Source organism: Botryllus schlosseri, chromosome 15, assembly GCF_051294905.1.
Source record: "Botryllus schlosseri isolate E-star chromosome 15, Bs_hap1, whole genome shotgun sequence".
In the NCBI taxonomy this organism is placed as follows: domain Eukaryota; kingdom Metazoa; phylum Chordata; class Ascidiacea; order Stolidobranchia; family Styelidae; genus Botryllus; species Botryllus schlosseri.
The window spans coordinates 4,002,781-4,146,959 of NC_137250.1; the positions used below are offsets into that span (position 1 = coordinate 4,002,781).

The 144,179-nt window shown below is 39.8% G+C and overlaps 1 protein-coding gene and 5 long non-coding RNA genes across 9 annotated transcripts; 5 read left to right on the plus strand and 1 right to left on the minus strand.

The window, feature by feature from the left end:
• Positions 1 to 14,699: 14,699 nt before the first annotated feature.
• Positions 14,700 to 36,458, plus strand: LOC145456991 (uncharacterized). Of its 2 annotated transcripts, none has more exons than XM_080335142.1 (6): positions 14,700 to 14,831; positions 15,322 to 15,452; positions 35,030 to 35,103; positions 35,428 to 35,493; positions 35,563 to 35,643; positions 36,223 to 36,458. In XM_080335142.1, exons 1-6 carry the CDS (start codon positions 14,724 to 14,726, stop codon positions 36,357 to 36,359), a joined length of 597 nt encoding a protein of 198 aa, XP_080191268.1. In that variant the 5' UTR covers positions 14,700 to 14,723; the 3' UTR covers positions 36,360 to 36,458. The 2 variants fall into 2 exon arrangements, with proteins under 2 accessions (XP_080191268.1, XP_080191267.1); XM_080335141.1 differs by lacking the exons at positions 14,700 to 14,831; positions 15,322 to 15,452 and adding exons at positions 33,002 to 33,165; positions 34,001 to 34,131.
• LOC145457319 (uncharacterized) lies at positions 23,076 to 26,996 on the plus strand. Of its 3 annotated transcripts, none has more exons than XR_013920839.1 (3): positions 23,076 to 23,187; positions 25,192 to 26,280; positions 26,813 to 26,996. It is a non-coding gene; the product is annotated as an uncharacterized LOC145457319 (long non-coding RNA). The 3 variants fall into 3 exon arrangements; XR_013920837.1 differs by lacking the exon at positions 23,076 to 23,187 and having other exon boundaries at positions 23,215 to 25,771; positions 25,833 to 26,280; XR_013920838.1 differs by lacking the exon at positions 23,076 to 23,187 and having other exon boundaries at positions 23,217 to 25,970; positions 26,166 to 26,280.
• Positions 27,021 to 30,959, plus strand: LOC145457320 (uncharacterized). The gene is made up of 2 exons (XR_013920840.1): positions 27,021 to 27,660; positions 29,813 to 30,959. It is a non-coding gene; the product is annotated as an uncharacterized LOC145457320 (long non-coding RNA).
• A 2,369-nt stretch (positions 36,459 to 38,827) lies between the features above and the next one.
• LOC145457374 (uncharacterized) lies at positions 38,828 to 39,431 on the plus strand. Its single transcript, XR_013920859.1, has 2 exons — positions 38,828 to 38,985; positions 39,050 to 39,431. It is a non-coding gene; the product is annotated as an uncharacterized LOC145457374 (long non-coding RNA).
• LOC145457375 (uncharacterized) lies at positions 39,426 to 65,444 on the minus strand. Its single transcript, XR_013920860.1, has 2 exons — positions 65,218 to 65,444; positions 39,426 to 39,740 (listed from the first exon to the last, which is right to left on the minus strand). It is a non-coding gene; the product is annotated as an uncharacterized LOC145457375 (long non-coding RNA).
• Positions 60,093 to 64,768, plus strand: LOC145456977 (uncharacterized). The gene is made up of 4 exons (XR_013920747.1): positions 60,093 to 60,164; positions 63,977 to 64,050; positions 64,384 to 64,449; positions 64,513 to 64,768. It is a non-coding gene; the product is annotated as an uncharacterized LOC145456977 (long non-coding RNA).
• Positions 65,445 to 144,179: the final 78,735 nt, after the last annotated feature.

A 144,179-nucleotide genomic window follows, 5' to 3' on the forward strand; every position in this document is an offset into this window, starting at 1 on the left:
TTCCATTGATCCAAAACCACCTCGCCAGTATCATCCTTCAATGTAAAACTGTATAATTTCAACTCCTTTCCGGTGCCAGAATTGACCATCTTCTCCTCTCGAGAAACACACGTAGCGGTGATCGATACGTATTCATCTTTATTCCCGTATACCGATTCACAGGTCAATAATGGGTATTCTTCAGTCGTATGTCTCGATTTTCCATGCGGGGTTACTGACGAAGCCCGTCCCAGTAATACAGCAGGTTTTCCAGTAAATTTGTCAATTTGGACCCAACCGGATTTGACCATAAGTTTTTTTCGTTTGTTGAATGCTTTCTCAATGACCCCGAACAATTCACGATTGAAACACGTGAAAGATATCTCTTCATTATTACCGTCGATGAATATACCTTTGAGCCGCCAGTGTCGGTAACTTGAATAGCGACAAATTGTCACTTATTTCTACTCTAACCCTAATCCTTTGTGAAGTGTACGCTTATTGAAAAAGGTGCGAAATAATTCTAAAATCCTACGATCGCGCACAAGATAACACCTATAAGACATAACCATATCTCGTGACTTGTGGCTACATACATCCCAATCGCTACAGTGTAATATGTTGGTAGTTTGGTGCAGAACTGGATTTCACGAGTCTGATATAATAAGAATATTACCTATTAAGTAATAAGCACCGAATAACAGAACCGTCGCAGACGGTGACTTGAATATCCAAGATTTGATACTTTCCGCGATCGCTATATGTTTCACGTTGACTTTGGTTACGTGATGCGAATCATGAGAATATTCAATCAATGTGTCAATTTGTCAACTTGAAATGAAACTCACTACACAAGCCAAGTTGATTCGTATTTGAATGTGTTGATCCGGTACAACTCTAAACCTTTGAGAAATCCATTTACCGCGATCAGTTGATTCGAACGTAACCTGAATATTGCTGACTCCAACTTCAGTCGCATCGAATTATTCACACATTCCGCACCGTCGTTTTCACACTTATGGAATCAATACCAACTCGCTCAATGAGAATCAAGAATCACAAGTATGCACATACAATAATTTTATTCAATACCGAGAAATCAAACACTTAACAAAAACACACAACTAATCATTTGCCAACTCTGGCATTACCAAAAAATTCAGGTATTGTTGATTGAAAATCCTTGAGTCATTATTATCAAAAATGTTATAGTACCGCATCGGAATCCATTCGCAGGATGTACTAAAGGTAAATTCAGATAATCCAAAATGAAATATCTCGACTTTGGCGTAGTGTGAATTGAAATAGATTGACAAACATAACTACCAACTTTCACCAGTCACATTTCGAAATTATACGTACATTGATTTGAAACAAGTTAACATTACAACTCTATTCGCGATCCCGCTTTCCGTTTGTCAAAGAGATATTTTAACATCTTACCATACTCAAAAGAATTATTCACAACATTAACAATTGTTAAAAATCTAGTTTTCACTTATTTGATTATATCACTGCAACTCATAAATTTGAATTAATTCATCCTGGCTGTATTCGTATGATCGGTCCTTTTTTATTCGATTGTAAAGGTCGTTACTATTCTGAAGACAAAGTATTTATTATAATCGGTGCATATACGATTTGACTTGACCATATTATATTTTGAGTATACGAGATTTGAATGTCTGAACAATAACTGAGAAATAATTTATCACAATTAAATCCGTATATTACAGCGTAAAAGATATTGGAATGTCAGCAACTCTGTAAGGTCATAGTTAGTACCACATTACCTAATTTACCCGACCAACTCGTCATGATCATTCCCGAAATCAACACAAACATGACCACTGACTTGAGTTAACCACAAAACAGTATCAAGTTTTAAATCCACTTGTAGCTTACGGTTTATTTGAATGCGGGTTATGTTTTGTTGTAATTGAGTGTACGGAAATAGTATTACGTCTCGACATCTCACCATCTTACCATATTCAAAGAGTCAACCACGAAAACATTGTCAAGTAAATCCGTTTGTAACTTACCCGACCAACTCAAACAGTATCAGTATGAAAAACAACCAAACATACACGAATCCATACAATCACTAAAACCTAAAATCCATAACAAGCTTGGTTGTATTCATATCCCTACACATCTTTTTTTATTCAACTTGAAAAGTCGTTACTATTCTGTAAGATAGAGGAATTACTACGCGGTATATTCTGCAAGACAAACTAATTACTACTCGGTATATTTTGTAAGACAAAAGTAATTACTCTTCGGTACAGGGGACTTGAGCTTAACATAATATGTTTGAGTATACGAGATTTGAAAGGTTGAGCAGCGTAGTTAAGAATTCATTTCTTATACGATCAAACGCCGGTGTTACATTGAAAGTTATCATGCTGTAAACATAAGGATTGACACATTGATTTGACATATGTAATAGTTGATCATGACTTGATTATTAAATTATTCGCGTTAATTAGACCCGGTGTTGTGGTAAAGGTTATGACAGCAACAAACTTTTCCCTACCGTGGTTATTAACATATTGATTTGTAAAACTATACTTGTCTGAAATGTTCTTGATTTGAAAGATATTCCGTGTTGGTACAAATCACTCTGTGTATTACGGATATCAGAAAATATTTTTACAAATGTAGTTGTTTCCAGTAACCAAGACTAAAGATGCAACAATTTCGTTATTCAAACATTGAACACCCGATGCAAAATGCTTTATTGGTCAAATTCGCAACGGGTAATTGAAACGACTAAGTGTAGAGTCAGTATATCACAATATTATCGCTACTATTGAATCCAGCAATTGATACGATTTATTGTCGGGATTTGTGACAGCGCATTGAAACATACACAACTTACAAAGTGTGAAAATATCACTTTGGGTATCGAGTACCGTTTGAAGCGTGCGATCAATACATAATTCCGTTCGCACTCTCTTAGACGTTGTGAAGTCTACAGATTTACACTTCAAGACTTTGATCAACACAGAAGCAATTTGGAATATCTTTACTGGCCGCATCCTATTCTACTAGACTTGAGTAATACACAAAACTCATAGCATTAACAAAATCGCAATAGGCGCTACACTGAAATCTACAAAATGTGTTTGTATTGTTGCTCAAAGTAGTGATCATAAATTATCATTTGAATAAGTAATTGTAATCATAAAACCAAACTTGCGAAAGTCATTACCATAACAAAAGAATATTGTAGGTTGCTTGCTAAATGTATGCCGGAAATTTTTGTAGAACGCTCACGACCAAAGAAATCGGAAATTGTCATTCATCAAAGTAAATGTCGTCACGATACTCTGCCGCTAAAAGACGTTACTCGTATGTGATTGAATCGCCGGTAATTAACTCGCTAAATCAAACCCTAAGAAATTTCACTCACTCATCGGATATTAAACAGCGTCGCTTAATCGGTGTAGTTCGTTTTTTTCTAAATGCAAATCATACCTAGCCAACAGAAAACAATTTTCACTCACCCGGTAATGAAACCAAGTGGTGGGTCTGCATTCGATATTTTGTTTGTGTCAATTACTTTGCAATGAACACATTTGAGTGGTTGAGCTTTACATCATCAAGCTGTCATTTTTAAATCAAGATTTCGGTCAACTTGTAAATGTATCATTTAACTAACCGACATTTAGTGATTCGTGAACATACCAAACGATACACATCCACCTCCGATCTTAATTTCCATCATCGTGATAATCGAAGTACATTTCTTTCGAATTCGTAACAACCGGCTTTTCTGTGACATGATAAATTTTTGACAAGTTATGCTTAGAAGATTGGTTGCATATCTCGAAAAATAATATACCGCTCATATTGATACTGTTACTCGGTATTTTTCCCGTTGTCGGTTTTCAAACGAGTAAAATTTATTACTTGAGTTTCTCCGCTTACTATATGTAAATGTAAACTCAGTCGTCTTTTAACATCACAAATACATTGATAAAAAGTAGGCAATCAAACGCTACAAGTTTAACTTTTGTAGGTTGTGTATATTATTACCCCACGCAACTCATTTCTTACCAAAGGTATATGAAATATATTCATGGCACACGAAAATACTCGATATTCCCATACTACGAACCTGTACAACGATTGGCGGTGCTTTCAACTGTTTCGATACCTCAAGAACTTTATTGTCTGAATGGATGTTCATGTATCTTAATAATCAAATAGTTCAACACAGAACTAGTATTAACAGAAACATCAGAGTTGTCTACACAAAAGTTTGTATGTGTACAGTATGCGAATACCATGTGTAAGTCCAGCACAATTGTGGTATACATCCGAGTTTAGTCTCGAGAACCAGTTATTCAAAAAACGTGAAAGTGTTTCTACGCCAAGTCGTTATGTTGACGAAAGCGTATATTGTAATATCATGATCGATTTGCATTCATTGGTCACAAAATGTCACTACTCTAAATAATTATTTTTTCGTCCAAACACAAACGCATACTTGTTACCATTCTTTTTCATCAGCACGAGTTCAAGAAACCTACTTACTGCGACATGAATTGTTATTTTTATGTTGTGTAAATGGGTAATTATTCATTTTAGTAACACTATATCAACATCATCGAGTTGCGCGAATAGATTTACATGTGGTCTTGTGGTTTTAATCGAAGTACACAGCCCGGTCTAATGTAGAGTCATCTCTGTTGTACAGCAACTCGGCAATCGAAATGCATGCATTAAAATTTAAACAGCGATCTTCTTTCGTCACGCGAAAAATATGTTCACTATCGCGATACTCTGCACAGGACGTGTAAATCCTTTTCACACTCGTAATAGTCTACCAACGGCTACCGGCGACAACGTTTAACAACACCAACGACACTAAACATACGATACCTACCCAAGTAAAATTTCCATTTTCACCTGGAGGTCAGCCGTTACCTGAGTAAAAATACCATTATTCTTTGGAGATTTATCGTTTAATCAGAGTAACAATACATTTTCACTTGAGGGTCAATCGTTTCCAAGAGTAACGAACCCCTTTTCCTTTGGAAATATATTTTTTCCCATGGTAACAAACCTTTTTCACTTGGAAATATATTTTTCCCCGGGTAACAAACCTTTTTCGCTTGGCGTTCCGTCGTTTACCTGAGTAAAAATATCATTTTCCTTTGGAGTTCCGGCGTTTACCCATTGTAACAAACCATATTCACTTGGAAATATATTTTTTCCCTGAGCAACAAACCATTTCCACTTGGAAATATATTTTTTCCCCGAGCAACAAACCATTTTCACTTGGCGATCCGTCGTTTGCCTGAGTAAAAATATCATTTTCCTTTGGAGATCGAGCGTTGACCCATTGTAACAATACATTTTCACTTGGAAATCTGTCGTTTACCTGAGTACCAATACCGTTTTCACTTGGAAATCCATCTTTTCCCAGGGTAACAATACCATTTTCGTTTTGAAAACTGACCACCACACCGGCCAATTTGATATTTTTGTATATTGTTACAACGAACAGTGACAAAATACACACCAACAACGACTCCGATACATTTGTGTAATCGCATACTCACTCGTTCTGATGCATCCTACCAAAATCGGCGGTTAGCCACACACACACACACACACAATAACAATGCGCTATTTCGATATGACTGCGATGTCCGGGTTCGTGCTTTAGATTCTCCAGAATCAATCCGTCTAAAGTTGTAATCACCCGACTTTGTTAACTGGTTGATACACGATTAACAATCTTCGGAAAATGTAGGAACGCATGCTACCCATCGTGCTAACGATTCCAGGTTACTTGTGATTAATTTCCTTGCTCACCCTATACAGATTATACGTACAGGGATATGTAGCGGTAATCGGTTTGGTCAATACATATCGCCCCATTCAGTATGGAATTACAAACCCAATACAGGTCAATTCATAACCGGATCCGGATATTCAATGCAAAGCGATAAAGCAGAACCAATGACCAAATGTAATTAAACATGTAGATTCACAACCCTTGATTTTTTTTCGTGAAAAATGACAATACATATGGAATATATTTTACGATTGTTCAACCCTACCAAGTATTCACGTAAATGTGGTTTATGACATTACATACAATGTGTCGGTGTACAAATGTTGGGTGTTTATGCACACATCAGTATGACCCATAGACAACATCATCATACCCTCCAGGACTTCGTTATTGCATCGCGAGGTCAATAAAATCAATTTTGTATATTCAATCGGTGGCATAGACGACGGAAGGCTTGGAGATCCAATGTAAAATTCAGACAAACAAACGGGTATATTTGTCCATCTTGGTTATTCACTCAACTACCATTGATGCTCTCGACACAGCGAACGGTACAGTATGCAACGCATATCATTAGAGTGATATATCCACAGGTAAATATGGGGCCTGGCCACAATAATTGTACGATGCCGACAAATCGATGCACGCAAGGTGTGGTTGATAATAATTGTTTCATGTGTCAAAGAGACATCACTCTCTCGTAAAGGTCAGCAGAGCCCGCAGAAACACACCTTGGATTACATTACCAAATCGATTTCAAACTTAAACCGAATCACTGGTGTTGAGAGTAGTGATATCCGATTTTTCGAATATTCATATCGACTTAGTGAACGATCGGTAACGACACTTATCATAAACATTATGAATATTAGTAATTCCAGTCGTATCTATCTTGTGTTGTTACAAGTTGCTAAAACCATCGAGTGAATCAGTGAACGGATAGTAATCTGGGTTAAATCTCGATACAATTATTGTGGCCAGGCCCCATATTTACCTGTGGATATATCACTCTAATGATATGCGTTGCATACTGTACCGTTCGCTGTGTCGAGAGCATCAATGGTAGTTGAGTGAATAACCAAGATGGACAAATATACCCGTTTGTTTGTCTGAATTTTACATTGGATCTCCAAGCCTTCCGTCGTCTATGCCACCGATTGAATATACAAAATTGATTTTATTGACCTCGCGATGCAATAACGAAGTCCTGGAGGGTATGATGATGTTGTCTATGGGTCATACTGATGTGTGCATAAACACCCAACATTTGTACACCGACACATTGTATGTAATGTCATAAACCACATTTACGTGAATACTTGGTAGGGTTGAACAATCGTAAAATATATTCCATATGTATTGTCATTTTTCACGAAAAAAAATCAAGGGTTGTGAATCTACATGTTTAATTACATTTGGTCATTGGTTCTGCTTTATCGCTTTGCATTGAATATCCGGATCCGGTTATGAATTGACCTGTATTGGGTTTGTAATTCCATACTGAATGGGGCGATATGTATTGACCAAACCGATTACCGCTACATATCCCTGTACGTATAATCTGTATAGGGTGAGCAAGGAAATTAATCACAAGTAACCTGGAATCGTTAGCACGATGGGTAGCATGCGTTCCTACATTTTCCGAAGATTGTTAATCGTGTATCAACCAGTTAACAAAGTCGGGTGATTACAACTTTAGACGGATTGATTCTGGAGAATCTAAAGCACGAACCCGGACATCGCAGTCATATCGAAATAGCGCATTGTTATTGTGTGTGTGTGTGTGTGTGGCTAACCGCCGATTTTGGTAGGATGCATCAGAACGAGTGAGTATGCGATTACACAAATGTATCGGAGTCGTTGTTGGTGTGTATTTTGTCACTGTTCGTTGTAACAATATACAAAAATATCAAATTGGCCGGTGTGGTGGTCAGTTTTCAAAACGAAAATGGTATTGTTACCCTGGGAAAAGATGGATTTCCAAGTGAAAACGGTATTGGTACTCAGGTAAACGACAGATTTCCAAGTGAAAATGTATTGTTACAATGGGTCAACGCTCGATCTCCAAAGGAAAATGATATTTTTACTCAGGCAAACGACGGATCGCCAAGTGAAAATGGTTTGTTGCTCGGGGAAAAAATATATTTCCAAGTGGAAATGGTTTGTTGCTCAGGGAAAAAATATATTTCCAAGTGAATATGGTTTGTTACAATGGGTAAACGCCGGAACTCCAAAGGAAAATGATATTTTTACTCAGGTAAACGACGGAACGCCAAGCGAAAAAGGTTTGTTACCCGGGGAAAAATATATTTCCAAGTGAAAAAGGTTTGTTACCATGGGAAAAAATATATTTCCAAAGGAAAAGGGGTTCGTTACTCTTGGAAACGATTGACCCTCAAGTGAAAATGTATTGTTACTCTGATTAAACGATAAATCTCCAAAGAATAATGGTATTTTTACTCAGGTAACGGCTGACCTCCAGGTGAAAATGGAAATTTTACTTGGGTAGGTATCGTATGTTTAGTGTCGTTGGTGTTGTTAAACGTTGTCGCCGGTAGCCGTTGGTAGACTATTACGAGTGTGAAAAGGATTTACACGTCCTGTGCAGAGTATCGCGATAGTGAACATATTTTTCGCGTGACGAAAGAAGATCGCTGTTTAAATTTTAATGCATGCATTTCGATTGCCGAGTTGCTGTACAACAGAGATGACTCTACATTAGACCGGGCTGTGTACTTCGATTAAAACCACAAGACCACATGTAAATCTATTCGCGCAACTCGATGATGTTGATATAGTGTTACTAAAATGAATAATTACCCATTTACACAACATAAAAATAACAATTCATGTCGCAGTAAGTAGGTTTCTTGAACTCGTGCTGATGAAAAAGAATGGTAACAAGTATGCGTTTGTGTTTGGACGAAAAAATAATTATTTAGAGTAGTGACATTTTGTGACCAATGAATGCAAATCGATCATGATATTACAATATACGCTTTCGTCAACATAACGACTTGGCGTAGAAACACTTTCACGTTTTTTGAATAACTGGTTCTCGAGACTAAACTCGGATGTATACCACAATTGTGCTGGACTTACACATGGTATTCGCATACTGTACACATACAAACTTTTGTGTAGACAACTCTGATGTTTCTGTTAATACTAGTTCTGTGTTGAACTATTTGATTATTAAGATACATGAACATCCATTCAGACAATAAAGTTCTTGAGGTATCGAAACAGTTGAAAGCACCGCCAATCGTTGTACAGGTTCGTAGTATGGGAATATCGAGTATTTTCGTGTGCCATGAATATATTTCATATACCTTTGGTAAGAAATGAGTTGCGTGGGGTAATAATATACACAACCTACAAAAGTTAAACTTGTAGCGTTTGATTGCCTACTTTTTATCAATGTATTTGTGATGTTAAAAGACGACTGAGTTTACATTTACATATAGTAAGCGGAGAAACTCAAGTAATAAATTTTACTCGTTTGAAAACCGACAACGGGAAAAATACCGAGTAACAGTATCAATATGAGCGGTATATTATTTTTCGAGATATGCAACCAATCTTCTAAGCATAACTTGTCAAAAATTTATCATGTCACAGAAAAGCCGGTTGTTACGAATTCGAAAGAAATGTACTTCGATTATCACGATGATGGAAATTAAGATCGGAGGTGGATGTGTATCGTTTGGTATGTTCACGAATCACTAAATGTCGGTTAGTTAAATGATACATTTACAAGTTGACCGAAATCTTGATTTAAAAATGACAGCTTGATGATGTAAAGCTCAACCACTCAAATGTGTTCATTGCAAAGTAATTGACACAAACAAAATATCGAATGCAGACCCACCACTTGGTTTCATTACCGGGTGAGTGAAAATTGTTTTCTGTTGGCTAGGTATGATTTGCATTTAGAAAAAAACGAACTACACCGATTAAGCGACGCTGTTTAATATCCGATGAGTGAGTGAAATTTCTTAGGGTTTGATTTAGCGAGTTAATTACCGGCGATTCAATCACATACGAGTAACGTCTTTTAGCGGCAGAGTATCGTGACGACATTTACTTTGATGAATGACAATTTCCGATTTCTTTGGTCGTGAGCGTTCTACAAAAATTTCCGGCATACATTTAGCAAGCAACCTACAATATTCTTTTGTTATGGTAATGACTTTCGCAAGTTTGGTTTTATGATTACAATTACTTATTCAAATGATAATTTATGATCACTACTTTGAGCAACAATACAAACACATTTTGTAGATTTCAGTGTAGCGCCTATTGCGATTTTGTTAATGCTATGAGTTTTGTGTATTACTCAAGTCTAGTAGAATAGGATGCGGCCAGTAAAGATATTCCAAATTGCTTCTGTGTTGATCAAAGTCTTGAAGTGTAAATCTGTAGACTTCACAACGTCTAAGAGAGTGCGAACGGAATTATGTATTGATCGCACGCTTCAAACGGTACTCGATACCCAAAGTGATATTTTCACACTTTGTAAGTTGTGTATGTTTCAATGCGCTGTCACAAATCCCGACAATAAATCGTATCAATTGCTGGATTCAATAGTAGCGATAATATTGTGATATACTGACTCTACACTTAGTCGTTTCAATTACCCGTTGCGAATTTGACCAATAAAGCATTTTGCATCGGGTGTTCAATGTTTGAATAACGAAATTGTTGCATCTTTAGTCTTGGTTACTGGAAACAACTACATTTGTAAAAATATTTTCTGATATCCGTAATACACAGAGTGATTTGTACCAACACGGAATATCTTTCAAATCAAGAACATTTCAGACAAGTATAGTTTTACAAATCAATATGTTAATAACCACGGTAGGGAAAAGTTTGTTGCTGTCATAACCTTTACCACAACACCGGGTCTAATTAACGCGAATAATTTAATAATCAAGTCATGATCAACTATTACATATGTCAAATCAATGTGTCAATCCTTATGTTTACAGCATGATAACTTTCAATGTAACACCGGCGTTTGATCGTATAAGAAATGAATTCTTAACTACGCTGCTCAACCTTTCAAATCTCGTATACTCAAACATATTATGTTAAGCTCAAGTCCCCTGTACCGAAGAGTAATTACTTTTGTCTTACAAAATATACCGAGTAGTAATTAGTTTGTCTTGCAGAATATACCGCGTAGTAATTCCTCTATCTTACAGAATAGTAACGACTTTTCAAGTTGAATAAAAAAAGATGTGTAGGGATATGAATACAACCAAGCTTGTTATGGATTTTAGGTTTTAGTGATTGTATGGATTCGTGTATGTTTGGTTGTTTTTCATACTGATACTGTTTGAGTTGGTCGGGTAAGTTACAAACGGATTTACTTGACAATGTTTTCGTGGTTGACTCTTTGAATATGGTAAGATGGTGAGATGTCGAGACGTAATACTATTTCCGTACACTCAATTACAACAAAACATAACCCGCATTCAAATAAACCGTAAGCTACAAGTGGATTTAAAACTTGATACTGTTTTGTGGTTAACTCAAGTCAGTGGTCATGTTTGTGTTGATTTCGGGAATGATCATGACGAGTTGGTCGGGTAAATTAGGTAATGTGGTACTAACTATGACCTTACAGAGTTGCTGACATTCCAATATCTTTTACGCTGTAATATACGGATTTAATTGTGATAAATTATTTCTCAGTTATTGTTCAGACATTCAAATCTCGTATACTCAAAATATAATATGGTCAAGTCAAATCGTATATGCACCGATTATAATAAATACTTTGTCTTCAGAATAGTAACGACCTTTACAATCGAATAAAAAAGACCGATCATACGAATACAGCCAGGATGAATTAATTCAAATTTATGAGTTGCAGTGATATAATCAAATAAGTGAAAACTAGATTTTTAACAATTGTTAATGTTGTGAATAATTCTTTTGAGTATGGTAAGATGTTAAAATATCTCTTTGACAAACGGAAAGCGGGATCGCGAATAGAGTTGTAATGTTAACTTGTTTCAAATCAATGTACGTATAATTTCGAAATGTGACTGGGTGAAAGTTGGTAGTTATGTTTGTCAATCTATTTCAATTCACACTACGCCAAAGTCGAGATATTTCATTTTGGATTATCTGAATTTACCTTTAGTACATCCTGCGAATGGATTCCGATGCGGTACTATAACATTTTTGATAATAATGACTCAAGGATTTTCAATCAACAATACCTGAATTTTTTGGTAATGCCAGAGTTGGCAAATGATTAGTTGTGTGTTTTTGTTAAGTGTTTGATTTCTCGGTATTGAATAAAATTATTGTATGTGCATACTTGTGATTCTTGATTCTCATTGAGCGAGTTGGTATTGATTCCATAAGTGTGAAAACGACGGTGCGGAATGTGTGAATAATTCGATGCGACTGAAGTTGGAGTCAGCAATATTCAGGTTACGTTCGAATCAACTGATCGCGGTAAATGGATTTCTCAAAGGTTTAGAGTTGTACCGGATCAACACATTCAAATACGAATCAACTTGGCTTGTGTAGTGAGTTTCATTTCAAGTTGACAAATTGACACATTGATTGAATATTCTCATGATTCGCATCACGTAACCAAAGTCAACGTGAAACATATAGCGATCGCGGAAAGTATCAAATCTTGGATATTCAAGTCACCGTCTGCGACGGTTCTGTTATTCGGTGCTTATTACTTAATAGGTAATATTCTTATTATATCAGACTCGTGAAATCCAGTTCTGCACCAAACTACCAACATATTACACTGTAGCGATTGGGATGTATGTAGCCACAAGTCACGAGATATGGTTATGTCTTATAGGTGTTATCTTGTGCGCGATCGTAGGATTTTAGAATTATTTCGCACCTTTTTCAATAAGCGTACACTTCACAAAGGATTAGGGTTAGAGTAGAAATAAGTGACAATTTGTCGCTATTCAAGTTACCGACACTGGCGGCTCAAAGGTATATTCATCGACGGTAATAATGAAGAGATATCTTTCACGTGTTTCAATCGTGAATTGTTCGGGGTCATTGAGAAAGCATTCAACAAACGAAAAAAACTTATGGTCAAATCCGGTTGGGTCCAAATTGACAAATTTACTGGAAAACCTGCTGTATTACTGGGACGGGCTTCGTCAGTAACCCCGCATGGAAAATCGAGACATACGACTGAAGAATACCCATTATTGACCTGTGAATCGGTATACGGGAATAAAGATGAATACGTATCGATCACCGCTACGTGTGTTTCTCGAGAGGAGAAGATGGTCAATTCTGGCACCGGAAAGGAGTTGAAATTATACAGTTTTACATTGAAGGATGATACTGGCGAGGTGGTTTTGGATCAATGGAACAAAGCCTCGCTCGTATCCGGGAAGAAATATCAACTCACTCGTGTTAAAAACTGTGTCGACAGATTGAGAATCGATCAGTTAACTAGACTTGTTGAATTGAAAGAATAGTTTGCGTATTTGTACCCTGTAATACAATATTTCCATTCACAAGAAATGTTTGACCTATGTGATTCGACAACTGGGTTAGCGCGGTGTTGTTTTACTGATCGAGGTGCGAAAATTGCGCTATCGCGGCGAAGTCACGACTGCGAACAGCAGACTATTCTGTAGGTGCGAAACAGCGGTATACAAGGTGTGAATAATCCGATCTGAAGTCTTATTCAGCTAGCGATCAATAGTGAGGAAAGACTTAGAACACGATCGGTCATTTGTCACGACTAAACTACATCATATATAATAATTTACGATATACACATTAACAAAGGTTCATTCACATGACTATTCATCTGGTACATATTCAACACCGTGCCACCGCAGCCTATACCCGAAAAGGTAACCATGCCACCACGAGTTTTCACGACACCGTGCCACCGCGGCCTATACCCGAAAAGGTAACCGTGCCACCGCGGCCTATACCCGAAAAGGTAACCGTGCCACCACGAGTTTTCACGACACCGTGCCACCGCGGCCTATACCCGAAAAGGTAACCGTGCCACCGCAGCCATAAGACACAATGGCACCGTGCGACCGCAGCCATAAGAGATAAGGGTCACCGTGCCACCGCAGCCATAAGACACAATGGCACCGTGCGACCGCAGCCATAAGAGATAAGGGTCACCGTGCCACCACGAGTTTTCGCGGCACCGTGCCGCCGCACCCATAAGAGCCCATAGCCGCTCGCGACCGATCTATACTACTACTTACGTTTTCAGGTTCAGCGATTTCATCAGTATTTGCACAAAATTCTTCATCCTCGGCAATAATGCGTTTCATTTTAATGGCAAGTTTTGCGATTTCAACGTTTTTTCAAGCGCTCAAATCTTCTATTGTGACGTCACAGTGTTTTGCATTGCTATGTGGCTCCTATGGGATAATAACCGAATTTGTCTGGCCAATATGGCAGCGTTGACGAAAAATATTCCAGACCGCTGTCGTAACTTCAACAAAGAATATCTTCATGCAGAATACCAGCAGTATTTACACTCAACGTTGCTGTTTGATTGGTGAACTTTGCGTGGTCGCTTCGAATCCATTACTTTTTTTTGGCATCGCAACTCTTACGGCGTTTTGAAGTGATGACAATTCGAATAAAATAATTCTGATTTTGAGTAACAGGCTAGGATATGTACGGTACTCAGACTACAGTCGAGATTCGGCAATTCAATCGGTTCTGTGATAAGATAGGGCTATGCAGCGGAAAAACACAGCGTGGTGACATTATGAGAACATTGAGGTAGCACGGCAAATGCACTTGATTCTCTGGCGAAAGAAGCACGTTTTGTTTCATAATGATAATCATGTGAAAAATCCACAGTCCTATATAATTGTAGTACTCTAAGTCATGAGACTATATGTTTCTGTAACGACGTCGTTAAATTTACCGAAGCTATACGATGGCGATATTAATTGCATTTAGCGTTCTCATTGCATCGTCGGGAAGCTTCGCATGCGATAGCAATGATCCGCTACCAAAACTAACACAGCCTTTGGACTGGAGCAAGGTGAGAACGAACACATTTTAACGAAATTTAGTGGACTATACAAATCACTGGCATCTCGTTCTTCGGGAATTTAAGTTACAGGATATACAATTATTGCTTTGACTGCTTTATTTTAACGAAATTTAGTGGACTATACAAATCACTGGCAACTCGTTCTTCGGGAATTTAAGTTACAGGATATACAATTATTGCTTTGACTGCTTTATTTTTTATGATTATTAATGCTTATTGTTGATGCAGTCAGTATACCTAGGGCAAGAAATCTCCCCACACTCTCCAAGCTTTGAGCGTGGTATATGCGATGCTATTTTCCACTGTGGCGTCAATAGATTCGCACTCCTTTTTATATCACTTAGATCAGCGACAATTCTTGAGCTGTAATCACGCGTCACGATTCCAACAGGTACTTGGATATCAGGCTCCCTGTGCCCCATTGGGATTATACGCATTCCAGATATTCCTCATTACGTTGTGGCAATTTAATATCTAGTACAACGGAACATGGTATATGACAATCGCTACCTTGGATCGGTTCGATCTCGATTTATCGTGTGTGGTATTGGACAATTTGCCTTCCATTCAGAGCGAACAAGGAGATGACTCAATGATCATTTACAAGAAGTGAGTATATACCTGAGTTAGCCTATACCTGCAATATGTATTATAGTAAATCTAGCACATAGTAGACGAGTAAAAATCTTCAACTATCGCCTTATTCAGGCGAGTATATTGAATAGCCTACCTGCTCGAGATCCTCTCTATTTGATTATAGTGGGACTTTGGCGAAACAAGCATGGTACGCAAACTCGAGATACGACACCACATAAATTGTTATGTATCGTACATTTCGAAGCATATAAGAAAATATAATGTATAAGTATATATATGTATACAAACGAATCAGGAATATATTGGTAGACTTTACCGACCTTCAATGTCCCGTTCACCTATGAAATCAATTGTTTTTTAGTTCATCATACAACTTTGGTAATGATTTCGCGAGACCTTGTTAATAAAGTTATCTAAAGATTTACTGATATAAAGCTTTCATGAAATCAACCAAATGATATCGCCATTGAAATATTTACTAATTGTGATTGTGTCGGTAACGATATTTGTCGCAGATGTTGTTTGTACTTCCGTGCTGTCGGTGAATTGGAAAATTTGAAAATCATATGGCCCTCATATTTTATGAGCTGGATCAAACCCAGCAGCCCGACATTATCTAAAATACGGGTTATATTTCATTTGATGCATACATGTCGGTTTGTTGGTAATGTTCAGTGCTCATGTTGCGAAATAACTGCTTCTTGAAGATTGATTGCCTGCATGAATTCGTTATTCACTACGTCTCAGGGCTGAAATACGCTCCCGCATATGTATGTCGTATGCAAATGTTGGCCTCTTTTGGGTTTCAGTGGCATACGGAAGAAGAAACATTGGCGTTTGGCTCAAAACACGAATGGATATTACCGGCACGTCTATGAAACCCGTAAAAATATTTATTCATGGGTGATTATTGGCATTCCTATAGTTTTCTATGCCATAAAGTATTTTATTACCAAGCGATATATCTAGAAATTTCTCCCGTTCATTTTCATTTGCCTCTATATCGAACATCAATATTCGGGGCCATTTTAGCATAGACTAATTATCAAACCATCATTTCATCATGGTATCGGTACGAGACCAATGGCATCACACAATAATCCATGTATATTTCACTGAATTATTTTAACATATCTGAGAATGCGCTCACCTGTAGAACTCCATGGAAATAACTTCAACGAATGAATTCATTAATCCAGCGACGTATCTTCCTAATTTTAGAGGAGGAGATCGCAGCCATTGACTTTGACGAAAATGGGAATTTCGACTTGGAATCTGCAAAGATAGGCAAATACATTTTCATTAATTAGTATGAACTTTTTATTGGTAGGAATATATCATTTTCCACTGCAGAGGAAGGGTTCAAGCATGATCTTTTGACATAAGTTGAAAACTACAAACACTATCTGGCACAAATTGAATGCTCACCCGAAGGTAAGAAGTTTCGAAACGTCAGAGACGATATGTGCGAATCTACATTTTGATATCCGTACTGTGGCTTCAAGTAGGCCAATATCAATAAGAAGTTCGCAAGCAGCTTGCTGCATTCAATAGACGACCCACAAGCAAAGACGCGCTGGCACCGAAGTACTGTCTATTGATGTATCTACCATAACTATACTGTTTTTAGTTGTCTTCCGTATCATGTTGCTTCAATCAATTCAAATGAATTGCAAGCAAAATGAATTATCACATTGATGTGAACCCTTGCATTACGCAATTTTACTATGTCATCTGTTATAGGATGGGTAATACTGATATTCACCGACGTAAAAACGATATCGGCTGAGCTGTTATTGCAGATAAAGAACGATCTGTTGCAACAAGGAGTGGCTTCGCCACTACGCCTCAGTAGCTGCGCAGATATAGAAGATATATGAGTATTTATTTTCGACGTACGTGCATGAATTGAATGTAATCTAAAATTGAAAAATTCAATATCAGAAATAATATAAAAGCGATACTACGATAACACTAATCAATAAATCAATGTACGATACATTTGCATTGTCATATTTTGCAAAATATTCAGTTGCACAAGAGGTTCCGAGTCGGTGAGCCATAGGAGCAGTCTGCGTAGACCAAAAACGATTTGGAAAATTATCACGTGGATGAAGTTTATATGCACATCGTAAAATAGGCTACATATTCTACGTGCAGCAATTTGAACGACTATTATCACATATGAAACAATCTGACTGGTGATGGAATGAAATGGTAAAATATAATTTAACTGCGCATCAGCTAACAGGAAACTGAGAAGTGTCGAGGAAAAGGATGGATCAGCAGGTTCAGCTCAGCTCAGTTAATTAAGAATTTTCATGATGTGATCAAATGATAGCCCAATTACTGATTTTTGGGGATGGTTTTTGCAACTTATTTTGAAACTTCTGGGAGCTTCCTAAATACTCAGAATGTATGAAGTATTATTTTTTATGTCGTCTGTGAGACTTTTATATTGCAACCATTTTTCATACACTTTTTTACTGTCACTTTGATCAAGTATTGCGCAAAATGTTAAGAAGTCACTTAAAACAATGCTATGAAAGTATTTCTATGATTGTTCTAAAGAGACTTTGGGGGTACAAAAATTTAATATACATTTAGGTAATATATTTATGCAATGAATATATTACCTAAATGCATATTATCTATCTATTCTCTTCGATTTGCATAACAAATACCCATGAGATGGATTGGCGGCTACTTATTTAGCGTTATCTATGACGCATCAGTTGGCCTCTAAGTTCAACAACCCCACCCAAGAATGACAGTGCTCGAACTAAATTAGGAATGGAAATAACGCAAACAGGCTATTTCTATATTTGTCCATGGCGAGGTTTTGTTGAGATAGATTAGTTAGGTAAAATGTGTTTTTACAAAGTTGCATTCGTTCATTTGAAAGTACGAAGCGATAATCTTGATATCTGTTGAGATGATAATCTAATTCAGGGATGTCCAAAGCGCGACCCGCGTTTAAATTTTAGGACCTTTCCCATTCCACGGACCCCCAGGCGCAGACTTGGGCAACCAGAAAACTTTCAGCTGTTCCAATTAGAATTAGGATTAGAGCTACACAGTTTTTCCAAATTAAATAAGAATTGAAATTAGAACTACTCAATTCGGTTAAAAAACTTGGAGATTGACTGGAATTCTGAATGAGAATGAAATACAGGGAAATTCAAGTTACTTAGTTATTTTCATATCAAGTCAGAGTTCATTCTCATAAGCACGAGAATTGGCAACGTCAGTACACCAAGCTTCGCACTTCGCGTCTCGCACTATACAGTTTACCTGCTTGGCTGGAAACTCATTCCGACGGAGCTGATGTTGCAATCTTGCCTACGAGCTCTAGAGCAGCAGCCCCGAGATAGGGAAAATAATTTTCTCTTTTCAGTAACTCAAAACATCACGGTCCTCTCACGCTCTGCTGTGAAATATATTTCTATGTCGTACTGTAATCAGAGGTGGTCAGTAACGAAGTACTTCTGCTTTTTCGAAGTACTTAAGTAGTTATCCTCTGCTTCTGGTAATTACTCAAGTACATATTGTTTCGCTACTTCTACTTCGTAATATTTTGTGAGCTACCTAGTTACTTTTCGCTATTTTCCGTTTGTCAAGTAGAAGTGGTTTAATCCCCCAATAACAAAGATAGCCTAAGGAATTTCAGGGCTGTTTTCACTCAGTACCAACATTTAATTTTCATAAAAGTTATGTAATACCCAGAATTTTTGTTGCGCTTCGCGCACAATAGACTTGGAGTGACAAATACGTTTTAACGAAAGTATCGTTGAATACAATCTAGATGCCGGGTTGCGTGGTTCCGTTCACACCGCATTATCGCCTATGTCAAATATTTCATCACAGTAAGTATGGTCCCCCATAACGTTTGAAACTAACGTTTCGCAATCTAGCAAGTATCTATTATACCTAGCAGCCCATGACGTGTCCTAATCTGGAAAAGTGGACTTTGACTTTTTTTTAAACGTTAGACCTGTTTTAGCAGACCACCGTTGAAACTTTCTGGACAAAAGATTTGAAATATATTTTCCGCTTTTTAGAACTTTGTATTTTTCTTTCAATTACTAATATTATTCGTTGAGTTCTAATTATAGTTTCACTTCATTTGTCTGGAAAATATACATGTTGAAGTATGAAAGCAAATGTAGTAATGCCTTATATTTTCCCAAAATAAAGCTATACACTATATAGTATTTACACGACCTACCATATTTTTAATTGACGTATACTAATCGCGCAAAGTGTCTGCACAGTATTCGACACAACTTCTTGAACTATAGGAGCCTTAAAATATGTGGGAGGGCGACATGCCATGATATTTTCTAAACCGGGGTGTTCGAGTAAGTAAATGATTAGTATTGCACTTCCATATCAATACTATCATCTACATCCCATTATGTGGACGACTGCTTATTCTGTCAAAATTGACACTTCCTGGGATGCATCAATATGAATTTAGCTCTCTACACCTTTCGCACAGTTCCATTTGCATCTTTTGACAGTCCATGCGAACGAAGTCAGTCTATTCTACTTCTACTTCAAGTAGTTTTAGGTCGCTTATGAAAGAAGTACTTCTACTCGTACTTGAGTACATTTTTCATCTCTACTTCTACTTCTACTTGAGTAGCTTTCTTGACTACTTTAACCACCTCAGACTGTAATACAGTACTTGCCAGCCTTTTGGAGTTCGTAATCCTCTTTTCATCCCAATTCCATTGTGTGACACACCATGAGATATGTGACAACTTATGAAAACGTAATTCAACTCACAGTACATCATTGTTGTTGTTGTTGTTTTGGGGTATTTCTCGACTGCGATGGTCATTTACACCAGACCAATGTTCTTTAATTTCATTTCGTAGCTGCCGACTTGTAGCACAGCCCAATTCTAGACTTCCTCAGGACACCATCTACACGGATCAGGTGACGAGGAGCCTGTACCGCCGTACACTGTACACAAGTCAGTGACCAATTAAACTGCAAGCTCGCAAGTAACATGGCGCGACAAGTCAAGAATACGAGTGTATCAAGTCGACAAGAATGAATACACAAAATTGATGTTTGAATATAGGAAAGCGCACGCCTAATCACTAATTGACCTCTTATATTCAACACCAGGGCAGGGTTCGTATATCGCATTGACTAGTTTGGATTCCGACAATTGTTTGCGTACTATAATAGCGATCTGGTCTGCTTTGATGCACATCCATCCATATTTACGTTCGCAAATCGTTACTGGAGGAAACGAACAAGCGCTGAAACGAATTCCAATCGCAGGCATAAACGATAACACACTGTCCAATTTTGTTGAGCTACCATTAAAAAACTATTAAACAAGGTCGTGCATTTGCTCATTCAATTCAGAATGGAGACGATATTTCTTGGCTTGCGGCATGCGCGCCTCCAAATCGAAATGCGCAGCAATGACAAGTTTTTTATTCTCTGGCGTCGCTTATACATTCGCCTCATTACTAATCAGATAAATTGCTCGGCTCACATAAAGCATCGATTCTAGCGGCAATCAAGCGCGGCAAATCCATCCTACACCAGGATTGGTGCGTATGTATGAACATGGTTACTGGTTAGTTAGGAAAAGTGGTGCCAACGAGGCAAAAATTCTTAATCTTGTGAACGATTATCGTGAAATTATGTGAATTCAACCATTAGTAAAAGCACAAGCATCTTATAAAATACATCGGAGCCGGAGCTACCGTTTAAACACCGGCTCCAGCTCCGGCTCTGGTTGCACTTGAATTTTATGTAAAGCTTTGGCTCCAGCTGTGGCTCCGCTGAAATGCACGGCGCCGGGCCTCCGTCTCCAAAGCCCTGGTAACTACTAAATAATCCCTCAAAACAGTAATGTCGAACATGTTCATAGAAGACAATATTACCAGATGTAAGCAGGGTTGAGTTCTAACCCAAGTAACCATCAGGAACAAGTCGGTGACATCGACATTGCATTCCGGGAAGGGGAAAAAGTGCAAACTGTATTAAGAGTTTTCTGGGAAAAGGGACCAAATAATAGTATTCACAGGGAAGGAAATGACAATGCGAAAACATTGTAAACCGTTGTAAAATACACGGAGCTACATGAAGAATAAAATATAATTCAAATATCTTTGGTTCCACTTTTCTTTACTTTACTCTGACCCAAAAGGCCCCAGCGCCAGTCTCCAGAGAAACTGGAATTGTGAATTTGTCAGGTGATGAACAAATTTCTAACACCCGCGATATAATTTTTAGTATTCCTCGCCACGAATACGTAGGGCCAACGATGCATGATGATTAATACAGGTGAGGAATAGAAATATTTCAACTTATATCATCCTTAGAGACACTGGTTTAGCGGTATATATGTGTATTTAATCGGCAAATCATCCAATGTTTGCCAATTCCATTGTTTGCAATTAACTCTATTACTCCAATAGAGCCCGCATAGTCCGTGATATAATATTAAACACTTTTGTGCATAGCGTTGATAACAATGCAATTCCAGTGGAAAACGACGGTATGGAATTGGAATCATTTGGGTGAGTATTTCCTTCAAAACAGCTCATCATTTGTGACAAATGTGGTGGATATTATAAGCATTTTTCAATCTATTTAAAATTGCATTGCGGGCCGGGTGAAATCGTCTGGCTGGGCGTATGTTTGACACCCCTGTGTTAGTAGGTCAATGAGGTGAAAAGAAATATTCATAGAACTACAAGCACGGTGCAGGAACGTCAAATCAAAATCATGCGAGGGACTCACCATGATAAAATGTTTGAATAGTCTCAGATATATGACTCGCGCTACAATGTGGTGATGGTGTGATTCTAATATTAAAAAAGTGCGCGTTCAACTGGCAATGTCCTGAAAGCAATCGAAAACATATTCGGCCACTTACCCGATGTTGTAGTGGTGGTATGTTATAATGAAGGGATGGACGAAAAAGTTTAAAGTGATATCTTTCATTTTCTTCGAGGTAAAACTGATTTCCAAATTTGTCTGCAATATTTGTGTATGACTTGATTCGCTTCAGTTCGTGCCAAAACTGTATTTGTAAGATACCGTCCTTCAGACGACGTTGCAGCGGAATTTGCCAATTTGTCTGTCGACTCCTTGCGCTGTGCGCTGGTATACAAGCTAAAGCAGATTCGTTGGAATTTCATTTGGTAACTTATTCATCCATCGGCAAGGTTCTTGTTGCAGATGTTGCAATGCATTGCAAGTACTACACTGTAAATCCGCAAGGTCGTATTGAACACTTCATAACACTTTTTTCTGCGTACAGACACACTTTTTGGGCATATAAACGCATTGGGCCATTATCGTCGCAATGCTTCTGCGTATTTCTCCGTTTACTTGTAACACTTCGCCACTGCGGCTTATTTTCAAGAAAATTTATACTTAATAATGTATCATCAATTTCGCATTGATAAACCATCGGTACGCTTGGAGATCACATTAAATCATGTTATATGTAAAATAATATTACTCACTTGACCCAGCACAAAGTTTAAGGGTCATATTTCATTGAAATATACATATTCCCCCGTGACGCAGAGGGGTCACCACCTTCGTTACGGTAGATCGCGCTCGATTTCAGTTTGGATTTGAATTAGTGGTTCGTCAGGCTTCAGGCAGAGAGTAGGGTACACGACAAAACTTGGCGAAATGGATATATTGAAGCAGTTTCTACTACCTGATGGCGTAAAGGATCGTAACATCCATGTACTGTAAGGTATGGAAATGCGGTAAATGTTATTGAATATATGTAATGTGAGAATAGTCATAAAATGAACTCGTTTTGACATTGCAGTAAGGTCGTTTGTTTTAGATGTTTCAGTAGGCTACTGATATCGCTCATTCATATGAATGTTCTTTAGATGTTTTGTAGTATATGATTCGTCTGATCTTATTGCTGGATGATCGAGCTTCGAATCTGATAATATATCATGCTGCGACCAGGTCCAGTACTACGGTACTGATGGGAAGCTGCTATAGAAGTAACTTTTTTGACCTAAGGATAAAGGGATGTTCTCTTTATCCACACTGAAATATCCCTATGTAGGCGATATTGTGGTCCATTGTGGACAAGTACTGCAACGTCAGCAATTGAATGCCGGTATGACAGTCATGCAACGGTTTTCATTGTTTTTCAACTGCAACACATTATACACTGTCCTGTGGTAAGATGTTAACTAAAGCGATTTTTTTGACATGTCAAAATAAGGTCAAAATTCTTTACAAAATCAAAATTTTGTTGGCAACTTGCATTTCGTTTGTATCATAGATGATTGCACTATAAAATGTAAACGTGGAATGGCAGCGACCGATTTTGCAGCTTCATTCCGCTTCACTGAAGCTTTACTCAGACTTATTTTACGGCAGCTACTGTAGGATTTATGACAATCCAAAAGTTGTCTTCCAGAGCTCAGAATTTACTGAATCTGGTCTTGATCGAAAGCTACTGTCGCACGGACTCCGAAAATATCAATCAAAATAGGGTCAGGCTCCGCACTTAGATGACAAATCACCCTCAACATCTAAAATTTGCATTGTTCAGAACAATCGGATGAACGCACAACAATGACCATAACAATGACCCATTGCGGCTCTTCGATCGTTCGGACAATGCCGATAATTCAGACTTGAAGGGCGAATTCTAAGCGGTTCAGTGCCTGATCATATTTTCATTTACATTTTCTGAGTCAGTGTGACAGTAGCTTTCGATCAATACCAGATTCAGGTAATTCTACGCTCTGGAAGACGACTTTTGGATTGCCATAAATCCTACAGTAGCTGCCGTAAAATAAGTCTGAGTAAAGCTTCAGCGAAGCGGAACGAGGCTGCAAAATCGGTCGCTGCCATTCCACGTTTACATTCTATAATTGCACTGTCGGTGAACTTATCATTTTACAATTTACATCTTGTAGCCCACTTTATAGTCCAACCGTTGTAGACGGACCATCATCGTCTGGTCATTGTGAATCATAAATTGTCAAATGAAACAAATACTCAACATAGCCTATTGCACTATCCTAACTGAAGCAAGACTGCGTGGGCATTGGTTTTTCTATTAGAAACCGTATGATGAAAAATTGCGATGTAGACAACTTTGTCATAATGAGAGAGAGAGTGCAGTGGACGCACAACTTCAGTGTTGCCGGCCAACAACTGCAGCTGGTGAACGTTCTTTCTTAATTCTTGCCACACTACTTAGTTAGGACAGACACTTTCTACCCGAAAATGTAGGAAAGTATCTTTCGTTGTACTACAACAAATTTTTAATTATTTCTACCATAATACGAGATGTAACTGATACTAGAATTATTCATGAGTCGAGATTTCGATAAAATAAGTTCTTTTTCATGTAAAAATTTGTCAATTTTCATGCTAAAAGATTTTTTTCAGGTCAAATTACTTCGGAAGAACAGACAGCCCCAGTCAGAAATTAGGATAAGTTCCGGTAATACAATTCTAACACTATGTGAGAAACACCTAATTTAAGTACATGGGGTCAAAATTAAGTTTTTCATCATCAAAATATGTGTGAATTTGAATTTTTTACTCAAAATCTTACCTTTTTAGGTCCAAAAAATCGCCCCAATAATAGCACAGCCAAACAAACAATCTTTCCAACAAACCATGGATCACAAGGGGTAGTATTTGTTTTGCCCAATCCCCCATTTGACTTTTCTGAGTTTATTGAGATACGGTAACTGAACTAAACTCTATTTTGCAGGTAGTATGTATTGAACTTGGCACCTTTTTGATATGCATTTGCTGTATGGAATACTGGTAAGCATCACGGTGTTTTGTAAAGTGAACTGGTATATCCTTAGAGAATGAATTTGATTATGTTGCAATCGGTTATCTTTGTGATAAAGATTTTTATGAACGTTTGCTGATAAAATTTCACAGAAATTGTTAACAATTCAGGAAGTATACTAACTGTGCCAGAGTAAAATTGGTGGTAACGTCATGTGCAACTTTCTATTCCATTAAAGACACCCTTCTGTCACGTACAACTTATTGCAGAAAAAAATAACTGTATCCAGTATGATATCTGCGTGATTACTGAGCAGTTCATTTGTATTGCGAATTTTCGCAACAAATATTTTCTTTTCGATAGTCTTGGATTGATCCTCAAATTCGTCCAACTGATGTCTACTCTTTAAAAAGAGCCCCCTGGGTCTACCGTACCTGCGCTATCAGACAATGTTGGCCGTGACGTGAGGAGTCGTTCGTAACGGGTTTTGTGCCAGCACAGTCATCTTATGCGATGCAGACCTTCTCAAGAACCCATGGATACATGTGATTATGTAAGCCTATTTATTCAATTTTTATATCACCATTGATTATGTAATTTGCTGGTTTTTGCAGTCCTACTTTTCTCACGAACTATCTCGCAGAGTAGCTTACGGACTATTCGATATGAACTGAAAAAGGCTTCATCTGTGTACACTGTACAGTGTACAGTGAACTGTATACTCTGAACACTGAAAAGGGATGTAGTTGAAAGTAATGAGCTCGTGTAACTTGTACTTTAACTATTGCTTACTGAACTATAATGGACTAGGTCAGTGGTTCACAACCTGGGGGGTTGAGCACCTCTCCTGCGCTTCTGTAACATATTACCTGTGTGAAATATTTATATTTACTTGTGCATAAAATTTACAATTTTCCTTTGGTATTTATTGTATTTTCTTGGAGCAGCAATTGGATTTGACCAGTACAGAAAAAGAGCCGCCATGGCATGCCACGAATCAGAGACTCATCAAGCCTGGGTTGCGACCGATGGAAAGAATATGAAAAATGCCCCAAAGTGCAGGTAGTATGTATTGCAAATGGCACTTTTTTGAAAAAGATTTGTTGTTTGAAATACTGGTAAGCTTCGCCATGTTGCGTAAGTAAACTGGTATATCCTTAGATAATGAATTTGATTCAGCTGCATTCGGTTATTTTTATGAATGTTTGCTGGTAAAATTTCACTAAAAGGATTAACAATCCAGGAAAGTATGGTACTCGGGCTGGAGTAAAATTGGTGTTAAGGTCACATGCAACTTTCCATTACAATAATTAATTGTTCTATGAAAGACACCCTTTTGTCACATACAATACATCCAGTCTGATATCTGCGTAAGTAAATACTGAATGCTGGTAATGTCTTATTTTGTGATAATATTGTTGATGTACAACGTTCTTTCGAGTTCTCCACTAGTTGCTGACGATTATACTATATATTAATATATTATATACTATTCAATTTTATATTGAAGTTTTGTACCTCGAAGAAGCTGTTCGAATATTGAATAGTTCCCTTGTATTGCAAATTTTTAAAACAAGTATTTTCTTTTCAGCAGTCTTAGATTGATCCTCAAATTCATCCAACTGATGTCGACTCTTTTAAAAGAACCCTGGTTTCACCGTGCCTCTGCTAACAGACAATGTTGATTGTGACGTGAGCAGTCATCTGAACAGATTTTGTACCGGTGCAGTCATCTTTTGTGATACATACTTTTGCCTCAAGAACCCATGGAAACATGTGATTATGTAAGTGTATTTATTCATTTCATATATCACCATTGATTATGTAATGTGCCGGTTTTTGCAGTCCCAATTTTCTCAAAAAACTATCTATATATGCTATATTAGCTGAAGAGAGGCTTGATCTGTGTACATTGAACAGAGGTGTTGTTGAATGTGAAGAGCTGGTGTAACTTGTATTTAAACTACCGCTTACTGAACTATACTTGGAACATCAAATGGAGATCATTTCCCATGTCGTGCTAATTCCAATTAATTTTGTTAGTTAAATTTTATCAGGAATGAAGGATTTTGAAAGATTGAGAACAGTTACAATTACAGCAATGAAGGAAAAGTATTCAACACCTTCGATAAGATGTCACAAAGTTTTCGTACTAAAGACAATCAATGTGTCCTTTGTCTGGTATATTTTCTCGTCTCAATTCGAAGCACCTATAAAATCTTGGAATCAAAGTTATATGTAAAGCCTACCGTATGTCAATTATAATAATGGAAAACCGAACCCATAGGGATAACAATTCTGCTACATTTATTGTCGGATCTTGTTTGCAATCAATTACATTTTCAGCGAAACGAGGTTGATGAAGTGAACTGTCATCTCAAAGCCAAATTGAGAGACAAACGAATATAATCCAAGACCCAAGCGCATGTCTTATTGAAACAGGTACCGTAATCTTTCTTTTTTGTGGACCATACAAATTTACATAGACCTGCGACGTTCTGCTATAACTGTCATTTTGAGTTACAGTTCTGCATTCTCACTGTTGCCTGTGCGTCTGAATGTCAATGTAAATGTCAAAATGGCCGAATTGAAAAAAAACGCAGACCTGATTCAAGATGTTTTTATTAGTCGTTATGCTAATTTTAGTCCTTCTTCCTGTTCAACTCTACAACAAACGATAGGCCTAGATTGTTCTTAAAGTGAATCAGTTACAGCAATTCAGCTATATAATTCATATATACCTCATAACTGTATGTTTTGTTGAAGATGATGATTTTCATATCACTTGAGACATTGTTAAACTGTTTTATATATTATACATATTGTACAAGCTGCTGTACTCATCTTTGGAATATTCTAAAACTTTGATAGTCAACCTCGAGTCTTCCAGTAAGAGTGATGATGACTCATTTTGAAAGTGTTCCGGTTTCTGGTGTATCTTGGAGTTGATCATATAATAACTCTTGTATATTGGTTTCAAAACTGACTCCACCATGTGCAGTGTCTTAGGCCGCTGGCTGTATGAACAGGTCACTGCAATACACTCTGCTATGTCTGTGAATTGAACTGTCATTGCCTAGTAAAAGTACAGATTCAGAATTTCATCATGTTCGACTTACAGCAGATTGCGGTTTATCATATGTACAAGTAATTGAAGTAATGTTAACAAAAAAAAAGATACAAGACTGTTGTTGCTTGCAAGAAGTTGCACAGTGGTGAAACTTTTCTAGGTGGTGATGGTTTTCCTTCTGGTAGACAGATAAAGAGAGTTGTTTGATCACAACTAAAGTGATCAAAGTTGAGCATACCCTCAGTGACTTGTCTTTTAGTTGGGCGTATTCCAGAAGGAAAACCATCAACACCTTGAAAAGTTTCTCCAATATGCAACTTCTTGCAAGCAAGAACAGTCGTGGATCTTTTTTTGTTAACATTACTTCAATAACTTGTACATATGATAAACCACAATCTGCAGTAAGTCGAGCATGATGAAATTCTGAATCTGTACTTTTACTAGACAATGACTTTCAATTCACAGACATAGCAGAGTGTATTACCGTGACCTGTTCATACAGCCAGCGGCCTGAACCACTGCACATGGTGGAGTCAGTTTTGAAACCAATATACAAGAGTTATTATATGATCAACTCCAAGATACACCAGAAACCGGAACACTTTCAAAATGAGTTATCATCACTCTTACTGGAAGACTCGAGGTTGACTATCAAAGTTCTAGAATATTCCAAAGATGAGTACAGCAGCTTGTACAATATGTATAATATATAAAACAGTTTAACAATGTCTCAAGTGACATGAAAATCATCATCTTCAACAAAACATACAGTTATGAGGTATATGTGAATTATATAGCTGAATTGCTGTAACTGATTCACTTTTGAAACAATCCAGGCCTATCGTTTGTTGTAGTGTTGAACAGGAAGATACCCGTTCCACCAAGTTCATGACATAAAGGTTTGTGATGAAGTACTATGATGAAAGTTCAATCATTCTCTCTTCCTCATCATAATTGTGCTACGTTCATATAGAAATTAATTGATGGATCCCGCCGACCATGATTTTGTTGTTAAAGCAGCAATGTAACAAATTGTAACATGCAAATTGGCATTGCAAACTTGGTAAAACTAACCAACATTTTTAATGGCGCTATAAAAATCAATAATTTGCTTATAACTTTTTTTCTGTACATTTTCAAGACAAAGTTCTATGGCAGTGAGATAGAAACATGGTGCTTCCGCAGCTTTTAAGCCCAAAACTAGCTTTCTAGCATAAGCGGTTATTGAGATATGGCAAAATCAGCTATTTTCGGCTCGTTCGGTGAAATTGCACGGCCACTGGAGGGTGCAAAAACCTGAAATTATGATAGAAGTGATTCATTTGAGATTTGGGACCAAATATCAAAGGCACTTTTTGAAATTCAAATTTTCTTTTTTTCACTGCACCTTATTTTACATGTATCCGAACGCCTTTCCTAAGCTTGTGTAACCTGCGTGTGTGAAATCTTTATATTTATTTCTGCATAAAATTTAGAATTTTCATTGACATATTCAAAACTTTGGAATTTATTCACATTTTCAAGGAGCACAACTTGAAATCGACCAGTAGAAAAGAAACAAACGCCATGGCACGCCACGAATCAGAGATTGACCGAGCCTGGATTGCAGCTGATGGCAAGAATATAAAACTGCTTCAGTGAAAATGGAGTATTCAGAAACATTCTTGACGTTTTGAGCTGCTACGCATTGGATTGTCATACCCTAAAGGAGTGGTTGTCAAACAGGAGAAAGCATTTGAAGCGACGTGAAGCCGCTGTAAACTAAAATCTTTTTCGCACATGCATGCATGGCAGCTTGTAGTTATTTCTCTGTGTATGGTCAGAATTTAATATTTGAATATTCTCTCATCAACAACCATTACCGTCACTGCCATCCAACTATCCGTTGGGATTTCTAGCGTTCTGGTTGCTTTTTTAAATTTAATTATACGACAACAAGGAGTGTGTGAAATGTTTTGCTATCATATGGGAGCGTGTCCAAAAATTTTTAAGAACCACTGCCCTAATGACTTCCATATTTCATATTTTGCAGCAGACTGGTAAATAACAACAAAATCTTTTCTGTAAATCTGCAAAATTTGTATGGACTCAAAGAAACGATTTCTTTATTATTTAAACAAAAGTGATTGGCATTAAGCTGATATAAATACTACTAATGCAAGCCCTACGATATTTTTAGCAGGCCCAATTTCATTAAGAGTGAAAAAATACTTATGGTTGTTTATCGTGGTAGTGGTATTGATACTGATACATTCATTGTTTGTTTGTTTACAATAAAATTAGAAATTTACAAGCCGTAATTTGAACAGTTTTAAATAAGTTGTAATGATTTGTGTTGATCATGTTTTCCGCTAACGGGCGTAACCAATGAATTTGATTCCATGCCCCTGTCACGAAAGTTCAGGATACTAAATGATATTTTTTTATCACTATCCCTAATTCCCTATGCATTCATTTTCATCATTGAGCGATTTGCATGATATTTGTAGTAAGTTTGCTCTTAAGCATTTGTGATGTTCGTAATTTCATCGACTCTTCCGGGAACGGTTTCAACTGCTGATCTGTCACAGCAGCTATTGGAAATTTCAATGTTTGCACGTATTTAATCACCCTGGTTGGGTATTATAAGCGTCATTTATTCATGAATCAATAAAATCTGATTTTACTTTGAGCCCTGCGTTCCGGTGACTAGTCAACCAGCCACTTTGAGACTGAACACTTTTTAGGTAAACACCTTAAATTTGAACACTTCGCAACACTTCTAGGCGTTCAATTTTTGGATCACGTTTCGTGTTCAATTTTCCGGGTTAAGCAACACTTCAGAATTTACAGTGTAAATATTTCTTGACACTTGAGCCTATTCTTTTCCCTTGGTGTATCGAAAATATGTGACGTCGACATCAACAATTTAGTAATCTTCAATATCATTCATTCAATATACTACTGAATTGTATACTGAACTTCTGTAGCTGCAAGAAGCTCTTCAAATTAAGATCATGCAAATATGGTGAAACAATCAGAAAAATTGGATATTCCAATTACGTAAGGCACGAGGAAGACTGCAATTCCATAAGCAGACGCATGAATGTGATCAAACTATTCGTGGGAATGGTGCGGCATTCCTGAAAATGCGATGAAGAATCAACATAGATTCATAGAAGACGTTACCACATGAGCATATCACTTCACATTACCGACGTGGCGATGAGAATTCCAATACGTTTCCTTTGTTTGCATGTTATGTTATATTTCTTAAGACAACCATGTAAATATGAAAAATCCTGTATAATTATAATACGGCCAGGTATATTTGCTTGGGCAGCTTGTTACTTTCATACCACATCATATTTAGAGAACGGCACGACACAGTTGTCTACTAAAGACGCTCATGATCATGATCATGTTTACCTTTGTAGCTCATATATACACGCGGTTCGAGGGTGCTTAACACAAGTCAACAATTTCAACCATGTAAACATATTGTTAAGACCTTTGACCGACCTTTGCCTTGTCGTACTGCAAAGATATTGTAGGCCTACTGTGGATGCCGTGTGCTTTTGATATCAAAATCGTGTACAATTGAATTTGCTGTGTGTCGCTTACGTGTGGCCATGGCCTTACAGCTTTTCGTATATTGCCGTAACGTTATGAACGTGTCATCACATCATCTAACGTGTGCCAAGCTCATGGTTCGATATAAGCACAAAACGGCAGTCATATATACAGTATTTTGCACGAATAGGAACGAAGGATAACCGTGCGCATGCACTATCGCTATATATTATTATCAATCATTGCTATTGACACCAATCATAGGCTATCGCTAAAATCTGTTACAATTTTACATGCACAAGCGTGGTGTCGCGTTTCGTGGAAAGTCGTATAGCAGAATGTTCCTTATATTAGAGGACCACAAACTCTGTGATAATATCTTGTACTGAATTTCCCAAATTTTAGTCTTTAGCCATGGCGGCTTTTGAATATCATATACAATAGTTGTACATGCTATCTGAATTTCAGATTTGTTGAGATTGTCCTGGTCCGTGGAGGGATCCAAAACGTAGCAGGTAATTAAACATCATTTATTTATTTGGTACGTTTTCTGTTTCAGCGATTCCATCATTATTTTCATCAAATTCTCTCTTCTTGGAAATAATAGGATTTGAACGAAAAGATTGGCCATTTCTACGTGTTTTCAAGAACCAAATCTTCTATGGTCTCTTCCCATTGGTTTCCCTTGCTATATGGCTCCTTTGGAATTATAACCGAATTTATCGGGCCAATATGGCCTCGTGGACGAAAAAGATTCCAGACCGCTGTCATAAACTGGCCAAAGAATATCTTTATGCAGCAGTATTTACACTCAAAGTTGGACTTTGATGGCTGGACGTCACAACGTCATTGCGAACCCTTTTATTTTTTTTTGAATTCCCACCTTTGTGGCATTTTGAAGGATGAAAATTCGAATAAAATTATTCTGATTTTTAGTTACAGGCTAGGATATGTACAGCACGCAGACAAAAGTCGGCAACTCAGGCTTTTCCGTCATTAGATATTACCGACAAGCGGAAAAACACAGCGTGGCAACACATTAAATGAGAACATTGAGGTAGCACGGCAAATGCACTAGATTCTCAAGGGAAGGAAGCACGTTTTGTTTAGTAATGATAACCGTGTGAAAAATCCACAAGCCTATATAATTACAGTACTCTACATTATGAGAGTATATAATGCTGCAACGGCGTCGTTACATCCACCGAGGCTATATGATGGCTATATTATTTGTATTTTTCGTTCTCATCGCATCGTCAGGAAGTTTCGCATGCGACAGGAATGCTCCGCTACCAAAACTAGAGCAGCCGTTAAATTGGGACAAGGTGAGAACGCGCGCATTTTAACGAAATTTAGTGTCGCCTATAGGCTATATATCATTAGCAAATAGTTCTCTAGGATTGTAAGTTACAGGGTATACAAATACTGCTTTGATTGCTTTTTTATAATTAGTGCTTATTATAGATGCAGCCAGTATGACTAGGACAAAATATCTCCCCACACCAGAGATGAGCATGGATTAGGATTAGGTTTTGAAAAAACAGGATTTGTGAAATTTTGTCGGATTTGGATTGGATTTGGATTGGACATTTTTTTCAGAACGGATTAGGATTTAGATTGGATTTACCGATTTTCTGGGAGATTGAAATGTCGTGTGGCGAATGGCGACAAATTTTATTCAGATCAGTTATTAATGTAATTATGGTTACTAAGTTATTATGAATCAAGTGAATCGTTGGTTGTGAAAGAAAATTTTCGAATCCCTCCATTGCATAAATTAGTATTTTTTCTGAATTCCCCGTTGGAATCGGATTAGGATTGGACATGGACTTGAATATGAAAAAGTTATGGATTAGGATTTGGATTTGGATTTGAAGGTTCGGATTTGGATTGGATTAGGACATAGAAATTTCAAATCCGCTCATCTCTGCCCCACACCCGCCAAGGTTCTGAACGTGTTATACGCGATGCTCTTCTCCTTCGTGGTGTTAACAGATTCACACCACTTTTTATATCACTTGGTTAGTGATCAACCAAAACTCTTGAGCTGATCACGCGTCACGATTCCAATAGCTACTTGGATATCAGGCTCCCGAGGCGCCTGTGGGATTATAAGCATTCCAAATATTCCTCATTACATTGTGAAAATTTCATATCTAGTACAACGGAACATGGTATATGACAATCACTACCTTTGATCCGATGAATCTGAGTTTTGCGTGCGTGGTAATGGACCATCTTCCGTCCATTCTGGGCGAACGTGGAGATGAAGTAATGTTCCTTTACAACGAGTGAGTATACCTGAGTTATATACTCTAAAAATGTATTATAATAAATGTAGCATATAACAGACGAGTAGAAATTGTCAACTAGCCTTGTGCAGGCGAGTACACTGAATACCCGCGGGAGATGTTCTCTATTGGATTAGAATGGAGCTTACATATTTGCGAAACATGCATGCTAAGCAAACTGCAAAATACGACACCACATAGATCGTCATGTATCGTTCATTTTGACACATATAGAAAAACAGAATGCGTATATATGTATATAATCGAACCAGGAATATATTGATACACATTGACCACCTGTATCGTCCCGTTGACCTATGGGAAGCAATTGCTTTCAAGTTTATCATACAACTTTGGTCTTTATTTCGCGAGACCTCGTTAATAAATTAATCTAAAGAAATTCTGATATATAGTCTTCCATGGGAATAAATTAAATGATATCGCCAGTGAAATCATGGTTATTCTTCGGGATGGTATTAGTAATAATAATGATATATGGCAACACAAATGGATTGCGAGTTCGAGTCCGACCTAGCTTGACAACACAAATAAGTAGCCATGTTCGTCGCAGAGGTTGTTTGTACTTCAGTGCTCTCGATGAATTTTTAAATCCAATAGCCCTCTTAGTTTATGGCTGAGACAGGGAACCCTAATCTGGATTGAACCCAGTAACCCGTCATTTCATAGAATACGAGTTGCACTCCATTTGATGCATACATGCTGTTTGATTGATCATGTTCAGTGTTCAGTGCTATTGATGTTGCGAAATACCTGATTCTTGAAGATTGATTGCATGAATGAATTCGTTATTGACTGCGTCTCAAGGATGAATTACGCTCTCGCAAATGTATGTACGACTGTACGTCGTATGCAAATGTTTGCCTATTTTGTGTTTCAGTGGTATACGGAAGAAGATACATTGGCGTTTGGCTCTTAAAAAGAATGGATATTACCGGCACGTTGATGAAACGCGTAGGAATAGTTATTCTTGAGTTATTGACATTCATATGGTTTTCTATATGTCTTAAATTATTTTATTGCAAAGAGGGATGTTTCGAAAATTTTCATGATCATTTTCATATATAGAACATCAGTATTCGGGGTCTTTTCAGCATGCTAGACTAAATATCAAACAATTCATTTTATCACGGAATCGGTACAAGGCCAATGGCACCACAAAATTACCTTGTACCATTTTAACATATCTGAGAATGCGCCAACTCACCTATAGAACTCCGTAGGAATAACTGCACAGTATGAATTCATTAATCCAACGACCTATCTGCTTAATTTCAGAGGAGGAGATCGCAGACGTTGACTTTGACGAAAATGGGAATCTCAACTTGGAAGTGGCGAAGGAAGGCAATTATACATTATTAATAAATAGTATGAACTCTTTTATGGTAGCATTTTATTATTTTTTCAATGCAGATCAAGGGCTGAAGCATGATCTTTTTACATATCTTGGAGACTACAAACACTATTTGGCACAAATTGCTTGCTCACCAGAAGGTATTAAGTTTAGAAACGTCAGAGACGAAATGTGCGAATCCGATCTTGGCATCCGTACTGTGGATTCAAGTATATCAGAATATATATATATATATATATATATATATATATATATATAAGAAGTCCACAAGCAGCTGCCCGCATGCAGTATACGATCCACAAGTAATGACGTGCTTGCACAAAAGTAGTGTCTATTGCTGCATAGTGTGTAATGCAATAACTACTGTGTGATACTCTGAAGCCTGCACGAACGTTCAATCACTTTCGAATAAATAGCGCTATGGAAAATAATCGAACACAGGGGTCATCCATCGATAAAATACAATAAATAGCGAAAGAAGTTTGGGATCCCGTCATCAAACTGACCGACGTAATGAATATGTGTCATACAGGATGCATTATTTATCGGAAATCTAAATATCAAGCATTGTGAAGCATGGTTGTTGTGAATTTACTTGCCTTCTGTATCATGTTGCTCCAATCATTTAAATGAACTGTAAGCAAGATAGATATACACTGCCTTGACACAATTGATATGAACCCCTCCGTTACGCAATTTCACACTATCATCTGTTGTAGGATATGTGATACGGATCTTCACCGACGTAAAAACGGTATCGGCTCAGCTGTTATTGCAGATACAGAACGATCTGTTGCAACAAGGAGTGGCCGCGCCACTGCGCCTCAGTAGCTGCGCAGATATGGACGATATATGAGAACTTCAATAGGATGTGTATGGACTAATTATATTCTCAAATTGAAAAATGCCATATCATAAATACTCTAAAGGCGATACTCCGACAATCGTAATCACTATATCAATGTACGATTCATTTGGATTGTTTTATTTTGCACTTATTGAGTTGCACAAGTTGGTCTTAGCCGATGAGCCATAGGATCAGGTCCGGGTGAACGTTGATAAAATGGTCATATTCAGATTGTACAATATAGATTCTACCTGCAGGATTTTGATTATAGTGGCTGCCGAATTCTCATACTCATCTGAGTCCACAGCAGGGCCTAGGCGGTGTAAAGTGGAGGCATTCACACTGAATGAAGAGTGAAAGAAAAAATACTAAAGGACAGGCGACAAAATGAGGGGGAGTGTGACGGAATGCGAGAATAATATGCAGAGGTGGTCAGTAACGAAGTACTTTTACTTTTTCGAAGTACTCAAGTAGTTTTCCTCTACTTTTAGCACTTACTCAAGTAGATTTAATTTTTTGCTACTTGTACTTGGTCATAATTTGTGATTTACTTACTTACTTTTCGCTATTCACAGTTTGCAAAGTAGAAGTATCGACTGGGAGAGAGAGAGAGAGAGAGACTGAGACAGTGAATCTTAAAGACTTTTTTCTCAGAGTACCATCAATCTATCACAAAATTGAAGCTATAAGTCAAGAATCTTCGTGAAATAGATATGGAGTGACAAGTATGTTTTCACTGAAGTATCGACCAATATAATGAGGGTAGTGGGTTGCGTTGTTTCTTTCATACCGTATCACCGCCTGTATGACATGTTTCATCACAGTCAATATGACTCCGAAAAATATTTTTAGCTATCGTATCGTAATTTGGCCTATAAATATATTATCGTAATCGAGCATTCTAGGCGCACATGGTGTTCAAATATGGAAAAAGTTACTTGACTGATAAGCACTAGACCAGTGGTTCCCAACCTTTTTCGTCTCGTGCCCCCCTCGGTCGATATTTGAGCTAAAATTCCCCCCTATAAAAAGTTGCCTGTGACTAAAAAATGTGCTTTTTAACGCGCAACCATGTGTTGACTGAGCAATAAATGGACAAACATATTCAGATATGTCCGAGCTATGGCGAATGCCGACCGCACTAAACTTTGGTAAAGTACAGTCAAATTTGACCTGTTTTGACCGATCGGGTAGCTGCTGACGAAAAATAAATCACCAAGTCCGCTTGCTATGGACTTGAGTTTAATCGATGAATTTGATACGGTATGTTTTTTACGTTAGCTCATATGTTGGCTTGAAAAGTTAAACAATTTCACTAGCGGCCTTGTGCTGAATTCGGCTTGACGTTCTCCTGCTTAGTAGCAATTTGGTCGAGAGGCTGTCGCGGATCCAACGAAATCGTCTCGTGAGCCTCACTTTATCAGGGGGTGTAATAGCTACGGAAGGCATTTAAACATTTACCTAGCTTGAAATCCGCGAAAGAAACATACAATTGTAAAGAACTAATTTCTACTTGACAGTTCTATACCATAAAAATCTAAAAACCTTGTGAACCCAGTGTATCAATCTTCTGATACAATGCCAAAGCCAGATTTTCGCTAAAAAAATTAAGCCAGATTCCCCCCTAAAAATTTCAAAATTCCCCCCAAGGGGGGAATTCCCCCCGGTTGGGAACCACTGCGCTAGACCGTTGAGCGTTATGGCGGGTGGTGACCGGCTGAATAATGGAGGCATCGTCACGTTCCCTCTAGGGCTCGCAACGGAGAGCAGGCGGATACGTTGGCATTTCATTGATCGACAGAAAACATTACCGGACTTACAAAACTTCGAACTTGCGACATGTCTACTTATTTAAATCGGCTTACTATAGACACCAAAATAGCGAGTATCAACGTTATGAGAAGTCAGGGTGGACTGTGTGTTTCTTGTCTGACTTCGCGAGCGTGAAAAACTTTTTCTGCTTTATTAAATAATTTTGTCAATAATAATGATACTTGCATATAAAATTATTAATTTTAAAAGCTGATAATGGTGGTGTCTACGGCTAACTGCTAATTGTTTGTTTAAGTTTTTGCAGCTTTTTTACAGCTTCCGGCAGCTTCCGAAATACTCAGAATCTATGTAGTATGATGTTTTATGCTGTTTCTAAGAATTTAATATTGCAACTTTTTGCAACTTCATTCTGTTTTTCATGCATCTTTTATGAAGTACTGCGCAAAATGTAATGGAGTGATTTAAAAAACGTGCTCTAAACCGATTATTGTTATCGCTCTATTCTCTATATTTGCACATCAAATAGCTATGGCAGTGGTCGGGAACCTATAGCTCACGAACCATATATGGCTCTTTTGGGTATAAGGTATGGCTCTAATAAATTTTTAATTTTGTAACTAATATGAATATTGCAGCAACTTGTTAGTAAACTTCCGGTAATAATTATTCTCGTGGCAGCATAAACAGATCTTTGACAGGTCAAGACCACTGAGCTATATAAACACTGGAGTGCGCAACTTACCGTGACGGCGGAGAAAATTGAAAAACAGCTCTGGCTACCTACTTGCGCACTGGTGCTTATGGTGAATTACTGGGATTTTCCGTGTTTTTACGCTTTTCGAGGGGTTTTGGTCTGGAATAAGTATGTTTTATCACAAAACCAACACAGACCATATTAATGAACTATAGTATACCCTTTCTAATAGGTAAGTCAGCCTTGAATGACGCCATGGATTGCATTTGCGACTTCCGTATCCATAGATGGATCTAAAACGGCGAAGACTCGTGTGTAACTTCAAGGGATACTGCATTACAACGACATTCCGACGCGAATATTTCAACGATTAGCTTCTGACTACATCAAACTCAACGTGAAGCAGTCTTGAGTAGCAGTGATGCTAATCACCTTCGGTGATGTTTACTTGCGAGTGCAGGAACACATCAAGTTTGCTCTCGATGTCTCAAAGAAGTTATCTAAACCTAAACTGCTTCTGCCCTGTCCATGATTTTGCCATGGTTATTAAACTGTAATTGCACTATGACTATACGGTTCTATGCACCAGAAATATATCAACGAGATCATTGTGATATACGGTATTTTTATTTTAGCGATCCACATAGAAAGAGTATGGTTCAACTGGGCAATTCATAAATAGTTTTCAACGTTGCCGGAAATATGCCAGTCTTTTGTGACACCGAAATAAAGAAGGATAATTAGTTTCTTGCAGATTGAGATGACCAAATAGGCTTGTCATTGAATACGGTACACTGTAAAACCAAAATATCAGAAACAGAACAACAAAACTAATTCATGTAATTGCTTGAGTGTCAGGAATGCTGAACACTTGCATGTAAAACAGAACTAGCCAAGAAAGAAACATGTTGACATTGATGTTACTGAAATAATGAAATAATTCCTGGTGGAGTTGATTCAGTTGCCGATTGTCAACATTGAAATCTTTTGGGTGAAATCTGGCTTTAGGGTTGTATCGGAAGACACACTGGGTATACGAGGTTTTAAGATTTTTATGGTAGAACTATTAAAATATATGGAACTAGTTCTGTACAATAGTATTTTCTTTTGGCGATTTTTAGCTAGATGTATGTATGTATAATTAATAGGGCAGACCAAATTGAAACTTGACCAAATTTTGACCTAACGTATGCAAATTAGGTGTTTTCCCACATAATGTTAAAATTGTACCACTCAATCTTCATTTCCGGCTGGAACTGACTGTCCTAACGACGCAGTTTGGCCTGAAAAAACGTTTTGGGCTTAGAAACAGGCAACTTTTTACATGAAAAAAAACAAAATTTTAACGAAATCTGGCCCTATGAAGAATTCCAGTGGTTACAATATGTATTATGGTAGAAATAATTAAAAGATGTTGTAGTACAACGAGAGATACTTCCCTACATTCTTGGGTAGAAAGTGCATGTCCTTACTAAGAAGCTTGCCAAAGACGTTTAACAGCAGCAGTTGTTGGCTGACAACACTCAAGTTGTGCGTACACTGCTGGTGACTCACCGTGTTGCTTTATTCTGACAATGTTGTCTACATCACAATTTTTCATCGTGCGCTTCTTAATGTAAGAATGATGCAATGTCCAAGAAGTCTTTCTTCAGTTAGGATATTGCGGTACGTTGACCATAACACCATGTCTACCTATTTGTTTTATTTGACCGTTTACGATTCAAAATGAGCAGACAATTAGCCGTTTACAACGGTAGGCCTATAAAATAGGCTACAAGCTGTAAAATATCAAATGATAAGTACACCGACAGTGCAAAATCTACGATACAAACGAAATGCAGACGTCGAAAAAATTTTGACTTGATGAAAAATTTTGACAAATTTTGACCTAACGCTGCAATTTTGACATGTCAAAAAAAAAACGCCCTAATAATTATACATAAATGATTTCCGTAGAAATTCCACCCCCTATTTAAGTGAGGGTCTCGAGACGATTTCATTGGGTCTGTGACAGCTTTTCGACCAAATTGCTACTAAGCACGGAAAAGTCAGGCCGCTGGTGAAAATAAATCAAAAATCGTCAGATTATATTTTCATCTGAACAAGACACACACAGATAGGAGCATGCCGAACGACCAGTTGCAGTTTCTCAAACTGGCATCCACCTTGGCCTAGTGCTCGTCTGCTCGATGTCACAGTTCCTTTCGGTGTTAGTCTCTTTTCCGCGGCTCTTTCTTGCTCATTCCATTGTTTCAGAGCTTTTTCCATTCTTTGGACTTTGGAGCAGATCCTTTAATATTTTGAGGGCTTCCAATTTTCTCTCTTGATGTCTCTAATCCATTCGTTCTTCAGAGCATCATTGCTTCCAAGGGAAACTGAACACATACCATAGTAATAATCAGGTGTTCTTAAGCATTCCTTCAGCTGCAAACTAATGCATAATACAATCGTCTGTTCATGTATCTGTAAATAGAAAAATTTTCAAAGTGTCAAGCTGGCTTCAAGCAAAGTGTTAGATGAAAAATTTTCTCCCTTATAAATGCAAAAATTTCACAGATAAAAAGTAAGTGGATATCGCCGCTTACACTGCATTTCCTCATCCTCGCTATAACTCCTCACAAACTCGATACTGCCTTCAAACGTTTTGTACAGCCATAAGCTTATAACTTATAAGCACAGCACACCTGACCGACTGATCCCCCCCCTCGACATTATCTTGGAATCACCTGTACATGGATGTGAAAATGCATATGGATGAAAAATTTAAAAGGATCACCCAGTGATATTAGTTCAGAGTTGTGAATCTTCTATAGCTAACTGCCGTTCTGTCATCTGAGTTATCTCCTGTTTCTATCGTACTTCTTAATCTATTCCCAGAATTCCCGATGTTATAATCTGTAAGTTATAGGAATAAATGGTTTAGTATAAACGCAATATCAAAAGATGGACGGCTGATAACTAACAGTTCCTGATTATTAGTCCGTTTTATGAAGGTACAATGCGTAAACCCATAAGCGCCCAGGTAAAATTTCCGACGACTAGGTAGCCAAGGAGACAAAATGGCTACGCTTCAATTGTCTCCGCTGGAGACAACATTGGGAATACGAGATGCGCACCGCTTGGTCAAGACAGTGGGGTATCCAGCGTTAGAGGCTCGCAGCCCTCTTTTCCAGATCCTCGAATTTATGTTGATGTCGCGCCGGTGACTAACATCACTCGTGAATTCAATGTATCCGACATCACGCGCCATAAAATCTTGGATTGATTTATCAAAGAGAATACCGGAAATGACGACGCTTGTGTGACAATGCAGTTTTCAAATACACATTTTCTTCCTGATCCACGCCGAGTAAAGAACTGCCTTAGAAGTGACATTAACAATTCGAAATTGAAGATAAAAACAACGCCATTGCGATCCGTGTAGCTTTCTAATGCCGCCGTTAAAATGCAGGCGTGAATCATAGAATAGCCGAATACTGATCAAGTTGATCAATATTTAGATATTCAGAATCAGAGCGACAATTACATACAATTAATATCAGTGATTATAAATTCTAAGCTTTTTACGATTACTTGTGCTATCACTTGGCGCTTCTGTGTATCACCTGTGCCTTACATCTCATTTCGCGCTTTATTTCGAACAAAATTTGAAAATTCCTTGATTTTAGGCGTAAAAATGTTCAAAATCTAGTCATTCATAAACATCCGTAGAAAATCCCAAAAATCATTTGTTTCAAGGTATGTACTGCTGCAGAGACCATGTTTGGCTCCATCCACGCTTGTGAGCAGAGAAAATAAGGTGCACTACGAATCCCATGAATTAGTGCTACCAGTACGTCACGAATGTTCAATTGTGACGTAACAGTTGATTGACATTCATAGCTCTTTTTGAGTTATGTTTGAAAATATTGGGTCAATATGGCTCTTCAGCCAGCACGAACAGAAACAGGTTGTGTCTATTCCTCCAGGATCAGGTTTTGTTGAGATAGCTTAGTTAGCCTAGAATGTGTGTAACCTATATATAATTGCATTCGTTATTTTGAAAGTAAGAAGCGATAACCTTGACATCTGTTAAGATGACAATCTAATTCAGGAATGTACAACGTACGACCCGCGTTTAAATTTGAGAACATTTCCCATTTCACGGACGTCCGGGCGCAGACTTAGACATTGAGAACTTTAAGCTTTTTTAATTAGACCAATTAAAATAAAATTAATCAATTCTCAAATTGCTCTCGTTATGATTTAAATCATTTCACTCAAACCCTTCTTGGCCAAACATGTTGTTGGGTTTTGTACAAGAACGTCTACTAGTGCTTGGATGGCCAGGTCTTAAAATCTGTTCTGCACTCACATCTAAAACACAGCGTATCTTTGGCGAGTGAATATTGCTTGTTGGCAAAAATCGTTTTTGAGAGCTGACACAAAGGTCCCGGATGCTCCAGTTTGTCGAAAGGGTGAAAAACTCACATGTTTGTGTTGAGGCTTTTGCCTTATGTCTTAGAAAAGGAGTTACAAAACGTTCCAGATGAGTAGGCACATTAGTGCTCGCAACCCTGTGATACGTTGCTCCAACTTGTATTCTGTTTTTTCGATTTCCCATTTTCTGTTTAGCGAGTGAATGAAAATAGCACCGTGTCTTCTGCTCTTTAGCTCAATCTAACTTGAGAATTTGTATCAGTTTAATATCGGTAAAGCAGCTTTTTAAACTACCACAAAAATCTGAGTTTTTGTGGCATCTCGCGACCCGAGCCTCGCTCGTGAAAATAAATTAACTTTTAATATCACAGCAGTATGCTACGATTTTACGGACATGTATGACATACAGAACGCGCACACCACAATTATGTACCCAACAAAGCTCTACAAAACATGTCCGACGCTCGCGATTTCAAATTATGGCGAATTAAATTCCTCTGCGTGTCGCAGTTTTACTACAGTAACTGCTGTCTACTCAGATTGCAAAAACGGTAGTATTACGTGCCGACAACGGAGCATATCCCTATCGAAAGATTTGGTCATCCAGCATCGATCTGTTTTGGCCAAGGTCTTCCTCACAGCAGCTCACAGCCGAGAGTTACCAAATATTCGATGAAATATTCGTAACAAATCAAGTGAAACTTTTCAGATTGTCAACGTGCACGCTTGTTCAGTGTTGATTTCTTTTTATTCTACCAGTGCCGTGAATATTGTGGCCCGCAGTGGAAATGGAATAAATTTCAACCAAAGATGTTATAATGAAGTGAAAATTGTGGTAAATGAAAAAGGTTCACAGTGCAGTACCTACCAAGGTTCGTTTGTGAACGTGAACCTCTAAATTTCTGAGGTTCACGCACAGAACGCGCACGTGAACATCATGTTCACATCATCTCTAATACATCACTTTGTATCAGTGTTGGGATCAAGTCACTACCTTCGAGTCACGAGTCATTTCGAGTCATTACACATTTTGCCTCGAGTCAAGTCAAGTCAATCGGTTTTCGAATGCGACTCTAGTCAAGTCAAGTCACTCGATTTTTGGAGGTGACTCGTGTCAAGTCGAGTCAAGTCAAGTCAAGTCACGAGTCAAGTCACAATTCAAGTCAAGTTGCCTTTTCAAATTTTGCGCCATGATTACGTCATTACATTTTTCTAGCCGTCTGAAATACATATTGATTCTGAACCGATGAACAAATATGGAGTTGAATATACCCAAGAAGGCGCTGTATCGCTCACATATACGTAGCCTCGGTTTATAGTTACCAGCCAAAATAGAGAATAGAGAAACGAACTGATGAGATGCAATACATTAACCTTTACCCATTTACATATTGATATGATACAATTCGAGCCTGCGCCAATGGTTGAGGAGTATATAAACTGTATTCAAATTCAATAAAACAAGAGGTTTGGATATGGATAAGGTAAGAACAGAGAACAGAAATGGACATTTTTCTATTAAATTACTTTACCACTAGTTAACAACGTAAGCTGTAAGCTTCCATCACTTCGTTTGTGGTCAATTTATTTGTGAGAGAACAATGGAGGCTCAGTAAAACGCACGATCATTAAATGATTGGTCGCTCTCACGGGTTACACTTACACCAGCGTTTCGCGAACAATCCGAACATATGCAAGATAGAGTAATTTTTATCGGTAACGATTACTTGATTACTTGAAATTGACTCGTGAATTCTGCTCCGAGTCACGAGTCAATCCACCTTTCTGATACGCCGAGTCAAGTCAAGTCATTTTAGCAAAGTGACTCGAGTCAAGTCATGATTCGAGTCATCCCAACACTGCTTTGTATAGTTATAGATAATAAATAAACACGGTTGAAGGGTGGTTTAACACAAGTCAACAATTTCAACCATTTTAACATGTTGTTTACTAGACCGACTGTCGCCATTCCGTACCGCAGAAATATTTTAGGCCTACTGCAGACGGCGTGTGCTGTTGTTATCAAAATCCTGTACAATAAATTTTGATGTGTGACGCATTCGTCCGACCATATCCGTACAACTTATAATGTTATGAACGTGTCATTACATCATCTAACGCGTATCCTGTTGAGGACTCGATATAAGCTAGGGTTACCATACGTCCTCTTTGAAGAGGATTTGTCCTCTTTTTTGAAAGTGTCCTCGGAGGACGCCCTTTTGTCCTCTTTTTTGAGATTTTGTCCTCTTTTTTGAAAATTTAGGTCAGATTTAGAGGAAATTGCGAGTGATATGCCGCAAATTAGCGCAGAAGTGAAGCTCCGGCGGTTATTTCGGAGGGAAAAGCGGTGATTTTAGCTCTGATAGAAAAGAAGACCTTTTTTTTAGTCATCCACCTGGCAACGTGGAGAGAAAAACGTTATTTTGATCTCTGAGCGGAAGTGATGACCTTTTTTTTTTTCATAGTCAACCGATCACGAAGTGGGAAAAATTTACCGGTTTTTGAGAATTCTTCTCCAGTTTTGCATGTCAGAAATTTCTGAAAAAGTGTCCTCTTTTTACATTTCCAAAATATGGTAAGCCTAATATAAGCTCAAAACGGCAGTCGTATAAACAGTATTTTGCACGAATAGGAACGAAAGAAAACCGTGCGCATAAAATATCTTGATATTTTTATCAATCGTCGCTATTGACACGAAGCAATATAGGTTATAGTTAAAGTCCGTGACAATTCTTCCTAAACAAGCTTAGAGTGCACTCACGCTTCGTGCAGAGTCAAATAGCAGGATGTTTCATACCAAACCTTCCGATATATTAGACGACCACCAACTCTGTGTTAATATCTTGTACTGAATTTCCCTATTTCAAGTCTTAAGCCGTGACGGCTTTTGGATATCATACAACAGTCGTAGGTCTACATGCTATCTGGATTTCAGGGTTGTTGTGGTTCTTCTGTTCAGTAGAGAGACCTAAAAATATCAGTTTAATAATCATCGTTTTCAAGTTCAGCCATTTCATCAGTATTTTTACCAGATTCTTCCTCATCGGCAATAATGCGATTCATTTTACCAGCAAGTTTTGCGATCTCTACGGTTTTTAAATCACACAAATATTCCATCGTGACATCACAGAGGTTTGCCTTGTTATATAGCTCCTATTGGACTACAACCGAATTTATATATATGTTGTTGACGCAAGACATTCCAGATCCATACCGATGTCATAAACTCGCCAAATAATATATTTATGCAGAATACCAGCATTATTCACACTCAAAGTTGCATTTTGCAGTTTGATTGGTGAACTGGAAGTGAAGTGTGTATTTGGATCGGCGACCACAGGCCCTGAAAACACAGATTTTAATACCTTCCAAGAAGTGGAAAGATATTGATCAATTAAGAAGCTCTAAAACACTTCAGTTTGTTGAAGGCAGCGGGTTGGCGATGAAAACTGATGAAGCAAAGCAAGAAATAATTCCACTGATTAAGCCATGTAATGGAAAGCAGAAAGAATTCTTGATAAGAGGTGACTACAGAGACTGTGCAACAGGCGCCTTGGTGATTTTAGATGACCAGTATGTTGATAATCGTTTTCGCAAGCCTGGTGCTACTAATAGCACTGGATGGACGAGTCAAGTGCTATACTGTCAAAAAATGTTCATGTGGAGTGAGCAAATGGGCTATTCTGAAGAGTTCATTAGAAACTTGGTACGAATGAATATTGCCCAGTTTAATGTCCCAGCTTGAAAACTGGTATTGCATGTGACGCACAGAGTAATGATCTCAAATTCCTTCATGACATGACAAACTTTACATCATGTGATTTCACAGTTGCTGATGTGGCATATAAAAAGATGTGAAAACATAATTGGCATCTCACCGAGGAAACGGTGGTATCTACAATGTTCTCGGCTAAACCAAAAATTCCTGACAAAGTGAAGGAAGCGATTGCTGCTAAATTGCTGCAAATGCCAATTCTTGAACAATTTCGCTGAGGTATACCTCTGTGTCTAATCTCTGACTCTGTCTCTGAGTCAATGAGTATGGTTGATTTAATTGGACCGGAATCATGGTTTCTATTCGATGCTATACATACCGAACATGATTAGTTGAGTCTTCCAGTTTCGGAATGGCATGCTGATCCGCATTTTGTGACTGCTCAAGAATTTGTGAGTACCGTAGTGTTGTGAAGTAGTTAAAGACGCAGCAGAGCGTTTGGTAAAATTGAATACCGACTTTGATGCTTTAAAAACAGATGAAAAAGAACAGCGGGCGAGCCTCTTACAAGCCGTGGGGGATCACGGGAACAGATATGCCGATTTCTCTAAAGCAACCATTTCATCCACCTGATTTAAGTAGTATTTGCCAAGTTGATCTATTTCTTTTCCTTATTGTTTCGTTTCCTTCGAACAATGTGATGTATAAAATGTGGCTTTGAGTTAATGATGCATTCATAGCTGTATTCTTGCACATGGTGATCCCGGAAATTGATGGACAATCTCGGATAGGGTTGAGGAGTGTAGGATATGTGATCCAACCAAATGACTATCAGTCTTAGGCAGTTTTGAGGAGTTCTAAGGGAGTGGGGGACATGAAAATGGTGTCCTGAACCGTCAATACTTTCTATAGTAAGGTTATGTAGCACTCCAAACCGCAATAGATGCATAATCACAGCTTATATATGACGTTCACTAGCCTAGTCCGAATGGCGACACTCAGTTAGATGATATTCTTCCAGCTCAAAATGCACACGGATGCAAGGGATGAATTACGAAAAAAAGTATCTAGAATATGTTTTTATTGTATAAGGCATGGGAATCGGACTGAAAACCACGACTTTTTGAAAGTCGGTCAATTCTGAACAACCCTGGGCAACCTTTTTGCTAATAACGACCGCGTTTCGATTACTTGAGTAGTCTAAGGCCGCATTGCAGGACATAGCCTTAATGAACTAACTGGTCGCAAAATACCTATGTCAATCTGTCCATATCCATTCCCGGTGAACTTCGGACTATATTCTACTTTTCACAACGGCCTATTGTTCGCACCGAAATTGCGAGTGGCAATGTTATGAAAATAGTTGCTGGGATTGCATATTATCTCTCGGAGCGCGAAAATTTTTCAGATCACGAATTAATTCCGTAATTAATAGTAGCAGTATCACATATTACTATAAAATATTTATCCTTTCTCAGCCCATGTGATCAGATTCACCGGTAGAGTTTATGGAGGGAGTGCTTTCGAAAATTTAGGGCAAGTTATAAATGATAATGCATCTTCGGGTGGGCCAATTGTTATTAATCACTCTGTTGCATGCTGTTATTGTTGACCCCCATCAGAATTGCCGATTGTATCGGTAGTGGGAATAGTGCAAATGTATTGAAATAGTCAAAATGTATCATAATCAAATTTGATCAGTTTTGGAATTGAATTAAATTGTGTTGATTTAGTGTAGCTTAATTGTGGGCGAAACCGGGCAACCGATATTGCATCTAAGTCTGTCTTAGGCAGTGCAGTTCGCCAGCTATTAACAACAGCTACGCAGCGCACCGAGCTTTAGGCTACTGCCAAAGCTATGAAGTAATGAATGACCTACACGTGGGAAGTGCTTCAAATCTTCAAAGAATATCAGAAATTTGCTCAAATGAAGTTAAAATCAGCCTATAGAGGCCTACTCTGTAAAGCGCGACTGCTGGAGTTTGGATTTGGTGAGCTTTTTCGAATGGGAAATAAGTTTTATCTTCAACAATCGTATTCCCCGAATGGTTGTGAAACACATGATTAGTCAGAATTCATATAGACTTTGTCAATTTCTCGCCCCCCCCCACATACACACATCCCTGAGAGCCTCCTGCGCCCCCAGATAGAGAACCGCTGGACTAAAGCAAAGGGAGCATAGAAATAACTCAACTTTTATCGTCCTAACAGTCACTGTTTTAGAGAGAGAGAGAGAGAGAGAGGAGAGAGGGGGAGAAAGAGAATAAGAGAGAGAGATGATAATCATTTTAGCCTGCACCCCCGAGATGTTTTGACGACGGAGATGCGATACGGCCTATATAGTGAGGTCATCTAGTCTGCACCTCCATGCTATCCATGACTGCTGAGCGCCTGGCAGGATAGCCGCGGATATTAGTTTTCGAGTCATTAGCCTGACTCGGCCGACCCGAACCCACAACCTACCGATTGAGAAACCGGACGCATCACATCACACAATTCCACTAGCCGTCCTTCATAACTGTATTCAACCGACCAATCATCATCATCAAATCTATTGTTCGCGAATAAAGGTGTTGCCACTTGTTGAAAAAAACCCGCATTTGCTATACGTCCGGAATTTCCCGGAACTTCACTGCCAAACCTGCGTCCGGGGGGAATTTCTAAAATATGCGTAAATGTCCGGAATGTTGAAGGCTTGAAGTAAGCTCATAATTTTTTCGAAAATCAACATAAACAATATTATTTTTGGGCAGATTTATGCTACATGAAATTTTTCTTCGCGCGGCGTTCGCGATTTAGTATCATACATGTTGGTTTTAATATGGGGAATATAACACCCTCACAAAACTGCGATCAAAAATAAATAAAAATAACATTCATTTACAAAAATAAGTGTAATTGTAAGCACAATTACAAGATCACGGTGTGTTCATAGAGTCGGTTTAGGCCAGTGGTTCTTAACCTTTTTTCCTCCAGCGCCCCCTTTCAAAAATTATCATGCTCCAGCGCCCCCCAACCTCATATTGTAAGGAATGTAATATAGCCAATGAGTAAGATGGAGGGCGGTAACAGCATTCGTCAACCCCCTAAAAACGATTGCCTTGCGCACCCATAGCGTGATAAACCAAACTTCTGAGGGCTTCGCCCCCAAGAACCCCGTAGGGTGATTTCGATGGTCAGCAAAGTTTGTGTGGCCTGGTCGCCCTAGGTATTAAAATTTTCTATAATGCATGAATGAATAGGTGGTAATTACATATATAAGTCGCTCTAAACTTTTTATCCTCTCAGCCCACGTAATCAGATTTACCAGTAGCGCTGAGTGAGCTGTTGTGTGTGAAAATAAAGGGCACGCAATTAATAATTAAGCATATTCGGGCGTGCCCGAGGTACAATTAATTCGATAGTCGTTAGCAGGGCCGTAACAGCACTTCGTCAGCCCCCCCCCCAAAATAAAAAACGTTGGTCTTGGTTGGGCCCCATCGGGGGATAAACCAAACTTCCGGGAGGCTTCGGCCCAAGACCCCGCATTTGGATATCCGCTATTTGCTGAAAATAACCATCTACATTGGTCGTCCATTTACTCAGCCAGCTATTCTGGCGTAGACGCGCGAAGCGCGAAAAATTTCAATAAGTATTGATTTAATTGGTCAATATGAACGGGAATTGCATGTATATTGTGGTGTTTTATGCATCCACTAGGTGTCTATCTTTGCGTCATTTCCTTTCGTAATTATTTCGTCTGTTTGTCCTTCAGTTAGTTGATCATTCTGGTTTAAGGCGTTTCGAGAGTAGCATGTGTTTCCTGATTTACTTGTATTTAAACGTTTCTATTCTTTGTAGCGTAGTCTACACTTTTAGTCAATAAAAGCCTAGAAAACCGTGTGTATATCAAGAGGGTTTTTCTCGAAAGGTCGCGACATATATTGATATCAATTTTTATCCTCTCTCTGCTCACGTACACATATTTACCGGTAGAGCTGAGTGAGGTATGATTGAAAAGGTAGGACCCCTCAATAATAATTATACATCTTCGGGCGTATACCCGATGGCAGGGACGAAACGGCACTTCGTCATGCCCCCCGAAAAAAAAAACTTGGGTCTTGGGCTCCCATAGAGTGATAAACCGACCGCCCCCCATCACGTTGTTCGCTTTTGCCACGAAATCAGCTGTACTGTTAAGCGAGCCAGTGCGAATTGCGAAAACCTTCGATAATTCACGATAAAATCGGTCAGTAAGATCGGGAATTGCATATATATTGCTATCAATTTCTTGTCCTCTTTGCTCACGTTACCAGATGTACCGGTAGAGCTGAGTGAGGTGCAGTGTTACCTCTAATCTGCGCACGTGCGCAGTGCTGACGCGGTCTCTGCGCACAGAAAATCTACGTTGCGCACAACAAATCCGAAGTTATGACCTCTTTTAGTCGTTACGCACTGTTGTAAAAGGGTCTGTGCAGTGAGTTGTTGAGTGTGCGCAGACTCGTCAAAACGTAGAGCGAACATTGTGAGGTGTCTTGGAAACTGTAGGGCCCATAACTAATGATTAAACATATTCGGGCGGGCGAACCCGTTGGTATGACTTCGTTGCATGATGTTATTTCGTGACCTCCTGTCTGCTATATCAAAAAATATAGAATCGCCCAACAGGGATATCGCCCAACAAGAATATCTAGTTTTAGATATCCCTGTCGCCCAATCGTACTAAACTAAAAGACGCACACGATTTTAAATTGGTATTTCTTCACCGGCATATAATTGTTCCCTGCCAGATGGAATTCGTCTTCTGGGATTCAGATTGCCAAGACAGGAGCATTAGGTGCCAGTCATTTAGGCGCATATGGCCAAATAAACCTATATGTCTTTTGTAAGCTACATATAAGGAAGTTTTCGGTGTTGATTTGCTCTGAATACTCATTAAGGATATGTCCTACCATCACATCATCTACTGCGAAGCCATTTCTCTCCAGCGCCCCCCATACCGCCCCCTTGAGCCCAGCGCCCCCATATAGCCCCCTGAGCGTTTCCGCCCCTTCAAAATCGCCAGCGCCTCTTAGGGGGCGCTGGAGGCAAGGTTAAGAACCACTGGTTTGGGCCGTTTCGATGCTTTATTCAAAAACTGTAGTTCTAAATCTGGGGGTAGTTTGCCTTTATTCTGGGGTTCGCGAATATGTTGAACATAATCTGCTTCAAAAATAGGCCATGAGTAAGTCTGGACAAATATGCCAACCTTTAATTAGTAATCAGCTCATCAAATTTTGAGCTGGACCATGGAACAGCTTCAAATTGGAAATGGAGTCGCGACCATAAAAGGTTGGAAACCACCGGAAGTGCAATGTTTATATAGCTCGGTGTTGCAGTGCGCATCGGTATTAGGTTGATAAATAATCTTATCGGTGTGACATGAACACGACTTAGTGATGTACAATGACGCTCCTTACATTTTCGAAGTCACCATCCTCCACCAGGTCTACCGCTAACTCTGATCATGTGGGCGGAGAGAGGATCAAAATTATATAGTTGTACATGGAAGAACCAATATTTTTGATATAACTAATTCAAATCATTTAATGACCAGATGCATTTAGTAAGTGCCAGAAGTTGCATCGATTACCCTACGTTGGGCCCTATATCAGTGTTTATTTTGTCGGGAAGGGGCTGAAAAAAATTTGACTTCAGCCCTAGTTACAATTTAAACACACAATCACATACTACTGAACCGGATCATGACCAATGACCACCTTTAGTCGACAGAACAAGCTTTGCTGGTATGACGTCATATTGATTGACAGTGTGCATATACCTCATTTTGAAATCCGCTAGTGGGCGCTAAAGAGCGTCCGGAATTTGTTCAACCAAAATATGGTAACCGTACCTTATGATCCGTGATACAATTGTAATATTCGATTTTTTTTAATTCTCAATCACGATTCAAGTTTCTCTGGATTCCGGGGACCTTTTGAGTCTGAAGTGACACAGCATCGTGACCACTGATTTGAAGTATATATATATATGACGGTCAAGCATTTGCGTTTTTTACTTCTGCCAATAACTACTTTTTGGCCCATTTTCTCATAAAACTCTCAACTCAGTGTGCATTATCTTGCCTTCTCGAAATTTGGTGTCAATGTCACTGATTTATTCTTAGTAGTAACTACACTCTTAGAAAAAAATTGCGCATGCCGTGACATACGGGTGTGAATATACATCACAGGCACACGAAACTAAACCATACCTCAACACATACACCAGGGTATAAATCAAGCACAGCATTTTAACTCAAGTGATGCTTGCACCCAGGGACGTATGAAGGTCAGCACGTAGGCACGTAGGATTTATAACCGCGATATAATTATGAAATATGTTCTGTTTTTCGTGTACCAATTTTTGGGTGCGGATAGACATTATTTTCGTTAATAGAGCAGTGTCAGACATCAACAACGCAGTCGACAGGAAATAATCTGATCAATGATAGGGTTAATGTATTTTCGAGGCTCAAATTCCTGACATTCCTGTCTTGTAATACGACGTCACCATAGCAATGCTTTGCCTATCGATCGTATAGAGGTGTGGATTTTTTAACATTCCCGTGAATTAACTGGGCTTGGGCCATCTTTAAAATGATATCTTGTGATTGCTAGGGGTGGTGTTCTCATTTGGTCTGCAACAGACGTCTTCACGGGTCAGATGAAATTGTGAGGCCAGTCAGCGGTGTGTTTGACTGCTCCGTTATACTGGTAGGTCAGTGCAGTTATGTGGTTGGGCGTTGTTGTCAGGACCGAATCAACACTTTACCGCCACCCCCCCCCCAAAGAAAGTTGTGTGGGGTCTCCTATAGGGTGACCGATGCAACTTCTGGGGGCTGACTATCTGCATTTGTTTGTCAAAATTTCGGAATGAATTCTAGCAATAATTTTGGGGATGTCCAATGTTGCTGATTGTTTCAACATATTTGCATGATCTTTATTTGAAGAGCTTCTTGGCGATACAAAACTTCAGTATATAATTTAACATTATATTCAATGATTGCAATTGAAGATTTTTAAATTGTTGATGTCGACGTCACATATTTTCGATACAACATGGGAAAAGAAAAGGCTAACGTGTCAAGAAATATTTAGTATTTGCAGTGTATCGCAGCATCTACAACAAGAACGTTTCCGAAGGATGAGTAAGTTATCAAATAAAATTCCAACTGATCTACTTGAGCGTGAATCCCAGAATACAAATGTTACACTGGTCTACATGATTTTTGCGCCAGGACTTCTTTGGGTCAATTATAACTAATTTGGGGGCGCTGAATACGAATCTGACGTTATTTCTACTCCAGCACGTCACGATTTTGAGATATTATATATGTTGAATATTTCTACTTTTTCGAGGTACTCAAGTAGATTTTGACTACTTGCAGTACTTACTGCATTGGTAATGTTTTGCAACTACTACGACATCTACCTGAACAGTATTTGGGATGAACTAAATACTTTTGCAATTTGGTTTTAATAAAGTAGAAAGCAGTTCAGGGATAATATTGAACCACTACCATTAGTCAAATTGTCATAAAAAAACGCGTAAAATAGCCTCTGAATCACGGTAACTGAGTATATTTGTTCGAAGATTCTACCCATGGGTGGTGTCACTATAGTCATTTTGTGTTCTATGTGGCGATACATCTTGCGATTTCGTATGTAGCCACCTCCGACTAACTGTTCAAAGTATGCGACCACCCTCCCCCCCCCCACCAAATAAACTTAGATATCTACTGACTTTTAGCAATCGTCAGACCTTTCATTTCGTCTTCCGCATGACGTAGTAGTTTTGACATGTCTTAGAAATGACTACTTCTATTGTAATTGAGTAGAATTGTAAGGCGTTACTTGTGCTACTTGAGTAGCAACGCTGATCAATTCGACCGACTCTAGTTCATAGTGAAATATTACGGCAAATCAGAAACCACAAAAAATGTAAAAATCATGCAAAACAGTAATAAAAAGCCTCGAAACTAACCAATGCTAATCTCCTACTCTGTTCCAGCATAGAAAACGTGGTATTTGGTGCAGGCCACAAAATGTCATATGTCGATAGAGATCGACTGTCAACCGATGCATATTTATTTCCACGGTGAAGTAACACGCACTTCAGGTTTCGTGTTGAGCTGTCGGTAACCAGTCTTCATTCATCTGGTTGTCTATAATAGACAATGCAAAACAAGCCCTTTATATCATGACAATAAAGCAAAAGAAAAACCGTTCAAAAACAACTTTTCTCGATTCCGATGAAATGTGACAAGATATGGAATCTGGAGATGAAGAATTAGCATGATAAGTACAGGTGGAGATTAATAATGATAAATTCTTTCAATTTTTCATGATAAGCACTTTTTCTATGGAAAAGCAGACGTTCTGTTCCTTTTAATGTTTCAAAACAAGCTTAAAGAGCCACATATTCGGGTCATGTACCAGAGTGAACAATTCTCTTTTACATAATATACCAAGAATACAATATTTATTTTTTGCAAACTTTTACGTTTTACGAAAGAGCAGTGGGCTGTCACTAAATGCATTGACCGATTATGTCTGCAGGACGGATCTATAAAGATAGATGATGTATGGAGCTAAATTAGGTTAGGGTTTCCATACGTCCGGAATTTCCCGGACATGTCCGGAATTTCACTGGAAAAACTGCGTCCGGGAGGAAATTCTAAAATACGTCATCAGCTTTCAAAATAGACATTGAGTAAGTCTGGGCAAGCTGACTTGTTTTATTAATCAGACTATCATTTCTTGAACTGAACCACGGAACATTTTTAAATTAGAAATTAGTTCGGGGCCATAAAAGGTTGGAAACCACCGGATGTGAAATCTACTTGTGTATTTTTTCGTAATATATAGAAGAACCAATATTATTAACAGAATTCATTCACAAATTTTAACAAGAAGATGCACATAGTAAGCCTGCAAAAAGTTGCGTCGAATACCCTATGTTGCTGGGCCCAAGATTAGTGCTGGAACTCGACTGGAAAAATGTTGTTTCGGACCTGGTTACAACACACAGCCAGATAACTGCACCGACCTAACAGTATAGCAGGGATGTCAAGCATACAACCGGCGGGCTGGATAAAGTCCACCAGACGATTTCATCCAGCCCGTGAGTTTGTTGCAGACCCAAGCAATCACAAGAGCTCATATTAGAGATGGCCAAATTCAAAACCTATGTTCTTCTCAACTCCTGTATACATTCGATAGGCGAATTTTAACTAGTGTGGCGTCATAATAACTGACATGTATTTATTCCCCATTGTATAATCCGCTAGTGGGCGCTGAAGAGTGTTCGGAATTTGCTCCATCAAAATATGGTACCCTAAAACTAGGTACGGAGCTACTAATCACAACCTTCAAACGAAGAGTGGTATATAAAGATGATAACTGCTACCGACTAAAAATAGTTGCATCCACATATAAATTTATGGGTCGAAAAGAGGTCCTGAGCGAGGAACACTGGATTCAAGTTCACCGAAAACTAAGTCATTCTATCCTACAACAACCCAGATTTCATCATTATAGATGATCCCAATAATAACAATATTTGATCTGTTGCTGTTGTACGCAGACCGTAATGCCACCAACGAAAGCCGAAATTTGATTAATTTATGAAAATGAGAAGAATTCATACCGAAAAAATATGACGTGATTGAGAAATTCTGACGACAGAATCGGATTTAGTAACCTAAAATTAGCCTGAATCAATCATTAAAATTTTTGGGTTAATTTTTTTAAACTTTTTAGACCAGAGTAATTTTATGGGTCGAAAAGAGCTTCTGATTGAACGAAGATAGAGAATTACCTGATTCAAGTTCACCGAAAACTCACTCATTTATTCTCTACTACAACAAACCACGTTTCACGATAGATGATCTCAATAACAATATTTGATATGTTGCTGTTGTCCGCTGGCCGTACTGTCACCAACGAAAGCCGAAATTTGATTAATTTATGAAAATGAGAAAATTCATGCGGAAAAAATCTGACTTGATGGAGAAATTCTGAGTACATAATCGGATTCAGCAACATTAAATTAGCCTAAATCAACCATTAAAATTTTCGGCGCAAATTTTTTTTCGAAATTTGTAGACCAGCGTTATCTTAGTTTGGATACCAGCACACGTCGATATTAAGAGCAAGGAGAGGACAGAAATCCGCTGCAACGTCATCTGCAGGAGGGTATCTTACAAATACAGTCTTGACACGAACTGAAGCGAAACAAGTCACATACAAATACAGCAGACAAATTTGGAATCAGCTTTGCCACGAAGAAAATAAAGGACATCACTTCAAGTGTTTTCGCCCATCCCTTCATTTTAATATACCACCACTACAAAATATTCTTTCAAGAAAGCGAATTTCGAGTATGTTCATAAACTTGGGTTGCCATAATTCCAGGATTTCCCCAGACATTTCCGGAATTTCACCGTTCAAACTGCGTCCCGGAGGAAATGCTAAAATATACCTGAATGTCCGGAATTTGTAAGGCTTAAAACTAGCTCAAAATACTTTCGTAAATCAACATCAGTAATATCTTATTTCGAGACAGATTTACGCTACGTGAATTTTACACCGCGTTGCGCCTGATTTAGTGTCACATATATTGATTTTAATATGGGTACCCGTGCCCGCGCAACAACTACAATCAGAAATTGAATAAAAATATTATCATTTACTGAAATATATCCGGTTGTAATTTCAATTATAAGAGCATGGTATGTTCCTAGTGTTGATGAAGGCACTTTGGCTATTTTAGTCAAAGACAGTAGTTCTATACCTGAGGGTTGTTTGCCTTTCTTTTGGCGATCGCGATTAGCAAAGATGTTGAACGTATTCAGCTTCAGAAATTGGCCGAGAACAAGTCTGTGCACCTTATTTTTAGTAATCAGCAATCCAAACTTTGAGGTGGCCACGGAACATTTTAAAATTGGAAATAAGGTGGTTTACCACAAGTCAATAATTTCAACCTACTAAACACATTGTCAAGACCATTGACCAACCTTTGCCTTGTCGTAGATATTATAGGACTACTGCAGACGCTGTGTGCTGTTGATATCAAAAGCACGTACGATTGACTTTGATAGTGACGATTACGTGCGGCCATCGCCGTAAAACTTTTCGTTTATTGCCGTAACGTTATGACCGTATCATATCACATCACGGCTGTCGTATACTCAGTATTTTGCACGAATAGGAACGAAAGAAAACCGTGCGCATGTAATATCGAGATATATTTTTGATCAATCATCGCTATAGACACCAATCAATATACGCTATCGCTAAAATACGTTACCATTTTACATGCACAACGTGCACTCGCGCTTCGTGCAAAGTCGTATAGCAGAATGTTCCATACCAGACCTTCCGATATAGTAGCGGACCACCAAGTCCGTGTTATTATTATGTCCTGAATTTCCTAAATTCAAGTCTTTAGCCATGGCTGCTTTTGAATATCATACAATAGTCGTACATGGTATCTGGATTTCAGATTTATTGAGGTTCTGTTCCGTGAAGGGACCTAAAACGTAGCAGGTTAATAATCATCATTTATTTATTTGTCACTTTTTGTGGTTCAGTGATTCCATCAATATTAGCACCAGATTATTGGCAATAATGCAATTCATTTTACCGGGAAGTTTTGCGATTTTTACGTCTTTTCAAGAACGCAAATCTTCTATGGAATCACCCCAGTGGTTTTCCTTGCAATATGACTCCTATGGAATTGTAACCGAATTTTCGGGTCAATATGGACGAAAAACATTGCAGACCGCTGTCGTAAACTGGCCAAAGAATATATATATGCAGAATAATAGCAGTATTTACACTCTAAGTTGGATTTTGATTGCTGGACTTCACAACGTCACTTCGAACCCATCTATTTTTGCGTCGATAACTCAGGCTGTTCTGCGATAAGACATTACCATGCAGCCAAAAGACACAGCATGGCAACACTTTAAATGAAAACATTGAGGTAGCACGAAAAATGCACTTTATTCTCAGGGGAAGGAAGCACGTTTTGTTTAGTAATGATCAGCGTTTGAAAAATCCACAAGCCTATGAAATTGCAGTACTCTACGTTATGAGACTATGTATTCCTGCAACTGCGTCGTTACATCCACCGAGGCTATAGGATGGCAATATTTATTGTATTTGGCGTTCTCATTGCATCGTCGGGAAGCTTCGCATGCGATAGGAATGCTCCTTTACCAAAACTAGAACAGCCGTTGAATTGGGACAAGGTGAGAACGCGCACATTTTAACGAAACTTGGTGTCCTATACATATCATTAGCAAATAGTTATTTAGGATTGTAAGTTACAGGGTATACAAATATTGCTTTGACTGCTTTTTTATTATTATTAGTACTTATTATAGATGCAGCCAATATGACTAAGGCAAAAAATCCCCCACACCCGCCTAGGTTTTGAACGTGGTATTGGCGATGCGCTTCTCCTTCGTGGCGTCAACAGATTTGTACCCCTTTTTATATCACTTAGATCAGGGGCGGGCAACTTCTCCATTCGGCGGGTCGGATGTGGGAAAATAACTTACTTAACAGGCCGGATTCCTGAATCGATACATTAAACGCGTATTTATCCACCTATACCAGTATTATTCGTATTCATTATAAACTTCAAGTTTGAAGCATAGAGACGCGAACAGTAGCCTATTCAATGCATTTATTAACGTAATTTACTTCAATAGCTGTGGTTGAAGTCAATGAGACATCTGTGGTCGATCACAGTTGCGTTCGGTGGCAGCATGTCAGACACAAAAAAAAATACTAACACTCACTATTATTTGTGTCCGAAAATACATACCCATACAGTCACTATAATTTGACATACTAAGCAAATAGTCGAGAATTTCGGCAGACCCAAAAGTGTCTGCGGGCCGCTCAAAATCACGTCGCGGACCGTATATTGCCCGTCCCTGACTTGGATTAACGAAAACTCTTGAGCTGTAATTACCCGTCTCGATTCCAATAGCTACTTGGATATCAGGCTCCCGAGGCCTATGCCATGCGGGATTATAAGCATTCCAGATATTCCTCATTACACTGTGACAATTTTATATCTAGTACAATGGAACATGGTATTGTGCGTGTGCGGTAGTGGACCATCTTCCATCCATTCTGAGCGAACGTGGAGATAACGCAATGATTATTCACAACAAGTGAGTTTACCTGAGGTATATACCTTCAAAATGTATTATAATAAAGGTAGCACATGATAGACGAGTAGAAATCTTCAACCAGAGCTTGTGCAGGCGACTATACCGAATACCCGCTGGAGATGTTCTCTATTGGCTTATAATGGAGCTTACATATTGGCGAAACATGTATGCAAGGCCGTAACAGCACTTCGTCAGCCCACCCAAAAACGTTGATTTTCGGCCCCCCCATACGATGATAAACCGAACTTCAGGGGGGGCTTCGCCCCCAGACCCCCTCAGGCTACACGCTGTTCACCGTTACTTGTCATATACATTGAGGCCCATTTACTCAGTCAGATTTTCTCGCCTAAACGCGCGAAGCGCGAAAAATTTCTACAATTCATGATTGAATCAGTCATTATGATCGGAATTGCATATATATTGCTATAAATTTTTTGTCCTCTGTGCTCACGTAATCAGATTTGCCGGCAGAACTGAGTGAGGTGTCTTGGAAACTGTAGGCCCGTTGGTATGACTCCGTAACATGATGTTATTTTGTGACCTCCTGTCTGCTATATCAAAAAATATAGAATCGCCCAAACGTAGGCTACTAAACTAAAAGACGCACACGATTTCAAATTGGTGGGCGCCAGTCATTTAGGCGCCTATGGGCAATTACCGTAATTTTCCATGTATAATGCGCAAAATTTTCACGATTTTTCGCCCTAAAATCGGGGGGTGCGTATTATACATGGGAACAACACGCTTGAAAAAAATCTCCCTTAATAAAACCTTGAAATCACACCTATCTTCATTCTTCATGTTTGTTTCCAATCGCGCATCACTTTCAGCCATCGCGCGTAGTAATTAGTTTGAAGCGTGTATCCAATTAACGAGAGTCGTGTGCAAAAGTACGCGATGTCCTGCTGAGTTGGTTTGCCGTTTGTACGCGAGCGAAATTAGGTCAGTAATAGACACTCGCGCGCGGCAATTCTCGCCAATTCATCGCGTCAACGACAGGCCCGAACAATCGCATACGCAATTTATACATACACAAGAGGCCATGTGCGCAAGATATCATCGCTTGCGTAATCAGTCGCATGTCCAACAGACCTGTTGCGCATGACATAACCGTTAGCCTAGGCGCAATCGCATCTGTAATAGGCATCGTGCGCAAGATGTCGGTTCGTTGGCCTAAACTAACTCACCGCCGGCCTCGCAGGCTTTGGCTGCCAACTACTATCGTTTAGAGACAATACCGTTAATTGTATAATGATTAGCAATCGCATCTGTATAAGGTCTCCTCGTGCTCAAGACGTCGTGTCGCAAGCCTGAACTATCGCGCCGCCCGCCTCGCAGGCTTTGGCTGCTATCTACTATCGTTTTAAAGACAATCCCGCTAATTGTATAATGATTAGCGATCGTTGTGTAATGATTGTTCAAGAGTAGGGCTGGGCAAAATCGAGTACCTGAGTGATTCGATTCTGAATCACGTATTTTCCTTCGTGTCGAGTCGAGTATCACTCGTTATGACGTCATAACATAATTTGATATGTCAAAGTTCAAATATGCACCTTTTATGCCACCACAAAGAATACAATGCCTATTATCCATCACATTAAAGATAATTTGGTATTTTTCGACCATACCGATATCAATGCACTTGGTGACAAGGTTGTGATTTGATCATGACTTCGGAAATGTCTTATTTCCAGTAACGTTCGTAGCCTTGCACTATGTGTTTGATATGGTGCGTTACGGCTAATCAAGGATTCAAGGCTTTCACAGTGAAAAATATTATCGAACTACAATTCTCGTTGATAAATTAACTTTCAATGGCGAGACGCGCATAATTTAAGTACTCGAAAAAAACGCCTTTTGCTTCTCGACTCGAATCATTAAAATTAATACTCGATTCAGATTCGAGTACTCGAATCATTGTGCCCAGCCCTATTCAAGAGTGACATCGCAAAACAGAATGACATCGTATACGAAATCGGAACTATTCATGTACTGAAATGCAGGGTGCGTACTATACATGGGTACAGGCTTTTTCCCAGAATTTACATGCTATTTTAGGGGTGCGTATTATACATGGGGGCGTACTATACTTGGAAAATTACGGTAAACCTATATGTATTTGGCATATAACGAACTTTTCGGTCAGCATAAGGGCAGTCCTTTTCGGCCGAGGTTTTCTCGCTGCCGATCGTTCTGGCACATTTCTTGGAGTCGCATGTTACATGGCCTAAAACTTTATATGTCTTGGCGCATCGTGGCGCGGTAATGGCCAGCGCCGATATGCCTATCTCTAGAAATCTTGCGTAATTTTTCTTGGGGGAAGAGTACCCCAAAATGAAGATATTTGGTAACTTTAAATCGCGCGAAGCGGGACAAAATTCTGAAAAAGTTGCACAATTTTTCGAAAAATACTCTATAATTTATGCTAATTCACGAAATAATTTTGGGCCCCCTTCGAGCTCGCCCCCCCCTCAATTGGGGGTTTTGGGGTGCGGCAGTTACGGTCCTGCATGTATGCTAAGCAAACTGAAAATACGACATCACACAGATCGTCATGTATCGTACATTTTTCGCATATAGGATAACATAATGCATGCATATTTGGGATGGTGTGAACCTCCGAAAGGTTCAGGTTCGTGTGAACGCGAACCTTTTTGAGAGGTTCTGTGTGAACGAGAACGTAAACCGCGTGACGTCGCGTGACGTCATAATGCCAATTCCAACCCTAAATTTCAGTGAAGTGATATATATATATTATTCTATACACGATACCAAGCGACGGCTCGGGCCACGTATAATGCCACAATGCTGAAGTACATACTTACTTTTCAAACGTCGCCAAATGTATCAACTGGAGCAATGAAATGATATAATATTCCAATAAAACCAATATCTTAGTTTTGCCAACAATTTTGACGAGGACTTGCAAGGGAATATAAGCTTACGCCTTAACGGTCTAGGCCAAACCGGACACTGTGAACCTCACACCATCCCTAATACATATGTATACAATCGAACCAGGAATATATTGATACACTTTAACCACCTATATTGTCCCCTTCACCCATGACAGCAATCGATTTATCGTTTATCATACAACTTCGGTCTTTATTTCGCGAGACCTCGTTAACAAATTTTACTAAAGATTTGCTGATATAAAGTCTTTTATGGGAATCAATTAAATGCTGTCACCATTAAAATCGGGGTTATTAATCGGGATGGTGTTGGTAATGATATTTTGCAACACCAATGGATTGCGGATTCCAGTCCAACCGAGGTCGACGTCACAAGTCCTACCTGACTGTTGGAGGTTATCTAGGCTCCTCCTCACCAGTTGATCCCCGCAAGCGGTGTCTTAAAAAAAAAACCTGGAAGTGAGCCGTGCTGCAAGTTGGAAGCTACGGAATCAAAATACAGACAAATCGGTCCAATGCTGATGACATTTGTAGTCAACAATCGCCATGAATAACGCAAACAAACAAGTAACCATACTCGTCGCAGAGGTTGTTGTACTGCCGTGCTCTCGGTGAATTTTAAAATCCTATAGCCCGCTTAGTTTATGGCAGAGACAGGGAACCCCAATCTGGATCGAAACCAGTAACCCGTCATTTCATAGAATACGGGTTGTACTCCATTTGATACATACATGCCGGTTGATTGATCATGTTCAGTGCTATTGATGTTACGAAATACCTGATTCTTGATGATTGATTGCATGAATGAATTCGTTTTTGACTGCGTCTCAAGGCTGAAATATGCTCTCGCGTACATATGTGCTCCGTATGCAAATGTTAGCAAATTTTGGGTTTCAGTGGTATACGGAGGTGGATACATTGGCGTTTGGCTCATGAAAGGAATGGATATTACCGGCACGTTGATGACACCCGTAAGAATATTTATTCTTGAGTTATTGACATTCCTATGGTGTTTTATATGTCCTAAATTATTTTATTGAAATGAGGGATGTTTCGAGAATTTTCATTTGCCACCATGTCGAACATCAGTATTCGGGGCCCTTCCAGCATGGTGGACTAAATATCAAACAATTCATTTCATCGCGGAATCGGTACAAGGCCAATGTCACCACAAAATAACCTGTGTCAATTTCCCTGCACCATTTTAACATATCTGACAATGCGCAAACTCACCTATAGAACTCCGTAGGAATAACTTCACAGTATGAATTCAATAATTCAGCGACGTATCTTCCTAATTTCAGAAGAGGAGATCACAGCCGTCGACTTTGACGAACATGAGAATTTCAACTTGGAATTAGCGAAGCAAGGCAATTATACATTATTAATAATTAGTATGAACTCTTCTATGGTAGCTTTTTTTTCCAATGCAGATGAATGGCTGAAGCATGATCTTTTGACGTATCTTGGAGACTACAAACACTATCTGGCACAAATTGAATGCTCACCCGAAGGTATTAAGTTTAGAAACGTTTGAGACGAAATGTTTGAATCCTTATTTTGGCATTCGTAGGCTATGTGACTTCAAGTATATTAAAGTATGGTAAAGTATGGTTGTTGTGAATTTACTTGTCTTCCGTGTCATGTTGCTCCAATCTATTTAAATTAAATGCAAGCAAAATAGATATACACTGAATAGACACTTACGTGACCTTTGACACGAACCAATCAGGTTGCAGCAGGATGTAAACAAAGAACAAGGCGGGCAAGTTTACTATGAGCGCTTATGGAAAAGGGTTGAAAAATGAAGGTTTTTCGCAAAATTACATTGAATTGGGAATAGCTGGCTTTAGTGAATGGTAATAACGTAGAGCTAGTATGTATTTGCAGTGTTCTAACCTACAATAAACATGAATGGTGGCAAGCACTCATCAGCATGGTATGTCCAAATGAATGGATTTCTGACAACTTTTCGGATGAAGCAACTATTGCTGTATTATCCTTAGTCCTTCGACGTACACAATAGGATTGTCGTACCGAAAGCATGTATTAGATTAATCTTGAGTCAGGATATGTGGGGTATTCATTATGTGTGCTTGGCGTTATAAGCGTTCTATTTATGAAATCGTATATAGTACAGTATAGGCTTACCATACGTCCTCTTTTAAGAGGATTTGTCCTCTTTTTTGACTTTTTTGAAAGTGTCCTCGGAGGACGCCCTTTTGTCCTCTTTTTTGTAAATTTAGGTCTGATTTAGAGCAAAATGCGAGTGATATGCCGCAAATTAGCACAGAAGTGAAGCTCCGGCGGGTATTTCGGAGTGAAAAAGGGTGATTTTAGCTCTGAGCGAAAAGATGACCTTTTTTTATTTTATTTTGTTTAGTCAACCGATCACAAAGTGGGAAAAATTCACCGGTTTTTGAGAATTCTTCTCCGGTTTTGCAAGTCTGAAATTTCTGAAAAAGTGTCCTCTTTTTAGGTTTCCAAAATATGGTAAGCCTATAGTACAGTCTACAGCAGTGGTTCCCAACGTGGGCGATATCGCCCCCCAGGGAGCGACTTGGCGGTCTAGGGGGCAAAAATGATGAAGGGGCGACAGGGGGGCGATGACGCGTTAAAACGGCTGACCTTTTATTTTTTTTTAGTCATTCCACGGAAATTTAGTTACAAAAGTGTTTCAAATTAGACATCGAGCCGAAAATTTGACCTTTTTTTTGTAGTCAACCCCCTGGTGACCACAGTTTGTATGCCCAATTTTTTCGGTACACAAAATTTGGGGGGGCGATGATCGGTGTTGACCTTGAAGAGGGGGCGATGGGTCGAAAAATGTTGGGAACCACTGGTCTACAGTCTGCATCATTATCTAGCAAATTACTGTTACACTGGACACTTGTCTGCATATTCAATGATCATATTAATATGATATATGTTAGGCAACATGATCCGTTCCCAGCTGAAATCGTCATTTTTTGTTCTAGCTCATGTATTGAATCAATCAGGACAAATGCCGGATAACCACAGCGCTAATAGCCTGTGTAACTTGGAGATGGCTACCCAGACCGTTCCTGGTGGCGCTTGTACCTTTCCCAGAGCCAATAACATGCATGGAAGAATGTAAAATCTGGATAAAGGCATGTGGACTTCCTTGTAGTCATCTGAATTCTCATTTTATTAATAAAATGACATATCTATTATTGTAGGCCTACCAGAAATATGGAATCGTGACATAATTTAGATGAAACAATTCTGTGTTTCAAAATGAGTCCAATCTGAAATGCCGTCACACTTGATGCCACAATCGACTTGGTGTGTGTCTCGTTTTATTCCACTCCACTTTCGTTGCTTGATGGTGTGTAATGGATTGAAATTGTTGAGAGCAATATACTCAATAATGAGATGAATAGTTGAAATTGGTAGCGGTGATACGTTGCATGAGTCGGACGAGTACGCCTTGATAGGTGCGTGCACAGCAGTGTTGCTCTGTAAAATAAACATATTATATATTTTGTGCAGGCTTGATGGATATCTTATATGAAGCTGCAGAAAGAGAAAGTCGATGGATAAAACGCAAGAAAATCAAATTTCTGGAAGAAGTAGAAGCACAAAACAGGAAACCCGTCCAGGAAAATTACAAATTGACGGACAATTATTGCTAGTGAAGTTCAGTTCTCAGAGGAGCATCATAATGTCAAAAGATGCGGAGAAGCTGAAATTTTATGCTAGACTACATTAAATTATTTCTGAATTGCCCGACTTATCCTACTGACGTCAAATTTATAGTATTGCTGTAAGCATAGTATTAAACCATTGGGTCAACCGTATATAACTGCTTCATTAGATTTCGATTTGGCCATGTAGATATGTGGTTCTTAAAAAGGCACCATTTGCATTCATTCATGATTTCTCAAAACTAGAATGATTATTGACTGTCAATAAATCACATACAACTTTGAAAGGATTGATGGATTGTGGTGGAGTTACTTTTGTGCAGGAACTGTTCACAGGGACCATTTCAGATCGAAATATTTGTGAAATATGTGGATTCGACAAGAAATGTGAGACAATGATGGAGTTCAGCTATGGTGAACCAGAAAATGCTATCATGGCAGAAAAGGGATTCACATTGAGTCTGAAATCAAGAAATTGAATCTAGATTTAAATATTCCTGCACATGATTTGGCACACCGTCAAATGCCTGAGCCAGACTGTTCCACAACAAGGAAGATGGCGAGAAAAAGTATTCATATTGAACAGCTGATCGGAAGAATCAAGGAGTATAAAATTTCGTCTGGTGTCATACTATCCAGCATTGTGTATCAACTAACCAAATATGGACTAATTGCTTACTCTAATTCAAGATTGAAAATTAAAAATGACCGACGCAACATATTCGGCAATTGTGCAAATTCAGTTCCATTGTGAATATTGTAATGCCTAATAGCATGCTACGGATCGTAATTGCACGGTGACATGGTCAATGTGTACCAACAGTGCATGTCTATTCATACTATACTCCAGTGGTGTGCATTGAAGCTCATTTAGAGGCCCAATTTGTTGAATGAACAATTCTCCAGGTGAAAATGTTCTAGGATTATTTGTGTTTGGTGGAGTGTTATAAAACTGAAGACACCAGATACACCAAAATCTACCTTGAGGCAGGAGTTGATCGGTTGCGAGTACGGCCGAGAGATGGATTGTCAATCACGATCGAGCTCACTGATGCTGATGCGAATCACAATGTAGTCCTTGTAGCTTCAGGTGCTGGATTGTCGTAATCAATGCATATATGCATGAGAGCATATATCAGAACCTAATGTGAAAATAAATCATGGTTACAATATCTATTGCAGGAGTCTCTGAAAAAATGTCTTTTTCCTTACTTACCCTGTCTTACAAGTGCAAGACGAATCAATAATGAATTTTCTGAAAACGTGTATTTCCATTGAGTATGATATCTCACTTTTCCGCAAGTTGCGATAACATTGGCTGTTCACTAGAATATTGCTTCCACAAAGAGTGGATTGTCTCCTCAATCCTTGTCCCTAAGTCGTGTACGTAGCGCTCCATGAAATATTTCGTAGCTTTCTCCGCGGTGTTAGAAGAAGGTGCTGTTCCACGCAAATCCAGAAATTCGATAGAATCTCCATAGCTTTCAAGTTTCATAATCAATACACCAAAATGGTGATGTGTGGCAGCAGCTGTATTTTATAGCATATATTTCTGAACATGAGATATGCTTGAAAATTTCGCTCGAGAACGGCAGCCTATGAAATCCTCAAAATATGCATTACAACAATCCTATAGTATAGTATACAACAATCATCGCCTAATCCGAAAAGTCGTCAAAAAACCATGCATTCGGACACAGCACGCTGATGCGTACTCACCACCATTCATGTTCATCTTAGACTGAAAGCTGCAACTACATACTAGCTCTACGCTATTACTATTTATTAAGGCCAGTCATCCCCAATTCAACGTAAATTTGCTTAAAAGCCTTCATTTTTCAACCTTTTTCCATAAGAGCTCATAGTAAGCTTGCCCGGCCTTGTTCTTTGTTTACATTCTGCTGCAACCTGATTGGTTCGTGTCAAAGGTCACGTAAGTGTCTATTGTCATCGCATCCCTGAATTGTCATCGCATCCTTGAATTGCGCAATTTTACTCTACCATCTGTTGTAGGATATGTGAGTAGTCAGTATGATCGGTCGCGATTCGTAATGGGGTTCTTATGGGTGCGGTCGCATGATAACGCGAAACTCGTGGTGGCATGCGGCTCTTATTTCTTATGGGTGCGGTCGCATGATAGCGTTACAGAGATAGGGATCGGTCGCATGCTAACGTTTTCGGGTATAGGCGGCGGCCGCATGCTAACGTGAAAACTCGTGGTGGCATGCTAATGTTTTTTGGTATACGTGCGGCGACATGCTAACGTTCCAGTTATAGGGTGATGAAGTGGTGTTTCGACCCCTCCCGGTGGCACGGTAACCCTTTTCAGTATAGGGATCGGTCGCATGCGGCTTCGTTGTTGGTATGTCGTACTTCGTGTTGAATATGTATCAAGTAAATAGTCATGCGATTGGTCCTTAGTTAATGTGTATATTCCAAATTACGGCGAGTACGACAAATATATATCGTTATTCTTATGGACGCGGCGATGATTCGTACTTTCGGGTATAGGCTGCGGGCGGAATGTCGTACTTTCAACAAAAAGGGTGTGAAATAGTTTGCTAAATCTAGGAATCAGTCGCATAGTAATGTTTGGGCAATTAGATTACCACAGTGCCGGCGTAGACGGCGATACGAATATCAACAATAGCCGCGTTCACAAACTAACACTTCAAATAGGTGTGAAATAGTTTGCAAAACCCCTCAATCGCTGACAAGATAATGTCTCGGACATAGCCATCTTTCGCGGCTTCGTGTTACAGGCATATCGATCGCTCACGCGGTGAAATTTTCGTAAGCAGTTTGTCACAGAACTTGATTTCGCTCGTAAGATTTAATAAGTAACGAATTGCAGACCGCCAGTGTCGGTAACTTGAATAGCGACAAATTGTCACTTATTTCTACTCTAACCCTAATCCTTTGTGAAGTGTACGCTTATTCTAAAAGGTGCGAAATAATTCTAAAATCCTACAACCACTCACAGGGTAATGCTTCAGACATAACCATCTTTCGTGGCTTGTGGTTACATACATCGCAATCGCTACAATGTAATATGTTGGTAGTTTGGTGCAGAACTGGATTTCACGAGTCTGATATAATAAGAATATTACCTATTAAGTAATAAGCACCGAATAACAGAACCGTCGCAGACGGTGACTTGAATATCCAAGATTTGATACTTTTCGCGATCGCTATATGTTTCACGTTGACTTTGGTTGCGTGATGCGAATCATGAGAATATTCAATCAATGTGTTAATTTGTCAACTTGAAATGAAACTCACTACACAAACCAAGTTGATTCGTATCTGAATGTGTTGATTCGGCACAACCATTATCCTCTGAGAAATCCATTTACCGCGATCAGTTGATTCGAACGTAACTTGAATATCGCTGACACCAACTTCAGCCACATTGAATTATTCGCACATTCCGCGCCGCTGTTTTCACACCTATAGAATCAATACCAACTCTCTACAAGAATCAAGAATCACAAGTATGTGCATTATACAGTTATTATCTTTATAAACATGAATTTAAACTCTTAACAAAAACACACAACTAATCATTTGCCAACTCTAGCATTACCAAAATATTCAGGTATTGTTGATTAAAAATCCTTGAACCCGTATTATTAAGAGTGTTATAGTACAACGTCGGAATCCACTCGCGAGATGTACTAAAGGTAAATCCAGATAATCCAAAATGAAATATTTGGACTTTGACATAGTCTGAATTGAAATAGATTGACAAACATGGCTAACAACTTTCAACCCAGGCATATTTAGAGATTATACGCACATTGATTTGAAACAAGTAATGAAATATTACAACTATATTCGCGATCGGACTTTCCGTTTCGCAAAGATAGTTTCAGAAATACTATCACTATGACATCTCAACATTTTAACATCTTGCCATACACAAAAGAGTAAAATACAAAAACCTTGTCAAGTCAATCCGTTTGTAACTTACCCAACCAACTCAACAGTATCCTTACGAAAAGTAGACAAGACTACGCGAGTAATCACTACAATCCAAAATCCATATCAAGTTAGGTTGTATCGCTAGTCCGCCAACTCGTATTTTTTTATTCAACTGTAAAAGTCGTTACTATTTTGTAAGACAAATGTAATTACCACCCGCTGCAGGTGACTTGAGATTAACATAATATGTTTGAGTATACGAGATTTGAAAGTCTGATCAACGTATAGTTGCGACTTCATTTCTTACAATCGAACGCTGGTGTTATATCGAAAGTTACCATTCTGTAAACATAAGGATTGATACTTTGATGTACCATATGTAATAGTTGATCATGACTTGATTATTAAATTATTCGTGTTAATTAGACCCGGCGTTGTGGTAAAGGTTATTATGACAACAACAATGTTTTCAGTACCGTTGTTATTAACATATCGAGTTGTAAAACTATGCGTGTCAGAAATGTTCATGATTGAAAAAATTATTCCACCTTGGTACATATCACTCTGCGTATCGCGGATATCAGAAAATATTTTACAAACGTAATTGTTTCCAGTAACCAAACTAAAGATGAAACAACAATTTCGTTTGCTGATTAACAACCGGTGCAATACTTTATTGTCGGAATCTGCGACATCGAAATGAAACATACGCACATTACGCAGTACGAAAATACCACATTGGGCTCCGGGGCGGTGTCATTTAATCTGTGTTAAACTCTGTTCACACTCTCTGTCGAAAATGCGTGAAATGTAAAAACATTACGAGGTCGCACTCTAAGACTTTGATCATCAAAAAAGTAAATAGAGGTGTCTTTACTGGATCGATTCTATGCAACTGGTCTTGGTTAATACAAAACCCATAACAATAATATCGAAGTATGTGCTACACGAAAATCTACAAAAATGTGTTTGTATTGCTGTTCATAGTAGCGATATCGATTTGAACCTCCAGAATAATTGTCATCATGTAACCAAACTAAGGAAAGTTGTTGTCAATTTGTATGATGTTCACTGACTGCGTACTATAGAACTAATTGTGTAACGCACACGATCAGAGAAATTGGAAATTTTCCCATTGTCATTCGTCACAATACTCGGTCACTAAAATACGTTACTTGGATGTGATTGAATCGCTGGTAGTTAACTCGATAAATCAAACCCCTAAGAAATTTCACTCACTCATTAGATATTAAACAGTGTCGCCTAATCGGTGTGGGTCGCTTTTTATAAATACAAATCATACCAGGTCATCGCTGATAATTAACTCGGTAAATCAAAACCCTAAGAAATTTCACTCACTCGCTGGATATTAAACAGTGTCACCTAATCGGTGTAGATCGTTTTTCTAAATGTAAATCATATAGGTCCAACAGAAAAAATGTTCACCCACTCGGAAATGAAACCAATGTGTTGGTCTCCATTCGATATTTTGTTTGGGTCAAATACTTTGCAATGAACACATTTGAGTGGTTGAGCTTTACATCATCAAGCTGTCGTTTGTAAATCAAGATTTCGGTAAACTCGTAAATGTTTCATTTAACTAACCGACATTTAGTGATTGGTGAACATACCAAACGATACACATCCACCTCAAAATACTCCGTTGATCGTAATTTCCATCATCGTAATAATCGAAGTACATTTGTGTCGAATTCGTAACAACCGACTTTTCTATGACATGATAAATTTTTGACAAGTTTAGAAGATTGGTACATATCGCAAAAAATAATATACCATTCATATTGATACTGTTACTCCGTTGATCGATATTTTCAAACGAACCGATTTTCAAACGAGTAAAATTTATTATTTGAGTTGTTCCGCTTACTATATTTAAATGTTAACTCATCCATCTTTCCAAACCACAACGAACAACGATAAAAAGTATGCAATCAAACACAACATGTTCTACTTTTGTAGGACACTAATTATTATCTCATTTCATACTAAGTGTATAAGAAAGATATTCATGACACACGAAAATATTCGATATTCCCATGCTACGAACCTGTACAATGATTGGTGGGGCTTTCAAACTGTTTCGATATCACAAGAACTTTATTGCCTGAATGGTTGTTCATGTATCTTAATAATCAAATAGTTCAACACAGAACTAGTACGAACAGAAACATCAGAGTTGTTTACACAAAAGTTTGTATGCGTGCAGTATGCGAATACCATGTGTAAGTCGAGCACAGTTGCCGTATCCATCTAAGTTTAGTTAACACAAATTCATTACAACGGAGCCGTGTAAACTTTCGTGAAAGAAAAGCATACCCACTTCGCGAGGGTTCTGTCAATGTCATAACAATAAACCAGATACTCCAACAACAGAGTACATATGTTTTCTAGTCACGGTCCCTACATCTTTCACAAAGATCAATCTACTTTGCTACCGAAAAGTGCCGAGTCATCGCATGATTGTCCTCACAACAAAACAACCAGTAGATAGAGCTGTATTAAAATTTTCCTAACGCTTTGCACACCAGTGACAAATTGTTTAGTGTAACGAGTTGTTGTTCAGCGTCAAGTCTCCATGTTGAAGCGTACATTAAACAGCGCAATCCAATTAAAACCATGAATCTATTTTCATTTCCTCACAAACTGCCACATACAGATAAATAAATTTTATTTTCCCAAAACATACTTGTAACCAATCGCTTTCATTAAACACACAACACCATAAAAGTATTTACTTTCTACAACGAAGACATTCCGATGTAGTCAAGAAATATTTTTATAAATCAAAATCATCGACTTCTGTTTACGGCGTTAGTGTGTGCATGTCATACATGTGGGGTCCGTATTAAAATGCAAACGACACGACTGAATGTAAGGAGATAGAAGTCTATCGCATAGATTTACATGTGGTCTTCGCTACGGTTTCAAAAAACGAATCATCTCTTTTGCATTGATCGAGACCGAGCAAGTTAGTTAATGACCATGACTGTGTTTGTCATATGCGAATAATAGGGTTACTGTCAAATCTACATACAACAACCTTCTGGCACTCATAATAGCAATTTCATTCTCGCCCTTCGTAATTGTATACTCACGACAAGTATATTGTACAACTCGACAGCTACGTTTAACAAGACCAACGACACTGAGCCCACGACGTTTACCTATGTAAAATTACCACTTTCACTTGACAGTCCATCGTTTACCTGACTAAACATATCACTTTCCTTTGGAGATCTGACGTTTACCCAGAGTAACAAACCTTTTTCGCTTGGAAATATATTTTTTTCCCTGGGTTACAAACCTTTTTCACTTGGAAATATATTTTTTCTCTGATCAACAAACCATTTTAACTCGGTAGTCCGTCGTTTACCTGAGTAAAAATATCATTTTCACTTGGAAAAATACTTTTACCTAGAGTAACTAATCATTTTCTTTTAGAAATATATTTTCTCCCTGGGTAACAAACTCTTTTCGTTTGGAAAACTATCATTTACCTGAGTACCAATACAGTTTTCACTTGGAAATCTATCTTTTGGTAACAATACCATTTTCATTTTGAAATCTGACAAACACACCTGACAATTTGATATTTTTGTATATTGTTACAACGGATAGCGACAAAATATACACCAACATCAACTCCAATACATATGTGTAATCGCATATTCACTTGTGCTGATGCAACTCATCAAAATCATCGGTTACCCACATGCAATGTGCTGTTGTACATCGACGTTTATGTTTTTGGAAAATTGGACAATAGGCTTCGATAGTTCTGTGATGTCCGGGCTCGTGCTTTGGATTTTCCAGAGTCAAAATGTCTGAATAAAACACCTCCTTGACGATGGTTGGTATGTGGATAACGGTGTTCGGAAAACGGTTGGATTTATGTCACCCATCGCGATAACAATTCCAGGTCGAGTTTTCCCCCGCGTGTTTACTATATTGTGTCTTTATTGGTCATGTATGTCTCGACATTCAGTTTGAAATCGGAAACCCTGATAAAGTATGTAACCGGATCCGGATATCAACTCTGAATCGATAAACCAATGAACAATATTCAAAGTAAACACCCTGTGTTTCCACGAAAAAATACCATCCAGACATACGTCGCGCTTGTTTGCCCACATCAGTATACGCGTAAATGGAGGTGTGTGACATTGCATGCAATGTGTTGGTATACAAACATCGATCCACAGACATTATCATAGCCGGTAGTTTTGATGTAGATCGAATGTCATCACACCCGATAACAATGTCATACCAATAAGCCACATTGCAATGACTCTGAGTCAATCTGAAGCATGACATACAGACACACAAACATGGAACCGTAACATGGGTTATTCGCACGACGGTGAAAGTGAACTATACAGCGTATACCAATAGAGCGTTCACAGTCGAATATGCGAACCACGCACAATCACATACCCTGGTTTTTGTTGGATATGTACGAAACCAATTAATCGATACATTTCTGTTCCTTCTACGTCAATAATACAAGCGTCATTCCAATGCATCGTTCGAATGTAAGGTTCGTCGGGTGTAAAATCCATGTCAAATAACACCAAAGTTTGCTTTCCGTGTTTTATTATTTCCACCGACGCTTCTTGTCTGTGTCGTAACACTATGGTGTGGGGAGTTGAAAAACGGTGGATTGTGAAACGGATTGACATGACCAACAGAATCGACGTCAATAGACTTGTGACGATGTCGTTTCAAAGTGATACCGATCTCTTGTGGCGACGACCGTTTCGAAATGTCACCGGACGAACTGGACCCTTACGATGATGTGTTTTATGATTGCGTGTGAAGTCGCGAGGTAGTGTTCTATTGTGGTGTACGATTGCAGTCTTCATTCCACAGAAACACACCTTACTGGATCACAGTATCAGTCCGAGATTTGCAGAATCACTGTTCACGAAATTTATCTGGAGTCGTTATGTGGGGGTAGTGACATCCATGCATCGTGTGAAAGACTGATCGCAATCATTTCGAGCACCCGTGATTCAATAGTTCACCTTGGTCAAATGCTGCAGTCTCAGCAGAAAACTTCGGTGTCGACAACACGATGGATATTGACTGATGTATCCAATTGGTCTGGGTGGTCTGTCCGGAGATAGGGCCATGACTATCTTGTAATGTTACAACACGATAACACCATCGAGTAAATCAGTGAACGGTGCCGAAATATCGATGTAATAGCGCGGACTCAGAGTCATTGCAATGTGGCTTATTGGTATGACATTGTTATCGGGTGTGATGACATTCGATCTACATCAAAACTACCGGCTATGATAATGTCTGTGGATCGATGTTTGTATACCAACACATTGCATGCAATGTCACACACCCCCATTTACGCGTATACTGATGTGGGCAAACAAGCGCGACGTATGTCTGGATGGTATTTTTTCGTGGAAACACAGGGTGTTTACTTTGAATATTGTTCATTGGTTTATCGATTCAGAGTTGATATCCGGATCCGGTTACATACTTTATCAGGGTTTCCGATTTCAAACTGAATGTCGAGACATACATGACCAATAAAGACACAATATAGTAAACACGCGGGGGAAAACTCGACCTGGAATTGTTATCGCGATGGGTGACATAAATCCAACCGTTTTCCGAACACCGTTATCCACATACCAACCATCGTCAAGGAGGTGTTTTATTCAGACATTTTGACTCTGGAAAATCCAAAGCACGAGCCCGGACATCACAGAACTATCGAAGCCTATTGTCCAATTTTCCAAAAACATAAACGTCGATGTACAACAGCACATTGCATGTGGGTAACCGATGATTTTGATGAGTTGCATCAGCACAAGTGAATATGCGATTACACATATGTATTGGAGTTGATGTTGGTGTATATTTTGTCGCTATCCGTTGTAACAATATACAAAAATATCAAATTGTCAGGTGTGTTTGTCAGATTTCAAAATGAAAATGGTATTGTTACCAAAAGATAGATTTCCAAGTGAAAACTGTATTGGTACTCAGGTAAATGATAGTTTTCCAAACGAAAAGAGTTTGTTACCCAGGGAGAAAATATATTTCTAAAAGAAAATGATTAGTTACTCTAGGTAAAAGTATTTTTCCAAGTGAAAATGATATTTTTACTCAGGTAAACGACGGACTACCGAGTTAAAATGGTTTGTTGATCAGAGAAAAAATATATTTCCAAGTGAAAAAGGTTTGTAACCCAGGGAAAAAAATATATTTCCAAGCGAAAAAGGTTTGTTACTCTGGGTAAACGTCAGATCTCCAAAGGAAAGTGATATGTTTAGTCAGGTAAACGATGGACTGTCAAGTGAAAGTGGTAATTTTACATAGGTAAACGTCGTGGGCTCAGTGTCGTTGGTCTTGTTAAACGTAGCTGTCGAGTTGTACAATATACTTGTCGTGAGTATACAATTACGAAGGGCGAGAATGAAATTGCTATTATGAGTGCCAGAAGGTTGTTGTATGTAGATTTGACAGTAACCCTATTATTCGCATATGACAAACACAGTCATGGTCATTAACTAACTTGCTCGGTCTCGATCAATGCAAAAGAGATGATTCGTTTTTTGAAACCGTAGCGAAGACCACATGTAAATCTATGCGATAGACTTCTATCTCCTTACATTCAGTCGTGTCGTTTGCATTTTAATACGGACCCCACATGTATGACATGCACACACTAACGCCGTAAACAGAAGTCGATGATTTTGATTTATAAAAATATTTCTTGACTACATCGGAATGTCTTCGTTGTAGAAAGTAAATACTTTTATGGTGTTGTGTGTTTAATGAAAGCGATTGGTTACAAGTATGTTTTGGGAAAATAAAATTTATTTATCTGTATGTGGCAGTTTGTGAGGAAATGAAAATAGATTCATGGTTTTAATTGGATTGCGCTGTTTAATGTACGCTTCAACATGGAGACTTGACGCTGAACAACAACTCGTTACACTAAACAATTTGTCACTGGTGTGCAAAGCGTTAGGAAAATTTTAATACAGCTCTATCTACTGGTTGTTTTGTTGTGAGGACAATCATGCGATGACTCGGCACTTTTCGGTAGCAAAGTAGATTGATCTTTGTGAAAGATGTAGGGACCGTGACTAGAAAACATATGTACTGTGTTGTTGGAGTATCTGGTTTATTGTTATGACATTGACAGAACCCTCGCGAAGTGGGTATGCTTTTCTTTCACGAAAGTTTACACGGCTCCGTTGTAATGAATTTGTGTTAACTAAACTTAGATGGATACGGCAACTGTGCTCGACTTACACATGGTATTCGCATACTGCACGCATACAAACTTTTGTGTAAACAACTCTGATGTTTCTGTTCGTACTAGTTCTGTGTTGAACTATTTGATTATTAAGATACATGAACAACCATTCAGGCAATAAAGTTCTTGTGATATCGAAACAGTTTGAAAGCCCCACCAATCATTGTACAGGTTCGTAGCATGGGAATATCGAATATTTTCGTGTGTCATGAACATCTTTCTTATACACTTAGTATGAAATGAGATAATAATTAGTGTCCTACAAAAGTAGAACATGTTGTGTTTGATTGCATACTTTTTATCGTTGTTCGTTGTGGTTTGGAAAGATGGATGAGTTAACATTTAAATATAGTAAGCGGAACAACTCAAATAATAAATTTTACTCGTTTGAAAATCGGTTCGTTTGAAAATATCGATCAACGGAGTAACAGTATCAATATGAATGGTATATTATTTTTTGCGATATGTACCAATCTTCTAAACTTGTCAAAAATTTATCATGTCATAGAAAAGTCGGTTGTTACGAATTCGACACAAATGTACTTCGATTATTACGATGATGGAAATTACGATCAACGGAGTATTTCGAGGTGGATGTGTATCGTTTGGTATGTTCACCAATCACTAAATGTCGGTTAGTTAAATGAAACATTTACGAGTTTACCGAAATCTTGATTTACAAACGACAGCTTGATGATGTAAAGCTCAACCACTCAAATGTGTTCATTGCAAAGTATTTGACCCAAACAAAATATCGAATGGAGACCAACACATTGGTTTCATTTCCGAGTGGGTGAACATTTTTTCTGTTGGACCTATATGATTTACATTTAGAAAAACGATCTACACCGATTAGGTGACACTGTTTAATATCCAGCGAGTGAGTGAAATTTCTTAGGGTTTTGATTTACCGAGTTAATTATCAGCGATGACCTGGTATGATTTGTATTTATAAAAAGCGACCCACACCGATTAGGCGACACTGTTTATTATCTAATGAGTGAGTGAAATTTCTTAGGGGTTTGATTTATCGAGTTAACTACCAGCGATTCAATCACATCCAAGTAACGTATTTTAGTGACCGAGTATTGTGACGAATGACAATGGGAAAATTTCCAATTTCTCTGATCGTGTGCGTTACACAATTAGTTCTATAGTACGCAGTCAGTGAACATCATACAAATTGACAACAACTTTCCTTAGTTTGGTTACATGATGACAATTATTCTGGAGGTTCAAATCGATATCGCTACTATGAACAGCAATACAAACACATTTTTGTAGATTTTCGTGTAGCACATACTTCGATATTATTGTTATGGGTTTTGTATTAACCAAGACCAGTTGAATAGAATCGATCCAGTAAAGACACCTCTATTTACTTTTTTGATGATCAAAGTCTTAGAGTGCGACCTCGTAATGTTTTTACATTTCACGCATTTTCGACAGAGAGTGTGAACAGAGTTTAACACAGATTAAATGACACCGCCCCGGAGCCCAAAGTGGTATTTTCGTACTGCGTAATGTGCGTATGTTTCATTTCGATGTCGCAGATTCCGACAATAAAGTATTGCACCGGTTGTTAATCAGCAAACGAAATTGTTGTTTCATCTTTAGTTTGGTTACTGGAAACAATTACGTTTGTAAAATATTTTCTGATATCCGCGATACGCGGAGTGATATGTACCAAGGTGGAATAATTTTTTCAATCATGAACATTTCTGACACGCATAGTTTTACAACTCGATATGTTAATAACAACGGTACTGAAAACATTGTTGTTGTCATAATAACCTTTACCACAACGCCGGGTCTAATTAACACGAATAATTTAATAATCAAGTCATGATCAACTATTACATATGGTACATCAAAGTATCAATCCTTATGTTTACAGAATGGTAACTTTCGATATAACACCAGCGTTCGATTGTAAGAAATGAAGTCGCAACTATACGTTGATCAGACTTTCAAATCTCGTATACTCAAACATATTATGTTAATCTCAAGTCACCTGCAGCGGGTGGTAATTACTTTTGTCTTACAAAATAGTAACGACTTTTACAGTTGAATAAAAAAATACGAGTTGGCGGACTAGCGATACAACCTAACTTGATATGGATTTTGGATTGTAGTGATTACTCGCGTAGTCTTGTCTACTTTTCGTAAGGATACTGTTGAGTTGGTTGGGTAAGTTACAAACGGATTGACTTGACAAGGTTTTTGTATTTTACTCTTTTGTATATGGCAAGATGTTAAAATGTTGAGATGTCATAGTGATAGTATTTCTGAAACTATCTTTGCGAAACGGAAAGTCCGATCGCGAATATAGTTGTAATATTTCATTACTTGTTTCAAATCAATGTGCGTATAATCTATAAATATGCCTGGGTTGAAAGTTGTTAGCCATGTTTGTCAATCTATTTCAATTCAGACTATGTCAAAGTCCAAATATTTCATTTTGGATTATCTGGATTTACCTTTAGTACATCTCGCGAGTGGATTCCGACGTTGTACTATAACACTCTTAATAATACGGGTTCAAGGATTTTTAATCAACAATACCTGAATATTTTGGTAATGCTAGAGTTGGCAAATGATTAGTTGTGTGTTTTTGTTAAGAGTTTAAATTCATGTTTATAAAGATAATAACTGTATAATGCACATACTTGTGATTCTTGATTCTTGTAGAGAGTTGGTATTGATTCTATAGGTGTGAAAACAGCGGCGCGGAATGTGCGAATAATTCAATGTGGCTGAAGTTGGTGTCAGCGATATTCAAGTTACGTTCGAATCAACTGATCGCGGTAAATGGATTTCTCAGAGGATAATGGTTGTGCCGAATCAACACATTCAGATACGAATCAACTTGGTTTGTGTAGTGAGTTTCATTTCAAGTTGACAAATTAACACATTGATTGAATATTCTCATGATTCGCATCACGCAACCAAAGTCAACGTGAAACATATAGCGATCGCGAAAAGTATCAAATCTTGGATATTCAAGTCACCGTCTGCGACCGTTCTGTTATTCGGTGCTTATTACTTAATAGGTAATATTCCTATTATATCAGACTCGTGAAATCCAGTTCTGCACCAAACTACCAACATATTACATTGTAGCGATTGCGATGTATGTAACCACAAGCCACGAAAGATGGTTATGTCTGAAGCATTACCCTGTGAGTGGTTGTAGGATTTTAGAATTATTTCGCACCTTTTAGAATAAGCGTACACTTCACAAAGGATTAGGGTTAGAGTAGAAATAAGTGACAATTTGTCGCTATTCAAGTTACCGACACTGGCGGTCTGCAATTCGTTACTTATTAAATCTTACGAGCGAAATCAAGTTCTGTGACAAACTGCTTACGAAAATTTCACCGCGTGAGCGATCGATATGCCTGTAACACGAAGCCGCGAAAGATGGCTATGTCCGAGACATTATCTTGTCAGCGATTGAGGGGTTTTGCAAACTATTTCACACCTATTTGAAGTGTTAGTTTGTGAACGCGGCTATTGTTGATATTCGTATCGCCGTCTACGCCGGCACTGTGGTAATCTAATTGCCCAAACATTACTATGCGACTGATTCCTAGATTTAGCAAACTATTTCACACCCTTTTTGTTGAAAGTACGACATTCCGCCCGCAGCCTATACCCGAAAGTACGAATCATCGCCGCGTCCATAAGAATAACGATATATCATTGTCGTACTCGCCGTAATTTGGAATATACACATTAACTAAGGACCAATCGCATGACTATTTACTTGATACATATTCAACACGAAGTACGACATACCAACAACGAAGCCGCATGCGACCGATCCCTATACTGAAAAGGGTTACCGTGCCACCGGGAGGGGTCGAAACACCACTTCATCACCCTATAACTGGAACGTTAGCATGTCGCCGCACGTATACCAAAAAACATTAGCATGCCACCACGAGTTTTCACGTTAGCATGCGGCCGCCGCCTATACCCGAAAACGTTAGCATGCGACCGATCCCTATCTCTGTAACGCTATCATGCGACCGCACCCATAAGAAATAAGAGCCGCATGCCACCACGAGTTTCGCGTTATCATGCGACCGCACCCATAAGAACCCCATTACGAATCGCGACCGATCATACTAACTACTTATGTGATACGGATCTTCACCGACGTAAAAACGGTATCGGCTGAGCTGTTATTGCAGATACGGAACGATCTGTTGCAACAAGGAGTGGCCGCGCCACTGCGCCTCAGCAGCTGCGCAGATATATACGATATATGAGTATTTATTTCAAACGGATGTGTATGAACTGATTGTAGTCTAAAATTGAAAAATGCCATAGCACAAACACTATAAAGGCGATACTCCGACAATCGTAATCACTATATCAATGTACGATTCATTCGCATTGTTTTATTTTGCACATATTGAGTTGGACAAGTGTTTCTTAGCCGATGAGCCATGGGGGTAGGTCAGGGTGGACGTTGATGAAATGTTCATATTGATATTGTACAATATATATTCTTTGTGCAGCATTTTGAATATAGAGGCTCTCAGGCGATTTCGACTGGTGATGGGGAGATGTGGGACAATATAATATAATAACGCATCAGCTAGCAAGAAACTGAGAACTGTTGAAGAAACGTATCATCAGGTTCAGTTCAGTTCCGCTTGTTATGAATTTTCTTCATTTCAAAATGCAACAAGACAGCGATACAATGAAAAGATAGGAAGGTGAGGAAATGACAAGGAGTAGTGTTTGAAATCAGACATCCACTTGGGCCTAGGCGTTGTAAAGTGGAGGCATTCACACTGAATGAAGAGTGAAAGAAAAGATTACAGAAGGAAACGAAAAAATGAGGGACGTGTGACGGAACGCGAGATTTATATGCAGAGGTGGTTAGTAACGAAGTACTTTTACTTTTCTGAAGTACTCAAGTTGTTTTCTTCCATTTTTAGTACTTACTCAAGTAAATCTAATTTTTTGCTACTTCTACTTCATCATAATTTGTGATTTACTTACTTACTTTTCGCTATTCACAGTTCGTAAAGTAGAAGTATTTAGTGGGGGAGAGAGAAAGAGAGAGAGAGGGAGAGAGACAGAGACAGAGACAGTGAAATTCAAAGACTTTTTTTCAGAGTATCAACAATAATTTAGCCATCACAAAATTTAAAGAAAGTCACGAATCTTCGTCGTACTTCGCGCGATACAGATATGGAGTGACAAGTATGTTTTAACTCAAGTATCAACCAATATAATTAGGTCAGTGGGCTGCGTTGTTCCTTTCATACCGTATTACCGTCCATCAGTGTTGGGATGTCTCGAGTCACCTTTTTCGTATGACTTGACTTGACTCGAGTCACTTTGCAAAAATGACTTGACTTGACTTGACTCGACGCCTCGGAAATGCGGATTGACTCGTGACTCGGAGCAAAATTCACGAGTCAATTTCAAGTCATTAAGTAAACGGTGTCGATTAAATCACCCTATATTATGTATGTTTTGGTTGTTACCGATACGCCGGTGTCACTTGCGAGAGTAACCAGTCTTCAGTAATTGTAAGTTTCACTGATCATCCATTGTTACATCACAAATAATAAATTGACCGCTTACGAAACCATCACATCACACCTACGTTATCCTAGAGTAGCAGTAGATTTTCTAATCGCATCGTATCTCTGTTTCTTAGGCAGTTTAGTGCTTACATTGCGCAATGCTCATCTTTACCAACATTGTTGTATGATTTAAATCGAACGAATATATTTTATGCCTTTATATTCTCACGTAAGTGTAGGTGGGTAGTGCCTATTGTACCACATCAATTTGTTCAACTTCGTGAGGCTTCGTATTCGATCCTTTATATTGGCTGATAAAATCAGACTGTAGCATGTAGCTATACAGTTACTCACGTATTTCATGATCAGTTCTACGTGTGCGTGAGCGATACAACACCTTTTTGCATGAATATTTAACTTTATAATCGTCATTTGATTCAAGATAAATGGCCAATTAATCTATCCTTTACACAGTTAGAAAAATGTAATGACTTTGGATCATCACATATACTTCGAAAATTCAATTTGACTCGAATCGTGACTTGACTCGTGACTTGACTTGGCTTGACTCGACTTGACTCGAGTCACCTCCAAAAAACGAGTGACTTGACTTGACTCGAGTCACCTTTGAAAATCGATTGACTTGACTTGACTCGAGTCAAAATGTGCAATGAGTCGAGATGACTCGTGACTCGAATTTGGTGACTTGATCCCAACACTGCCGTCCATATGTCATCTTTCATCACAGTCAATATGGCTCCGAAAGATATTTGAAACTATCGTAATCTGGCCTCCAACTACCTTATCGTAATCGAGCATTCTAGGCGCGCAGGGTGTTAAAATATATAAAAGAACATGTACTTGAGTGGTAAGCGCTAGACGGTTGAGCGTTATGGAGGGCGCTGATCGGCTGTTTATTGGGAGGCGTGATCCCGTTTCCTCTAGGTTCCACAACGGAGAGCAGGCAGATACGTTGGCATTTCATTGATCAACAGAACACATTAACGGACCTAGAAAGCGTCGAACTTGCGACGTGCCCAAGTATTTAAATCGGCTAACTATAAGCACCAGAATAGCGAGTATCAACGTTATGAGAAGTCGGGGTGGACTGCGTATTTGTTGTCTGGTCTCTCGAGCGAGAAAAACCATTTCTACATCATGAATGAATTTTGTAGATAATAATGATACTTGCATATATAATTATTAATTTTGGATCATCTGTGGCCGGCGTGCACTGACTTAACAAAAAAGCTGATGAAGGTGGTGTCGACGAACTACTAATTGTTAGTTTTAATTTTTACAACTTTTTTACAGCTTCTGGCAGCTTCCTAGATACTCAGAATGTATGTAGGAAGATGTTTTATGCTGTTTGTAAGAATTTTATATTGCAACTTTTTGCAAGTTCATTCTATTTTTCATGCAGCTTTTTACTGCAACTTTCATCAAGTACACTGGGCAAAATGTAATCGAGTGATTTGAAAAAGGTGCTATCAACCGATATCTGTTATCTAGGGTTACCATACGTCCCATTTTAAGAGGATATGCCCTCTTGGTCGACTTTTTTGAAAGTGTTATCGGAGGACGCTCAAATGTCATCTTTTTTGAGATTTTGTCCTCTTTTTTGATAATTTTGGTTAAATATTGGGCAAAATTCAACTAAGATGAAGTAAATCAGCACTGAAGTAACGATAGGCGGGTATTTCTGGAGCTGGGCCGGAAAGTTGCTTTTTTTTATTTAGTCAACCGACCACGACATGCGAAAAATTTACTATTTTTTCCGGATTTATACCTCCGGTATTGCAAGTCTAAAATTTTTTAAAAGTGTCCTCTTTTCAGATTTTCAAAATATGTTAACCCTATGTTATCATTCTATTCTCTAAATTTGTATAACAAAAAGCTATGGGATTGATTAGCTTCATCTCAGTCAATGTTATCTTTGACGCAATAGTTGGCTTGCGCGCTTTAATTTCATGGCTGAAAACTCTTTCCGATGGAACTGATATTGCAGTCTTGCCTACGAGTTTTCGAGAGGCAGCCCTGAGATAAGGAGAAAGAGTTTATATTTTCCAGTAGCTCAAAATATCACAGTTCATGATCTCACGCTCCGCTGTGAAATACAGTGCCTTCCAACCTTTTTCGGTTCACTTTTCATCCAAGTTCACCTGCTGGCTGCACCCCTGCAACTATATGCACTGAGCTCTGTATAATCATCTCGCAGGAAAAACCAATTCCAAATGTCTTAGCTCTGGCGGTGGTTTCCTCAGGAATCATTAGAGGGATATTGCAAGTTGAACAAATGTTATCTCTTCCCTGTTCTACTTGAAATGGAATCAAGAAATAAGTACGGGAGAAACTCCAGCTTATGACATCACAAAAAGAATGTAATTTACCTGATGCGTACAGTTGATATGAATATTGTACGACATTGCACATCCGGTCAACAAGATAGGAAGGTGTCGAAATGACTAGGACTAGTCTTTGCAATCAAACACCCACTTTGACCTAAGCGATGTAAAAAAGAAGCAGGCCTGCACAGTTGCACACTAAATGAAAACTAAAAGGAGGTAGTATAGTAAGCAAGCGACAAAAATGGAGTGACATGTCACTATATATAAATTCATTTCTTTCTTAGAGAAGGATGCGATCCAACTTTGTCAGAAACCCTTTTGAATTGTTATCATAGGTATTTTGACCAGTTGTGATTGCCGGTAATTTTGCATGCATAGAGAACCGACCATTGAGAATAGATATTGCTGTTTGGTGGCACAGTGGGGATACTGCAAGTTTTGTGATTTCCGTTTCGTAAGGAAGATTAATAAACTGACGCGTTTAACATGGTTCATTCGAGTCTATAAATATGAATTCATGGCGATTGCAAAATTTCCAATAATGAAATACGAGAAAATGCAAAATAATAGGGCCTTGTTATGCAACAGAACTTTTCGACTAGCCTCGGAATTTCACTGTTAAAACTGTGTCCGGGAGGAATTTCTAAAATACGCCTAAATATCCTAAATTTTGATGGGTTGAAGTGAGCTCATAATTTTTTTGGAAATCAACATAAACGATATTATTTTGGGGCTGCTTCATGCTACATGAGATTTTTTCGCGCTGCGCGCCATTTCGTATCAAATATCGCGATTTTATTATGGGGACTAACACCCTCGCAAAAACTGCGATCAAATTAATTAAATAAAAATAACTTTAATCGCAATTATAGGAGAACGGTGTATTCCTAGAGTCGGTTTAGGCCGTTTAGATGCTTTATTCAAAGATAGTGGTTCGAAACCTGGGGTTCGTTTGCCTTTATTCTGGGGTTCGCAAAGATGTTGAACGTAATAAGCTACCAAAATAGGCCGTGAGTAAGTCTAGGCAAAGGTGCCTTGCCTACCTTTTATGAGTAATCAGTAGTGTATTTTTTACAGCTACCGACAGCTTCCTAGATACTATGATGTTTTAAGCTGTTTGGAGAGATTTTGTAGTGCAACTTTTTGCAGCTTTTCTCTATTTTTCATGCCAATTTTTACTGCATCTTTTATCAAATATTGCGTCAAAATGTAAAGGAGTGATTCAAAAACATGCTATAAACTATTTCTAGTATGATTGTATTCTCTTTGATTTGCACGATAAAGAGCTATATGAAGGGTTAGCTTCATCTCACTGTGTCATCTATGCCGCAATGGCTTACAAGTAAGAAGTTCAACTACCCTATCAAGCACGACCGTGTCCGAACAATATGTAAATAGATCGCTTCATTGATTCTGTCGTTTAAATTTTAGATAATTTCCCATTTCTCGAACGCCCAGTCGTGACCGCCGAAAATTACATAACCACGGGGTCAGGCCATTGATTGTGTTAAACTCTTCAAGAATCCGTTTTCTGCAACGCCTTGGGTCACGTTTGCAGACCTAGGGGTTTGGATTGTGGTATTTGACTTGTTTTAGGGAGGGTTATCGCTATGCAGTTTGGCATTTTGGTGCAATTTATTCCCGCATTTCGTAATTATTCTGCTGTGTACCGGGAAAAAATAGCATTTTCAGCGGTCTCGTCAGAATGTCCTGAAATGGCAGAGTAACAAATTCGACAGCTCTGCAGGAATTAGTTTATACAAAGGAACCTTTCGAGTATCTCATACCCTACTAATTCGACAGAAATCATAAATGCAACTTTTTACCGCAACTTTTGTCAAAATTAAATGTAACTTTCTCGGGATTTTAGTGCAGCAAAAACTTGCCCTAGTGATCAGCTTCTCAACTTTTGATATCGGCCACGGAACATTTTCAAATTGGAAATGGAGTTGCGACCATAAAAGGTTAGAAATTACCGGATGTGCTATGGTTTTATAGCTCAGTCGTGCGCAGTGCGCAACGGCATTGGCCCGATACATAGTCGTATCGGTGTGACATGAACATGACTTGACGAAGTACATTCACTCTCCCTGAATTTTCGCAGTCATCATCCTCCACCAGCTTTACCCGATTGAGTCTAACTGCATTCGCAATTACGGGAGAAAGTGTGTTCGCGTTTGCGCTCGCAGAAAGATCGTCGACGATGAAATGTAGGCACAAAATGATTGTCGCATATTACCGGAAACCCTCGATATCGATGTGTCCAGACGCCGAATAGTCGTGTCCTTGCAAACTGAGCCCGGCCGCCGGTATACAGTAGACCCGCAATATACTCAATTATTTATAAACTTTGAAAATTTTACCCGCTTTGCGGGGCTAGTGGACCGCGCACTCGTTCGTTAATTTCATGTGCCTCTTTAGCCGAAAAGGTTGGCCATTCCTGGTCTATATATAGATAACTAATCTACCCTTAGTTATCTATAGTAATCTAGAGCAGTGCTCTTCAACCTTTTTCGACGTGGTACACCCTTTTAACGTTTGCTCAAAACTCGTACACCCCTGTTCATTAGGGGTCTTCAAAAATGACTTTTTTCTCAAATCGTACTGGCTACTTGATAAAATTGTTAGGTTACTTAACTTAAGCCTATTCGCCAAATTTGGTTCAATTCCAACCAGTAGCCGCATTGCTACGGGAGAAGAAAGTTTCTATTTATTATATAAAATAAATAACGAAGAATTTAAAATTTTTCTGTTCACCCGTGAAAGTATTAGGTTATCTATAAAAACGATGTTCTTCAAATATGGTTCAATTCCAGCCAGTATGCGGAGTTATTGCCGTCAAAAAATTTGTATTTGAATAAAATAGTATTTGGTCACAGAGTCTATTCGCAGCCAGTTAAGCCGCCCGCCACGCAAATTGGAATTTATTTCGTGTCAGCCCAAAAACAGCATGACATTACGAACGATAATCAACCTAAATGTAACAGTATTGGGGAGAGAGTAGGTAAAGTTACTGCTGCAGAAGCGGTAATTCAGATCAGCGATGATAGCAGGCGCACCTGCATACTGCGTATCAGGCCTCACCCACACCGCACACAGTCGATAGTAGCACTTGCGCTGCAAGAGATGTCAGTAACCTCAGATCGTATGCCGCTATACACAATCTATTGTCGCCAATTTGCATCACTAATAACGAAATACTAAATTGCAAATGTATGGCGAAATATTGGACATAAAATAGGCATTTTAAAACAAAAGGGTTTCGATTTCAACATGGAAGCTGTTTCGACCCTGGCTGGCTACGTCACTTCATTTATGTGCATTGCGGCATTTAGTAACGTCGGGTAGGACGTACCGATTCAAGAAGTCTGAGCTATCGCGGCGGTTCCCCCGAAAATCACTAAATGACAAATGACTAGCTGAACACATGTTTGTTAACTGCATACTTTCCAACACCATAAGGAGCCATTGGTCTATTGCCGACAGCTAAATGAATAGGAGCATGGTAAGAGAAATATTTGCGTATGACATCACAATCAAGCGGTGTACAGTATTACACTTGAGATAACATCGTACCATATTGCTCATTAACCTGTGCGTCAACCTGTACTGGCCCATAAACCTGCCTTTGTGATAGCTAGCCATCGGCTCATTGTAATTCGAATCTGGTACACCCATGTACACCCCATCCGAGTGGTACACCCTTTGCAAATTCTGGTACACCCTAGGGTGTACGACAACCCCGGTTGAAGAGCACTGATCTAGAGTCTGTCAGCCGTCAGTAAGTTTGGGTTGGGACTTCAGGATCAAATTTCAAATCCTGGGATCGGGATTTCCCGTCCTCAATCCCGGTATTAGCAAAGTAGCAAAATTCACATACAAGCTACACAAACAACATTTATTCCTCGTAATATTGACGCAAAAACATGCTCCCGTGAATACGAATGAAACCAGCGATCGAAAGCCAACGGAATCATGAGCGTTTAAATTCATGTGCCGCCTGTTTCGTGTAGGTAGGAGTTGATTTGTCCAGCGTGATCGAAAAACCTCCATGATTCCGTCACATTGCCATAAGCTCTTCTTCCCCACACTTGCGGATTCAGTCCACAGCAGTTAATGACGAACAATCTATCTTGACCTGATCCGTCGAGGCTTGAGATATATCTTCAATCGAATTAAATATATTTCACAGAAGCAGATAATCTGTTCTTACAGCATCAAGTAGCATCCAGCGCAGACAAAACAGGCAAATTAACAGCAAGTGCTAGCGAACACACAAACGCTTTTATACACTACGTCGTAACCTAACAATCAAATAATCATTGACCCAATCACCAAATGAGAGGAACAAAATACGAAATGAGAGTTCACAGGTCATAAGCAAATATAGTTTCGCACTCCTCTTGTGACATGCAGTATCTCTCATTCAGGAATACGAGAAATTCCGATTTGCTCCCTCAAATTGCAGAAAGATTGTCGATGTAGCGGCTTTGTAAATATGTCGACAAGCTGCTTTTCAGTTGGAACGTATTCAATGTTAATCTTGTTCGCATCGAGCTCGTCTCGGATATATCCTAATTTCACAGCTATATGTTTCGTTTCTTGGTGATTAACCGGGTTTCGGAACATCGTGATCGCGCTTTGGTTATCTTCAAAGATGGTGATCGGCACTTGACGCTTTTTCCCATCTCCTCAAATAATTGGTGAAGCCAAGCGGTCTCACGAGCGGCGAGATTGAGTGCGATAAACTCTGCTTCAGCTGTGGACTGCGCCGTTACTGATTGTTTCTTCGATCCCCAACAAATTGGAGCATTTCCCATCAAGATGATGTACCCCGAGGTTGATTTCCTGTCATCACGGTCACCACAGAAATCAGCGTCTGCAAAAGCTGTAACAGTGTTAACACCACTCTTATAAGTTATACCGTAATCAATAGTTCTTCGAAGGTAACGTAATAAATGTTTAATCATTTGCCAATGATATACGGTTGGATTACTGTTGTATTGTGCTAATTTAGCAACTGCGAACGCAATGTCGGGTCGAGTATACATCGCTAGATAAAGTAGACTCCCAACAGCAGCTTGATATGTCGACGAATCGAACCTTTTGTCTGTCGGTTTTGCTTTCTCCAGCACCGCTCCCGAATCCATTGGAGTGGACACAGGCTTACACTCGGACATTCGGAATCGTTCCAGCACACTTTTTGCATAACAATCTTGTCCGATCCAAATACAATCATCTGTCTGCTTGACACGCATACCAAGAAAATGGTGTAACATACCAATATCTTTGACATTAAATGTCTTTTGCAAAGTAGACTTCGTCTTCTCTATTACCTTCTTCGTTTTCCCCGCTAAGAGTATCTCGTCAACGTAAACTGCCAATTGTACGACTCCATCGTCGTAAACGCCGCTGTAAATACAAGGATCAGATTTCGTTTGTTTGAAGCCCACCTTAATCAATTCCTCATGTAGAACTTGATTCCAGCATCGCAGTGATTGCTTCAAACCATATACGGACTTTCTCGGGAGACAAACCTTATCCGCTTGTCCTTTCTGTACAAAGCCTTCGGGCTGTTTCATATAGAATCATAGATGATCTCGTCCAATCTACCATGTAGAAGAGCAGTTTTGACGTCCATTTGATGAATTTCCTTATTTTCTTCGACTGCTAATGCAACATACGCTCTAAATGAACTGGCATGAACCACAGGCGAAAAGGTTTGTTCGTAGTCTTTTCCGTAACTCTGGGTATTTCCAAGTGCTACAAGTCTTGCTTTGGCACGCGTGACGTTTCCATTTTCGTCGTATTTATACTTGAGAACCCATTTATTCCCCGAAATATTCGCATCGGGTGAAGGATTAACAAGATCCCATACTTTTAAATCTTTCATCGATGTGATTTCTTCATTTGCAGCTTCTTTCCACATATCAGAGTGCTCTGACTGGAAGGCTTCTTGCAAGTTTTTCGGTTCATTCAATTGATGAACTGCTGCGAGTATCTCATAAGTCAACACTTCCGTGTCTTCAATTTGCTCGAAATTCTCATTGTAAGCAAGCCTTGGTGGAGGATTCCCTGCATTCCGTCGCGATGATCGACGCACTCCTTCCACTTGCTCATTCGCCGGCGTTACTACCAATCGGTTATCCGCTGATTGTTGTGCGTCACTGTTTAATGAAGGATAGATGAATGACGATGTAGGACCCTCAGGCTGAACTTCAGTCGATTCTCCTTCCTGGCCAAATCGGGATTCATCAAATTTCACGTGTTCCGAATCCGAACTGCTTTCCTGTCTTCGGACCACAGACGGTAACCTTTGGAAAATAAATCATAACCGATTAAATTGTACACTTCAGCTTTCGGATCAAGCTTTTTCTTCCTTTCACTTTTCCCGATGAAGGCATAGGCTTTAAATCCAAATATTCTCAAGTGTCTTACATTGGGCTTAGGGTGGAGCCCAATTCTTCTCCTCAACTAAGTACTGATTAAATGCGAATCTCCACTCAACTAAAAATCGATTGGTACTCAGCGTTCAGTGCGCGCCAATTCTCTCTGCTCAGTTAAGTATCGATTTTCAAACGTCGTTTTCCGAGATAGCGTTGCCAGATTTATTTTCGCCTTCGATCGGACACGCGTGAACGATTTTGTCATGACAACACAACGCATTCGTCCCTATCTCGTCACTGACCTACAAAGTAGACGCAGTTCTCACTGATTTATCTCAATGCAATGAGTAGCCTCAGCTGTTCCACACTATTAGAAGATGACCCAATAGAAATATATAAATCCTTGAGGATACCCGGAACCTTCCTATGCCCCACAGAAGTATATTTGCAAGACGCTACAAACCCATTCGAAATTTATGAAGATAAGTTTCACAGCAGCGAACACGTAAGTACAGGACTGAAAGAACAAAATAAATTCATCTATATCGTGAAAACAAATTGAAAAATTGTAGTATTACCACCGAGCTTCTAGCCATCGCTATGCTCAATCAAGCATATCATAACACCACAAAAATGAAAATATTTTCAGGATTTCTTTTCAATTCTCTTTGAACCATTCACTTGGCCTCTCTACCATTCAACTTCCCGATGTATACCCAGACCCACCCGACATTTTCTCCCTTAAATATTCAGTACTTCTTGTTTCCAATAGCTTATTGCTGATATCGTCTAAATTGGCTTGAAGGTATAGCGACTCATCTCAACAGTGATACTACCATGCAGGAACTCTATCAGCTGATCGAGGTTCATGCTAGGGGTCTGTTCAAGATGCTTCGTCTATAATTGTGGGAATAAGAGCATGCATATTATTATTAATAATCGTTAATTTATATTTTTCATCTGAACAAGTCACACACAATGTAGAATGCGATAAGACACAATGCGATGTAATGAACAGATATGAGGATATCGAACGACACGCAGTTGTGATCCTTTTTTATACTGACTCTGACATCCACCTCGGCCTAGAATGCCCGATGTCACAGTTCTTTTAGATCAGGGGTGGGCAAACTACGGCCCGCGGGCCGCATGCGGCCCGCCACAACATTTTGTGCGGCCCGCGAAGGCATCGAGAAACGTGATAGCAATATTGATAAAAATGTGCAATAAAAATCAAATTACTAGAGCAACTTGATTGAACTTTTTTAAATACATTTTATCATTAAATTGATTAAGTTATAATCTTAATGTTGCATTTTCCTATTTTATTGTTAGTAGAATAGCCCAACCTAGGGGCCGACGCATTTTGGAATGCTTCGGTTGCTAAATAACCAAAACGGAAGTGATTGAGTTCAGATCAAAATTATGATTTTAGAGCAGAACTTACAGTGCTGTACTTGAAAACAAAAATGATTCGTGCGTGTGTTTGGTAGATTCGTCCTCTACATATGCGCATTTAGTTGCAAATCATTCATAACATCAGTCTCTACTCATCCATTACGAGTAGTCCAAACAATATAAAAAACGGAAAGATTAAGATGAATGCTGCTGCAATCAATAAAGAATCAACTTATAAGTGGACCTAGTTCCGTTCCGGCGTCGATGGTAACGCAACTTGTATTTGCCTTATACTTGCCATAATATAACATTATTGTAGTGGATTCGTTGCTGCAATTCAAAACACCATTTGAATCCAAACATCCGAATTATAGGCCCAATTTATCAAATTATGAGGTGCAAAATAAATCAACGGAAGTATATGTTTGAGACAATACTAAATTGTGTTGATGTCGTCCTCACAAAAGAACGTGAAAAGGGCAAGTTGAATAAAGTGAGTAAGCTGTATTCGGAAACTCATTTAAAGGTAACATACGTAGGTGTCAGAATTGTGTTTTCTGAAGTTTGACCAGCCGCAGAACCAAACATATCTATAAGCCGATCGTTGCTCACATATTCAAATTTCCACCATATCTTAAGAATCAGCACAACCTTCTTTAATCACTAGTTTTGACGAATTGATTCAGAATGGACAGTTTATAAAATCCCGGTAATGATTCTGACGCGTGTGTGTTATCATCAAATCAACATTTAAATTGTTTTAATATACATTCATATCAATGCATATGTATCATCTGCACCTATTCAGTTAATTTATATCAGGGGTCCTGAAATTATGGGTCGCGATGGCATCTGAGCGATCTTTTAATATGTAATACTTGTTGAATTTCTTTTAACTACTGCAGGCCAATCAGCGAGACGCAGAGAAAAGTTATCGCAACAACTTGGCTTGATCATAAAAATGTGCCGACCTTTGTGTAGGTTTCAATCCACCATAAGTTTGTCCCATGCACCATGGTTTCTCTGAAAAACACTGTCGGGGAGCGATAGGATGCTTTAGTGTAGGGGTGTGCAACTATGAGAGAGAGGACTTGCGAGGCCGACCCCTACCGCGACAGGATAGCCGGCATATCGATAGGTGAAGTATGGTGCCAAAAAATTGCCGGCGATAAAACCAAAATGACCGTTGCTGGTTGGCTAATACCTTCGATATTGGTATGTACGGTCGACGAAATGGTTGGTACCGAATAGTCTGAGTAGAAAGTCAGTACAAATGCGACCCGTGGTCATATCTATATCGCTTTAATTTGAAATCGCGTATGCCAAACATGTTCCACAGAGCTACATCGCGTATGCGACTGGTGTCTGCGCGTTCTCTATCATACACATGCCCGTAAAATGTAGCACAGTTGCAGTAAAAATCCATACGATTTGATGTGTGAGGCTTGGGTCGCGAGTTGCCACTGAAACTCGGATTTCGGTCGCAGTCAAAATGGTTTAAAAACCACAGCTTTATAGAATCGAATAAAAGCTTGCGTTTTGGCTTGTAATCACGATTTTACGATTGTGCGGCCCGCGAATCAATTCAGATGTTGAATGCGGCCCGCGAGATGAAAAGTTTGCCCACTCCTGTTTTAGATGTTGATCTTTTTGAAGCCACGGCCCTTTCTCGTTCTTTCTATTCCTTTTGAGTGCTTTCTTTCGTCGGGTCCTTATCTGGGCTTTTTTGTCGCCGTACGGCGACGGTGGGGGTTGCTAGCGCATTGAGACTGCAGAAGTGACCATTCCGGTATACCGAGTTGCCGTACGACAAGAAGTCGAAAGGGTACAGAAGATAATTACAAATACAATTATAAACACAACATCCGTCCAAGCGCCACTGATGCCATTCGCTCAGCAGAACCTCACATCACGAAATAGTGTACCTATATACGACAATACCGGTACTCCGGTATTTGGCGGGTGTTGCCTGCAGTTGGCTGCTCGACCGTGAAAATTGACACTTAAGTCTGGTGGTGCGCCGACTCAGATTTGAGTGCCGATCTGGACGCATTTGAGTGTGAGTATACTTTTTGGCGTGAGTTGAGTAACGAAATCGTTGCTGAGTAGAGAATCGCCACTCAGCAGAGAAATTGGGCTCCACCCTTAGTCCCATGATAAGCTTCAAGTGGAGTTTTGTTACGAGGGCAACGGTTGGACTTCTGTTCTTCAGATAAGCGGCTGTCAATATTGCTTCCGCCCACAAGAAACCAGGTAAGTTTGCTCCATGAAGCATCGCAGAAGCTCTCTCACAGAGAACTCGGTTCAAGCGTTCTGCAACTCCATTTTGCGAAGGACATGACCGTACAGACTTCTCATGTCTGATGCCTTTTTCTTTCAACCTTGATTCGCATTCATTGCTCTCGTATTCTCCGCCATTGTCCGTGCGCACTGCGCATACATCCAACTGACTGACGTCGAACTTTTCTTGGTTTAAAACGAAGAATTTCAGTTCAGCGAACACATCGGACTTCCGGATAAGAGGTATCACCCACGACATTCGACTGTAATCGTCAGTAAACGTCAGAAAGTATCTTGAACCACCTTGCGACTCTGGTGCAATGGGTCCACAAACATCCGAGTGAATCAATTCTAACGTCCTCGTTGCACGGCGGTCAGATCGTTTCGGGAATGGTAACTTTGTGGATTTCCCTAATGCACACCGTTCACAAAACATCATCATGTTCTTCGACTCGTTCAAATTCAAGTCGTTAACCATATTCTTTGCAACCATTTTACGAAGATTTTCCTCGCCAGTGTGACCAAAATGTTGATGCCATACATCAGCTGATGCGATACCACCAAAGCACTTTTCGTTTTGATCATCATCATTAACAGGATTACTGATGTCTTCAAAATTGTTCTTGAAGTTTCCCCGTCCTGATAAAACTCCTTCTGCACAGCGCATGATTTGAGAGTTTTTTCGATCTAGTTCTGCATCATCGGTGTCAGATTTTTCAATGTATGTACCAGTTGCACCAGTACGAAAACAATTGATATCAGGATTCAATTCGTCATGATCGTCATCAGTAAAATCACGAATTCCGCTGTTCCCATTCGTTTTCAACGGTATTTTTCCATTTCTCCTTTGTTACAAGGTCGATAATCTAACATGTAGAGACCATTTTTCAGTGATCCAGTTGCAACAATGTGACCCTCGTATCGATCCAAAATTCGAAGCTTCTTCGAGTTGAAAGTAACTTCATACTGATGCCTGGCAACAGCGGCTCGAATCGAGAATAACGTTGTCGATAGGTCCGGTACATAAAGCGCATTCTGCAAATCTGCAATACCATATTCTTCGCCATTTCGGAAGATAATTATAGTTCCAATCCCTTCAGAGTAAATCAGGTTTCCATCGCCTAATTCAATTTCTTCGTGGCAATGTTTCATGTCGATAAACAATTCTCTCCTGCAATTCATGTGACTAGTTGCACCACTATCACATATCACAAATTGTCGATTTCGATACGAAAATGCTGACGTGTGAAGCAAGTAATGTCTTCTGACTCCAGAGATTGATTCAACATGTGGCATGTATTTGTTCGATCCATGATTCTTAGAACGCACGACGTCATCGCATACTTCGCTGATTTCTTAGTACGAGATGCTTGTCTGCGACTATTGCCATTTTCATTGTCGGCAAAGTTAGCACTTTGACGTTGTCTACTTTTCGGTGTTTCCTGAAATCACTTCCTTTTCCACGTTCACAAGACACGCGTTTCTCTTCACGTTCTTCATTATTTTCAGGACGATTCCAACAATCTGACATTTTATGACCATACTTTCCGCAATGATCACAATTTCCATTAAATTTCGGTTTTCCGCTCTTTCGTCTCGCATTGCTTCTTGCGTGGTACGCCTGTACGGACTCTTTCGGTCTAATCCAGGATGGGCAAACTTTTGAGCTCGCGGGCCGCATTCAACATCTGAATCCATTCGCGGGCCGCACTATATAAAATTGGGAATATTAACCAAAACGCAATAGTGATATTTGATTATATAGTGAGGACATGGAGATAATATACCTAAGTGCTTATTTAAAACAAGCCGAACGTTACTTTGATGATATCGTACACGCGTCAGAAACATATAGTGGCGAGATTTCATAGGCTGGCGGACCTCAATAACCAATTTGTCAAAACTATAGAGATGAAGGTCGGTTGGCCCGATTCTTAGAACAGGATTGAAATTTAAATCTGTGAGCAACGATCTGTACATAGATTTACTAATTTCACTTTTGGTTCAGTTCCAGGACACACGATGCTGACAGAATCATAACCATGTTAGCTTCAAACACGCTTCTACTATATGTGTTGATAAAATATAAATATCCCAATTCTACGCATACAAACGAATCTACCTAAGACACGCCCGAATCGTTTTTTATAAGAACAACACAGAAATAATTAAAAATGGAGTGGCCAATCTGAAATCCCGCTCGTGATCCAAATTATGTCAATCTCGTTGCAGCTATCCCGCTGTGATATTAAGTATTTACCTTAGATCAGTGATTCTCAAATTTTTAAGACACGCCCCCCTCTTATGATGGTGAAAGATTTCGCGCCCCCTTCTCGTCATGTCACAAAACGCAACCAGGATGCTAGCAAACGGGTAGTTTGATGGTATGGAAGGTTCCGACTGTGGATGAGAGATTTTTAAATATGTAATTCATACTTAATACAGAACACTAACATTGAATCGGATGTAAATCGCGCCTAGCGCGAAAATTTTTTTCAGTTGCGCTCAGCTTCGCAACCCCTTCAGATGCTTTCAAGCCCCCAAGGGGGGCGTGCCCACCAGTTTGAGAACCACTGTCTTAGAATTATCATGGTGAAATATACTAAGAAATAGTTAATCCAGTCCCTGCATTACCTCGATTTTTTGTTCGTATTTTATCAATATTTAAAAAAAGTTTCTTTAGACTGTCGCGGGCCGCACAGAACGGTGTTGCAGGCCGCATGTGGCCCGCGGGTCGTAGTTTGCCCACCCCTGGACTAATCTTTGATCAGTTTGCACGCGCAGTAACAAATCATTTACCGAAAATCTCGTCTTGTTCTGTATCTCATTCAGAATATAGCTTCGAGTTACATCAAGACTAGGAGGCAAGTGCTTGATCACTTCGAAAACTTGGTCGGTCTCGGCAATGGCACGACCCAAGCTCACCATCCTTTGAAATAGCATTTGACATTCCTCAATTTTCTCAAGGACTTTCCATGACGTCCAATTACTGTTTTTACCGCATTTCAGTTTATCTAGGCTTGAAATTGCTGACATTGTGGTTGTAGACACGAGATTAACAAGGGCGCATATCCTTTGATGAACGATCTATCTTGACCTGATCCGTCGAGGCTTGAGATATATCTTCAATCGAATTAAATATATTTCACGGAAGCAGATAATCTGTTCTGACATCATCAAGTAGCAATCCAGCGTAGACAAAACAGGACAACTAACAGCAAGTACTAGTGAACACACAAACGCTTTTATACACTACGTCTTAACCTAACGATCAAATAATCATTGACTACAATCACCAAATGAGAGGAACAAAATACGAAATGAGAGTTCACAGGTCATAAGCAATTATAGTTTGGCAACAGTTATCTGGCTGGGAAGTTCATCGGACCGAGGATTATGCGATTTATAAAAGGAATCGATCTTCCTCGTGTTCATTTTTGACTGATCTTTCTTTGACGTGCCCAATTGAGTCATGGGTGATTTAATTACTATCATGTGTACGGACCTCGAACGCGTCACCAGTCACTTTGTGCTATACCAGTGATTCCCAACCTTTTTCGACTCATCGTCCCCTTATCAAGCTCGACACAATTTTTCGCCTTATATTTACGAATCCGAAGAAGAGGACATATAAACGGGAAATTTATTCAACTGACTTTGATCGTCAAAGAATTGAGTAAATAGAAAGGTAATTTTTCCGAGTAGGTGCTCGAAAAACCGGTTTCATCGCAAGGACCATTGTTATGGTCATTGTGCTACGTCGTTGCGATTGTTAGAACAATGCCGATTTTCAGACTTTGAATAATATTTCGGGTTGGTTCCATTGCCTTGATGAAAATTCAATGTATATTATCGAATAATATCAACGTTAATAAATTTGAGCGCTCGGGTCGTCATCCATGGGATTAGCAATTACGTTGCCGTTTCATGCTCCTCGCATGTCCCACGCTTTTAACTTAAAGCATACTAAAATGCATAAAACGACACATTGATTTCAGTCGAGATACAGAGAGATGTTCTTTCCGGGACAAGTTTGATACAACTATTCCTGTTCTTGAATTGAAATGCAGACTAAATCTGGTTTATCAAACAAGTCTGCGCCTTGGCGGGAAGAATAGGGTCAAGGCAACCATCAGCAGCCAGCTCACTGTGTGGGACGCTAACTTCATTCAGAGCCTAATTGTGAATGATAAAACCCACGTTTAGGCTTGGCTTTGTCTCTGATATCTGGGTAATTCCACTGGCCTCATATTCATCGATGTACAGAAAGCGAGATATCATTAGTAGTGATAATCGGCTGATCAAGGACTTTGTCGCTGCAGGCTGAACCAATGCTTAGAGAACGATATTTTAAGAACTGTTGTCTTCGTCAACGCTGCATATTTCTTTCAATTCACCATCAGACGTATACGGATATTTGGGCATATCGCAGTCACGTCATAGCTTCAGTCTCCATCGAAAAATAAAGGCTAAATATAGCAATAAAATAACTCGTAGATTAACTGAAATGAGTACCACAAATTTTAATCCGAAATTATTTCAAGTAATAGTATTTGGCTGAGCAGTTGAAATGGCAGCCATTGTAACGATTGTAAATTCAGTCACAGATAATGCAGATAGAGAAAATAGATGGTTGAGCATATACCATGTTTCGTTAATATATACCTTGCCTACATTATTGAATGCACTAACAAATGATGTCAAAGCCATAACCACAATACGTCAAGATCCGGTGCGCGGTAACGACACTCTTCCGCGGTTTAGCATTAAAACATATATCAACAAGTCGGTAGTACGCATAACGGTCAGAGCACTTTACGAGTATCACGCTGTTCACTGCCGCCAACCATACACTTCAGGCCACGGAAAAGTCAAAATCAGCATTCATATCAAGTCCTATTTTAGTAGTTGTACACTCTGCACTCTGCGTAGAACTGCCAATAAAATACGTGAGTAACTGTATAGCTACACATGCCACAGTCTGTTATCATCAGCCAAAATAGAGGATCGAATACGAAACCTCGAGAAGTTGCAACAAATTGATACAGTACGATACACTACCCATCTACACATCCGTGAGAATAGAAACGCAGATACTACATTCGTTTGATATGCGAGAGGTTTGGTAAGGTGAGCACAGAGCAATGTAAGCACTGAGTCGTCTCTAAGAAACAAAGATACGTTGCTATTAGATTAATTTACTACAACTACGACAACGTAAGCTGTAGTCGTTTCGTGTGCGATCAATTTATTTGTGATGTAACAAAGGAGGATCATTGAAAGGTGCAATCAGTGGATGACTGGCCGCCCTCAAAGTGACACTGGCGTTTCGCGAACATACATAAGAAATGGTGATTTAATCCACACCGTTTACTTGATGACTTGAAATTGACTCGTAAATTTTGCTCCGAGTCACGAGTCAAGTCAAGTCATTTTTGCAAAGTGACTCGAGTCAAGTTAAGTCACACGAAAAAGCTGACTCGAGTCAAGTCATGACTCTAGCCATCCCAACACTGCATAATGCAGGCTTGCAACGCCGCAATGAAGGTAGAGTAGGCTTACCGGCAAATACATAGCGTGTCTCACAGTTAGTTTTAGAACTAGTTTGCGTGTATTATCAACAAATTTCAGTATCATTAATTCGTACTATTGCGGAACTAAATATTACCATGAACGAATCTCCACAAGAGAAGAACTTTAACGTTGATTCATGTCATTCAGCTATAGAAGTGGTTCCCAACTTGGATGACATTGCCTCCCAGTGGGCAATTTTGAGAAACAGGGGGGCAAAAATTTGCGAAGAAGGCGATAGTGGGCGAAAATGTTAGAAGGTTCTGTCGGATATATTTCATTACCCGGTATCGGTATACCGGTACAAAATACACGTGAAAATCGTGTTATTCTTGAACTGCCGTGAAAATTGACTAAAAAAGTCGACTTGCCGCAAACTATTCTCAGATACTGAGACTTTCAGGGATCGCGTTTTTTTCGTCAATTTACCTGCGGTCAGATCCAGGTGTGTGACTTTCCCGTTTATATATCCTCTTTCTCGGATCCAAATATATGAGGCGATAAATATTAGTCGAGCTAGATAAGGTGGCGATGAGTCGGAAAAGGTTGGGAACCACTGAACTAGAGAGGGAAGAGCCTAAATTATGAGAACGAGTTCCCAAAATCCCCTCGCTTGTACCAGAGTTCTAATAAGTCGACTTTCTGATGACTCAACCCGACTCGACTAGAGTTAATCTGTGTACTGACTCGACTTGGACTCGAGTCATTGCGCATGATCCGAACCAAGTCATATGACTCGAGACTCAGAGGGCCAATACCGATATTTCATTGTAATTTCGAAGAATAGTATCGTAACCACCCTACTGAGATTTCGTCTATTGGTAGTGGCTCTTGACAATGTGACCTTATGTCAATCCAATGACTCTGACACGGACTCGAGTCATAATACCACGACTCGGACTCGACCCTCTGCTCGATGACTTGGACTCGGACTTGACTTGGTGGTGAATTGAAAATGACTCGACTTGACTCGGGTGAAAACTATAAAAGTGAGATGGACTTGTGACTCGGAGCCTTGTGTCATGGTTACAGCCCTGGTTTGTACTTCTAGCTGATAGTGCGAAACGAGCCAAGTTTGCTATACAGAGAATGAACTCTGTTTTTGCGAATTCACTAGTGATAATTATATTCTAATTTGAAAAACTGCGTTGCTCTAGTTCTTATTTTAATCTAATTTAGGGAAGTTGAACATTATCTAGTTGTCCAAGTCCTGTATTAAGTTTGCTCGTAATCTAAACATTCCAATATTCACTAAAACAACTTTAATGCACCATGGCGCATCTGGTGTCAAAAATGCAGCTGTTGTTGTTGTTGTAGTAGTTGTTGTTTCATTTAAAAGATTTGACGCTTATCACCTGGCGGCCTCTTGCACATCGGTCACTGAAATTCACATTATTCACGAATAAAGTAGGTTGCATGAAATAATGATAAAATATCAGGATAGAGATGAACGACAAGGACATAAATGGCGATTGCGCAATGGCACAATATGAACATGTACGAACTGACAATCAAAAACCAAAATATCAAAAATCACAGCTGTAAAATTCAGCAGATGTTTGGAGTACGTTGTGATGTTCATGACCGATATATATGCATTCCCTCGTATTATACCGTTGATCATGAGTGTACTAGCTCCGATTCGTTTGCTGGTGTCAACTTGGAGATCAGCGGTGTCCATATACGATAGCGAAATTACGATTGTCATACGTCTGGATATATGTCCAACATTCTTATATATTATATCGTACTCCAGTCGTTCGAATGCTTGCGAACACAGATCGTACAAATTTACATGTTGCAAAGATTCCCATCCCATGAAAACCATATGCTTTCAATTCGTCAGTGAATCACCTATAAGGGTCTGGCTACACTTTACCGTTGGCGGACCATACCGAAGTATTCAAATAGCAAATCGTTTTACATAACGTGAAGATTGCTTACATCACAATATCCATTGAAACAATACATAACCCAAAAACCTTTCGGGTGTCTGATAAAGAGATTCAAATAGGTATTAAGGTAAAGTATGATTTACAAACAAAATTTCAAATCACATGATTTGATTGATGGCGCGATGCCCCGACCTCGCGGCCCATGTATTTTGAGCGCTTTCAATTGCTAAAGATCACAGAACGACATTCGGCTGGAGGCGTTGTCGCGTGCGGACCTCTTGCTACGCTTCCAAACTGAGTAGTCTGACACAGACAAGCGCTCTATAATAATTGGTGATCTACAAGGTCAGTTTCGGATGGAAGTCTCTTCCTCTGACAAACGCAAACTGGCTCGCGTTTCTACGGACGTGGACAATAGTGATAGTGATAGCGATGCTCGTGCATCTTCAGCGAAAGTCTCTGCTAAGGATTTTGCTAGTCAGCCTACGAAGCAACCTTCCAGCACCCAGGAACCGGAATTGAGCGAGCGATCTCAGGATGGAGCAGGTCAACAACATTGTAGCCAAATGAGAGTCGTTGTATCAGGTGAATGCCTTCCGTTGAAGCGCCTCCATCCTACAGTAGTGCATAGGACACTCTTTTCATTGATCGGCGAATATGGGGACCTCGTCCTCTTCGGTCGGGAGACCTTCTAATCACATGCACCAGTCAGAAACAGGTCCAAGCTCTCCTCCAATCTGACTGCTTGACAGACAAAGTTTCCGGCTCTAAAATTAACGTAAAAACCTCTCTGTACCCCGAAAGATCATTTGCTAGCAGAGCTGTCATTTCTGGCGTGCCCCTAGATATCAAGGAGTCGGAACTCCTCGACAACCTTAGCGGTGTTGGAGTATCAGCCGTGAAGCGCCTCAAGAGGAAAGTCGACAAAGGTTATTACGACTCCTGTTCCGCCGTTCTCTTTTACTTCCGCTGTGACAAAGTATCTGAGAATGTAAATTTCTCTTACCTTCGGTTCTGGACTATGCCTTATAATCCTCCCCCTTTGAGATTCTATCGCTGCAATAGGTGCGGCCACTCCAAAGAATCTTGTAGAGGAAAAGCAACTTGTAGTAAATATGGTAGCTGTGACCACTAGCATGCCTCGTGCACGAAGGATAAATTTTGCATCAACTGCAAAAAACCTCACAGTGCCGCATATGGCGGTTGTAGCGTATATAAAACCGAAGCTAAACTGCAAATTATCAAAGAACGTACAAAAATCAGTTATTCCAAAGCGAAGGTCGTGTTGAACTCTGCCACCGTTGCTAACTCTTTGCCTACGTCTCGTATGCACAGGACTTTTAGTGAAGTCCTGGCTAACGACTCCTCCACATCTTTCCGACAACCACGACGTCATCGTCGCACCAAAATCAGTTCGATCCTTAGCAAACATACCATTTCCGCTCCTGCTCCAAATCAAGTGGATTTGCGACATTTCAGTCGGACCCAGTCGAATAAAAATACCGTTATCCATGCTGCTAGCCATAGGCCTACCGAATTGGAAGAGAATACCCCTATGTCTTCGTGTCAACCATCCACCCCAGATCTTTCGCAGTTACTTTCCCTACTTGTAGGAATCGTTGAATATACGATGGACGCTGTCAAATCAGGTCAATGCAATGCGCTTGAAATCGTTTCCAGAGCATGCCTGGAACCATGGTTTTCGGCTCCTGCTTCTAAAGTAAATGTCTAATCAAGCTCTTCGTTTCATCCAATGGAATTGTAGAGGTATTTATCGTAAACTACCAGAGCTGAAACAATTTATCCACAACCTACCAAATACCCCTGATGTGATATTGCTTCAAGAGACTCATCTCATCGATAAGTATTCCACCAAGTTGACGGGTTTTCGGGTCTTTCGTAAAGACACCTCGCTTCATTCCGGTGGCCTGGCCATTTTTGTGCGAGAATCTCTCCCCGCGACTGAGATCCAACTTAACACTTCAAGAGTGTTACGTATATCCATCGGTCACCTACGCATCTGCAACGTCTATATGAGCTCTACCGCAGTTTCAGAAGATAGCGCTTTTGTTTTCCTTGAATCGCTGTCACATCCTGCAATAATCTTCGGGGATTTTAATGCCCACCCTCTTTCCTGGGGGCAACAAAATAACCGACGGGGCCGCCTCCTGTTTGACGCTTTTGACCAAAATGGATTGGTGGTATTAAATAGCAGCTCGTCAACCCGTCTTAATATTGCCTCCAACGCCATAAACCGCTACTCGCTACTTGATTTGTCCATCGCGTCAACTGACGTATCTTCGAAGTGCAGAACCGACGTCACGGATCGGTTACTGGGAAGCGACCACTTTCTTGTAATACCTACTTTCAAAGAAAAGTTTTCAAATGAAACCAACAGAAACAAATCTACAGGAGATTAGAATCTTCGGGCTATGAAGATGTAAACTTTTGAACAAGACTCTCTCAGAATGCGTAATGGACGCGGCGCATTCATCAATTCCGAAGTCTCATTTCTCGAACCGAAAACCTTCTGTGCCATGGTGGAATGCGTCTTGCGATAGAGCTGTAAGACGCAAGAGAGCTGCTTTCCTCAAAATGAAAAAAAAATGATGTCATCCAATATAAACGCTTGCGGTCGGAATGCCGGAAAATGATACTTTCTTCTAGAAGGGAAAGTTGGGGAAAACTTTTGTTCTTCCCTGAATGATTTGCAATTACTCCACAGTTTGGAAGGTACTTCGCTCCTTTTCTGGTGTGGAATAAAGGGCCAAACGTTGAATTGGATAAGGAATTTTCTGTCACACCGATCTTTTCAAGTTCGAGTTGGTGGTTCTCCATCCAACGTTCATTTTTTTTAAATATCCTGCCACAGGGTAGTGCAGTGGTTCCCAACGTGGGCGATATCGCCCCCCAGGGGGCGATTTGGCGATCCAGGGGGGCGAAAATGACGAAGGGGGCGATAGAGGGGCGAAAATGGACAAAGGGGGCGACAGGGGGCGAAATTAGCCAAGGGGGCGATGACGCGCCAAAACGGCTGACCTTTCTAGTCATCCACCTAACAATGCGGAGAGAATAACGTTATTTTGAGCTCTGAGCGAAGAAAGAAGACCTTTATTTTTATTTTTTTAGTCAACCCGCCGGTGATTACAGTTTGTATGCCCATTTTTCGGAACACAAAATCTGGGGGGCGATGATCGGTGTTGGGCTTGAAAAGGGGGCGATGGTTCGAAAAAGGTTGGGAACCACTGGGGTAGTGCCATCAGTCCTCTGCTCTTTGCAATCATGATGGCCGACCTTCTCCTGTTGGTCAACACCACCCATGCACTCTTCGCCGACGACCTCTTACTTTGGGATTGCGGTCTCTCCATCCCAAACCTACTTGTGTCCATGCAGCGATCCCTGGACTCCATACAAGAATGGTGTGACAGGTGGGGTACGCTCTTTGTCTAAATCGAAAACCATCGCAATGTTATTTACACATAAAAAAAACTTCCTATTGCTCTCCAACTGGATGGTTCAAATATACCGTTCGTGGAAACATTCAAATATCTCGGCGTCGTTTTTGACAAGAGGCTATCCTACAAAGCACATATCGAATACATTTCCTCTAAATGTAGTAAAAGACTAGACTTGTTGAGAGCTCTCACTGGGACAAGCTGGGGAGCCAGTAAGAAGAGTCTCCTGTGTGTCTACCAGTGGCGGCTCGTGACAATATCGGGTGGTGGGGCAAGGGCTGCGAGCGACTTTTATCAACATGACGTCACAATGGCGTTTTCCAACGTAAAAAAGTAACTTTAATATGATGGTCACATGAATTTCCCGACAACAGTGATTTTAACGTAGGTGCCGCGAGAGGTTTGCCAGTGAGCCGTGACTTGAAGTGTGGTAACAAATGTTTTATTCATTTTTTTTAATCAAAGGATTATTTTACATAATGTACGTGAACTAAGAATCGTCCCTATGCCACGAATCAATTATCAGGTCATCCTTAGTAGCATGCGTTATGATTTCATGGTAGAGTTAGAGATTACGCAAATCGATAGGCCGTCCGAAAGTGTTTCGTACACGATCCTGGTGTGTTACGACCACTGAGCTGGTGGTTACGAGTTACGACCAGGTGATAGGCAACCAAAGCGGAGGTACCCGGCGTACGATTGGATCAATGGACTGGACAATTTCTATCATCATCATTGGTTTATTAGCAATTTTATCAGTTCAATACACCACAAAAATGCGATACAATGAAAAGACAGGAATATGTCGAAGCGACAAGGAGTAGTCTTCTAGACCTTTAATTTTCGCTCTAAAGGCAACTGCGTAAACTAGCCTACGTACGGAGCAAAGATTCAATACGATTCATGTTCGCACTTGACTTGACCAGACTAATTCCAATGACTAGAACTCGAGAGATTGCGTAAGCCTAACTGCAAAGGTCAACGACTTCGGACACATACGCAATTGTTATCTCATAGATTGGGCCTGTCATATTGAATCCAGAACATCAATTTCAATGGTCTTTGAAGAACTAAGGACAGCAGCCTCGGAACTTCGGTCTCGGAACAACATAGTACATTTTGGCCTTGAAACTGGAGATTGTGACGCAACACATACGGCTTACTGTCTGCTGCCAAATCGCCGTTGGAAAATATATTAATCAATAAATACATGAATGAAAGCCGTAAACTTAGCATACTGTTACATGAAATCATCGAGAAGTAGCATTCGCAATCTCATAACCCATTCCGGCATGGTACACTGTCAAAATCAATACAAACAGACGAACACCGAACTTTGAGTAAAATAGATCGAGGAATAGGCTGATCGAATGATCAGCTGTTAGCCGACATCGAAAATGAAATAGCTATCGCATTTGACAGGGGATTGTAAGCAAATGGTTTGAAGGCCACAATTTCACAGTGAAATGCACATTGGCGAACCGAGAATCTTAGTTAGCTGTTTCATGCGATCATCGAGATATACCATTGGAAATATCATCACCGATCTCGTTATGGAACGCAGACTAGATTAGCACAGACAGACACCGGCTTTTCCGTGAGATCCGCAATGATGTAGGTAGGCTAAGTATCAGATCAGCGCGCATCTCTACCATACTCGACCTCGAAAACGAAATAACTGCCTCAATCATTGAGCGTCAACTTTAAGACTTGGCACCGCGTTCGATACTAAAATCAAGACATACCGTGCAAAAGCTCATGACAGATCTAGGTATGGAACATCGTTAAAATCAATAGAGACCAATAACGGCTTTTGCGTAAATCTGTTAGCGATAAATGAAGAGTCAGCTCTCACTCGACTTTGGAAACGAAATTACCACCCTCATAGTTCACGAAATTACCACCCTCATAGTTCAGTGACAAACTTAAAACTTATTACAGCGGTCGATACTAACATTAAGACTTACTGTGCCAAATATCATGACCGATCTCGGTATGGAACATCGTCAAAATCAATGGAGACCAATACCGGCTTTTGAGTAAAATCTGTTTGCTGTACAATGTACATGATAGATCAGCACACACTGAACTTCGGAAACAAAATTACCACCCTTATCTTTGAGTAGCAAGCCTGAAACTTGGAGCAGTGCTAAATACTACCTTCACGACATATCGTACCAAGTTTCAAGAATTATCATGGTGCGAAACACCGTCAAAATCGACATATACCAGCAAAGGTCGAGTCAACGCATATCACGGTAACCGAGTTCAGATATAGATACGATTGTTACATCACACCTTAAGGGCGACAGGCATAGTTGCCCCACTTGCTCGGCCATTTTACGAATAGGAGAGAGTAAATCACCGTTTCTTTATTGTGCGCGGCTTTGAGAGAATAGATAGTGAAAGCTTGTCATGAGCGCTACCGGGGCAAGCCCTGGCTAGGCATTCACAAAGCGAAAACACAGAAGAGAATTTGATTTTCGCAGAGACTTCGCTATGTATGGGCATTTGTTAGCGAAAGCACAAGAATAATGCGGGTTTCGCCGTGATCTCGGTATATACTGATTGCTGTGCGTCTATAAATGTTAAATTGTTATTGAACAGAATTTTAGGTGGGGCAATGCCCCAGTTGCCCTATAGGACGAGCCGCCACTGGTGTCTACCGTTTTCTCGTTCGCTCCATCATCGAGTACGGAATGCCGGCGTACTTTTTTGCACCGGCCACACATCTGAAGAGTCTCCTGTGTGTCTACCGTTGCCTCGTTCGCTCCATCATCGAGTACGGAATGCCGGCGTACTTTTTTGCACCGGCCACACATCTGAAGAAGATCCAGGTTATCCAGAGTAAAGCTTTACGGATCTGTACAAATGCCATGCGTAGCACCCCGATTTGCATGATGCAAGCCCAATGTCGGGAAATGCCTCTGCATCTGCGGCACAAGTTTATTTCAATGAATTACCGGTGTCACTGGATGGACCAGGACCCGAGAAACTCGTTCATCAGCCAAATTATTGAAGATTTCTGGCATGACATTTACAGTCTCACAAATCCAAGCTTTCAGACATTCAACACCTATACTAAATCACCGCTATTCAATGGCTTCATATTGGACAGGTACCGGCTTCCCTCGTCTCCTCCTTGGTTGTTACCTCAACCAAGAAAGAGTTGATTTATCTCTCCTCTCGGAGAATGCTTTACGTGACGTTTTTAGGGCCTATAACCAGACTTGTTCAAGTCACGTTGCCGACCACCACGATGCACACACGCTAATCTACACGGATGGATCTAAATCGCTTGTTGGAGGGGGAGCGGCGTTTTGCATCCCTTCACTTGACGTTTTAGTTGCCCAGGCTTGTTCAGCCGAGCATTCTGTCTTCTCGACTGAAATGATAGCGATCGACCTAGCGCTGAGTTGGATTACAAAAAATCGTAACTCGTCAACTGAATATCTGATCATGTCAAATTGTTCGAGTGCCCTGGCTTGCATCCGCAACTTCAACCTGTCTCCTCGCCATAAGATGGTTTATGAGATATTATTCTCGCTGTCTCGATTGAGGGAATTCGATGTCAACATATCATTCCTTTGGATACCCGGCCATGTGGGCATTCAAGAAGCTGACAGATTGGCAAAGAATGTCTCCACCACCCGCCAAGTTCCGAAGACATATCGGCGCTCTCCGAACAAGAAGCCCGGCACATAATACGTCGCCACTGCATGGCATTGTGGGACCAAGAATACCAGAGCTCCGAAAACGGTCTACGTTACAAGTCCTTCAACAGGTCTGTTCTACATCCTTCCCCTGGTTATGGTAATCGCCTTTATGATAGTACAATCCTCCGATTTCAATCAGGTCATTGTCGATTAAATTTGTTAAAACTAGGAATGGTAGACTCTCTTGCGTGTTGTTACTGCCGCTACCCCGAAACTGTGGATCATTTCTTAATCCGTTGCCCGAAATATGACTTTCATAGTCCATTTCTTATTGATAAATGTGTTCAATTAAAAGTGAATTTTTGTATTGATGATTTGCTGACTGATTCTCGTATAGTCCCGTATACTGTTGAAGTTGTGTTATCGTGCACCCGCTATTTATAACCTTATATAGTCTGTAATTTATTTCTGTTATGTTCGTTCGTACGTGCGTCAATTTGTGTAATCGCCTTGTCTCACTTGATTGATTCTACTTCATTGTGCTATTGATCATTATTTCGTGTTACCTCCTTTATTCGTGTACTATGCTAAATGATCGTGATGCAAAAGGCCGTCAGACGATAAGCGCCAATGTTTCTGTTTATTAAACAACAACAACAACATCACAGAACGTAAATCCTGAATGACTTAATTCGGACCATAAGTGTGATTTTAGATTAGCATCACGAGCAAGTTTATTGCTTTTGTGCTGTGCTTGGATAACCCGATTCGCGAGTGTGTTAGATAGATTCGTTCTTTTCATGTAGATGTATTTATTTATATAATATTTATATATTGTAGAAGCGTATTTATAGGTACCATGGTTATGCTGCTGTCTGAATTTTGTGTCCTGGAATTAAACCATAAGTACAATCAGCAAATCGATGAACAGATCACTGCTCACAGACTCAAATTTACAACCAGTTCTAAGAATCGGACTTTCATCCCTAACTTTGACTATGAGGACTAGCATATAAATTCTCGCCAAATGTTTATGAGCCGTTTACGTTATCACTAAATCAATGTTTGGCTTGTTTTAAATATACAAATACATATATATTATTTCCGTGTTATCGGTCACTATATAATCAAATAACAATATTGAATTTTGGCTTAGTATCCGAATTTTATAAAGTGCGGCGCGCGAATGGATTCAAATGTTGAATGCGGCCCGCGTGCAAAAATGTTTGCCCATCCCTGAACCAACCAATGTCGTTATATGACGTAAAATTATCAATATTTTCGTCGTGCTCTAAATAATTGTAGTACTTTGGAATCTGTTTAAATCACTTAAGTATACCAATAACTCAATGAAACGCCCGGTGTCTTACAAACAGGGCATGGTAATGAAACACTCGGTGTCTTACAAACAGGGCATGGTAATGAACACCCGGCGTCTTACAAACAGGGCATGGTATGGTATGGTATATAAGTTTGGTATGGTATGGATCGATATTTTGGTATGGAATATGGAACGATGCAAGTATGGTATGGAATGGAAGATTTTAATCTATGGTATGGAACGACATTTCCATACTTCCATACTTTGGTGTTTTATACATTTTATCGTGTGATCTGTACAAGCTTCATTAGGCGTACGTTGTTCGCTGTTCACGGAATACGATCGCTTTTGTTACGTGTGAACTATTAAACGCTGTGTTGGAACAAATACACGCTTATGCCTATGCAACGGTTTTTAGGATCACCGGGAATGACATGATTTTGTGATGCAATAATGACAACAGTAATTTTGATCCGATAACAGTAATTTTGATCCGATAACAGTAATTTTGATCCTATATTCTACTGAGTCTACTAGACACGATGTCTCCGAGTGTAGTCTATCATGTGACGCAATAATTGGTAAGGTAGGCTACTCCAACTACCTCATTCCTTGAGTGACGACACAGCTTACCAGCAATCAAGCTGCAATGTACTAATAGCTCAATGTGATTGATATTTACATACCGAGATATCTCATTGGTCATATTTCAAACGCCCTCGCATAGGATTATAGCAGGGATATCTAAAACTAGATCCCTGGATTATAGATCAGAGAGTGGGGTAGATATAGTTTGAAATTCTCGCCACGCTAACCTCAACCAAATACTGTACTGATAATCACACAGATCGCTGCAGTACTGATCACCTGCAGCTGGGATATTTATTTTGTGTAGGCTATATTATAAATTATTGTGCGAATATTTACTTCAAACTTGCATGTGCCTCGTGCCAATGTATCGGAAATGCGATGACATTCTTATGGACGGTCTAGATAACAATCCGCTGACTATCTCATTTTGCTCGCAGAAGCTGTAGACGTACCCGGCACCTCACCACCGTGAACTAAACCTCACCAAAACAGACTCTGTAAAACTATTACCCGGAATTAGATTCGCATCATGGCTGGATTAAGCAATAATTACACCCGAAATACCAATAATACAGGTGCTAGAAAAGGTGCTTTACCAGGGTTGTAACCAAGTCACAAGTCAATCTCACTTTTATTGTTTTGACCCGAGTCAAGTCGAGTCATTTTCAATTCACTACCGAGTCAAGTCCGAGTCCAAGTCAGCGAGCAGAGGGTCGAATCCGAGTCATGGTCTTATGACTCGGTTCCGAGTCAAAGTCCCATTGTGTTGATTGCTTAATTTCCTGTTTAAACCCGCCTTTTATACCTCTATTTATGATACCAAATGGTTCGCATTTATAGTATACTGATTTTCCTCACTTTTTGCAGTTTCTGGTCGCATTGTCAAGTACCAGTACCAATAGACGAAATACCAGTAGTGTGGTTACTTGAATATTCATCGAAATTACAATGAAATGTCATTATTGGCCGTCTGAGTCTCGAGTCATATGACTTGGTTAGAGTCATGCGCAATGAGTCCAATTCGAGTCAATACACAAATTGAGTCGAGTCATTTCCGTATTTTGAGACAATGTCAAGTCGAGTCATCAGAAAATCATGACTCGAGTCGGACTCGAGTCATTACAACCCTGTACTTTTCTTATGATATTGAGGTATTTGAAAGTATGGAATATGTATCAAGTATGGTATGGAACAATGTTGGTATGGTATGGAAAATTGCAAGTATGGTATGGAGAGAGTAAGGCAAGTATGCAGTATGGAAAATCCTCGTTCCATACCATACCATACCATACCATACCACGCCCTGCTTACAAAAGCCTAGAGGTGGGCCGTGCTATAAGTCGGCAGTTACGGAAAAATAAGAAGAATATATGACCATAGTAGTCGACAAACACCATGGATACCCCAAAACAAACAAACAAACCCTAAAAATATTCGCGTCGTAATAAATGTATTATGGTAATGAATGTTGTGCTGAATGCAATTTACGTAGTGAATATAGTCATCTCGAGTAGCTCAGCTTACTGAAGTACGTGTGTTGTGAGACCATTTTTACCTAACAATTTTTGCAGCCGAACTAATACTTTCACCAGGTATTATACTTTTATGTTGATATTCCAGATTTCTATATTTTACTTCTTGTCGAGTAGTAAGTGCGATGCCACGAGGTTCCAAACCATTTCAGTAGAGAGCGGTAGTTGTGAATATTTGAAATATAAATTCCAATTCCTGCAGTCAATATGAGGTGCAGTCAATATGAGGTTAGACCAGGGGTCGCCAACTCAAATCGGGTCGCGGGCCACTTTTCAAATTTCGCAGCGGCCACGGGCCGCATGAATTCAATATCGGTATAAACTAGGCAACCATCGTTTTGAAACTCTACTTCAGTACAACGCCGTGCTACTTAATTTAGGCAATGGGCGTAGTGACCACAAAAGAAGTAATATTTTATCAAAGGAATACAAAAATGCAACAAAAAATCATTATCATTCATTTCATTTTATTTTGAAGTCTGAGCTGTGTACGATACTGGAAACGCTTTTCAGCGAATAATGACTCGATATTGGGGCTAGCGAGATACGTTACCAGCTGAAATACCTAGCTGAAATAACGTTACTAGCTGCAATACCTAGCTGACATACCAGCTGAAATACCATCTCCACGTAAAGTTTTATCTTGTGGGGAAGCCCTAAGCCAGTGGTTCTCAAACATTTTTCGACACGCCCCACTTGATAATACTGAAAACTTACGCTCCCCCCTTATCGTCATATCACAAAATGCAACCAGAATGCTAGCAAGCCCCACGGATAGTTAGATGGCATTGAAGGTTATGACTGTTGATATAGACAAAATACACGGACCATACATAAAATACAAATGTGCTGTAAATGGCGCGGAGCGCGAAAATTTTTCAGTTGACCGCAGCTTCGTGCCCTCTTGAGATACTTTCACGCCCCCACAAGAGGGGCGCGCAACCCAGTGAACAACTGCCGTATGCCGTTTTATAGGCGTCTCGATCTTGGCAGTGTTTTGGCCATTGCACGTCAAGGCAATATGCCCAGCCCATTCATTTCAGCAGATTATTCTTCATCGATGGAATGCTGTTGCCATCTCCAAAGCCGTTTTACCTAGTGACGAATAGTGATGTTGGGCACAGGAGAAGCTTATTTCGAAACAACAACAACAATACTTGAAATTGCATTTCAAAATCGTTTTCTCAGTTTTCTTCTGAAATCTCAAATCACGTCGCGGGCCGCGTGTTGGTGACCCCTGGGTTAGACTATGAATGTTAGATATCGGTCGGAACTACTGAAAGGATCGAGAGACCCGCACACCTTGTGTTACACGTTCTGATGTCGTTCGTGACACCGATATTTCTTGAACTTAATGCCAGAATTATCGGTGTTTGTATTCGAAATCGCCAAAGAATGTGGAATTCGGCTCTTTGACGTACAATGACAACGCAGTGATAAAATGCTTCGTGAAGCAGGAAATAATTTGCCTCAAATTGGTCTTATCCTACAATTTCACGGCAGTGACATTGTGAGCAATCGGGTATCGACTTCGCGAACCGATGATATTGAATGAAGTTACCACCAAACTTGCACAAACTACCAGTTCGAGTTGGTTGGCGGAAAACGGTCAACTAACTATTGTTTCTCAAGTAATATTACGTCCAGTTCTTAGTCTAATTGTAGACTTTGTAAAGTGAGCAGTTCTAGTTCCAGTTCTAGATGCGCGTTTAAAAATATGTTGTTGCCGAACTACTTGAAAACACGTTTTCCAAGACAACACATCACTCAGCGCTACCGGTAAATCTGATTATGAGGGCTGAGAGGATAAAAAAATTTAGCGATGAATCGGGTGGTGTGGCGACGAATCGTGAAACCGGCGTTCTGATATGTGATGTCCTTGTAGCCCTTGTTATCTCAGAGTCATCACTGCTAACCAGAGGTGGTCAAAGTAGTCAAGAACGCTACTCAAGTAGAAGTAGAAGTAGTGACGAAAAAATCTACTCAAGTACAAGTAGAAGTACTTCTTCCATAAGCAACCTAAAACTACTTGAAGTAGAAGTAGAATTGACTGACTTTAAAAGTACTCAAGTAAGTAAGTAGTTGCAAAAACGATCCTAATTCTTTCACATGGATTGTAAAAAGGTGCAAATTGAGCTATGCGAAAGGTGACGAGCTTGATTCATATTGATATATACCAACAGGTATCCAATCGTCGATAGCATAAGCATTCATCCACATCATGATAGTATTTGATAGGGAAATGCGATATTAATTCTCTGTTTTCGCGAACAGCACGCTTCAAAAAAATAGCATGGTACTGCGCACTCCCTCATATTATAAGGCCCGTAGTTTAGTCGAAGAGCAATACGGAGAAGCTGCGTAGGATACGGTGTAAACACTTTGCGCGATTAGTAAACGTTAATAAAAAATATGGTGGATCGTAAAAATGCCATGTTCTGTAGCTTTATTTCCGGAAATTAAAGGCATTACTACATTTGCTTTTATACTTCAACATGTATGTTATCCAGACAAAAGAACTGATATTAACTATAACTCAAAGTATATGATACTGGGAATTAAAAGTGAAATTAAATACTACTTCTAAAAGTGGAACATGTATTTCATGCCTTTAGTCCAGAAAGTATCAAAGGTGGTATGCTAAAACAGCTCTAAAACTTAAAAAAAATTCAGAGTTCTCTTTACCAGATTAGGACACGCAATGGACATGCTAGATTACGATATGACAACTAATTGCTAGATTGTGAAACATCAGTTTCAAACGTTATGATGAGCCATGTATACCGTGATGAATTATTTCTTATAGGCGAAGGGCGACAATGTGGTGTAAACGGAACCACGCCAACCCGCGACCGAAATTATATTCACCGATACTTTTGTGAAGTCATACTGGTCACTCCGTATCCACTGCGCGCGAAGCGCGACGAAAATTCTTGGCTTTACTCAACTTTTATGAAAATTAAATATTGATACTCCGTGAAAACAGCCCCTAAATTTCACAGGCCATCTTCCTGGTTGGAAGATTGAACTACTTCTACTTGACAAACTGAAAGTAGCGAAAAGTAAGTAAGTAGATCACAAAATATTACGAAGTAGAAGTAGAAGTAGCGAAAATCAGATCTACTTGAGTAAGTACCAGAAGTAGAGGAAAACTACTTGAGTACTTCGAAAAAGTAGAAGTACTTCGTTACTGACCACCTCTGCTGCTAACAGTGTCGTCGTTTTTAAGGCAACCTAACGATTTAATCACCTAGCCTGCAAGGTTCAGGAAAAAAGTTTATTTTAAATCGCCTTAATAAGCAGGAAGGGAACTACAGCATAGTCATAATCTATGCCCTGTTATTGATATAAATGTATCCACTTTTCCGATAGCAGCCTCTTGAATGTCGTTTTCACCCGTTTGAATTACCCAATCAAATCTTTCTGGCTTACCTAGCTATTAGTTCCGTCATTAATCGGGTGATACCTAGCAGTGTTGGGATCAAGTCACTACCTTCGAGTCACGAGTCATTTCGAGTCATTGCACATTTTGACTCGAGTCAAGTCAAGTCAATCGATTTTCGAAGGTGACTCGAGTCAAGTCAAGTCAGTCGATTTTTGGAGGTGACTCGAGTCAAGTCGAGTCAAGTCAAGTCAAGTCACGAGTCAAGTCACAATTCAAGTCAAATTGCCATTTTGAGGTATGAGGCGTGATTACGTCATTGTATTTTGCTAGCTGTCTGAAATACAGATTGAGTGGTCATTGATTTTGAACCGATGAACGAATATAGAGTTAAATGTACACGCAAGTAAGGCGCTGTATCGCTCACATATAAGTAGAGCTAATAAACTACGTGGTAAGTAGCCTAATTGCACAGCCTCAGTTCATAGTTACCAGCAAAAATAGAGATAAGATGCAATACATTACCCTTTTGCAAATTGATATGATGCAATTCGAGGCTGCGTCAATGGTTGAGGACTATACAAACTATTTTCGAATTCAAATTCAATAAAACAAGAGGTTTGGTTAAGTTAAGAACACAGAACATAAATAGACATTTTGCTATTAGATTACTTTACTATACTATAATTTACGACAACGTAGGCTGTAAGCTTCGATCACTTCGTTTGCGATCAATGTATTTGTGAGAGAACAATGGAGGCTCAGTAAAACGCACTCTCACGGGTTACACCAGCCTTGCGCGAACAATCCGAACATATGCAAGATAGCCTACAGTGATTTTTATCGACACCGATTACTTGATGACTTGAAATTGACTCGTGAATTTTGCTCCGAGTCACGAGTCAAACCACATTTCTGATACGCCGAGTCAAGTCAAGTCAAGTCCTTTTAGCAAAGTGACTCGAGTCAAGTCAAGTCATACGAAAAAGTGACTCGAGTCTGACTCGAGTCAAGTCATGACTCGAGTCATCCCAACACTGATACCTAGTACCCAAACAATTATTTTTGTTTTCATATTTTTTGACCTCAGCATATCTAATTTTGACAAAATGTTGTCCTTGTAGCCGTCGTACGGCCCTAAGGTGTCGCTGTGGCTCCTTCACACTCCCGTCAAGCAAGGAAGTGGACTCAGTCTCATTGTTACAACACAGCGGTAACTAGGTCAGACGTATCATGGTGCAATTCACTGTTTAGTGCACGTGCGTTAGTGGTAGGGTCGTTTTAGCATTAGTTCAGTTATTAGAACAGGATTAGTATGGTTTATTGCATTACTAGAATAGGGTTAGTTAGGTTAATTCCTTCATTGTCTCACTGTTTTGATATCTTGTTACAGGCAAAGTTAATCTATACATATAATAAACTATAAAACCCGGAAGACCATTGTCAAGTAAGATGCTTTGTATTTGATTAGCATAGGACGTATTTGCCAATGCTTTTGTGTTTCAGTTTCAATAGAAAACACGCACCAACAAAGCGAGTCTTTTCTTTGTGCCGAAAAGGGAGTAAAAGCAGCCAGATATTTTAATCCACCCTGTGGCGCGATCTGCGGGTTGCGGCTACAGTCCTGATGTATCTTAATTGTGAGTTTTCACACATAATGTTAGAATGCACTACCTATCGTCTTTCCTGGTTGATACCGTCTGTCCTTACGAAGTAAAGTAAAACTTTCTGAATTACCATCTGACATATTTTACATTCCCGATTCCAAAATATGGTAGCCCTAAGTAACGATCGTAGCTTTTTACTGTCTCGTATGCTGCGACACGGCTAATCGAGGTTTTTCAGTGGACTTTCCCAGTGGGAAATAGTATCAAGAGTATAATTTTCGTTGTAAATTAACTTTCAGTTGCGAAGAGCGTATATCAGTGGTCGGGAACCTTTTTTGTCTGAAGAGCCATATTGGCCCTATTTTTTCCATCTAAACTCCCAAAGAGCCATACATGCCAATTAACTGTTACGTCACAATCGTGACTTCTGGTAGCACTAATTCGAACTCACTGCATGGGATTCCTCGTGTGCGCCATCTGTGTAAAAACTGGTATCTATCGTTCGAAAATAAAGCTCGAAACGTGAGGTAAGGCACAGACGGGCCCAGCCTAACCATTGATAACGCAATTCATCGTAAGTAGCATAGAATTTATTATAACTGATATTAATCGAATGTGACTGTCACACATTATTCCGAAAATCTAAATACTTATCGACTTCTCAATTCTCAAAGTATTCGGCGGTGACATAGTTACGCTACACGTATACATTTTATCGCCGGTACTAGACAGGCCTATACTGACCAATCAAGAACGTGGATATAGCTATGGCGCTATTTGTAATTCGAGCTTGTAATTGTGAATGTCACATCCATGACAGTTCATTTCGGGCCGTAGATCAAGTAGCAGTGTTGGGATGACTCGAGTCATGACTTGACTCGAGTCACCTTTTTCGTATGACTTGACTTGACTCGAGTCACTTTGCTCAAATGACTCGACTTGACTTGACTCGGCGTATCAGAAATCTGAATTGACTCGTGACTCGGAGCAAAATTCACGGGTCAATTTCAAGTCATCAAGTAATCGGTGTCGATAAAAACCACTGTATCTTGCATATGTTCGGATTGTTCGCGAAACGCTGGTGTAACCCGTGAGAGCGACCAATAGTTCAACGATCGTGCGATTTACTGAGCCTCGATTCTTCTCTCACAAATGAATTGACCGCAGACGAAATGGTCGAAGCTTACAGTTTAAACGTAAAGTAATTTAATAGCAAAATGTATATTTCAGTTCTCTGTTCTTACCTTGAACAAACCTCTGGTTTTATTGAAATTGAATGCGAATATAGTTTATATAGCCCCCAACCAGTGTTGCATGCTTGAATTGTATCATATCAATTGTAAATGGGTAATGTATTACATCATATCAATTCGTTTCTCTATTCTCTATTATGGCTGATAACTATAAACTGAGGGTATTATGCAATTACTTACGTAGTTTAGCAGTTCTACGTATATGCGAGCGATACAGCGCCTTCTTGCGTGTACATTTAACTCTATATTCGTTCATCGGTTCAAAATCAATGACCACTTAATCTGTATTTCAGACTGGCACCAATTTGCAATGACGTAATCATGCCTCATACTTCGAAAAAGAAACTTGACTTGAATTGTGAATTGACTCGTGACTTGACTTGACTCGAGTCACCTTCGAAAATCGATTGACTTGACTTGACTCGAGTCAAAATGAGCAATGACTCGAAATGACTCGTGACTCGAAGGTAGTGACTTGATCCCAACACTGTCAGGAAGACATTGTGTATTTGAAAACTGCGTTATGAAATGGGCGTCGCCATGTCTGCTATGCTCTTTGATTAATCAACGTGTCGCACAATTCAAGATTTCGAGTCGGGTATATAGAATTCGCGAGTGATATTGGCCGCCGACGTGACAGTAACTTAAATTTGGTGATTTTTGAAAGAGGGGATCCGAGCGCCTAAACCTGAAGACCGCATTGTCTTTACCTCTCGAAGACGCGTTTATACTGTCACGAGAATAATTATTTTGGCCTTGATGAAAATTTACCAACAAGTCGCTGCAATAATGATCAATTCAGTACAAAATAAATATTTGGCAAAGAGCCATATCCTATACCCAAAAGAGCCATAGGTTCCCGACCGCTGGCGTATATTTTCAGTACTCCAAAAACATCGTTTTTACTACTTGACTTGAATCATTAGAATTAATACTCGATTCACATTCGAGTACTCGAATCATTGTGCCCAGTCCTAGTCGACATGCATTGACTGTTTCAAAACCGACCGGGATAAGGTGCTAGCTAGTACAGCTCACCGCACGGTATTTCCTTCAAACTTTCTTTGGGCAATTCACAAAGTTTGTACTCCATGGAGCTATCGCCATCAAGAAAAGCCTGCTGTGGGTATGCGGTAACTGTCCATCAAACTAAAATGTGGCTACTTTTACAGACAGTCAAAGCAATCGAACGGACACTCAAGACAACATGGTGATCGGAGACATCACACAAGTGGCAGCCACACAACAATAATCACAATCCCGGCTCACAGAAGGAATAGTAAACAACGAAGTAGCTGATAGGCTTGCAAAGGCTTCAGCAAACATTGTTAACGATGAGATGGAAGGGATTACGCTGACGATCAGCGAATGCGAATCTAAATCCATGATATCAGACTTTTGTCGGACAAAATGACAAAGCGAGATACGGGATCGTGTTCCAGATATGTGCGCCTTGTGGATTCTTTCGGTACTACCTGCCAACTCCATGAACCGAGGCAGCGTGAAAACTCACTCTATCCTGATTCGTCTTCAAACAGCACACTGCCGAGGAAATGCAAACCTGAATCGAATTGGCCAGCACGACAGTGGTCTCTGAACAAATCCAAAAGCCCAAATGTTAGAGCACTGCTTTTTCCGAAGAACCCTATCACCGTAACCCCTTATCAGCCTCCAATAAGAGCTGACGTACGAAACCCTATAGTTGGTGGGTAAGCGCCATAATACCTCATACCCACCCACCTAGCTAGCTACCGGTCGACAGAATGCTGCTGTTCAAATCCCAGTCGAAATGGAACACATACTTCTGAGCGCTTACACTGTTTATCATTAGCGCCGCAGATTGCGATAACCTTAAACGTCCGCCGATATAGATAGTATAAATATTAGAACACGCAAAAACATCCGCCGATATAGATAGGTAAATATTAGAACACACAAATTCATCTAAGGAAACTTTTTAAATTCGCAACGGACCATATATGGAAGTCGAAGATATAATTATTACATCATATATGCCCGCATAGTCAATTATATACTACAATTCAATAATGACATCTGAAGGAAGGTATATAGTTTTTCATATTATCAAGTCGTACAAAGACCAGTAATGAGATTTGAGCTAAACCAAGAAGCGTCATTCTGGGGTCATATCAATATCCCGGTCTCGATGCCTACGCACTTCTCACCGGCAGGCAACATACAGTATAATGTGTACGAAGTATTGAGAACGGAGAAGATACATCAACTTGCGAAGGAGTCCTCATAAGAAACCTGTTTACAAGAAACACTACGGACAATCGATGCAGCGGCAAGTACTTACGAGGATTGCATTCAACGAGCAGTACAGCCCAAATCGAGCAAAGGGTACGGTAGAAATAACTTCCTACATTTTTTTTGAACTAATTTAGCATGAAGAGTATCATAAATATTAATTCATCAAAATAAAATTGTATCATAAATATTAATTCATCAAAATAAAATTATTTCATACGGATGCAGGAACGGAAAAAATGCACTCCAAGATCCGCATGTAGCATTGGCGAAATCGACATTCCGAATATTGAATTTGGTACAACGGCGATGCAGTCAGCTCGAAACAGCCACCGAAAAACTATGATATGGTGATCCACCTCGCATTCAAACGATCGAATTCCAGGACTTGCAAAACAAATAGACGGAATTATCCGAGATATATTTCCGTATTACCAAGGATCGAACGGAGACACATTTATGCTATACAGACAATAGGTACTACAACGAGATATTCGGAATTATCCAACATATATTTGCGTATAACCAAGGATCGAACAAAGGCACATTTATGGTATACAGAAAATATTACAAAGATATATACGGAACTATCCGAGATATATTTGCGTATTACCGAGGATCAAACAAAGGCACATTTACGGTAACAGAAAATACTACAAGGATATATACGGAATTATCCGAGATATATTTACGAATTACCAAGGACCGGACAAAAGCACATTTATGGTAGGCCTATATAAAAAATATTCTAATCATGTGTAATTTCCACCAACGCGGATGCCTGAACTGTAACTCATCGGCGGCAAGCGCCAATGTGGGGTAAATATCTGCACGCTGCAGGCTAGGGTTGTAGTTAAAACCAGTATTTTAAACAAATGCCCTTAAAGCTAGCTCAGAAAGCAAAGAACCATTTCACAAATTCGATTCCTTTAGACCAGTAGTTCCCAAACTTTTTCATCTCGTGCCTCCCTTGGCTGAAATTTAAGCCAAAATTCCCCCCTTGGGATTGTGATGAACCAGACCAATGAACGTATGGTAGGCTTTTATTAACAATATCCCAACTAGCGCCGACACCATAAACCAGCGATCCTCACTAGGTAAGTCAGATGCAGAAATGAATGATTACTGCGCTGGCAGCACCATGATCGTTCATGGGGCATGACAGCGCTCACGTGATACGCTATAGCGAATCCGGCAAAACACGTCAATCTCCCCCTCTGAAAATCACGGTGACATATCACAATGAAATGCAACGTGAAATACTAAATATAGCACTGCAAAACTGTTTAATTCAGTAATGAAATCTGTCCGGCGCCTTTCTGATACGAGTTGAGCGTCTCAACGGCACCTCAGGGGGTTCAGGTGCCGGCAGTTCTTCAGCAGTTTCGACGTTCGACCCACTGCTCGTCTCCATCTCGGAAGTCGACTCCTCGACATTGATGTCATCAGTAGCGTCATCATCAGCGCCATCACTCTTAGTTTCAATAGGAGTTGTATCGACGGACTCCGACGGGTATCGAGCCAAATCTTTATTCGATACGGTTGTTTGTCGCCCATCTGGATATTGGATCAACGAGTATTGAGGGTTGGCTTCGACGAGTTCAACCGGCTCGCAGATAGGTTCATCTTTTCGTCGGACATGTCGTCGCATTAGCACGGTTCCACCGTCCAAGAGCCAATCAGGCATAGATGTGCCCATGCTTGATTTACGAGGGAACTTGAATAACCTGGAATGTGGAGTCTCGTTAGTAGCGGTACATAACAACGAACGAATTGAGTGTAATGCATCGGGAAGTACTTTCTCCCATCTGCTTTCGGGCAGCCCGCGAGAAGCAAGCATGAGCTTGATTGTACGCCAGATTGTCTGGTTTACGCGCTCGCATTGGGAGTTACCAGTCGGGTGGTATGGCGTGGTTCGACTCGTCGCGATCCCTTTCTCCTTCAGAAATTGTGACACTTCGTTTCCAATGAAAGACTGTGATCGGTCACTGTGGACGTATTCGGGAAGTCCCATTATGCTGAACAGCGACACAAATTGTGAAATCACGGTTGACGCTCGCATATCAGAACAAGGAAATACAAAAGGAAAACGACTATACTCATCAACCATGATGAGAAGGTACTGCCTTTTCCCGTCCACAGGTCCCTTGAAATCCACGCTCAATCTTTCCCATGGTCTGGTCGCTTTGATCAACGGCGTGGCCGGAGGTTTGTAGAATTTCGGCTTTATCTGAGCGCATTCTTTACAGTGGTTGCATTGTCTCTTCACTTCTTCGACTGAAAAAGGAAGATTTTTCGAACGTACAAAATGCATTAGTCTGCGAATCCCAGGGTGACCCAAAGAGACGTGAAGTTCTTCCAAACTCAGGCCATAATCATTAGTGGCCAAACATAGTCTGGTGAAGGCATCAGCAGCTGCATTTTCCAAACCAGGTCTATGTTCGATATCGTAGGTATATTCACTCAACTCCAATCGCCACAAAGCCAACTTGGTGTTTTTGATCTTACTTTTGTGCTGCTTGTCAAATATAAATGAAAGAGCTTGTTGGTCGGTTATTATTTTGAATCGTCTACCGTGTAGTAAATAGCCCCATTTTCTCACCGCCCCGATAATAGCACACGCTTCTTTTTCCACGGCCGGATACTTCGCCTCGGACTTGGTGAGAGTTCGTGAAAGGAAGGCTACCGGTCTTCCACGCTGGCTCAGGATAGCAGCTATGGTGGTATCAGAAGCATCGGTCTCGACGGAGAATGGTTCCTCGTCCAAAATGCAACCTAAACAAGCGCGACGGAGACAGCTCTTCAACTTATCGAAGGCTTCGACAGCCGATCCTTCAAGAGGAAAATTTTCGTTATGGAACAAAGGTTTCGCAAGTTCGGAAAATCTCGGAATCCATTTAGAATAGTAGGCAAAGAGGCCTAGGCAGCTCTTCAAAGCTTTAGCACTCTTCGGAGGAGACAGTTCCATTAGCGGCTTCAAATGCTCAGGATCAGGCATGATCTCACCTCTTCTTATTCGATGTCCAAGGAGCTTTAGCTCTTCTACAGAAAAGGTCGATTTTTCAGAGTTGATCGTCAGATTGGCGGACTTAGCTGCTGACATGAAGGACTTCAAACGTTCGTCGTGTTCCTTCTGATCCTTGCCGTAGATGGTAATGTCGTCCAAATATGCGACTGCTCCTTCAAGCGCATTCTTTTCGATGAACGAATCGATAAATCTCTGAAAAGCACTAACCCCGTTAGTGACGCCAAAGGGCAACCTACGAAACTGATAAAGTGACCCGCAGGCCTCGAATGCAGTGAATGGCCTGTCAGCTCGATCTAACGGAACTTGATGGTACGCCGACTTCAAGTCGATAGAGCTGAACACCTTGCCTTTAGCGACCTCGTTCACGACATCTGCAATCTTCGGCAATGGGTACGCATCTAAAAAGGTGAATTGATTAATCGTTTGAGAATAATCAATGACAAGGCGTTGCTTTTGACGTCGTCCACCAGTGACTAGCACTTGTGCTCTCCACGGGGAGTTGGAATCCTCGATTATTCTTTCATCTTTCAATCGAGATATCTCCTTCTTGATGAATTCCCGATCCGGAGCACTATACGATCTAGATGGAGTTGCGATAGGTTTACACGACCCATCGAGAAATTGAAATATTCTTGGCGGGGTGCCCACTTTTGCTGCAGTCAAGTTGCAAGTGTGTTGCTCGTCTCGTCCAGGAATAACAAGGGGATTTAAGGGTCCCCCTAATTCAAATATAACTTTACGGTGCTTTTTCATAAATGATTGGCCCAAGACCACATCGGCGCATAAGTACTCGATAACACCGAACACCACATCGGAATACTTCCGCCCGTTCAGCTCAAACGACAGATATAGCATTCCGTGAACAGTTGATCGCTTTCCTTTATCTGCTAACTTGATGCTCTTCTTTTTACCAAACCATTTGAGTTTCAGCTCCCGCGCTATCTCAAGACTCAAATAATTGTCTGATGCTCCGCTATCCAACAATCCATCAAACTTCTTTCGCTCAATAGCAATGATCACTGCCGCTTTCGAAAGTGAGACAGGAATTGAAGCAATCATGGCTGCTAACTCATCGGACTCTTCGTCGGATTGAACAGAATTCAAGCACATCTTGTCAAAGTGCCCTTTTACGCCACAGTTGAAACAGACAGCATTCCTTGCTGGACATTTCCAGACTCGCCCGTGTCGGTTTCCACAACTAGAACATTTCTTCGCCTTCGACACGGGGTTGCGATTCCCACTTCTCCGCGAGACGGCTAAAGAATGTCCATCAGAGTCCTCTTCGTATCGTGACTGCGACTTGGAGGGTGTGGCCTGACTAACCTTCTGGCCTTCATCGGCTTCGATGGAAGCTGCCGCCTGAGGATTCATGTATATCGCCGAACACTTCTGCGCTCTCTCCAGGGAATCTGCAACCTGAACAGCTTTATCAAGAGTCAGCTGATCGAATTCCAGCAAACGCAATCGTATCGCATTGGACGACAAGCCAGCAATTAACGCATCTCTGATAGATTGCTTACGGTGATCCTCAGCTGACACGGCCTCGAACCTGCAATTCTTTGCAAGTGACATCAGTCTTTGCGAAAACTCCATGACGTTTTCTCCTGGCTGCTGAGTGCTCGTCGAGAGCGTATGTCGAGCATATATGATATTTCTCTTCACCAAATACAGTCCCTCTAGGACTTCGATCGCTTTTTCAAAATTTTCGGCGTCGCAAACATACGAGTAAACTTCGGGGGATAGGTAACCATTCATTATTCCTCGCTTGTCCAACTGTGGACCTTGCTCAGAGCCGGGCGTAGACGAGGTAGACGCAGAAGACTGACGACGGCGATCGTCCGCGGCTTTGATAAAACTAACAAGCATATCTTTCCAATGCTTGAATACCAGTTCAGCTCCCGGAGCACTCGGCAAAACTTTCAGAGTAGGAACATGATACAATCTCTCTTCGGCAGACGCCATCCGTTTCTTACGTCTATACGCTCAGTCGGGACTTGTTAATAAAATTGTGATGAACCAGACCAATGAACGTATGGTAGGCTTTTATTAACAATATCCCAACTAGCGCCGACACCATAAACCAGCGATCCTCACTAGGTAACTCAGATGCAGAAATGAATGATTACTGCGCTGGCAGCACCATGATCGTTCATGGGGCATGACAGCGCTCACGTGATACGCTATAGCGAATCCGGCAAAACACGTCAGGGATAAATCTCCCCGATGATTAAAAAGGTCATTTTTACCGCGCAAACACCTGTTGACTGAGAGAATAAGACGGGCGGTGCCGAGTGTTTCTTTCTAGCAGCAGCTCTCGAATATAAGTATATTTAGTTATTCATTTCGTGCACAAAGCTTCAAAGCGTATTTCATCTACAAGGGGCTCTCGCTCTCAAAAGTGATCTACAGCGACTCCTTCGATTTTCACACGCTGTGCGCTGTGGGATATAATATCTAATTTGAAACATTTTGTTTAAAATAACTCTAGCAAGCGTGACGGCAGTGTTTTAACGGGAAATTGGCGATCTAAAAGATCGCTCAATTCGTTTTACATGAATTATAATAACCCACTACATTTACGAAAACGTATGTAGCACACATCGTCGCGTAGCGTGACCAAAAATTTCGGTATTTGAAATGTTTTGTGGAATGTTAATTTGTACTGAATACTCATTAAGGATATGTCCTGCTACCACATCATCTATTGCGAAGCCATTTTTCTTCAGCGCCCCCATATCGCCCCTTAGCCCAGCACCCCCCATATCGCCCCCTGAGCGTATCCACCCCCTTCTAAATCGCCAGCGCCCCTTCGGTGGCGCTGGAGACAAGGTTAAGAACCACTGCTTTACATAAATGAAGGGTCAGCGAAATGGTACGATGGGATTTAGCAGCAGCTGGGTCTGTCTCACCTTTCAATATGGGGACGACAACAGAGTGTTTCCAGGAGTCGGAAAGAAAGCCATTACTCCACGAAGAGTTGATCAAATGTAGTTTATATGTTAGACAAGAGCTGCAACATGGGGTAAGCGATATCGTGCAAGCCTGGGCTGGTGTTTCTCCTTGAGACGAAATGGCTGATTTCAGTTCGGCCACGAAAAAAGGACCGTTAATGATCACTGTTCGGTACTGAGAGACTGATGATTCAGGAGGTTATCTGATCATCGACTGCTTCCTTCCTTTTTCGGAATGCTGACGTGTAATTGCTGTCACTGCTAACCGACGAAAAGTGCAACTTTGGAGTAATTGCTGGAATCATTCAGACAAGAAAAAATTTTCCCAACTTTCCCTTTTAGAAGAAAGTATCATTTTCCGGCATTCCGACCGCAGGCGTTTATATTGGATGACATCATTTATGCAGAAAGTCATTTCAAAGAATTTGTCAGGGTACAGAGAGGTTTTCAAGTTAGTTTTAGAGCCGAAAACTGTGTCTGCCAAGCAGGCATAGACTGGAGGTGAGCGTGGACCTGTTTTTTACTAGTGAATGTGATTAGAAGGTTTCCCGACCGAAGAGGACGAGTTATTTCATATTCGCCGATCAATGAAAAGAGTGCCCTGTGCCGTACTGTAGGATGGAGACGCTTCAACGAAAGGCCGTCACCGGCTACGACGACTCTAATTTGGCTACAATGTTGTTGATCTGCACCATCCTAAGGCGCTCGCTCGATTCCGGTTCCTAGGTACTGGACGGTGGCTTAGTAGGCTGACTAGCAAAATCCTTAGCAGAGGCTTTCGTTACAGAAGCACGAGCATCACTGTCACTATCTACCACGTCCGCTGAACCACGCGACGGTTTGCATTTGCCAAAGGAGGAGACTTCCATCTTATACTGGGCTTGTAGATCACTAATTATTATAGAGCGCTTGCCTATCTCAGACTACTCAATTAGGAAGCAGAGCAAGAGCTCCGCACGCTACGAAGTCTTAAGCCGAATTGATCGCATCTGGTAATGTTGACAGGACAATGAAAAATGTTCAAAGACAATCAACATGCCGATATATATCGGGATAGTCAATGCATTTATATAAATAACAAGGAGTAGATTACACTGGTAAACACAATTTTTGTTGACTTTGATCAGACAATTGACTTCGACTAACTTTTTGGGCGCTGAATTGAAAAATGACTTCCGTTTTTCTCTATTACGTCAAGTTTTTGGGTTATGCACCCACCCGTTGTCTCATAATCCACATAAAAGTACCATTTTTAATGGCTTAGTATTTATTTAGTCGTAATTGCGACTATAATGTGATCATGATCATGCTCGTCGAGTGTCTGATGGCCGGCATGATACTGTTCCGCACTAGGGTGGAGTGAAGCTGACTTTTTTCAAATCGAAAAAAGGGGTTCCTCAATCCTGACAAATGAACTAAAACTTCACTAAAAAGTGACTTCAGGGGATTACCCCCCTTTTCCAGCCGGCAACCCCCCAATTTCTGCGCGTGGGGGTGAAATGGCCCATCTCGGCAACCGCTGGTCGTGGAGTCATGATATATTGCTCAAAATCTGCGGAAACATCATGTTTCTATCTGCCTTAAAAAGAAAGTGTTCTCTGTTGTGAACACAAAATGAGTTATAGCCAGGCCGTGTTATTTTTGGCATTTCAGGAGCCAGATGCCAAAACTGCCAAAAATAAAAATTTGAAAATGTCAAAAATAAGCAATTTTTGGCATATGCCAAAAATAACACGGCCTGCCAAATAGTGTATTTTGTTCATGGTGTTGTGTTAACAGGACCGCGTTACAAGCGAGAAGAGTGTTTCTGAAAGGCTTGTTTCTTAATCTGGGTCCTGCCCACCCATTAGGGGTGAAAGCATGGTGTCCTAAATGGTGTGGGCACAGGGAGATTGAACGGCTGACTGCATTTGGTTTACGTCATACTTTCCATTTGTCCAAAGGCAATTTTACGACCAGTTTTGACCGGCTTGTCGAGCGCTAAATTTGATGAAACGGGTATCAATGCGAAGCTGCCGCAGTGCTAATTATTAAAATATAAATTATATTCTGCTCATGGAACTGGAACCCCCAAAATCAACCACGATTTTTGCATTGTGATCGAGTTGAACATTGTGACCGAACTAACTGTCTGGCTATTTCTGAGCTGCATAGTCTCGTTTTGCCAGGCAGTCTTGTTGCGTCAATGTTCCTAAACAAGCTAACCTTCCCAGGACTCTTCCATGCGAGTTGGTAATATTAAAGCCACCTGAAGTGACAAAAGTCCTCCGAAAATATATCGGTAGACTGAAGGAGAAATGATGGTCGGGTTACTAAATAGGATGTGTTGAGAGACAACACAGGAAACTCCTGGAAAAGGAGCGGGAAGAAAATTCTTTCCGCGATGAGATCGATGGCACTGGCGAAGTGATCTCTTTTCATGATGCATGGAAGCCGGTTCGGCCCTCCAAAGATTTTGAAGCTCTGACAACCTTTTGTGGATGACTGGCAACATTCTTTCCCTCAACGGCTACTGTTGAAGCCGATATTTCCCAGATTCGCTGGGCGAGAAATGAATTTAGGAGAAACTTAGCTGACCTGAGTTTGGATGCACTGTTACAGTGCGAACGATTTAAGTCTATTCAACAGCTGTAACAATCAGCTGTTGAGCGTGTTTGTTAGGCTTTTCTTTCTTTTTTTTTTGCTTATTGGCACCGATTCAAATGGATACTGCACATTTTGTGGTTTCGTTTGAAAAATATTATCCTACGAAATCGTTAGGTTTTTTCTTCTTCTTATTGTTTGTTGGCACTGATTATACGTGGATGCTGCACATTTTGTGGTGTCTTTTGACAAACTAGCTCAAATAAAGCGTTTTTGTGACTAATTCGAGGCTGAAACTATCTATTTAGAGGACGATGCCAAAACTGCCAAAAATAAAAATCGAAAAATGCCAAAAATAAGTTATTTTTGGCAGTTTTGGCATATGCCAAAAATAACACGGCCTGGTTATAGCCAAAAAAGAACAAAATATACGCACATTTTTGTTGAAATTCAGCATTTATTCTGACGAATTGTGATCTGTCTTCAGTCTTTTTTGAAAAGAAAAGTAATACACTCACAATATTGAATATTGGGCCCATAATACAAATATATTCACAACACAGTCCTTTTAAAATCGGTTCAAAACATCATAATGAAGCACTCACATTTAACGACTTATTGAAAATGCATTTTTTGGTCAAATTTTTTCATCACGTTACGAGACTTAATTTTTTGGCGAATGAGGCCATCTCGTCTTTCAAATCCTGAAATTTGTGCTGATGCTTCTGTTACGAGCTTTACATGTCGTTCCTCTGTTTGATTGTGGCATGGATGAAACAAATTCAGAGGCAAGTTACGAAGAGAACGTGACAGATGCAGAAAGACACTACGTCAAGAAGAGCAACAAAATTTCAGTATGGTTGATGATATATACTCTGATGGACGTAAAGATACCACACAATTGGTTATGCACGGTCCAAACGAGAAGTACTACAGATCTCTTCAATTGGAAGAACACTATACTGTAATTGGCGAGCCGGGGAGTTATTACCTCACCCAAACCTTTCTCCTGAAGATGGAAAGGGCATAACCATAGCTCAACATCTATTCAATGCAATAAAAGATACAGAATTGCAAGATAAAGTGGCAGTTATCGGTACTGATGGCACTGCATCAATGACAGGAAAACATAATGGATGCATTAGAAGCAGTGTTGGGATCAAGTCACTACCATCGAGTCACGAGTCATCTCGAGTCATTGCACATTTTGACTCGAGTCATATCAAGTCAATCGATTTTCGAAGGTTACTCGAGTCAAGTCAAGTCACTCGTTTTTTGGAGGTGACTCGAGTCAAGTCGAGTCAAGTCAAGTCAAGTCATGAGTCAAGTCACGATTCAAGTCAAATTGTATTTTCTAAGTATGAGTGATAATGCAAAGTCATTAAATTTTGCTAGCTGGGTGAAAGACTGATTAATTGGACATTTATGTTGCATCTAATTACAAATATAAAGTTGAATATACATGCAAAAAGGCGTTGTATCGCTAACCCAGAATAGAGCTGCTAATAAAATACTTGAGTAACTGCTGCGTATAGATCAGCGGTGGGCAAACTTTTGAGCTCGCGGGCCGCATTTAACATCTGAATCCATTCGCGGGTCGCACTATATAAAATTGGTATTATAAACCAAAACACAATATTGATATTTGATTATATAGTGAGGACATGAGATAATCTATGTGCATATATAAAACAAGCCGGTGATATCGTACATAAGTCATGAACATGTAGTGGCGAGATTTCATAGGCTGGCGGACCTCAATAACCAATTTGTCAAAACTATAGAGATGAAAGTCGGTTGGCCCGATTCTGCGAACAGGATTGAAATTTAAATCTGTGAGCGTCGATCTGTTCATAGATTTACTAATTCTTGGTTCAGCTCCAGGACACACAATGCTGACTGCAGCATAACCATGTTAGCTTCAAACACGCTTCTACTATGTGTAGATAAAATATAAATACCACAATTCTACACATACAGACAACGAATCTACCTAAGACACGGCCGAATCGTTTTTATAAGCACATCACTGAAATAATTAAAAAAGAAGTGGCCAATCTGAAATCCCACTCGTGATCCAAATTATATCAATCTCGTTGCAGCAATCCCGCTGTGATATTAAGTATTTAGCTTAGATCAGTGGTTCTCAAACTTTTTAAGACACGCCCCCCCCCCCCCTATGATGGTGAAAGATTTCGCGCGCCCGGGTAGTTTGATGGCATGGAAGGTTACGACTGTGGATGAGAGATTTTCAAATATGTAATCCAGACTAAATACAGAGCAATAACTATGAATTGGATGTAAGTCGCGCCCTTCAGATGCTTTCACGCCCCCAAGGGGCGCGCGCCCACCCGTTTGAGAACCACTGTCTTAAAATTATCAAGATGAAATATACTAAGAAAAAGCTAATCAAGTCCATGCATTAATTCGATTTTTAGTACGCTTTTTATCAATATTTTTTTAAAGTTTCTTTAGACTCTCGCGGGCCGCACGTGGGCCGTAGTTTGCCCACCCTGGTATAGATACATGCTACAGTCTGTTATTATCAACCAAAATAGAGGATCGAGTACGAAGCCACGAGATGTCGTAACAAATTGATATCTTACAGTAGCCTACACTACCCATCTACACACCTGCGAGAATATAAACACATAAACGATGTTCGTTCGATTTCAATTATACCAGAGTGTTGGTAAAGGGGAGCACTACGTACTGAGTACTGAGAAACAAAGATACGTTGCTATTGGATTAATCTACTACTGCTACGACAACGGAAGTTGTGATCGTTTCGTTTGCGGTCAATTTGCAATCAGTAAATGACTGGTTGCCCTCACCAGTGACATCGGCGTATCGCGAACAATCGGAGCATACATGAAAAAAGGACGATTTAATCGACACCGTTTAGTTGATGACTTGAAATTGACTCGTAAATTTTGCTCCGAGTCACGAGTCAATTGACATTTTGGAAGCGCCGAGTCGAGTCAAGTCAAGTCATTTTTGCAAAGTGACTCGAGTCAAGTCAAGTCACACGAAAATGTTGACTCGAGTCATCCCAACACTGATTAGAAGTGTTGCTGAATAAGCCACTTCAATGGATAGTATGTCTGCTTCATGCTAATGAATTGCCTTTGCGACATGTGTTTGCAGGTCTCGATGGTGTTACAAGTGGCCAAGATACATTTGTCGGTCCAATTGAAAAAAAAACTACATGGAAGTGTATCTTGTTGGCCAGTTATACTCAATTCAAAAAGCTCTCGCCACCACTTTCGGCCTTTCTAACGCTCCCATCCGAAGTTGACTTAAGTTCGGACCAGTCATATGCTTATAAAATTTGCTGGGCAATTATTCAAGGAAACGTTGATGATGATCTGGCTTATTTGGAGGTTGAACCATTTGTGCATTCAAGATGGCTAACTTTGGGATGCAGAGTTTCACGGTATTATGTGACAGTTGATGAACCGAATTTGAACCCGGGGATTCTGGTTCGTTTTGCCTTGAAGTATATTTTCCGACTTGGTTTGAGATCAAGCTAAACAAGCATATAACACATGGATCCAGAAACTTCTTAAACTTGATTCAACGGGTTTTGAATTTTTCTGACCAAAACGTTCGGGAAATTACTTTGAATGTGGTGATAAGAAACAGGTATTTCGCACACCCCGAAAATATTATGATTGCAATGCTGGCAGATGATAAGGAAGACATACGAAATAATGGTGTGACCAAGGTGCTCGCGATTCGAAAACATGCCGCTGAAGAAAATTCACTTATGGAAAATGAAAGTCATAGCAGCTCCAACCAATTGAACTGCGGTCCTATTCGTTTATTCTGTGTTCCATAGTTGAACTTGGAAGCAAAGGCATACCATGAGTTGGTTGATATTGAACCTTATCAATAACTTCCTCCAGCGACTGAGCACTTAACTGATGCGGAGTTGGAAGAATGCCGCGAGAAGCCTCTGATTTTGTTTCATCCATGCCACAATCAAACAGTGGAACGACATGTAAAGCTCATAACAGAAGCATCAACACAAGTTTCAGGATTTGAAAGACGAGATGGCATCATTCGCCAAAAAATTAATTCTCGTAAACTGATAAAAACTGATGACAGATCACAATTCGTCAGAATAAATACTGAATTTCAACAAAAATGTGCGTATATTTCGTTTTTTGGCTATAATTCATTTTTTGTTCACAATAGAGAAAACTTTCCTCTATAGAAACGTGATGTTTCCACAGATTTTGAGCTATATATCATGACTCTACGACCAGCGGTTGCCGAGATTGGCCATTTACCCCCCCCCCTCACGCGCAGAAATTGGTGGGTTGCCGGCTGGAAAATGGGGGTAATCCCTTGAAGTCACTTTTTAGTGAAGTTTCAGGTCATTTGTCAGGATTGAGAAAGTCATTTTCACTCCACCCTATTCCGCACGGTCAGTCCCGCATATTTGATAGAGCGATGATCTTTTCGGTCGATCATGTGATATTTGGACGACCTGGACCCGCGTGTGTTGTATTTGTGCGCTTTTGATTCCAAGGCAAAATAGTAAATGAAAAATTCGGGGCAATGACCGCAGTGGAACTGATACATAAACATGGCGATTTCTAGTTTCATATCTTCTATGTTTAGGACACCTAATCTCTTCCGCAGCGACATGCTGTATAAACAACCAGGTTCCTTTGGGACCCTAGCTATGATACGAAGTAAGTTATGTATGTTAAAAGTGTGAATTTCTATATGGTATGGAAGAGTAATTTGGCTATAAATTCGTGAAAATTTGCATATTTTGCGCCAATGTGGTCATGCAAAAACGTGATGTGACAGAAGAAAACCACAGGCATTTTCATAATCAGCATACCACAATTTGCCTAAATCAAGTGCAAAATCCAAGTCAACAAATTTTCGTTGCAAATTGTTGCCCAGCGTTATGATTATACTGCTGTTAATTTCCTACTTATTTTTAAATAGCGTTAGTAGGGAAATAGCTAGATTTACTTGTAGCATTAGTATGTGAGTAAATATTTTCACATACTACTTCTAGTTGAGCAGCAGTGCTGACTGCTTTGACAAACCCCGACATATTTGTATTTTGTACTTTATTGAACATTTATCGCCGATAACGTCATTTGCGCCCGATCACGAATATTGTCATTTGCTTGGTCTTTGCTTGAGGTACGATTATTGCGGCGACGACTTCCAGTCACACTCTCTCTCTCTCTCTCTCTCGCTCTCTCGCTCTCTCGCTCTCTCGCTCTCTCGCTCTCTCGCTCTCTCGCTCTCTCGCTCTCTCGCTCTCTCGCTCTCTCGCTCTCTCGCTCTCTCGCTCTCTCGCCCTCTCGCTCTCTCGCTCTCTCGCTCTCTCGCCCTCTCTCTCGCTCTCTCGCTCTCTCGCTCCCTCTCTCTCTCGCTCTCTCTCTCTCGCTCTCTCGCTCCCTCTCTCTCTCGCTCTCTCGTCAGAGTCAGTTGCAGCCGATCGTCGTAAGCTCGACTTCACTTGCTTCATCTGGGCTTTTCGTGCGAGACTGCATGTGCGGTGAGATCGGCGATGAGGGGCTCAGATACACCACCGACACATAGAAATAGGTCCGAACCGAGATTCGAACCACTACCATTGTGGTCGTGACACTGGTACATAACCAACTGCGCCATTCGCTTCCCCGCTCCCGATAAATAACAAGGAATCGAATACGATTGTAATTCCACATTCGTTATCGCTTGTAGCATTAAGCGTGGTGAACGTAGTCAATATTTAAATGTAACATTGAAATTGGGAACTTCTAAGATTGATTCTCTTACCTTGTTCCGAAGCATTGTCCAGTACTGTATAATCGACGCCTCCCATTTTTCCAACGCTTCTTCGAACAAGTTAATTACATTTTGTGGTAATTCCACAATGACTTCGTTGTGACTCGGAATCTGCGATGGGTTGTCATTCCGTTCAACAATATGTTCCATTTCGACTGGGATTTGATCAACAGCTTGCTGTCGATGAACTGGTGCTGATTGGTTGTCGCTGGTATGCGGATCCGCTGCTTGGTTTCCTATAGGATATGACAGAACAAAGAGTTAAATCAATACGAATGGCAGATTTCATCGGTTAGGATGAACATAGTATTGAAGACTGCCGCCAGAGGTGGTCAAAGTAGTCAAAAAAGCTACTCAAGTAGAAGTAGAAGTAGCGACGGGAAAATCTACTCAAGTGTGAGAAGAAGTAGTTCTTCCATGAGCCCTCCCCCCCCCCCCAAACTACTTGACGTAAGAGTAGAATTGACTGACTTTAAATCTACTCCAGTAAGTAAGTAGTTTTGAAAACTGCAGTCTTAATTCTTTCGCATGAACGAAGCTGCTAAAGGTTAAAGGTGCAGAGATTGATGCATCCCAGGAAGTGTCAACTTTCGACAGAATAAGCATTCGTCCGCATCACGGAATGCAAATTATAATATTTATATGGAAATGCGATACTAACCCTTTGTTTACTAGAAAAACTCGTCTTAGAGAATATCATGGTATGACGCCATACCCCATATGATAAGGCCCCGAGTTAAGGCAAAGAGCAATACGGAGAAGTTGTATCGGATACGGTCTCAACACTTTGCGCGATTAGTATACGCTAATAACAAGTATTGTGGATCGTTAAAGTTATATTTAATGTAGTTTTATTTTCGGGAAATAGAGGCATTACAACATTTGTTTTTATGCTTCAACAGGTATGTGCTACAGACAAAAGAAGTGAAAGTAATTAGAACTCAAAGTATGATACTCGGAATTGAAAGTGAAATACAAATTCCACTTCTAAAAATCGGAAAATTAACTTCATGTCTTTTGTCCATATAGTTTCAAAGGTGATCTGCTAAAACAGGTGTAATATTAAAAAAGCCGGATTTTACACATTAGTCGGACACGTCATGGGCTGCTAGATTACGAAATGATAGGTAATTGTTAGATTGCAAAACGGTAGTTTCCAACGTTATGGTAGGCCATATTTACTGAGATGAAATACTTGATATGGGCGACAATGCGACGTGAGCGGAACAAAGCAATCCGGTACCTAAATTATATTCACTGATACTTTCATGAAATCAAATTTGTCACTCCATAACTACTGTGCGCGAAGCGCAACAAAAGTTCTGGGCTTTACTTGACTTTTATGTATATTAAATGTTGGTACTCCGTGAAAACAGCCCCGAAATTCCTCAGGCTCAGGCTATATTGGGGGATTAAGCTACTTCTACTTGACAAACTGAAAACAGCGAAACGTAAGTAAGTAGATCACAAAATATTACGAAGTAGAAGAAGAAGTAGAAAAACTCAGATCTACTTGAGTAAGTACCAGAAGTATAGGAATACTACCTGAGTACTTCCAAAAAGTAGAAGTACTTCGTTACTGACCACCTCTGCCGACATCCCCGTTGGCATCTTTTACTGTATTGAGTGTCACTGTAGTGGATTTAACTAGGTAATTAGATAAAGAATGATGATGGCTTTCGACATGACGACAGACATGGGGTAATCGCGATTAGTAATCGTAATCGATTACGACGATTACAGCATTTTCAAGTAATCGTAATCGCAATCGATTACATTCGAAAAAAATCCGAAGTAATCGTAATCGTAATCGACTACTTCACATATCTAATCGATTTCTTTGTGAAAGAACGATTACTTTTTATTTGTATACAAGGACTATGATATAAACTGGACATTAGTTAGCAAGGAAGAGATGTTATCCCTGGTTTATTGATTTGATTTTCAAACGCCACTGCTCATTATTACGTCAGAAGTACTAGCGTTGCTCGTGATTGCGTAACAAGCATCCACACATAGATATTCGATGTACAATTGTATTGTACACGTACGTAGTAGCGTGATTGAAAGAAAACCCGCCATGCAGACGCCACTTCTCGTAGCAGAAAAATCATCCCCACTCAGTCTCATTTTTAATAGTAACTTATATGTTTGGTTATGCTTATAGTTAAACGTAGTTTGACCGTTGTTGCTTTGCGAGCAGCAGTAGGCCTGTACGTACGTACATCGGACAAAGATGAAAATTTTTGTATTCGTCAAATGAAACATTACGATTTTCACAATGAAGCATTAGAAAAAACTAACAGCTGCTATATCATAACCGAGCCGTTTATTGCCTTTTCTCGTAATGGCAGCATCTGTGTTAAGTGGAAGGCAGAATTTTATGTTTACTTTATCTTTTTCTCATATGACTCTACGGGCCCCAATCGTTTTATCGCGATCCCTTACTTGACATTTGGACCTACCACCATAGCCATCCACTTATACATCACGTTAGCGTGGATTGTAGCTAGATTCAGGACCAAAACCTCAGCTATTTATCTCACACTTCAAACGTTAGTGGTCAATTTTCAGGTTGATGACTGAATTCCGTCACTAATATTGGTGATTGCAATATATTACTATCGGGGCCTACGATATTCACGTATCGTAGGCCCCGTTACTATTCATTTTTAATCCTCTACCAGCCCCCGATGTTCAGGTTTACCGGTACAGCCGGGAGCACGTAATTCTCAATTATTTATGACATCTGATATGTTGCTATAATTACTTTTTTATGGTATGTTAATTCGTGACCTCCGTCTGATATAAAATATCAAAAAATGTAGTCGCCAAAATGTAGCATACTAAAACTTTCGTGAAACTCACACACAAATCATCATGCCTTCATTCCTCGGTGGGTGCCCCCGGTGGCATTTGTAATGTGGGGCTCAGATTGGTCTGGCAGTACTATTCGTCACGCCCGTCCATCGCGGCTATTTACAATGAACACTTACTCGAAGTTTCGGCCTAGGTCTTTTTATGGCTGTACACTTCGTGGAGTCGCATGTTGACTGAGCCTGCTTCTGTATTTTGGCGTGTCGTGGCGCGGCAATGACCGGCACCGAAATGCGAAATGTCTATGTCTATGTATTAGGCCTGTCTTTTTTATAGGAGGACGTAGGCCCTTATGCATTTGAAAATCAAGTTATATAGATACATTAAATCACGAGTCTCGAAGAAAATTTTCAAGTTAATTAAATCTCTCAAAAATAGTAATTTATGTTGATTTACGAAATACTTTTGAGTCCCCTACGAGCTAGCCCCGCAACCTATTGGGGAGTTTGGGGCGCGGCAGTTACGGACATGGCAAGAATGCAAATCGGTGGGTGCGATAAATCGTCCTCTATAAAGTTGGGCAATGGGTAAATTATGACGCAACAAGCAAATGACGCATCATTTATAAAGAAAGTTGTTATCTCATTAGGCCTTTTCATCACAATCCATATATTGACTTTCAATATAGCTTCTAAGAGTAGTTTCAAGAAGCAAACTAAATGTAATCGTGAGTAATCGTGATTACTTTGCAAATGTAATCGTAATCGTAATCGACTACTCGCTGATTTTGCTGTAATCGTAATCGTAATCGTAATCGCGTGATTGAGAAGTAATCGTAATCGCAATCGATTACATTCATGAAGTAATCACTCCATGTCTGCATGACGATAAATATCGAGCCTCCATTTCTGGATCATAACTGAAAATTCAAAATGGGATCGTACATGATTTTATTTTATTCTATATTTATGCTTGAAGAGGTTTTAACTTACTATGGACGTCGATTCTGGTTGTATTTAAGTAGAAATTGATGACATTACTTCTACCTCTAATTGAGTTGCAATGTTGAGTAGTAGTAAGAGTAGATCGCGAAATTTGCTAGTAGGACTCCGATCCGTTTCCTTCAAAATGTAATCTGGCCCCGATTGAACTCCAGTCGTATCAGGGAAAAATAGAAGATACTGAAGATACTATAATAACGTGACAATTGTAACATATGGAAAAGGATTTACAGTGCAGAATCTACCAAGGTTCGTTTATGAACGTGAACCTCTAAATTTCTAAAGTCCACACACAGAAATCAAACGTGAACCTCACGTTCACACCATACCTAATAGCTATGTTTTAAATGATAGACGTCTACTCGCTTTACTGAAACATTCCAGTTTTACAACGTGTTGTAATATGAAGTATATCTAACGAACCCCGACTCGGATAACAGAGGATAACTTCCTCCTGAGATGTTCTGTGGCGATTTCATGTCGTACGGTTTCGAGCGACGTCGCGTGATACATTCAAATGTAATTTTAACGCGATAAAATAACTCCATATTGTTAATTTAGTCGCTAAAAGCTTTTCGACTGACTCTCATCAGTTGCGAACGCAACTGACAGGGTGAATCAAATTCGAAATGCAAGAACTAATTTGTCCATATGACGTAATAATTACAAAAACAAACAACTAGTAGACGGGCAAGATACGGTAGTAACGGTACAAAACAAACGTAAACGAGTACATATTCGGTTATAAACAAGCTAGAACACAACACAGAACATTAATGAAATATTCCAAGAGTGTAGCGGCGTTCCTTCCGGCGACAGAGAATCGGCTTTCGAAGCTTTATGATCGCAGGACCATCAGATCCCTGAAATCCTATAAGTCAATTCAAATAACGAAGCCTGATAAATGATCTGGTGTAGTCATTTTGAATAGTTGTGACTACATTTCAAAAATGGGTTTGATTCTCGGCGACCAGTCTAAATTTGAAATCATTGGCCCTGCGTGTGACAATGACAACACCTCCAAGATAGAAGCTCGTATTATGCGTCTGCTATTGACCCTCAAGAAGGCGGGAAAAATCTCTTCTGCTGTATACGACGACATCAGACCCTCTGGCTCCATTCGACCACGGATGTATGGTCTTCCGAAGACCCATAAATCGAATTTACCAGTGTTGGGATCAAGTCACTACCGTCGAGTCACCAGTCATTTCGAGTCATTGCACATTTTGAGTCGAGTCAAGTCAAGTCAATCGATTTTCGAAGGTCACTCGAGTCAAGTCAAGTCACTCGATTTTTGGAGGTGACTCGAGTCAAGTCGAGTCAAGTCAAGTCAAGTCAAGTCACGAGTCAAGTCACAATCCCAGACAAATTGCCTTTTCGAAGTATGAGGCATGATTGAGTAGTAGGGTTGTCCAAAATTTGGAAAATCTTAAAAATCCCCCGTGATTGTGTCTCATTTCATAGATTATTGATAAAAAACAACAATGAGCCTGAAAGAAGCTCACGGGAAAGCCGTTAAGATTTCGGTCAAAGCGTTTGAAAGTAGCTGCCCAAGAATGGGCGTGCCACCGACCATAGAACGGCGAGAAGACTAGTAATCAAATAACCACGGCTCTTGATTGGGTAATCGGCTATGCTTCAATGATCACCACAGCAACAGCTTGCTGATTATGTGTTCAATGAGTCAGCTTCCGGTGGGGATTCTGAAAGCGCGTTGTTGGTAGGTTCGCAGATGATGATTTAGGATTAATTAAGGACATGTTGAGGTACGAAATACATGATAAACAAACAACAGTTGCTTCACAAAAACGTTTACAGCATGACTGCTTTATTGGAAGGAATCGTCTGTAGCCTCCATGCCGTGTTTTCATCGAGGGAAAGCAAAGGCGCTTATGCAAGTGGTGAACGAATTCCCCGTTTCAGAAGGTATCCATCATCAGTGAATACAAATATAAAGCTTAGCAATGACACGATACCGTACTTTGTGTGATCTTAATTGGCTCAAGCTGTTTTACATAGGTGACGTTTTGAATGCTATAGGGATCGGCTGAATCAGCGGGTTATGCTTGGCACTCATCAGATGCTTACAGTAAATTGAATTCACTTGTAAGTGTTGCTAAAGTCCCTAATGATAACGCACACTCGCACAGGCTATGCTGGATGTGGTATGTACTTATTGATCCCGCAGAAAAGAGGTGTAAAGAAAAGCACGGACTATGCTGCATAGTATCCAGCATAGTTTGGATATCATATCCAGCATATAGTCTGTTCTTACTTTACACCTCTTTTCTGCAGCATCATTAAGGACTTTGACAACACTTACATGTGAATTCAATTTGCTGTAAGTATAACTGCCAAGCATGACCTGTTAATTCAGTCGATCCCCAGAGCATTTAAAACTTCAACTATATACTACAACTTGGGTCCAATAAGATCACACAAAGTATAGTGTCATGGTCAAGCTTTATATTTGTATTCACTGATGATGGATCCCTTCTGAAACGGGGAATTCGTTCACCACTTGCATAAGCGTCTTCGCTTTCCCTCGATGAAAACACGGCATGGAGGCTACAGCCGTTTCCTTCACAATAAAGCAGTCATGCTGTAAAAGTTTTTGTGAAGCACCTGTTGTTTGTTCATCATGTCTTTCGTACCTCAACATGTCCTTAATTAATCCTAAATCATCATCTGCGAACCTACCAACAACGCGCTTTCAGAATCCCCACCGGTAGCAGACTCCTTGAACACATAATCAGCAAGCTGTTGCTGTGGTGATCATTGAAGCATAGCCGATTACCCAATCAAGAGCCGTGGTTATTTGATTACTAGTCTTTTCGCCGTTCTATGGTCGGTGGCACGCCCATTCTTGGGCAGCTACTTTCAAACGCTTTGACCGAAATCTTAACGGCTTTCCCGTGAGCTTCTTTCAGGCTCATTGTTGTTTTTTATCAATAATCTATGAAATGAGACACAATCACAGGGGATTTTTAAGATTTTCCAAATTTTGGACAACCCTATTGAGTAGTCATTGATTTTGAACGGATGAACGAATAGAGAGTTAAATATATACCCAAGAAGACGCTGTCTCGCTCACGTATACGTAGAACTGTTTTATTTTTATTGCATGGCCTCAGTTTATAGTTACCAATGTGCAAGACACATTGATTTTTATCGACACCGATTACTTGATGACTTGAAATTGGCTCGTCAATTTTGCTCCGAGTCACGAGTCACTCCACATATCTGATACGCCGAGTCAAGTCAAGTCATTTTAGCACAGTGACTCGAGTCAAGTCACACGAAAAAGGTGACTCGAGTTAAGTCATGACTGGAGTCATCCCAACTCTGCAATATACAAATTGATATGCGCCTGCGCCAATGGTTGAGGACTATATAAACTATATTGGATTTCAATAAGACAAGAGGTTTGGTTAAGTTGTGAACAGAGAACAGAAATATAAATTTTACTATTATTTTATTGCTTTACTATACTAGTTTACGACAGCGTAAGCT

What these genes read in the sequence shown, in the direction of transcription:
- LOC145456991 (XM_080335141.1), top strand. Translation starts at nt 33,019, where the DNA reads ATGCTGCAACGGCGTCGTTACATCCACCGAGGCTATATGATGGCTATA. An exon ending in CCGGCACGTTGATGAAACGC is followed by an intron (nt 35,104 to 35,427) that starts GTAGGAATAGTT and finishes GCTTAATTTCAG; the next exon opens with AGGAGGAGATCGCAGACGTT. An exon ending in AATTGCTTGCTCACCAGAAG is followed by an intron (nt 35,644 to 36,222) that starts GTATTAAGTTTA and finishes CATCTGTTGTAG; the next exon opens with GATATGTGATACGGATCTTC.